This window comes from Pseudonaja textilis, chromosome 3 (assembly GCF_049901715.1).
Source record: "Pseudonaja textilis isolate UNSWEBS1 chromosome 3, rPseTex1.2, whole genome shotgun sequence".
Taxonomy (NCBI): Eukaryota; Metazoa; Chordata; class Lepidosauria; order Squamata; family Elapidae; genus Pseudonaja; species Pseudonaja textilis.
In genome coordinates, this window is record NC_141992.1 from 114,683,356 (window position 1) to 114,827,534 (window position 144,179).

The 144,179-nt window shown below is 38.7% G+C and overlaps 1 long non-coding RNA gene across 2 annotated transcripts; it reads left to right on the plus strand.

Moving 5' to 3' along the window:
- The first annotated feature begins 1,103 nt into the window (after nt 1–1,103).
- Nucleotides 1,104–119,994, plus strand: LOC148126295 (uncharacterized). 2 transcript variants are annotated; one of them, XR_015742593.1, is made up of 4 exons: nt 1,104–1,182; nt 19,942–20,033; nt 43,534–43,697; nt 119,735–119,994. It is a non-coding gene; the product is annotated as an uncharacterized LOC148126295 (long non-coding RNA). The 2 variants fall into 2 exon arrangements; XR_015742592.1 differs by lacking the exon at nt 119,735–119,994 and adding an exon at nt 50,309–50,430.
- Nucleotides 119,995–144,179: the final 24,185 nt, after the last annotated feature.

The following is a 144,179-nucleotide window of genomic DNA, read 5'->3' on the forward strand; positions in this document are numbered from 1 at the left end:
TACAATTATTCGTACCATGAAGCAGATCAAATTGAAATTGCTTGCTAGACAAACATAATGAAATATTAAGGGATTGAAGCTCAGACTTCTGAGAAGTCAATATCCACAACCATCTTCCCTAATGGAGAAATCTCAGCCTTTTTTTCACATTGCAATTTGCATTCCAGTTTTTGTGATGGATGGTAGCTGGATAACTTTTTCTGAAAATCAACACCCCCACAAGCTGAACAAAACTCTCACATATCTCAAAACAGAAATATTTCTTAATTTGACATAATACTTGGGCAGAAAGACTGCCTTCTCTACTTTCTCCATCACAGTTGCAGTACTTTACCACTAGGTGATCATAAATGAGCCATTTAAGTCTATGCTGGGAAAAACTTAAAAATACAAAACCAACCATTGGCATTTGAATCTGTTCCTCCCATCTACATTTTGCAACTGCATCAAAAATGTGGAAGAGAAGATATTAGTTTCCTAAACATTCACCAAAGACAATTATATGTTGTATATAGGATGCATCAAAAATTTCCCAGGACTAAATACCACCAGCAGTGTCTTATGTGGGTTCATGAGAAACATATGTCAAACAGATAAATATATAAAACTGTAGTAGATTTATAGCGGCCAGCAGCTGGCAGTGAGAGTTAATTTAATACTACTTGGAAGTACCACTCGCCAGTGAATAGTGGTGAAAACCTGTTAAGAAATGAATCCATATGGCTTTCCAGGAAATTTATAGGAGAGCAGGGCTACCCACCCCCTTATCTTTGCTTTAAAGTGGCCCTCTAATAAAAGTAATTGTGGATTACACTCATAAACTGGGGAGGGGGTGCCGCTGGGGGTGGGGAGGGAAGCAACTTTTAAGAGAGCTTATACTGTATTTTCCTTAGTCCCAGATCAAGCATGAAGCAATGAAGCTTCTCTTTTGGCAATTGACAGTGTGTGCATTTCTCTCTCTGAACATAATGAAACCTTAATGCTATCGTATATCCAGACTGACAGGTTCAGAGTGGTAAATATCTACTTCACTATTCTATTTATATACAAGGCCACCTTCAAATGTAGCTAAACTGATCTTTTTGCTTTTTTGCCATAGCATTCCTGCTTGTCAGGTATTCACAACCAATACAGTGTAATTCCTCCAGATCTATTTATTCTTCAATAACAGCACCAAAACAGGTGAGGTTCCAGTACATTTACTAGTAGCATTGTGAATAATTGTGGGTTAGGAAAAGGAGAGGCATGGATCCTGATGCCTCGAGCCTTGCCTACAAAATGGAGGCGGCGTTGCTTTGAAAAGGCTAGATAATTTCATTCTGCTTAAGTCAGCAGAGAGCTAATATGTATAATGATCTTTTCTTCAGCCGGAGGGCTTGTGCAACAATGGCTCCTCATATGGATCAAGGTTGCTGCTGCTTTCCATATAGCTTCCTAAGGACAGCTTGGAAATTGGTGTGCAAGAATTGTACAGGAGCCTGAGCTCCAGAAATGACTGGCCTTTGACATGCTTCATTGCTATTCTAAGACTTCAGCTACAGTCAGTCACTGGGTTTTGTACTTTCACTGAAAACTCTGAAGAGATGTTAATACCCTAAAAGCAATGAACTGAGCTGTTTATTTAAAATGCATCTTGAGAATATAGCACCCTGTGGTTTGTAGTTGTCTTTGACTGACAGTGCCTATAGCCTCTTCCTCCCCTCCTTTAAAAATTAAATGAGCATTTATTTCTCCCAATCGCTTCTAGTTAAGAAACTGTTCTCACCACTCCAGGATGACCCTAGCAATGGATCAAAGGTTTAAGGACTAATGATTTTCTCCCTACTTATTTTAGAAGATTATTATTGCATTGTCATCCGGGAGATCCCAGAAGTATAAGAGGGGAAAAAAGAGACAGACGGACATCAAGGAGTTTCTAGGAAAAAAATGGGCCTGTTCTATATAATAATAAAATAAACAAATAATACCCAAATTAATGAAATAACTCTCCCCAGGAAAAGCAATTGCAATTTTAAAATATAGCCTGAACAATATAATGACATGTAATTATGAAAAAATGGAGATAATTGGAGATGATATAAGTACAATTATTACATAAATATTCTAACTATTAATGATGGAGCAAGCTATTATTCTTAAAGAGAGGATGAAAATTATTTACATAAATAAAAAGAATACAGGTTAATATAGATAGCTTTAATATACGTTTATATGATGGAAATTCCTTGATTTTTTAAGTAAGAAAATAAGATTGAGTAGAGATTGGCATAATACTGTACCTTCTGATATGACAAAGACAGTAGCTACTCTAGAAGAGCAAAGATATTATCTGTACAATTTGTAAGGAATCATTATTTCTTAGACAAAATTATGGTTGGTGCCAAAGTTTATTCAGGAAATAACTACATTAGATGTAATCTCAAGTGTTATGCAAAAGTTCAAATGTTAAGGAATTCATAATTAATGGAGGAAGAGGAGGAGGGGGAGGAGGAAGAGGAGGAAGAAGGGGAGGAAGAACACTACTGTAAATACTAGGATCAGTTCTGGCGGTCCAACTCATTCTACGGTTGTGCACCTTATTCACCACTAAAAAGTTGTCTGGCTGTGAGTCATCCTAGAAGGAACGAAAGTTGATTGGACCCAAGAAAAATATTGCCCTTAAAAATTAATTTGGCTGATGCTAACTATGCCTGCATACCTGTTATCTTATTAGACTTGACTTCATTTGCTAAATATATGGAAGGTTGGGAATGTAGTTGCAAACATGAAGATAATCACAGTGGGTGCTTTGTGTTTAGATATGGACATGAAAGACAATAAATGGGTGATCAAATGAGTAACAGATGAATCAGGGTTACCAGACCTGGACTGTTAAAATCCTGAATACAATTTGTTGGCAGCACTGAGTTACAATTTGATGGATGTGGCTGAAAAGTGGTCATCTAGATTTTTGCAGCCCAGATCTAGTCGCCCTAAAATGAATGGATACAAAAAGAGAAGAGGAAAAAGGAAAGAAAAGTATAAGCATGTCCATTTCTGCCTTGACTCCACTATAGTACTTTTTCTCTAAGACAGGGATGTCTAACTTCTGGCCTGCGGGCTGAGAGTTATATGGTGGCCACACCAGTGGTGGAATTCAATTTTTTTTACTACCGGTTGTGTGGGTGTGGCTTGTTGGGTAAGGCAGGGGAAGGTTACTGTAAAATCTCCAGTCAGAGGTGGTATTTGCCAGTTCTCCGAACTACTCAAAATTTCTGCTACTGGTTCTCCAGAACTGGTCAGAATCTGCTGAGTACCACCTCTGGGCCACACCCACACCTGGTTTAGCAAAGGGGGAAAAGTCCCAATGCCGCCATGGCAATGTGAGATTGACACCTCTACTCTAAGAGAAAAATGTGGTCCTTAAAGTTGAGAACACTGTCAATCCCTGATGTAACCAAATCTAATTAATGTCACAATGCTACATAGCTATGCATTCTGCGATCCCTAAGTAGCCTGGATTATTTTCTTGGTAAGAGGAAAATAAAATAAAATAGCTTATTTAGAACAGTAGCAGCAGATTGGGTAGCAAAATGAAGATGGGAAATATTTTGGTCCCTAAAGCTCTCAGTGGGCATTATGGGCAAACATTCAACCTACCTGTCAACTCATAAAATATTTCTATGGTCTTTTTAGAGTTGCCAACAGAAAGGGAGGGGGAAAGGGGGTTTGAAATTGGGTAATTGCTGGAATCCTGACACTACCTCTTTTTTCCATTTCAGCAGAATTTTCATAACGTAACCATCCTACTGTACAGTATTTTGATTTCCCCTCTTCCTGTTCCAGCTCCACTTAGCTGAGTTTGAGCAGAATGGGGACTTTATAGGGCTTTGATTCACAAAACCGTTTATCTACTGGGTAATCACACTGACATCTAGCAAAATGAATCTTAACACTGAGTAAGGCAAACTGATACATATTCTGTGCAAAATGTGTTTTTAAAAAGAAAGCATGTAATAAGTAAGAGCTGACTATATCTAAAGGCCTTTGAAAAAAAATGTTGGTAATTGGGAACCCCTTATAAATACACAAGACAATGTGGTGAAGCCATTTCCAATTTATGAAATTGCTCAGATCTACACAAAGACTCCCAGGCAATAAATCTGAGAAAATTGTGTGATCATGGAGTTCTCTGCTTCTGTTTCACTTGGAATATGTAGTCGTTTATGCTCCATTTATAAAATATTCTGCATTAATGCAAATGGCTGATAGAAAATGTCAGTATAGCAGACTTATACGTTGCTTATAATGCCTTTAATAAAACACTACAATTATAGAACAGCATAAAAGATTCAACATTCTAGGAAGGAAATTTAATCCTGTAGAAATAGCTGAAGTTGGATAGAGTTAAATGACAAAGATTAAAGTACTAAGATACAATGAACCCTAGAAGATATATAAAATGCAGATACTAGGTATTTGAAGCATATAGAAAATATAGCAACAATTCTGGTGATCTACGTGGACTTTAAAATGTATAATGTCCACATTGCTGCAGTATTTTCAGTTCAGCACATTTAATGACATAGTTTAATAGAAAGACAAGAAGTTTATACTGGAATCTGTAAACATATTTAAAAGTTATGAGACTTTTATAAAATGCATGCCTTTAAAACTTTTAAAAAAATAAAAACAAAACTACATAGACTGATTGAGTCATTATGCCCCATCAAATCAATATAAACTCTTAGCATCCAATTTGATAGAACTTCTCCAGGATGTTATGTCCCCAACCTGGTCTTTCAGATCGTCTAACTGTGCATTCATCACCAAGTCCATTCATCTTGCTGCTGGTTGTTTTCTTTTATTTCGTTCAACTTTTCCCAGCGTTATAAACATCTCAAGACAGTTAGGTCTTTGAATAATATGTCTAAAATATGATAATTCAAGATTGGTCAATAATTGATCTTCTATTGCCAGAGTGTTAGTGTTTGGGGATAAACCCCCAAGCAGAGTATGCAGCAGCAGTCAAGCCAGGCTGGCAAATGAGAGAGAGAGTGGGCCCAAGAGTATACACACACTGGAGACAAAAACACTGTTTGTAGTTATAAAATAGTTATTTATTGCACACAGAGATTAAGAAGTGTCATTCAGTCCATATATCATTATCCAGTATATCCATCCAGTTATCAAGTCCATTAACAGTAAATACAATGTCCTTATCTGCTTGTAAATCTTCTCCTCCCGATACCTTTCTCTCAAAGACAACGCTGAATCCTCAGCTCACCAAGCAAACAGTCTTTGTGTTCAGTTGAAATGGTATCTGGCACAGTAGCCTCCAAAAGCAAGCAGATAGACGTTCAGGCAGGCAGCAGACCAGGAACAGAACCAGATGCATCCAGAAGCCGGGTCTATTACGTTTCCCTTCCTACCTTTATTACTGCCTGCAACCGCACCCACAATGACATTGCAGTTTCTTGTTTAAAGCTACATAGACACTTAATCCTAGGTTTACATATTTATTCAACCCAAACCTGGTTGGTGTATCCATATACCCAACATTCTCCCCTTTTGGGTGATATAAATATGTAATCTTTACATTCTAAACCCATATTTTTCACAACTCTCTAGATGCTTAATAGCACCTTGGGTTTTAGTAAAATGATCAGCTACATTGTCCTCCAACATGCAGTACTCCAGCTGTATCAATTTACTCTGTACAGACTGTCTTACATTAAGATACCTCAAATCTGTATGTTTACTTCTCGTTTTAACTGCAATATTAGTGGCCATTTGAATTGCTGCCTGATTATCTTCATGTACAACTATAGGATAATTTACAGTTATACCCATATCCTTCAACATTTGTTTGTACATAATTAACTCAGTACACAATAAAGATAAACAGGAGAATTCTGCCTCCATAGTAGACAAACTTATATGCTGTTGCCTTATAGACTTCAGCCAATTAATGTCTTACCCAGCATTATGGCTGTTCCTGAAATCGACTTTCTAGTATCTCTTTCTGCTGCAAAACTAGCATCTGCATAAGCACTCAATATGAGATCACCTTTTGGTTCTAAATACAGTGCATGGTGTAATGTTCCTTTAAGATATCTTAGGATTCTTTTCAATGCTATCCAGTGACATTGAAGCGGATCATTATTGTGTCGTGCCAGCTGATTAATACTAAAAGCAATATCTGGCCTTGACCAATTGCTAATATATGATAAGCTACCAATCAAAGATTGATATAATTCCTTATCACATTTAGGACTTTGTGTATCCATTTTGCAAATATCCTGACTCATTGGAGTCTTTGCAGGCTTACAAAGTTCCATCTTATAATCTATTAGCAATTTAGATATCTTATCTTCTTGAGATATCTTAAAACCTTTCTGTGTTTTCAGTATATTCAAACCTAGATATCTCTTTATCTCACCTAATTGCTTGATTTTTATCTTCTTGGCTAATGATGTGATTATTTCATTTGCTTCATCATTAGTCTTAGTAATCAAGGCAATATCATCAGTAAACAACAATAATAATGATATTTTCCCATTCTTTTCTCTCTTAAATAGACATGGGTCGGCTAAAACAGCTTTAAACCCTATATTGGTCAGTTCCTTCACAATATACTGGTTCCATTCATAGCCCGATTGTTTAAGACCATAAAGGCTCTTCTTTAATAACCAACAATCATTATCATTATTATTGTCTCCTTTAAATCCATTAGGCCTTTTCATATAAACAGTATGTCTTAGTGGAGCATGCAAGTAAGCAGTTTCCACATCAAGATGGTTAACTATATATTGCTTGCTTGCTGCCCATACTAATGCTGCCCTTAAAGTTACTGCTTTGTCAGACTAGGTGCAAATACTTCATCATAGTCTTTGCACTTTGTCTAAAGCCTTGGGCTACTAACCTTGCCTTATGGATTGTGTTTTCCATCCTTATCTGTTTTTATTTTAAAAATCCATTTGCATCCAATGGGTTTTTCATTACTAGGTAATCTCACGTTTTACATATACTTGCATATCCTTCAAGGATTTTAATTCTTTATTAATTGCTGCATACCATTTTTCTTTCTCTTTAGAAGGATATCTTTTAATCTCATCCACAGTATTTGGGATTCTATTTTCCTGGCACACTGTATTAGCCTGGTATCTATCAGGCGGTCTAGACAATGATAGTCCTTCTGGGTATTACTGGGCTTGGTTGAGTTACAACCTGTTCCTCATCCTCAGCTATTTCTTCCTCTAGGGGCAGTACTTCTTCCTGTACTTCTCTTCCTTTACATTATTTTTAAAGTTACAGGGATACTTAATGGGATTTCTGTATGATTCAATAACCACCTCGTTATTGTTATCCTGCTCTAACTTATCCCATCCTACGTGCTCTAGAAATTGGGCATTAGCACTACATAACACCTTAGATGTGCCTTTCTCCCAAAATCTATATGCCCTATGGTTAGCTTGGTAACCAACGAAGAAAAAATTGTTTAGCTCTGTGTTGCCCCTTACGCCTGAGTTGTGTAGGGATATGCACCATGCTGGTGCACCAAATGTGTGCAGGTAACTCAGATCAGGCTTCCTGCCATGTGCCACATGGTGAATGGTATTTCACCAGTGGTTGAGTTAACATAACATTGTTTAATAAATGATTAGCACAACATTGTGGCCTCTCCCCACAAAGAATCAGGTAACCCAGAATCAGTTAACATAGTACGGGTCATCGCCTGCAATGTTTTGGCCTACGCCTTTCAACAAATGCATTGTGTTGTGGTCTGTATGGTGCAGATGTCTTATGAGCTATTCCAGCTGCCTTTAACCTATTCTGGAATTTGCTATTAACAAATTCCGTGCCATTATCTGTCACCAGGGTTATAATTTGCCGTTTGGTTTTTCTTTTTCAAGCAAACCTTAACCAATTGAAGAAATGTTGATATGTTTCAGTTTTGCTTTTCATTAGGTAGCAAAACCCATATCTAGAGAATAGTCCATAATGCTCAGTATATATCGAGCACCCCCATACTGGAACTTTTTGGACCAATAATGTCTGCAAATACTTCTTCTAAAGGTTCTTTAGTTTTGAAACCATTTAGCCTATTTGCAGGCATTATTTCTCCTTATCTTCACAACAACAGAACATTAGCAACGTTAAATACTTATCACAGGGCTTTAACCTTATTCCTTCAGATAACTCCACTGTACGTTTTTAGCATTTGAAAATTTACATGCCCCCAAACGTCTTATGCAATAAATGGATACAATCATCATGAGGCTTGATATTATTAAATACAGTCTGTGCCTCCCCTTTCTTACTATCATGTAAGACATATAATGCTCCATTTAAAGCTGCAGTTACCTTTTTGCCGTCTCTTTCCAGTATGCACTTATTATTCTTAAATGTAACTACATATCCTAGTTTATCTAATACTCTTACAGAAAATAAGTTCATCTTTAACTGTGGTACATATAACATTTTTATATTCTGGTTTAAACATGGACAATAAGCAATACCTTCACCCTTGGCCTTGAGGTGCCAGCCATTGGCGAGTGATATATGTTGAGAGAGCTTGTAGACATTTTTATAAACTTTGTCTTATCTCTCGTGATGCAGTGGGATGCACCACTGTCCACCACCATAAATCATTCTTCACATCACAGTTGCTGTATGTGGCTAGTTCAAAGGATTTCTTTGGCTACTTTACATTCTGGCTTTTCCTTTTCTGCAGAATCTTGCCAAATGTCCTCTGCCTCCACAATTAAAACACTTTTTATTGTGTATGCCGTTGAAGATAACTTCTCTTCTTCCGGGTGCTTTCCTTTACACAGCTGGTTTCTTTCCAGCTTTGAAGATAATTTCTCTTCTTTATTAGGTTTATCTTCTCTCAGCTGGTCAGCATGTCAACCTTCTTCTGGCTTCTTCTAATAGCCTGCCGGTAATCTCAGTTACTGATAAACTGTCTTTTGGCAACACCTCTAATGCAGTCACAAAATCATCATAGCTTCGATCCAGGAGAAGACAGTATGATGTATACTTGTTGTAACTCATTAAATATAAGCTCTTTTTCTTGTAATTCTTGAAAAATGCTTTTTATACAGTTTAAATGAGTCAACATGTCTCCATTTTTCTCAAGATGTGTTCTAAACAGCTTCCGTGTAAGATTGATATGAGCTCCTACACTGTCTCGAACATAAATCTTCTTGAGATTATCCCAGCAATTGGCAGCATTTTCCACTCCACGAATATGAATGAGTTGCTGGTCAGACAGAGTGAGACCTATGATGCACAAAGCCTGTTCATTCTTTCTGTTCATAATCCTGTATCAGTTTATAATCCTCTTCATCATTGGGATTTAAATTTGATACATCTGAGTGGGTTTGTTATTATGTTCCACAAACCTTCTCTTCGTAGAGAAGTAAACTACATTTCATTGACCATGAAACATAGTTTGTTCCATCTAGTCTGGATATCATGGACAGACTTGGCAAATTCTACTTGTGCCATTGCTCTTGTAAAAAATAACTATTTAACAAACAGTTTGTTTTTACAGTAATGTGCAACTCTTAACCAAAGACTCTCAGATATAACCTGGTTAGCTAGACTGTGCACACTGCTGGGCCCATAACCAATGTTAGTGTTTGGGGATAAACCCCAAGCGCAGAGTATGCAGCAGCAGTCAAGCCAGGCTGGCAAATGAGAGAGAGAGTGGGCCCAAGAGTATACACACACTGGAGACAAAAACACTGTTTGTAGTTATAAAATAGTTATTTATTGCACACAGAGATTAAGAAGTGTCATTCAGTCCATATATCATTATCCAGTATATCCATCCAGTTATCAAGTCCATTAACAGTAAATACAATGTCCTTATCTGCTTGTAAATCTTCTCCTCCCGATACCTTTCTCTCAAAGAGACAACGCTGAATCCTCAGCTCACCAAGCAAACAGTCTTTGTGTTCAGTTGAAATGGTATCTGGCACAGTAACCTCAAAAGCAAGCAGATAAGACGTTCCAGCAGGCAACAGACCAGGAACAGAACCAGGTGCATCCAGAAGCCCGGGTCTCCTGGCTCTCCTCTTTAAACTGACATAGCTTAATAAACTCAGCAGGGGAATAACAACTTGGTGGTGTGTCATTGTGGAGGCTTCTCAGCATTTCTAATTGCATATGCTTGGCTCTTTAAATGCCAAACAAAATGGGCTATATGGATATGATACAAGGCACTAGTTACATGCCATTTTTGTACCCTTCTGTTGGTCAGGGAGAAGGTACACTAACTGTTGTATGAAGCATTCTCTGTGGTTTGTTTCTGGTGGTTTGGGAAGTGAAAATGGTGGTGTGGAAGTGACCTGGATCTTCCTGTATATCGTAAGCAGGAAGTCTGGTCAGTTTGAAAGCATAATTAAAAATGGCTCATTGTACAGCAATAATGTGCACACAACAAACTGGAACGCTTACCCGAACCTTACCAATCTCATAAAAGCTAAGAAGGATCTGACTTTGTTAATATGTACCACAAATCCCAGGCTTCTTTACAAATCCCAGGCTTGTGAACTAAACTATGAAATCTCGGAGAAATCTCAGAAAAAGGCAGTGATCATCAATATCTATACTAATGCCAAAATACTTAAGTGAATTTCTCCATCTAGTCACCAAGATTTGACTGATTTGATGCAGTCCGTATGGTACCTTAAATACAATATAAAATATTTGGGTGAGAAGTTAGAAAGCCAGAGGCTGGGTATTCTAAATGGGAAGCAAACAGATATTTTTTTCTCATTCGCTTAGGCTATTGGGTAGCTGCAAATGCTCCAGGTGGTCCGGACTAGAAGGATCGAAAGCCTGCAACCCTGATTGGCCCGCTGATAGCCGATTGTGATTGGTCACCATAGACTGATGCAATTGGCCAGTAAACGGGCTGCCGCGATTGGCCCTGCCAAGAGCGGCAAACTCAAATCGCCTTCATTGGCTGCCTAGCCGCAGCCAGCCCTATATAAGGGGCTGCTGTGGCTGGGATTAGTTGCTCAGATCTGAAGTCACTAATAAAGAGCTGTTGTTGCTATCTGAGTCTTGCCTCCGTTCTTGTACCATCCTCCCAGATCTAACACCAGGGTTCTTTGTTTCCCAGGACATTTTTTACATTGGTTCTTGTTATGTCCTTGGGGCTGACACCAGTTCCCCATCAGGTCCGCAATTCCTGCGGGGGCGTTCTTAGTCCCCATTGGCTGGCTCCCTTCGACAGTCGGCTATAAAAGCTGGCTGCTAGGTTGAGCCAGCTGCTGTTCGCTTGGTAGGTCTGCTGTTAGCTGCAGACGCGACAGCCCCCTTTAGTCCCACGAATAAAGTGTGTTATGACTGAAGCTCTGGTGTGGCCTCCCTCCTTTCCGAACTTAACCTTGGCGATGAAGGTGGGATGTGGCCAACCAGCAGCTATACAAGAGCTGAATATCATGAATCTGAAGCGCTGAACCGTAGCCGCGACGTTGAGAGCTCGGTCAGCCATTTGAGTAGGAAGCGAAGCGGAGCGTGTAGCCGCTCAAGAACACAAACTAGCTACAAGAGAGTGGGCGCTGAGAGCCTCAGCCGCCCAACAGCAAACTTGCCGGAATTTCGTGTAGCGAAGCTCCAGCGCGACGCTCACGGCCGCTAAATCTAGGTGCGAAATTCAAATCGCTGTCAGCGCGCAGCTGCAGCATCGCCGCCTCGCCCTTGTAAGGGCGCGAACTTCAAACAGACGTCAGTTATAGCGTCTGTTCCCAGCCGCCAAGGGCTGCAGAGAGCGAGAAAAACCCAGAGAGATTCCACGAGCTGAATCACCAGACCGAAATTGCACTGCGAGCGCAGCTGCTACCTGTACAACCCAGAGAGAACTCAGAAGCTGAACACTCGTTTAACAGCACTACAAACTGTAGCTGCTACCTTTTCCAGGGCCTGTATCCCCAGTGAGACTTGTTCTACCTGCCACAAGCTGAACCAGTCATGAATGCGAATCCGGCGTTCCAGCCATTTAAGCCAGACGAAGATAAATGGGACTCTTATAAAAACCGGTTTAACCATTATATTGATGCTGTGGGTCTGGCCGACGCTACAGACAACAAAAAGAAGTCTTTCTTCCTGAGCTACTGTGGGGCCACCGTATTTGACACAGCAACAGCACTGTTCGCCCCAAGAGAACTCAAGAATGTCCCATGGTCTGAGCTACTGGAGACCCTCTCCAATCATTATTCGCGAAACCGTCACAGATCGCGAGACGCTTCGCCTTCGCATGAGGAAGCAAGCGGAGGGAGAGACCATAAACCAATATATGGCAGCCCTCAGAACCGCAGCCCTGCACTGTGAATTTAAAGGCTACCTTGATGACATGCTCCTGGACCAACTTGTCTGCGGAGTCAGGGATACAAGACTACAGAGGCGGTTGTTGGCAAAGAAGGACCTCAACCTCGCACAAGCCATCGAGGAAGCCCTGGCTGCAGAATTGGCAATACAGTCAGCGGCTGAAATACAGGGAAGCACCCCAAAGATAATCCAGTCACTGTGCATTCTGAGGAGGCAGTGAACGAAGAAGAGCCCATCGAGCAATCTGAGGTGCACCGTCTCAAACCATTCAAGCAGCCACAGGTAGGAACTAGACCGAGAGAAGGCAACGTGCCTAGGCACACCCGCTGTGCCTCTCCTGTGGGGTCCCCATGCCAGAGCAACGTGCAGGTTCAAAGTGCCACCTGCAACAACTGCAGCAGAAGAGGACACATCGCTAGGGTGTGCCAGGCAGCGCACGTGGCTCCACAAAAGCCACCATCTTCGCCCCCCGGGGCCATCCAGGCAAGTAGAAAATTGTTTTACATGCTATCAAGCTAACCATACCTTCTTAACACCCAATAAAATTAAACTCTCCATTCATTTAGAAGGTAGATCCTGCCTAATGGAGGTCGATACCGGGTCAGCGCTCTCGATTATTTCATGGAGCACGCTCAAGAAAATACGTCCCAGCCTGTCCAGGAAACAGCTGCAGAAGAGTCGCCTATCCTTACGAGACTACCAAGGGAAGATCATTCCAGTAATCGGAACAGGCAAGTTCCTAGTCAAATTCAGAACCTTTAAAGGCCACCTGCCATTAGTGGTAGTTGATGGTGCCCTTCCTAGTCTTTTGGGGTTGGATTGGTTCCCCTCTCTTGGCCTTAGCTTAACGGGGTTCATGCTGTCTCGTCCTCTGACACCGACTCACTGTTCTCTGATTACGCTGATGTTTTCAGCGATGAATTAGGGTGCTACAAGGGCACACCTATTTCCTTCTCAGTGTATCCCAGGCAGTTCCCATCTGCTTGAAACCTGGAGAGTGCCATTCGCTCTGCGTTCTAAGCTGGATGCGGAACTAGACAAATTGTTAAAACAAGGGTAATTGAACCCACGGATTTTGCTAAGTGGGAGACACCTATTGTCACACCCTCAAAAAGATGGTAGTATAAGGATGTGCTCAGACTACAAGACCACAATAAATCGCTATTTACAGACTAGCGCATACCCAGTGCCAGTAATCCAGCATTTACTGCACATTCGAACCGGAACGATATTCGCCAAATTGGATATGTCACAGGCTTACCAACAGTTTCCTGTGGACAACCAAACGGCGAATTGCAAACCATTGTTACCCACAGAGGGCCTTCCGATGCAAGCACCTCCAATTTGGTGTGAGTGTCGCCCCGGGCATATTCAGTCGTTAATGGAACGGATCCTACAGGGCCTCCCTGGCGTGGTTCCGTGCTTTGATGACATCTTGGTTTCCGCCGGGACAGAACACAGCTTTTCCTCAGAGTTAGAGGGTGTTGGACAGATTCAGACAGCATGGCCTCAAACTAAAAAAGAAAAATGCACCATAGCCACTAAGCAGGTGGACTTTCTCGGTACCGAATAGACGCCTCTGGCATCCACCCGGTAGAATCAAAGGTTAAAGCCATTCACGAGGCACCCACGCCCGTCGTCCAAACCAGAACTACAAGCCTTCCTAGGCCTGCTGAATTTCTATGCGTCATTTCTGCCGCACAAGGCATCAGTGGCAGAACCACTGCATAGACTCTTAGATAAAAATGTTCCATGGCACTGGGGACCCAAAGAGAATACGCCTTCAGGGCAGTCAAGTCACTCCTCACTTCAGCGCTGTACTGATTCAATTCAACCAGAACCTCACCACTAGTTTTGGCAGCAGATGCCTCACCTTTCGGGATTGGGGCCGTATTAAGTCATAGACTACCCAACAGGTCCGAAGCCCCCATTGCGTTCTTCTCCAGAACATTTTCAACGACAGAACGCAACTATAGCCAAATCGACAAAGAGGCCCTAGCTGCCGTAGCCGCTGTTAAAAAATTTCATGAATTTCTGTTTGGGCACAACTTCGAACTGGTTACAGATCACAAACCATTGTTGGGACTTTTCTCCGGAGAGAAGCAAACACCACAAGTCTTGTCTCCCCAAATGACAAGATGGACCTTATTCCTGGCAGCGTATTCATACAAGTTAGTTCACTGTCCAGGAAAAAATCTCAGCCATGCAGACGCCCTCAGCCGATGCCCGCTACCAACGCCCGTGGAGGATCCGGCCCCAGTTCACACCATTTTTGACACCAGTGAGTTCAGAATTCCAGTCACTGCGAGAGACATTGCCTTCCAATCCAGGAAGGACAGACTGATCACCCAGGTCCTGGACTGGGTACGGAGGGGGTGGCCGGGTAGTAACCCTTCTAATGAATTTTCACCCTTTAAAGTCCGCCAACAGGAACTTTCCAGTTTACAGGGTTGTCTGCTATGGGGGACCAGAGTTGTCATTCCGGAATCACTACGCAGACCCGTCCTGAAGGCATTACATGAGGGCACCCGGCATTGTATGAATGAAGGCGTTGGCACGGAGCTATGTATGGTGGCCGGGCATGGACGCGAAATTGCGAAATGGGTAAGCTCCTGCCGTCCCTGTCAAGAATCCCGGCCAGCGCCCCCAGTCACCCCTCCCACCAAATGGGAAAGCACCAACGCACCATGGTCTCATCTACATGTTGACCTGGCGGCCCATTCCATGGCAAGACATTCCTAATAGTAGTAGATTCATTTTCTAAATGGATCGATGTGGCACTCCTACTCTCAACCACCATACGAGCAATCGCCCAAGCACTGACTCGTTTGTTCGTCACACACGGTCTCCTGGACACTATTGTGTCGGATAACGGTCCTCAATTTACGTCCACAGACTTCAGCCAGTATGTCGCCAACCTAGGCATCCGGCACATCCTAACGGCTCCCTTTCACCCCTCGAGCAATGGGTTGGCTGAAAGAGCAGTCAGAACAACCAAAGAGGCCCTCGCCAGGTTCACCCAAGATGACTGGCATTCTAGACTCTCTAGATTCCTTATAAGCCAACACTCGACCCCGTGCACGGTCACAAACAAGTCACCGGCAGAGCTTCTGATGGGCAGACGCTTAAGGACAATACTAGACAGGCTGCACCCTCACTATTGCCCAGACACACCCATTGGGTCTAACAGTAGGGTCAGGAGTTTTGTCTTACAGGATCAAGTCTTCACCAGAAATTACGCGGGAGACCCGTTGTGGGTACCTGGCAGGATCGTGGCCATCACGGGGCCCAGGTCGTACCTCATCCAGTTAGAAGACGGGCGCATTTGGCGGAGACACCTGGATCAGTTGAGGAGCCGGCAGAACGAGCACGCCACCACCGACCCAGAGACCACAGCAACATTCCAGGCACCGCATCCGGCACCTAGCTGGGACACTCAGAGTAACCTGCCTCCACCAACCGAACCGAGGGAGCAGACGGCTGACCGTGACCATCCTACAGAACCAGCAACCATCCCCAGCAGTTCCTCTACCGCACCGGGAGACCGGGCGACTCGACAACCCGGCCAGCGACCGGCGAGCAAGGTCGGGTGGCTGGACAGCTATCAAGGGACCAAATCCCGCTGTCCCGAACTCTGTGCCACCCGCTCCTACACCCGAACTAAGACGATCAGAGCGGCAACACAAACCGCCTTCATACCTTAAAGACTACTCATGTTCGTATCTGGGGGGAAGGGGTGTTATGTCCTTGGGGCTGACACCAGTTCCCCATCAGGTCCGCAATTCCTGCGGGGGCGTTCTTAGTCCCCATTGGCTGGCTCCCTTCGACAGTCGGCTATAAAAGCTGGCTGCTAGGTTGAGCCAGCTGCTGTTCGCTTGGTAGGTCTGCTGTTAGCTGCAGACGCGACAGCCCCCTTTATTCCCACGAATAAAGTGTGTTATGACTGAAGCTCTGGTGTGGCCTCCCTCCTTTCCGAACTTAACAGTTCTAAATGAATTATTGTTCCTATGATTGCTTTGCTAGCATGTCCCTTTGCATGCAGTCAACCACCAAGTTATATTTTGAACTGAATTAAGACTTTGGTGTGGTGATACCTATTCTCCATGGCCCTATCAATTCAGCAAGCACCTATGTTTATTAAGTTCCATTTGGAAATTATTTCTCTCCATTTTAATTTTATTGCTTGGATAGGAATAAATACCATAGTAGACCACTGACGCAGGGGTGGGATTCGATTGGTGTAACAACCAGTTCGGTAACTGTGTGTTTCGCCCCGCGTGCACAGCATTTGCAACTCCCCTTCTGCTGCAAGCTCTGTGTGTAAAACAGCTGACGTGCAGCAATCCACTGAGTTGGAAAACGCAGAAAGAAAGCACAGACTAGAGCTGGGGTGGGTGGGTGAGCCCAACAGCTGATCGTCAGAGCAAACTGGTTCACTCACAACTGAACTTTGGAGCTACTGGTTTGCCCAAACTGGGCTGAACCGGTAGAATCCCTCCCCTGCACTAGTGTCCTACTTTTCCTTTTATCAGTTTTGCCTTCTTTGAAACCAATTTTATTGAAATATTAAAGACCTGCCAGAGAGTAAGAAGTCTCTAGATCTTCCACATGTAGGCACACCCCAGTACAAGAGTTCGTCCTGGTAAGCAGCCAATTCCACCTGGTCCTGACCATATTTCCCATCCTTCATCTTGTCAAGAAATTAATTGGTGCACTATGTATCCATGGACTTGTGTATCATACAAGTAATAGTATCCTTATAAAGCTATGCCAAAAAATAATGATCTGTGAGCTAAAATGTCATCATGCAAATGACATGTAATCTTGTCATGATAGCTAACCTAAGTATATCAGTTGTGTCATTTGCATGATGAAATCATAATATATCTATTGTCATTTGTCTCTCACCTCATCTGTGGACACTAATGTGTACAATAGTTTATATTGGACTAGGAATCTTAGCAAAAGGTACTCTATAATGTACCACAGTTTGTTCCAGAACAGCATAATGTGGCATCCTGTGGAGAATTCTTTCTCCCTTATTGGCATAAATTCAGTTCCCAATAGTTTCCAAAATCATATTAGAAAGACAGATGCAGAGTCTGCCCTATTTTTGCCTCTTTTGTGGTGAGTTTTTAATGGATTTGTGAAATGTATTATTTGTTCTTTGAGCATGTGAAAAATCACTTTTGCAGTAGAAGGCTAAAATAACATTAAAAAAAAAACTTTAACTCACCCTACTCAGGCATTTTCTCATAAGAACAGCTGCTCTTTTATCACTTACCACTTCGATTAGCAAAAGTTGCAAATGTTTAGGCTGAGTCTCAGAGGTCTGAGAAATATATGCATTGATTTAGTTTGCTATCCCTTGAGGGGGAAAATTGTCTGTAGGCATACCAAAGAAATAAAGCATGAAGAAATGTTGAGTTTCCAACATTCAAGTGCTCTTGTTCAGAAGGGATGCCACCTTCTGAATTTAAAATATGCACCCATGACCAAAGAAATTGAGAATGATATAATTTTTTCCTATAAAACATTTGTTAGTTGGTAGCTTGTTATCATCAAATCGAATTATCTAACAGCAAGAGGTGTTTCTGACTTAATTTACTGAATCTTGAATGCTATTGCTTATCTGTTTGCTTTAATTAACCTAACTGAAAATATTTAAGTAATCTCAGAATTATATGAAATGGTATAATACAAAATTAGCTTTGAAAACTAGCAATAGTAGCAATAACAAAGCAAGAAACAGAAGCAGAAAGAATTAAGAAAGAATTATTGTGGAAACACAATAGTCTTTCAAATTAATCTGGCTTTCCAGATGAATTGATTTCTGTTGCATTATTTACTCCAGTTTTGATTTTTCATATTGATTGACCTGAGTGATAATCAAGCAGAATAAAGAGTTTAAAAATGTAGGTCTATAAGTACTGTCTTCATAAGAAAGGAATATTTTTTTATTCAACATTATTTCAAAAGTCAATAATGGCACCTTAAATCCCTGTGGATCTGTTCTTGTTTTGTTTTGTTTTCTTCTACTGTTTGCTCATCCATTTATAATTAAAATGAAATCCGCACTATAAACACAAGGTACAGTTTGTTTTATCTTAATTTCCCCCCCTTCCTGCTGACTGAAAATGTTGAAACTCATAGGATTTACAACCAGAACCCATGTTCCCATCAGGAAAAGTCACCCAAAATATCATTTTCTACTGAGCTTTTCTTATTTTTAATGATAACCTTTTATTCTTTGATATATAGTTCCATCTCCAGAAGGACTGAGTATACATTGGAAGAAGGAGGGGGGAAGGGGCATTTCCAATTATTTTGATTGTTTTTTTCAGCATTTCCAATTTTTACTGGGTATGCTCAAAGAGCCCAGTCGATTTGCAAAGAAAATACTATTTATGCCCCTTGCTTCCCATTAAAATTGTTTCAAAATTACCCTTTATTTCATTTAGCTGTCTTCGCTAATCTTATGTTCTCACTAGATGGTGGCCTAATTTGACAGATACTGTTTTAAAGCTGAGAAATCTTTAGCGCTTTTACAAAAGACAATTTTAGGGCCAAATTGTCAGACTCATATAAAGAGAGTAAAACAACTCAATTATAACATTTCTTTTTCAATGTGAGGAAACTGCATAGAATAATGGGTAAAGTCTAGCATTAACTGAAATATTCAGCCTACAACTGGTTATATTCATTCATTTATCAGCGGAGGCAAAAAGAAATGTCCACTCTACCGCGGAGAGTTATAATCCTGAAGACTTCTTTCTGACATCTCTTAATGTAATAATATACAGTCGGTGCTACAGCCTGAAGCATGTGGTTTGTCAATGAAAATTAGATTGACACCTAATAAGTCCTCTCTGGACTTCAAAGTGCCTCTGGTGAGCATCTCTTCTACAGTGGGTTCTGACTAACTTACCTGATGAAGACACAGTGAGCACCCTTAAATAGAGGTAGTGACCAGACTGGGATACTGAACATCTGCTTTAAACTTTGATTTAAATTCAATGAACTCAATGTTAGAAGCAAGCTACTATGGCTCTCAAACCTTCAGTAATGAGATGAAATTTAAAGAGACTTTTAATGAATTTCTAAGGAAATATATTAAGTGTTTTGAAAAATTTACAACATAACTTAAAACTAAGTGATGTACTATGTTCGTGTATCTATGTTTGTGTTTAGAGGGAAGGGTACAAGAATAGGAAGCCTCTTGTCAAGTTCAGCTGGGTTCAACATCCAAGCATAATAGTCCCACGTCCAGGGTGGGAAGGGTGGAAAGGCTAGTGGTGAATGTGTGCATGATAGTTACCTTACCATCACACAGCAGCAGCAGCTTAACTCAGCTAGGCAACTAAGCTGATGTTTTGCCAAGCTCCCTCCAGCCAGTTTGCCTTATTAAAATCCCAGCTGCTTTTGGGTACTGACTTTCCAGGGTGGGGCGATGGGGACTTGGGGGGGGGGGGACAGCAGCAGAGAGGGAGGATGGGGAGGGGGCAAAAAAGGTTAAACTGCATAACAAGTATTGAAGGGAACTGAAAGGATGTGGAGCCCAATTAAGCCTTCCGTGCAGCTCTGGCTCATAAACGTTTGCTACTTTTATTCCCGCAGGATCACATCTCTGAGCCAAGCTGAGAGGGAACCCAGCAAGAACCTTTTCATGAAAGCTGCTACTGAGCCTCGGTCCAGCCCAGTCCTTCTGGGTGAGTGCCTTCATACTCCCTCTCTATTAATCATCATCTGGCCTTCCAGCACCTGGGACTGGCTTCCACCCCCACTGTTGCTATATTGACAATATTCCCTGTTGATTTCCTCATTTTCTCAGCCCTGGCTAGAATGACCTCTTTAAAATTCTTTATAAACGTCCATAATTGCTGCATCAAACTTCAATTCATTACTTTCCTGGGCCTCATGTATTTTGATGATATGAAAGTTGACCACATTTACATGCAAATTGAAGTTTTTATATTAATAAGGGCCAATAAAAGGAGAAGACTGCATGGGTAATGCTCCATTATGACTTTTAAATACATTTGCCCGTGTTTCGCCACTCGGCATTAGTGTGGTCTGACCATGAGGAAATCATGTTGGCCTGATTGCAATTTTGTTTTCCAATTGAAAGTACAATTTCATCAGGTTCCCCTGTCATTTCTAATAATGGCTTAAGTTTGTTTGCTAAATTGAGGAATTTCTCTCAGTCTCTGGCTGGGCAAGAACACAGGTGAGCACCGGCAGCTGTTTTTCTATGAAGGACATCATTATGAACTACACCAGAGTCAATCCCACAAGATTTGCAAGTTAAAAGGAGCAAAATGACTGATAGCCCAGTGCTACAGAAGTTCAATATTTTTAAGCTTGTTTACTTTTAATGGAAAATGTTCAAAAATACAAGTTTATTATATTTTTTATGTAGAATATGTACACACACACACACACACACACATCTTCCTTCCTTCCTTCCTTCCTTCCTTCCTTCCTTCCTTCCTTCCTTCCTTCCTTCCTTCCATCCATCCATCCATCCATCCATCCATCCATCCATAGAAGGGAACAGAAAAGAAAATTGGGGACACAGAGGCATAGAAACTTGGAAAGAATCTCAGGAGTAATATATTTGGAGATAATATTGTGATGTCCCCATCATATGCACCATTTTTGTTATAGATATCTGTTGCAGGAGGAAGAGTCTTCAAAATTAACCTCCATCCCCTGTTGCCAAGGCCATATTACAGAACTCCTGATTGTCTCTCAGTCTCCTGACAAAGGGTAGCATAGAGAAAAGAAACAATAATTCTCATATATAGTTTTTGGCTCCAGTCATGTATTATTTAAACTAATTTGGGGTCTCCCTCTCTCTCTCTCTGTGTGTGTGTGTGTGTGAGAGAGAGAGAGAGAGAGAGAGAGAGAGAGAGAGAGCATGTGCGTAATCAAATAGCATAAAACACTTTTGAAAAAGCTATATTTTATTTACTGATTAAAAATTGTATCAAAATAGTTCTGCAAGTGAATAGATCGGCTTCCTAGCAAGACCAATACAATAAGGTTATCCAAGCCATCCCATGCATAAATGAAATAGCCTATCCAATATGTGGATAGTCAAGATATGTTTTTCAAGCTGTGTTCTCATGATTTTTAAAAACTTTTTACTGTCTCTTCCCTGCAACTTGTTTGTACGGGTTTCAGCTTGGCAGGGAGTGAAGATGAGATCTGAAAGAAATGAGCAAAACAGGTTGTCAGAAAGACAAAATGGGGGAGTGGGGAAATGGGAGACTGAGTAATATCTTTTGCACTGTTGCCCCCATTTATTGCAAAGTTTATCTAACAGTCCTAGCTGTAAAAACCAAAAACAGTGACTATTTCATTACAGCTTCAAGAAAATGGAGGGAAAGAAATCACAATCGTGCTAGTTGGGGAATTCTGGGAGTTATAATCCAGGAATCTAAAAGTTACCAAAGTTGAGAAACATCGGCTTGAAATGTAACAGGACAAAGAGCAACTACAGGAACTATTTTCTATAAGAGATAAATATGGCAGGAACAAAGAAAACCTCTGCCTAATATCCTATAATCAGTGTAGAGCTTTGCCTGATGACATTCAAATGGGGGAATGAAGCAAGCACAGATTGTTGCTGTTGTTGTTTTATAAATTTTTATTGGTTTTTAAGACAAATATAGACAGACAAAACATAAAAACATAAAGCCATCTTCCATATATATATATACCTACAATGTGTCGGTTGGTTTACAAATTGTTGTGTGCTTCCATTTCGTAGTCTTCAATTACAATTACATTGTATATATTCTCATATTTTCAATCAAATAATAAGTACATTAATATCATTGTTAATCAATCATTTGACTATACTTTTATTCATTCATGTTTTACGAAATAATCCATATTTTACTTAATTTGTTTTATGACAGTTCATATTATCATCTCAAATCTATCCTACAATCATTTTGTAGATATAATAAGAAAAGAATACATCTTTATATATTTATTATTTTCTAAGAATCTACATATTACATTACCATGTTTTATTGTCTAACCATTGATAGAATAGATCCCAAATTTTATAAAATTGTTTATCATCTTGTTCTCTGATTTCAAATGTCAATCTACTCATTTCAGCACATTCCAATATTTTCTTAATGATTTCCTCCTGTAATGGTATTTTCTCATTTTTCCAGTTTTTGGCAAATACAATCCTAGCCTCTGTTAATACATTTACAATCAGGTATTTCAATTCTTTACTATATATTTCAGGCAAAACTCCCAATAAAAATATCTCTGGTTTGAAGTCTATATGTTTTTTTTGTCATTTTTCCAACCACGTGTGGATTTTAGTCCAATATTTTTTGGCATCCGCACAAGTCGACCACATATGGTAATATGAGCCTGGTATCTGATGACATTTTCAACATTTTTTGGATTTGTTCTTGAACATTCTTGCTATTCCTGTCAGAGGAAAATGCCACCTGTAAAACATCTTATACAAATTTTCTTTATATGCTGTTGACATTGTCATCTTATAATTTTGAGACCACAATTTTTGCCATTTCTCTAGATCAATCCTATATCCAAAATTCTTCCCCCAAGCAATCATAGTTTCTTTAACTTGTTCTTCTTCTAGTTTAATTTCTAATAAATATCCATATAATTTTTTAATTATAAAATTAATTATAAAATTATCACCTTTCCATCAGTACCTGTTGAAACCTTATCTAAATCAGTCAGTTTCTTTCAGTCAAAATCTTTGTCATACCTTGAATGTATTTGCGTATATGAAAACCAATTCATCTTTATACCTTATTTCTCTAATTTCTGCATAGATTTAAGTTCACCCTTTCCATTCAATATTTCACCATATCTAACTGTTTGTTCCTTTTTATATATTATAGGATAAGAAAATGCTTCAATAGTCGATAGCCAGACTGGAATTTTCAAATAACATTGCCTTTTAGTCTTCTCCCAGTTTAACCACAGAGACTCCCGTATATAATGTCTTCTAAAGTACCCCTGTGTTTTAGTTCCTTTATACCATAGAAAAGCATGCCACCCCAACAACAGATCATGTCCTTCTAATGTCAACAATCTAGTATTTCTTAATGTTATCCATTCCTTAACCCACATCAAATTTGTTGTTGTTGTTTTGATTAGGAGCTCCAATCCAGATTGGAAGTTTATATTAAGAAACAAGATGATGCAAATCACTCATTTCTCGGCCATCCCACTGACTTCCATTTGAAGGCATTGTTATCTCTTTTGCTGTAAGATCTACTAAATTTGATTTGTTACTTGAAATGCATAGTGTATGCTCCTTCTAAAAAGCCAGGCATTTTGTTTTCAGAAAAATGTCACTTCATTCTTCTCCCATCTACCCCATCTTCTCACACAAGCCTTTTTTCTTTCCTCAGTGGAGGGTTTTGGATAAGGGCTTCTCCCAGGCAATAATGTACTGTGAGCCTATGTTTTTCTCCAAATATAGTTATATTTTCCTTTTGTTTCTCTTGGTGGCCTGTTTTGAATACAACTTCCCTTAAAAATAAGGGAAGAAGTATAGAATCTCTTTTTCCTCTTAAAGAAAAACCAACATAATCTTTTGCTTTTTCCAAACTACTACATAAATAAATTGTCTTATAAATATGTGTATGTGTGTGTGTGTGTGTGTGTATCACACATACTGATTACCTGGAAGATTTTCAAACCTGAAGTTTCCTTGCCTTTTTTCAGTCGCTCATTCACTCCTATTTTTCCCCTCACTTGAAGATCATCTTTATTTCCAACTAGTAAACAATGTAAGTCGTTCCTATAACTCTCTGAACCACTGTATTGTAACATCAATGGCCTGGAGCGTGCAGCTTTTCCTTACGACATTTCAATTTAAACATTACTGCACTGCAGTATTGTCACATCTCATTTACACTGTGGGACTCAATGGGAGACAGGAATCATTACGTGGAGAACATTGAGGAAAAAATGCATTACACTCTGATCATAACCATAAAAGTAACTAAAGAGAAGTAGACAGATCCAGATGCAGTAGCACTCGATATAATAAAGCAGAATAAGCACTATGCTGAAAAAAAATGCAGAAAGGGGGAAGTTTAAAGAGAAAACTAGCCACTTCTCTAAAATTGCCCAGCTTAAGTCAAATGAGATTACTGCTGACACCTCTGGCTATGTTACATTGCTTTGAGAATCGGTTGCTTCACTTCTCTAGGTTATCACCGCCAAAGCAATTGTCTCCTACTTCAGATGTTGAGATTATCATTTCTTATCATTGTTCTTGTTGTTTCTTCTCCTCCCCCCACCCCACTTCTTATTTTTTCCCCGTTTACTGAAAAGTAGTTGATGTGAGGATATAGGTTATATAGATTCATACTGCATGAATTATTCTGTATTCTTGCTTGGTCTGAATGCAGAGATTGGTCCAAGCGAGTCTGTATGCAGTCAATGTAATTTATGGAGTGCCTCTGCTTTGTCACACTTGCAATGCTATTTCTTTATCCCATAATTCAGGGGTGTTTCCATTTACTCCACAAATCATATTTTGTTCGATGTTATTAATAGCATTCACTACTAATTCACATTCACATATTAATGCAGAATATCAATATGTCTGTGGTGAGAACTGTTAAAGAAAATCATGTATTTAACTTGAGTAAAATGGGTAAGGATACTTTATCCATGTTGGCACAGTGGTTAAGAATGCAGTATCGCAAGCAAATTCTGCCAGGAGTTCGATCCTGACCGGCTCAAGGTTGACTCAGACTTCCATCCTTCTGAGGTCAGTAAAACAAAGACCCACATTGTTGGGGAACAATAGGCTGACCCTGTAAACTTCTTAGAGAGGGCTGTAAAGCACTATGAAGTGGTATATAAGTGCTACTGCTATTGTGACTTCATGTTATATAGCAAAAACTATAAGAATTTTGTTTGGCAAGTCCTAAAGTCTACTTCTCCATTATGGTCCCACAATGACCAAGCATAAGCCACTGGAAAGCCCTTCATCTTATGGAATTAGGGGTGTGAAGCTTATTTATTCTGATCCTGCAAATAGTCATGCTGAATGTAGTGCTATGAATGTGTCTTGTCTCTTTTAAAGCATCAGAGTTAGTAAGCAACACTGCATCTAATGGTTTTTATAGCCGAGTTTGATATAAATTTTTCCTTTAATTTGCCCAACACACACACACACACAGAAACACACTCACACACTTCATCATAATTCGATGTCCCAAGTTCTAATATAAACAAAGAAATTGTTTCTTTTTTCACATTGGACATAATATGCCCTGATCATGTTCTCCCATATTTGTTTATTTCATAAACTAAAGTTTCCTGTACATGGTAATTGTTTTAGGAGAATATGAAACCTCTAAATGTGTTTTCTCACCTCTATCCTTTTGAACAATAGTGACTAGAAATGCACAGATATATTTACCTTTATTTTCAGTGGTTATTCTAATGCTTCTGGATATGAATTGGTTCTGCTCATTTGGCGAGTATTTCCATCTCTCTAGCCACCTCCCCAAACTTGTTTTTCCTATTTACTATAGGAATATTTAAATACTATGCCTTCAATATTTCAATATTTTGAAATTCTCTGCTAAATCTGTGGTTAGAGCAGAGGTCTCCAAACAGAATTCTGGGAGTTGAAGTCTACAAGTCTTAAAGTTGACAAGTTTGGGAACCCCTAGGTTAGAGGAGTGGGTGGGATGTTTGCTTCAATAGTTACTTGCAGGACGTCCTCTTAGCTGTAATCTTATTCAATTAGCAATTCAGTCCCTTCTGACATTTTTCCTTTGGGATTATTGGAAGCAGGGGAAGCTAGAGGGGCTGAAGACCACAGGAGGGATTATCCTACAATGAGAGATAGGATATTTGCATGTAAACATTTATTCAACTCATTACTAAGTGCAGGAAAAGCCACGCTCTGTTCAGGAGAATTTCTCCAAAATTCACTTCTCATTTGGAAAAATTGCTGAAGGAAATTCTCTTTCATCAAATTGCATGATAACTAGCAGGAAAAGAAAAAGAAAAAAAAGCTTTGTTTGCTAATTGCTCCCTGCCCCTTTGGCCTAAATGTGCATCACTTTACACTTCCTGACTCTAAATTATATTTGCCATTTTAAAAATCATTTCTCCAGGCTGAAGAGGTCTTCAAGGAGTTCTTAACTGGCCCACTTTGTCATAACCACTCAAGTTAATTTGATGTCTTCAGTACCTCAGTGCTCACTCTTAATATCAGATCATATTTCAGTTCATTTATGAACAAATTAAAAAGCACAAGGTTGAGTAGTCATTCTTTGGAAGTCCCACCTTTTCTCCTTGACAGAACTGTTCATTTTATCTCTATATTCTGGTTCCTATTTTTGAATAGTAATTGATTTATCAGAGGGCCTCTTGCTAGGTCGACCCAAAGACCCTTTGTGAAGTTTGAAAATTCAACTGAACCAAGTAGTAAAATAATGCTTTACCTTAAAAATTGATATTTTTTTTCCAGCCATTCTCTTCAGTGATGGAAAAACAAAACCCCACTGCTTTCGATGTCCTTCCACAATGAATGGAAAACCTAGGTGAAATTCTGATGTGGATGTGTGAACCTTTTATTATGAAATTGTATGGGATTTCTGACCTTCCTCACATTTCCCATAACCAGATAAATCTAAAAAAGAAGATAATCATGATATCACATAGTCCTTTGTTGAAACACTATTTAAATATCTAAATTAATTAAAGCCTAAAATAAGATGACATAAGCCACAAATTAACAGTGCATAAAATATTCTAGGCATTCAATCAGCCATACCTTGAGTAAATTTCAGATCCTATAGTAATTATTACTTTCTCTAAGCTCCTTAGAGAAAGTAATGTTGAGTAACATTAAAAGAATGTTGAGTAGGTGTGATAACGATTTAGTAGCCTTATCCTCCCCCACTATTGATGTTTTAAAATCTTTAACATGCTTTTAACTAAAATGACATTTGAAAGTTGAGTCAAAGCACACTTCAGGAAAACTTTTTTCCAGCCCCCACATTGCCATGCTTTTCCAGTTCTGCCCTGAAGGGCACACCTGGATTTATAGAGTAGCTATGTCTGTTTCCCCTTTCTTTGGTGATGAGTTTCAGTTAGGATAGTAATGACAGATCATTATAGTGGAAGAGATTTTCTTTCTTTCTTTCTTTCTTTCTTTCTTTCTTTCTTTCTTTCTTTCTTTCTTTCTTTCTTTCTTTCTTTCTTTCCTTCCTTCCTTCCTTCCTTCCTTCCTTCCTTCCTTCCTTCCTTCCTTCCTTTCTTTCTTTCTTTCTTTCTTTCTTTCTTTCTTTCTTTCTTTCTTTCTTTTTCTTTTTCTTTCTTCATCATTATCAGTATTTATAATACTTTCCCATACTTTGTGCCCCTACAGCTGTTGCCTAAGCACACTCTTCAGCAGTAAGAAGTTTCTTCCAGAAAGATATATTTAGGTTTAGTACCTTAATGCTTTTTCCACGCCTACTCTTGGGTAGTCACTATGAACAAGATGAAATTGAAAACTTAGACTTCTTAGGAACAGCCATGCCAGGCACAATTCAGAAATCCTGCTGCAGGTCACATTAAGGCTCAGGAAACTTTCTTTTTTCTGCCTGCGTTAATTTGTTTAGTGCTAACTGAGTCAAATTTGCCTCCTTGTCATTGCATAACAAAGTCCAGCTTTTCTAAGAACAATCCAGTACTCCAGGAAGTCCCTTTGATCTAATCCATCCTCATTATCCATTGTCTTCTTTTTCTTCTATTTCCCTCAATCTTGTCAGGTATTGCCCATATGTGCCCTTATGTGTGAGTTTCTGCTTGCTCATCATTGCTGCAAGTCCAATTTCATTTGGTCCAAGATTGATTGAGTGTTTCTTTTGCCCTCCACTATAGTCTTAATAACCATCTCTAAATCCATAGTCTGAAGACATCTTTATTTCTTTTTTTCAGTTTTTCTTAATTAATATCCAACTCCTATAGTTGTGCGTTACCACTAAAAAGACCATTAGTTTCACTGTTCTAATCCTTGTTGTAATTGAAATTTCCTTATCCTTTATGATCTTGTCTGTCCTAGAGAAGTTAAAAAAGCAATTAATTGTAGGATAGAAGACAGTGACAAACTTTCCTTCCAAGGAATATTCTTTTTTTCACTTCTCAAACACACTGCCCATCTTTATATTTATCAATTATCTGATGTTAATCAAAAGTTCATTAAACATGCTGGTTGACATTGCTATTTTAATATTGATCAGTCAGACGTTGTTTTGCTTTCCTTTTTTCACTTTTCTTCTAAGATTTCTTTACCTTCGGTCCACAAGATGGTGTTTTCTGTATTTTTCAGATAGTTTGTGTGTCACCCTCCAATTTTAATTCTAGGCTTCCTCTAGTAGTACTACTCTTATGCTATATTTCCAGAGTAAGTTAAAAAGATATTGGAACAATATGCAACCTGTCTCACTTTTTTCCTCATTCTGAACCACTCTTAACTAAATACAGTTTTTACAGTGGCTTCCTATTTCATCTAAAGATTCCTCAGAAGAATAATCAAGTATTCTGGCACATGTATTAGTTTCAACATTTCATATTCTGACATGAGGCTTTGCTGTAAGATAAACCTCCTTGTATTTTATTGCTTTCTCATATATCCATGATATGTTACCTATCCTCTACCTTTTGTGAAATCTGACTGTTTATTTCTATAGAACCAGGCTAGGTTGTACAAGTGAGCGAACTTCATCTGTGCATGCATGAGATCTAGGTAGCACATGAAAACATTCTACCTCCTGCCACTGCTGCTGTGTCTGTGGAAATATTGTCTGTGGAAATATTGTTTTCCCTCAAACTGGTCCCTGGTACAAAAAAGGTTGAGGGCCACCGATCTATAAGACCTTAATCAATACTTTGACATATAAAGAATTCATACAGTGGTTTGGCAATTTGGATGTTCTTTTTCAGTATATACACCTATCCACTCTCTAAGCAAGTTTCACAATCTTGCTTCATTTGCAAACATGGAATTGCTAGCACTTTAGCTGCTGCTTCTACAGTTCTTAAACTATTTATCAACCTTCAGTTCCAGAGTTTTCACTAAGGTTCAAATGACAAGGATCAAAATTTTCATATTATAGACAAGTCATGCAAAAGACCTAGCTTTGCTGAGAAGCCTATAATGCTATGAAAGGTAGAAGGAAAGAAAAGAATGGTAAGATAGGTAGACTCTGTTATACTGGTGATGGGTACATGATGAGACCCAAAATCAGGGAGAAAGTCTATCTATGTTGGTTTTTATTTATTTATTTTGATTTATTTTGATTTGTCAATCACAAGATAATAGATACCTATTATTAAGTATATACATAGTTATGAATACATGAAATGGGTACATATAAGAAAAATAAAAGAAACAATAGGACAGGGACAGTAGGCATGTTGGTGCGCTTATGCACGCCCCCTACAGACCTCTTAGGAAAGGGGTGAGGTCAATAGTAGACAGTCTAAGGCTAAAGTTTTTGGGGTTTGGGGAAGAAACCACAAAGTCAGGTAGAGTATTCCAGACATTGACCACTGTTGCTGAAATCGTATTTTCTGCAATCAAGTTTGATGTGGTTCACCTTGAGTTTGTATCTATTGTGTGCTCTTGTGTTGTTATGGTTGAAGCTGAAGTATTCATTGACAGGTAAGTCATTGCAATGTATTAATTTATATACCATACTTAGATCAGACCAAAGACGACATAATTCAAGGTTTTCTAGGTCTAGAATTTCAAGTCTGGTGGCATAAGGTATTCTACAACGAGTAGAAGAGTGGAGAACTCTTCTTGTAAAATATTTCTGGACTTTCTCAACTGTGCTAATATTAGATATGTAATGTGGGTTCCAGACTGATGAGCTGTATTCGAGTATTGGTCTAGCAAATGTTTTGTATGTAATGTGATATTTCCAGAGAAAAAGCTACATAGGATTAGGTTAACAACTCTTAATGCCTTTTTGGCTATGTAGTTACAGTGGACTCTAGCACTTAGATCATTAGAGATGTGTACTCCAAGATCCTTGACAGAGCTTGGATCATCAATAAGGTCTTGACTATTCAGCTTGTATTTTATTTTCTGATTTATTTATTTTTGGCCAATATGTAAGACAGAACATTTATTTGTTAAGATTTGAAGTTGCCATTTGTTTGATCATTCTGATACATAGTCAAGATCTTTTTGAAGGGCAGCAGTATTGTCTGTGGTATTGAACAGAGTCAACATCTATTTGATAACACATAATCAATCAATCATCCATTCATCTTGTGCTTTCCTATTTAATAGCTGGTCTATTTTTGCTAGTACTTTATATTCCCATGCAGTTGGTTCCTGAATATTTTTTTCTATATAAAATATGTTATTATCCTACAATCCTGTTTGTAAAGGGTTTCAGTATAATCTTTCCATTTTTCCTTTAATTTCATTTGCTTATATCAAACCTATTCTGTGATTTCACTTGGGCACTCCTACTTTACTGCCAAGTTTTCTTGTAATGTCTCTAATTTCCTTCTTCTATATTTTATTTGTTGACATTCTGGGCTGAGACATCATTCCTTGTTCTTCCTTTCTTAGTACTGAAAGTCTGTGTTCAGTTGTCAACCATCCTTCATGTTACCCAAGGCTTGCATAGGATTTTAAAAAATACAGGAAAAAGGTAAGCATTTTTAAATGCCTGCAATATCTCAGTAATTCACAGTTGTTACTTAACTGATACAAAATCTTCATGCATCCCCAAAAAACATATAATGATAGAGGTGAGGAAACATAATGCTGCTTGGCACAACTCAGGATTTTTGTACAGCAGATTCAATTTCTGCTTCTCCAATCTCAGCTGAGAGAAGGGGACTAGGAAAGATCTCTCAAGATAAAATAAATGCTTTTCATATAGAAAACTGCAGATTCAGGGATTTGCTTCTCTTATCTCTGGAAAAGAATCTGCTCTAAGTCCTTAGAGAGCCATTGCTAATCAGAACAGTAAATAATAATGAGTTGAATGAGCAAATGCTTCTTTGCAATTCTGAAGCCTTTTCACACTTGGCCTAAAACATTGCATTAAGTGAGGGAAGAGAGTCCCCTGCTTTGGTCTCCATATAAGATGTCCCTGTCTTTATTCTCCTCCTGATGGATTTATTTTCATAGTTTGATGCAATTAGCAAACTAGTCACAAAAGATAAGTGGGCATAATCAGAACTCATTAACTGAAAAATATAGACAATGTAAATAATCATGAGACTACTTGTTTTCAGTCTAAAGGTTGAGGTTAGACATGCTTACTTAATATTGTTAAATGGTTTGATTCTGAATGGAGACTTATTACAGTGAAGTATTTTTCCCCAACAATCTGAAAGATAAATGTTTATGCAGCACTTATTTCTCCATTGGCAGCAGCTTTCCTTCCTCGTTCTCACCAATCCAATTGGTTTCCTTTGCATTCTTTTCATGTTTTTCTGTTTTAGCCTTGTTAATCAATATGCTAATGATATGATACTGGTTCTCCACTGAGCTGTATCCCTTGTGCTTTCCAAACAGCAACAATTATTAGCTGACTGCTTGCCACCTAAGTCGAGGCTCAGAGTTATCTGAAAACAAGCTTCAAAAGTACTGGATTTCCAAAACAATGGGGCTTACCTAAGCTGAGATAAGTTAAGTAGAAGAGTGATTCCTTGGTGTAATCAGGCAAAGTAATGCAGTATCATACTGAAGATTAAAGCTTGATCTTTGAAACTGATCTCTCAAGCCTGGAGGATAAAGCTTGAATAGCATTTTGAAAACAATAGATGAAATGTGTATTATCTTTTATTCAGTGGTCAAATGATCACTGATTTCTCTTGAAGTCAGCCCTGAACTCCACAGTGTTCCTACATGCTTTTATTGAAATGCATTACTTGAAAGATGCAATCTTGTGTACTCTTGCCAAACAATAAATCTCACAAAATACAGTAGGACTTATTGAGAAGTCTGCATAAATTCCTGATCGTTGATAAAGTTTTAATCTTGGACAAAAGATATCTGGATATAAACTTTTATCTGTTGTGAAGCTCAGGCTGGATTTAAGCAAGGCGCTTGTCTCAAGGCCCAACTAAATGCCATGCATCTGCCCTATTTAAGTACAAATTGATGAATCATTCTCTTTAAGGCAAAAAGTCCCATTTTCCAGCATCATCAACACTTGTTCTCGACAGGGAATATCCTAAGAACTGGACTCTTGTAGCAAAGTCTTTCAACATTCGTGCACCAAAAGGGTCATTGTATTGTACAGTTAATGGTAGAGATTCTGTCTTCCATAATATGACATTCATAAATATCTGTTCTGAAAACAGGCAGGTTGCAAACCTGAAACCACTTCAGAGCAACTCTAAAACTTCTTATACACTATTTCAAAACAAATGGTATTATATTTTTTAAAAATTCTAGAAATGTTTTTAAATAATGGCAAATCTTACCCAGTAGCTTCCTGTACTCCTTATATGATGATAGAAATGTATGTATGCTATTAATTTGAGTGTATTTGACCAAGCAATGGCATTATATTCAACAATCAAGGCCTTTCTTAGCATTGAATAGGGTGTCTTACAATGTTCCTGAAGCTTCATAACTTGTAACAGAATCTTATGTATACTAGAAGTCCTTGTAGCATTGTTCTCGAAGAATTACATTTCCACATAAAACTAGACTCTATTAGTCTTGCTTGGTTTCAGAGATAAATCCAAGACAACTAAATTTTTGATGCAAGTACAATTAAGTACACTGTATATCCAGGAAATGAGGAAACAAACTCTCAAAAATTATTTCCAAGAAAAGAACATTGACATGAGTATGAAGTGACTATGGGTCAAGTCAACCTGAGGAAAAGTTTTTCTTCAGCAGTTATTTCATTCCAAAACTATCAGCTGCCCATGAGGTTGCTTCTGTGATTTTGTTATTAAAGATATACCCAATCTTGATTGCAAATAATTTTTAAATTTTAAAAATGCAAATTGCTTTTTAGATATAGCTATGGGTATAAATGTTCTGTTTAAATATGTGAAAAGAAAGATTATATATTTGTACCAAACTAATAGCTGATGGGGGAGGAGAGAGAGGAAGGGAGGGATTGGGGAGAGGGAGAGACTTTCAAGTCAGTGCTGATTCCTGGCAACTGGGAGACTGAATTCTAATCCTGCCTTAGACACAAAATCAGCTAGGTGACCTTGGGTCAGTTACTCTCTCATGGTCCTAGTAAGCAGGTCATGGCATACCATTCCAAAATTTTGCCCAGAACACTTTGCAGGGATTTGTTCAGGCTAGTTGCCCAAATATACATACATACATACACAAACAAACAAACAAACAACAATACTACTGATCAAATTTTAATATGTGAAATTATCCTTGATGGTCTCAGAGCTTGTTTGTTTGCTTGCAGAGCTTTGTTACTAATCTAGGTAATTTCTTCAATGCCAGTGTTTCAATGTCAGAAATTCTGATATTATATTTTATAATGTTAATGTAATCACAATTTAGATCTAACAGATCCAGACTGCAAAAATCTGGATGACCATTAGAAAAGAGATGCATTCACATTTGCTAAACCTAGCCTAGTTATAGCACATAAGATCTCATATTTGATGTTGTTAAAATAATCAAAGAAATCTCATTGGATTTAATTACCTGGCTCTTATAAATGTTAAAAGAAAATTAAATTATGCAGCATATGAAGATAAAATCCAACATACCAAAATTTCATCTATTTCAACATGCTGTGTTAGTTGCCTCAGAACCACTTTTGGTATTTAGTGATAGAAATTTTGCAACAGATATGCACTGTTCAGGTCTCTAAAAAGCCATCCTTACCTTTTGGCTTCAATAAATAGCTATGGAGTCATCAAACCAAACTATTTTCCTCTTGTCCTCCAGTTTCCTTTTTAAATTTTTTTCCCCAAGGCTACAGATTTATTCATACTGTTTGGCCAATTGTTAATGGACGGTTTTGGTTGTAAAGCACTTTCCCCCCCTACAAAACCTTGCTCTGGTTATGTTGATATCTCCATTCTGATTTTCTCTGCCCACCTCCAAAAGGGCACAAGAAGAAGCAGGTTGCAGAAGAAGCAATAATAGTCTACTGTTCTGTGTAAAAATGGAATAGGATGACTAGAATAAAATAGAATACAGTATAAAGATAAAGAGGTTCAGCATGCTTAAGCAGCAGAAGATCCAAATCTAGAACCTTCCAATAGCAACGAGAATCAAGCAAAACTTATATTCTTAGAAATTTCAGAGGAGAACAGCAGGTAAAAAGTGAAAACTTTGGTTTCAGATCAGCCTATCCAGAGTCAGAAGAGGGGTTTGGAGCTCTGCACACCAAGCAAAATAGAGGGGACAGCAAAATAATCACAGCCTCCTGGTTTGATTGTCGTGTCAGAAAAGATGCATACATGTTTTGCATAAGAGATGTTATTATATCTCCCCTTCACCAATATCAGGGCTGAGGCAATGAGACTTGCTAATGTGAGTACTCTTTTGTGTGTAACAAAAGTAATTCCACAGATATAATTGGAGATAGTAAAAAGACTATGAAAGAGGACCTTGAGCAAGTAAGATGGAATTTTAGATCTGCCATTCTCTATATCTGGATCAAGGACTTTCTATTTATCTACTTGCACAGATTAGTCTATTCTAAGTGATATTTGTAATGGAACAGAAAAACCATAGGAGGGTCAATTGGCAGTGGTCTTCTTCTAAATCAGTAAACATATCTGTTAAAGTAACTTGGGCCAATGATTTGCTCTGGAGAGTGTGTTTTAGCAATATTTCAGGTGACAGCTTCTCATTTAAGCTGCTATAAATGGGATAGCCAGATTCTAGCCAGAGAAATGGACTTGGAGTGGAGCAAGCAACTAATAAGAAGCAACTTATGAATTTGGACTGGAAGATTTCAAAATGTAAGGGATCAGAGTAAGCACAGAACTGGACCCCTAACTGCTCAACACATTAGCACTGGAAGCGTTAATAATGGTAATATATATGACTGCAGTGATAACTTTATATTGGCTTGGTAAGCTTGACACAAACAGCATGATTGGAAATAGGCTCTTAGATTTTTTTAAAAGTTACTTGTTTAGTGGGATGGCCATTGGGTTTCCACATATGTTGGCAATGTTCCTTAGTTTTTTAAAAAAATAAAACCCTTTATTTTGGAACAATTTATTTCCAGTCAATGCCCAAAGGCTGCGATATAGTGCTAACTCAGATGAGGGAAAGCATCTGTATAGAGGAGTGTGAAAATTGGTCTCTGATTTAGTTATGGGAGGCAAAGTGAAATCAACATTTGCAGAGGACCTGAACATCCCAGTAACATGAAAGTTGAATAAAAGAGGGAAGGGTTCAGAATGCACTTTCTCCTGACTCACATTTATATGGGATTTAACAGCACCATTGACAAGGCATTTAACTTGCATCTTAGAATCTTCATGTAGCATTTTAATTAGCTGCAGAAACTGGCAATCAATAGAATAGGCAGCCATAGTCACTCCCAGGAGATTGAATCAAAGCCACCTTCAAGTCAATGAAGGCAGTATAGAGGTTCCCTCAGGGAAATCTAGAGTATTTATTTATTTTTGGCTAAATGTTGCGAAGTGATGCGTTAATCAAAGATCGAGAAGCCGGGCTGAAAATTGGCTGGTCCTACAGATAAAATCTTTTCTTGGCTCAACCATCCTTCAGTTTCATGTAGAGATGCCTAGCATATATTTTGATGATTATTCTGAGCAGACTAATTGAGTGTTAATTGTCTGGATTAGACCTGTCCCACTTTTGAAACATTGAAATGGTTATTGAGTGATTCTAAACAGTGGGCAACTGCACCGATTTGCCCCATACTAGCAAATAAACATGCTGAAACAGGAGACCACCATTCTGCATTAGATTCAGATAGTTCAGATCAGAATAGATCGACATCATCAGCTTTGCATATTTTTAGCTGAGAAATTAGTTTAAGTGTCTCAGATTCTGTGACAGCAAGGCTTGGAAAAAGTCATTTAGTGGCAGATAAACAGTAGCATTGTTAGACAGCTTGCTGAATACACCCTAAAACTATCTAACACAGGTCTCAGAGGCAACTCAGTTTCAGGTGCCAAAGGCTTGCCTAGGGACTGAACTGGTAACTAAATGCTAAAAGGTTGGTGATTGCTTTTTTTGGGCTGTCCACACCATGATTTCCCAAACAGACTTTTACCCCTACAGTTTCTTCTCCCCTTAAAGAACTCTGCATCCTGAACAAACTAAGGCATACATTCAGTCATCATTTTTGTTTGATGTTTCTAAAGGCAGTTATTAAGCTGCTTTGTCTAAGATGCATTCTTTGTCTCTGGAGTTCAAAGGTTTCCCTGTAAGCCTCCTTCCCACTGGAGTAGATCTAAATATTAGGTGTTCTTGTGTGAGCTTTAGTATGGATAGAAAGGGTTTAAGACTTCATGGTCATTCTTTGCTAGCTCAATCAACTTTTGAAGAAATGACACTTCATGGGAAGTTCATAGCTGGGACATTGCCTCAGTACTGACTTTGGACCACCTAGAGTGGGGATTGTGTATCTCATAGGGATGTTAAGGGAAGTGGCCATGCTCAGGGTGTAAAACAATTTCAGAATCAATTCTGTCAATGAATAATGATACTAGCACGTCACTGAAAATACTTCTTTCTCTAGGCCCCCAGAAACTGAATTCTCCCTCTAGATCACTAAGAGCTGAGCCTTTAACCAATTAGATATCTAAAATGGGTTGACATCCAACCTTGTGTTGGAAGCGGGGCTGGGGGGCTTGTCAAAGGAACTGGTCAAAGTAAAAAAAAAATGAAGTATGAAAATGCAGGAATATGATTCATCATCAAGTCTCCACTTGGGTTTAAAATCAGAACTGAATTAAAAAATGGCCAAATTTGACATAAAATCCACAAACAAATTAAAGGACACATTGGTCTGAGAAATCACCAACTACATATATTCTAAGGAAACAGCTATAGAAGTATAACCAGAAATGGCAAGACATTCATTTGCTAAGGGCTCTCAGAGTAGTCCAACATAGGGATTAAAAGAGGAGATGGAGGAGGAGAAGAATAGAAGCAGAAATAATTGGCAACAGATCAAGAAGGACTATGTCTAAGTAATCATAAGGGTCACAAGGTCAAATTTTAAATGTATTTTCAACAGAATCTAAATATGGAACAACCCTATCAATCTTTCATATGCAAAATCTGAAAGATGAAGTCAAAGATTCAGGAAATGCCATTAATGCAGAATAGTATTAATGTACTACCAAAAATGCTCATATCAGTGATCTTTTCTCTAAATCTTATAATCTCTGTTAATTAAAGGAATCAATATTCACATTGATCAAGACCTGTTAATAGGAAAAGCTTTACCTTAATGGCATTCTGATACCCATTATTAGCCTGTTTCTGAGGATTTTTTAAAAAAATGTCTTCTAAACAACTCAATTGAATAAATTGAACTAAATCATATATTAAATTTGGACAGAATAGTTCATAAAAATGTCAGTGTGATGATAGCAGGACAAATAATTGCAGCTGCTGTCAAAATGCGAACAAGATTATTCCTTGAAATTATTCTTTGAAAATTACCTTATCTCTCCTTTAAACAAGTTTCAGTTGTTCCACTGAGTAATGTGTGTCCTATTTTTCACATAAAAACCCCTAGAAGATAACTCTAATATCTCTTGTAGAACCAGGATTTTATTGAAAATATTAATCTTTAATGTGGCAGCTGCTAAATTCTAATATCCATTTAAGCAATTTACAAATAATAATGGTGTTAAGAAAGATTTACTGTGCATTTGTACAACTCTCAAATGTTGCCATTTCCTTCTGGTGTAACTAATATTGATCCATTAATATAATGTCAGCTCTGCTAACTCTATTTTGTTAATCCATGTGCAAATTTAAGCCAAGGCAATTGGTAGTATATAAAATGCAGAGTTGCATGCATATGTTCATATATGTGCACCAACTGTGTACACCCATTCATCTCTTCACACATCATAGACAATCCCATTGATATAGAAGAGGGAAAATGCTTCCCAGTTGTGAGTGTATTTGAGGACTACTTACACGTTCTTTCCCTTGCCCTACTCTTTTTGCCTCTGAAAAGTCCTGTTATATATATCTAACAGGAAAGAAAGTTGATACATTTAATAATTGTCTTCCAAACATAAGCCAAAGAAAATACTTTTCATTCTTATCCCCAAAACTCTATGTTTAAGGAGAAAGAGAATTCAAATGGCCAGATTTTAAAAGAGCAGTTTCTTCTATACTTTTTAAAAGAGTCATTGCTTGGACCATACCAGAGTAGAAGGAACTTCTTAACAAATTACCTGGAATGCAACATTTCTCTATCAGAAATGAATTAATGACCAGGTTCATCAATGCATAGGTAGCACATCAATATATTTCTTCACCGGAAGAAAATGTGGTCTTCTTTGTGGATAACTTATATTTTTTAAATAAAAAAAAAATCTACATCTATGTATGCTTTTCCAAAATAGATTGTCAGAATAGTAGCTTGGACAGAGTTCTCAGTGTCTTGAAAACAGTTCAATCAGAATACAACTGGAAGGGACCCAGAAGCTCTTCTAGTCCAATCTTTGCTCAAGCAGGAGACTCTATACCATTTCAGACAAGTAACTGTCCAGTCTCTTCATAAAAACTTCCAGTTGATGAAGCACCCACAATTTCTGACAGCAAGCTGTTCCACTGGTTAATTGTTCTCACTGTTAGAAAATTTCTTCTTAATTCCAGCTTGCTTCTCCCCTTGATTAGTTTGCATCCATTGTTTCTTGTCCTGCTCCCTGGTGCTTTGGAAAATAAGTTGACTCCCTCTTCTTTGTGGTAGCCTCTCAAATACTGGAATACTGTTATCATGTTCCCCCTAGTCCTTCTTTTCTGTAGACTAGCCAAACCCAATCCTGCAATCATTCTTCTTATGTTTTGTCTCCAGGCCTTTAATCATTTTAGTTGCTCTTCTTTGCACTTTTTCCAAAATCTTAACATCTTTTTTGTAATGTGGTGAGCAAACCTGGATGCAGTATTCCAGGTGTGAATACTGGAATTCATGAAGACCAATATGGAATTGGGTTTTCTCTCTGAACTAGCACCTTGCACTCTCTGCCCTTAGATATAATTTTATTTACCTCTGATAAGTAGAGTTCAGGTTTTAATATTAAACAAAAACAAAAACAAAACTCAATTCCTGCAAATCTAAATTACTTATAAGTAATCTAGGGGATATTAGAATACATCAGCCTCTATCTATTCACCCATCCTTTCTTAGATACATTTTGTTTCTGTCTATAGAAACTGATAGGGAAAGAGAGCAGATAAAGACTAAAGTAGAGTAACCTTGTTAAGCACTGTGTTTTCCTAAAGTTGCTGTCTTCATCTAACTCAGAAATTGCCTGTTAGAAATTGTTTCCAATTTGAATTACTTTAAGCAGCCTGGAGAAATACAGCAGTGCCATTTTCCCCCTTTTTTCATTTAGTCAGAAATTGCAACTTCTATACTGTGAGTTGCAGACTCACCAACTTTGTTATGCATTGGAAAGGATGATGGTCTCCGCATTCCCTTTAACCATAAACAGGTTCTGCAACTATCTTATCATATGGGCTGAGGATGATTGGCAGTAGTTCCACTTAGGAAGCTAAGAAATATTGGGTCTGACATTGTTTAGGGCATTTCTGCAAAGGTCTTTGCATCCTTCTGGTATCAGTTTGAAGCTATGTGTTTCCATACTTTTATCATGCTTGGCAGCTGAGCTCATTCATTTCTAGCTTAGTTTCAGCATATTTTTAATTATAGAGAAAGTTATCTTTTCAGTGGCTGTGCTGAAGTCCGACAGAGTTTGTGAGTAGTTTGTTTTCTCATTGACAGACACCCACTCTTTCCTTTCTTTCCTGGACTCCGATCTTCAGCTGATGGTTTATTTGGTTCACAGATCCTTACCATAAAACAAATACCTTGGTGTATGTGCTTTCTTTATTTTTGTATTCATTCTTAATGTTATATTAATTAGAAGAATCATAATCATAACACTTGTAACATTGATATCCAAAACTGTATTTAATATAGCATAATAGCATACTAAAATCACACAACATACACATTGTAATTAATATAGTATAGTATAAAATATTAACTATCTATAATTATTCTAAGACATCTAAATAATAGAATATTAAGAATTTAAGTACTCAAATAATACAAGGTATTAAAACTTGAAAGGTGGAGTAATAGATGGACTATGTGACTAGATTTAATGATATGTTAATAGTTGAATTAGTTCTATATAAATATTTTATGGCTTTAGTTCCTTCAAATGTTACCCAGTTAATTACTGTTTTGTATATTCTTGATTATATTAGTGATGTTATATTTTTGGTTGTACCTTCTAGTTGATTCCTGCCTTCACCAATAAAAATTTACTTCACACGAAAAAATAAAAGTGGAAGGAAATGAGGAAAATATGGCTTGACCTAATAATCTCTCTGGTATTTGTTATTTTTGTTCTTTTATTTGTTTTTTTAAATATAATCAGACATATGCATTTCAGCTTTCTATATCCTTTCATGATTAAGTTCAAGCACTCTGCAACAGAAATGGAAAGTCTTGAACAAGGCAGAAAAATAGTATGATATGTAGTTTTGTAATTCCTTACTGATAAAAGGAAAAGAAATAATTGAGAGCCACTATGGGATTATGGTTGAAGACAATGGAACAGAAACTGTCCCATGAGTTCCAGTCCTCTCTAAGTCCCAAGCCAGTTCGGTGACTGTGGGTGAGTCACCCTCTCGCAGGCATCGGAAGAAGGCTGTGGCAACCCATTTCTGAAAAATGCTGCTAAGAAGATTGCACAGCTCTATGTAGTCATCAAGACTCAAGACTGACTCAAAGGTGCTAAAGGAAAAAGAAAAGAAAAACAGATCAGTGGACATACTGATTGATTGGCTTAGTTAAATGTATGTTATATACTTTTTTAAAACAACAAACAGCTGATTATGGAGGCAATGGCAAATCTCTTCTGAAAAGCCCTGCCAAGAAAACCGTAGAACTTGTCCAGGCAGTTTCTGAGAATTGGAACATGATTGAAAGGAACAAAAGAAAAGAAAAAAGACCATGTAGTGAATGGAAGTGTCAAGAAACAGCAAATGTGGGCCAGGCATCATTTCTTGGCCTAACCCACCTGCACAATCAGGAAAAGGGCTTACTTGGTGGGACTGATATGATTCTGATACTGCAGAGCAGATATGGGTTTTCACCACTTCTTGATCATGGGGTTTCTATGGTCACTTATTTTCATCCAAAACTAATTCACAGGGCAGTTGTTGTGAAGACAGATAGAAAGGGGAGTGGGGGAGAACAACCTGTATGCTTCAGATGATATTCTCAGATTGAAACCTTTCTCCGAAGATGTGGACAAATGCCATCTTTGTAGTCTAAATTGCATAGTGAGGTTGCTGTGTTGTTGCAAATCACATATTTTTTTTCCCACCAGCAAAACTAGCGAATTTGCCTTGCATTTGGAAAGCTTCAGAGACACTTTGCTACTTGCGATTATTCATGCCACAACATGGGGCCATAGAGTCCAAGCGGACTGTTTGTTCTAAGGCTGAAGCTGAGGCGTTTGAAAACTGCAAGAGACAACCAGAGGCCCAGAGATCACGGCTAATGTGACACCCCCAGGCCTAATCTTCTTAGAGCACTGGGATAAAATAAGGATCCATTACAAAATCAGCCTTCATCCTGCCCCCTTCTGTGCTCTGCCTCTCTGGTAGCCAAAGCTTGAGACAATTGCTTGATTCGGGGGACTTAATCAGGTATTAGCAGCTAATGCAGTACGAGAAGAGGCTAATCTCCATATTTACTCCATCTGTAATGGTGGACCTTGCTTGCTTGCCTCTGGGAGATCAAAAGGATCTGGCAAAAATCAGATTAGGGCTGAAGAAAAGAAAGGGAGGTCCAAGGAGTAGGAGAGGCAGGATTCTCCCTCTCTGCCTTTCTTGGTTGTGTATACAGTGTCTTAAGATCCTGCGCTGTAATCCCCTCCCATTGTCTTTAACTTTTATCTTGCTCTTTTCATTTTGAAAATGGCTAATTCTGTATTTATTATCAATTCATAAAACGACAACATTAATTAACAGTAGAGCAACACTCTCCACTTTAGCTTCTTGCCCCAAAACTAATTATAGCAAGAAAGAATTTTTTCCACTCTGTCTCTCTTTTAAAAAAGGTAAATATTCAACTTTAGTACACTAAGGATTATTATCCTTGCTGGTGGCTGCTGTGTTCTGGTTATGAGGAATCGTATGAAAAATTACCAATTCAGACATCATATGATAAACAAAATAACCATAATCCCCTGCACAACAAAACTACCTGCAAAACTACCTCTACAAAACAGATAACTGTTCTGTGCAGTGACTTTACAAAAAACAAATGAATTAATAAGGTTGCAGTAATCTATACTTTACCTGGAAATAGGGCAAGTTGACCACCTTTGAGCTTATATCTGAGTAAACAAGCAGAGAACTGCACTATTATATAAAGGAGCAGTATGTTTTGTACAGCCAAAAACCTTTGCCTGTCTTCTTTCTCCCATTTGTGCTTTCTTTTCATTCTTACTGGCACATGCTATAGATACAAGAAAATATTTCTATACAGAGCAAAAGTTGCTAAAAAGAACATCCCAGCTCTTTTTAAATAGCTTAATATTTCAAGAGTGAGGTAACATATTATCAATTAACTAGATTATATGATGTATAAAATCAACTGCACAATATGGAGCTGCGATGGGAGGCAAGAAACCCCTATTCAGTCATTATGTAATTGTTATGAAGATATTCAGATTGTACCCCTAAATCTCTTAATTGAATGTCATGATTTGAATCTGCGGCCTCCTGCATAAAATTGTGTGCCTTTGCACTGAGCCATGTTCCCAGTCATTCTGTGTGGTTGCTCATTTGAAAAGTCAACTAAAGAATGATTTAGTCACTGCAAGTTGGATGGCTGATCCTAACAATTTTGGCATCGGAAATGAAAGAAGGGGCAAGAAATATTTATTTGATTGACTGATATCTTACTTTTTCCCTGGTAACTCTTTCCTTTCATTTTATTGTTACAGGTAGGTTGGGCTGAAAGAGAGTGATGTGCCTAAAATAACCAAATGGTGTCTTTGGGATATGAAAATGAGAGAATGAAACTGAAAATAAAATACACAGGAAAGTAAAAAGAGAAAAATACAAATCGGCATATATAATGGAAATCTGTGACAACTGACTTGGAAAAGTAGGTATAATTATACCACTTAAATCTCATCATAAAAACACAGTGAAATGGGTTCAGGAGTTATTTACATCCATTTAACACATTATGTTTCACCTTCCACGAGAATATACCAAATGAATAAGGTCTACTGGTTCCTAGAGGGAAGACAGATTTGTTCCCAGGAACATTTATATTTTCTGTTATGATTTAATATTGAACTGGCCTGTCAGAAATGTTCTTTCCTGTGCAGTTTTCTTTATGTGGATGTGTGTGAAATAATATTGCCACTTTCCCAACATCACAAAGGGTTACTGTGACTCCAGTAATACAGATGGATGAGATAGAGGAGAAAAAGATATTGGAAATTCACATACTCACCAGCGCCTGTTGTCACCCTACTGTTTGTAAAGAGCGGCACGTGTTGGCTGCAATGGGCTTCAAGCTAAGTGAAGCCTGTACAACAATGCAATAACTACTTGGTCCCGTTGGCTTGATGTTACCTTAATGATGGCCACATCTTATCAAGCTTGAAAGTCTTCCTGTGTGGGGATGGAAGGGGGAAAGAGGCTGAGGGCAGTAACTTTTCAAAAGGCTACATTGTCCTCCTTGTTGGAAGACGTATAAAGTCGCTTCTTTTCTTTTGACTTCCTTGCAAGCCCCGTGGTGCCAGGAGAGAGCTGTGGTGGCTGCCGTCTTTTTGGCAACAAAGCTCACCTCATTAGAGTGGATTAAGTCACAATGCTGTGAAGGATAAAAGGTGAAGAGCGAGAACAGGGGACGGTGAGGGAGAGGAGCTTGAGTGTCATTTGTATGCTGACGCCATTATTGACTGGAGCCCATGTGGGTCGCACTTTTCAATTACCATCTGCTAGAAAGGTGGTCCATAATTGCTAAGGCTGATGCCAGGGCTTTAAATGTCAGGGGAGCCTCCCTAACCTTCATCACCTTTTCTTGATGCTTGACTTGAAGATGTTCAAAGGCCAAAGCCACTGCCTCTGGATCCCCTGAGGAGGAAAAGGATGCCATTTATTTTGTTGTTTTTCAAAAAGCTCTATTTAGCAACCACCCATTAAATTCACAGTCTGATGGCCTGATCCTGGCACATGGAATGATTCCCCAAAGGCTCTCCAACAACAGCATATGGTTGAGGTGTGCAGGGCTGATGCTTGTTCAGGAAGTGACTATCAGAGATTTGCAAACCTCCTCACTGGACCTTTTGCTTTTGAAATAGCAGCTTCACGGAAACAATGAAGCATTATTTAAGCTGGTTTAAAATAACATTAAATATAACAAAGGGAAGAGAAGCTTTGCAGTATTATATGCAGGGGTTTGAAAAATAAAGGGACATGATTCACCCAGCCTGGGCAGAAAGGATACCAAGTGGGAGATGAAAAAGAGGAGACTCATAAGACCATGTAGAGCAGACACGAACAGACCAAATTGTACTTTATTGTATGACTACTTTAACAGAATCTTGCATATCTAAAAGTGCAAATCTCCCACCATCCCTTTTTACAACCTGATAAGTTAAGGAAGATCCTTTCTGATTTTTTTCTCTCTGCCAGTTAGGCAGTTGCAACCTCCTTCCCTCTCCTTATTTAGATAGCATTTCTCCCCCTATCCCTGCACCCCCAACTTTCAAGGACATTCCCACACACTATTACACGCACTTCCAGGAGGTGAAGGGAGCCAAGGTTAGATGCTGCTGCTGCTTCTTTATGGTGACTCCATTGGTTCTTTTTGGACATTAGACTTGTCCCTTCCTAGTAGCCTTCAAAAATTATTTTTTAAAAAATAATTTATTCTGAAAAGCATTTTCATGATTTAATTATTGCACCCCATCATTTGGATCATTTTAAATATTTCCTTTTTGTAATTTATTTTGATATTTTGCCTAGATGTTTGTCATTGTTGCATACCTTATAAGCTGCTGAGAGTCAATCCATTATGGTGGAGGGTAAATCAAATAAATGAATGAAGACTTGTGGCCACTGGGGCCAAGATCTTGTTGCTCTGCTTGTTATTATTGCCCTCCCTCTCTAGTGCATAGTACAAATACTAAAGAGGAGCAGAGGTAGCAGCAACAAGTATAAGGGACATGAAAACTCTGTGATAGAATCGATAGCGACCTCACTGCAAAACAAACGTCAAAACCAAGAACCATTGATAAATCAAGCCAGCGGTTATCAATTTTCTATCATTATTAGGATTCTGTTCAAGCTCTATATTGCTTATATCTTGATACATGGTCTTAATTATAGCCTCATAGGGATGCCTAACATTATTCCTTGCTTATTCAAGAATATAATCCTGCATTTCTCTATTGTTTTTTTTTTTTTTACAATTGCACGATACTGGTTGATGTGGTAGCGGTAATGAATTGCCAAAGAGTTAGGGTAGAAATGTGGATATCTTGTATGGAATATGCTGAATCCCAATTCATTGCTTCTCTGTTTATCATGGGCAGCTCACACAGGAGAATTCCAGATTCCTTGCTTGTTCATGGATGACATAATGTGCTTTGCCTGCTTGGTTAAGCTAGTACTTTTTTTTACAGTTAGCCATCTGCCTCTTTTTCTGTCTGCCTGATGTTGGGTAAAGTAGCAGCGCTTGATGGGTGTCCCAAAGCATGCTTGCATCTGAGATTGCTGCCTCTCACTTTTTTGCTTTGCAGTTGTTACTTGCCTTCCTTGCTCATCTGGCTGATCTCTCAGTGTAGTACCTAATTTGAAGCTCAGCATTAGTCACCACCAGAGAGTAGGTGCTGCTCCTCAGTTCATTAGTCACCTTAGTAAAAGTTTATCTTTAAAAAATGCAAAATAAAAATTCAATAGCATAAGGAATCTCCTTCTACAAAACCTCCTAGACTTTATCTTTTTGAAATTTGGCAAGTTTTAGCCTAACAAAAGATCAAAGGCTATTTACAACATTTTTTTTTCATTACAAACAAGATCAACCTATAAAGGAGCCTAGCACTAAAATTCTACATGCATCCTGAAATTTAGGAGATAGTATCTGCTCAGAAAATACTAAAGTGTTGCCAAATATCATCCAATTTCATTTCTACCCAAACCCACTGATTCATTTCCAGTAATAGACAAAGAAAAGGACAAAGCTTTCTGATTCAGCCCTGAGTCAAATTGGCCAGCTTCCAAAGAGTCTCCAAGTTGAATCAGGCTGTTTTACAAATTTCTGGATTTAGCGTGTAAACCTAATCTTGTAGTCGGGGCGGATCTAGTATCATTGCTCTTTTTAGCATTTCTGAATATGAAAATCTCTTTTTCTGCTTACTCGAATGATCAGCAAATTAACTAAGAGGGGTAGTCTTCAAATGGAGCTTATAGGCTTTCTGGCAGATTGCTAAAACTGGCTATGCCTGGATTTCTTTTCCCGAACATTGTTTCTTTTGGTTGACACCAGCAGCTCTGTAGTAGATGTCGTTCCTCTTTAAATAGCTTATTGGTGCTAGCTCAAGAGTATTTTCCCCTTTTCTTTTATTACTGGTGACTCTCCAATAGACTCAGGGGAAAAGCTTTATCTCCCTTGGCCCTGAAAATTGATATTGAACATGGGAAAGGGGGAGGAAAAAATCTCACAAGCTGATAGCAATTAGCTAAAAAGGATTTGCAACTCCACGATTCATGACACTGGGGGAATCAAAATCATTTGCACTGACACTGTTTCCAGGCCCTGCATTCTCCTCCAAAGACATACCCCTGTTTATCTTCACACCGTGATGTGACATTTCCTTTTTCAAGAGCCCTTTCCTTGGAAGTAGAGTAGCAGGCTGGTGCTACACCAGCAGTCTTTGATTATCCACTGTCTGCTTCTATGACCTGATGCCTCTAATAGCAGCCCATGAACAGTGTGCTCAAAGGGGGGATTTGACTTGTTATTTGTATAGCTGTATGGACAGATCAAGACCAGGCCTGGCTGGCAGAAGGCAAAGAAGGTCCCTTCTCTTGCCACAGTTCAAATAAAGGGAGTTGATAGCTCCAAGCAGATTTCCTGCAGTCATATGCAGTTTTACTTAGAGCTCAAAAGAAAACTCTTGGCTTGGTTTGTTTTTTTATAAAAACAAATGTCTTCAGTATTTGCTGTAAATGTTACTCTGTACACTCTTGAGCTCTGGAAACTCAAATACCGTATCTGGAGCAAGTGTAACAAAGGAATGCCTAACCCGTTGTTCACTTCTGTTTCAGTTTTTTTTTTTAAGCATTAAGACATTATTTAGGCATCAGTAGACAAGTATCTGGTTGTTCAGTAACTTACTCAGAATTTATGTTGGCAAATGAAGATTATTTCTTTTTTCCTTCCTCTTCCCACTACTGCATTCTATCCCAGCTGAAGGTTTTGAGTTCAAGGGCAGCACTGTCTAGACTCCATAGCAGCAGTTAATACTCTGAGGTGCCCAGGGCCTGTCTTAAGAGATCTCAGTTTTGGAAAGGACACTACTGCATTTTCATTGTTTTATATTGCATTTATAGATACATGAGAAAGGGAAAAATATCTATTACTGTTACTTTTGTAATAAAACTAGATAACCCATGCTCATAACCCAGGGTCATTGTTTCAGAGTTATTTTGTTACCTAAATAGAGAAAAAGAATGATCATCAGTAGGCAAAAAAAAGCAGTGGGAGTGAGAACAACTTTTGACTTCCTGATGGCTTTCCCATTGAGTTTTCATGTGGGAAGCTGGCAGTGGACATCAAAAATGTCCCTCGCTTTCCCTTTTCTTTCCTGCAGGCAAATAAGAGCCTGATGTTGGGTGGGGAACAGAAGGAGGGAGGGAGGGAGGAACTGCAAGACTGTCTGGGAAACTGTCAAAACTTTGAAAATGAAGATCACACGAGTGCAGCAGTAATCCAGCATGGCAGCAGCAGCCCGCAGCACTGAAGTAGCCACAGGTTCTCCAAATTTCATTCCCTTGGGAGTCATTGGTCTCAAAAATTGACAAGTACTTAAATTAGCCCATTTGAGGTACCTTGGTTCAAAAATTTAGAGTTTTAGTGGTATACAAATATGTCAGCAATGGTACCATCAACTAACTAACTTCCTTCCTTCCTTCCTTCCTTCCTTCCTTCCTTCCTTCCTTCCTTCCTTCCTTCCTTCCTTCCTTCATTCATTCCCAGAAACTAAAGGGTAGCAAGGTAACCCATGGAAAAAAAAACAGCTATGAGATAATTATAGCTCATATGCAAGCTTAGAATGTGAACTATGAAATCTAGAAGAGAACAAATGGATAGCAGATTACTGAACAGAAATATATAGGGAGCAGATAATCAGAAAGATGGTCATCATTTTTTGACACTCCCATGTGCAATAAACAGTCCTAATAATTATGAATATACATATACATATAGAGTACATATACAGTGTACACACACACACACACACACACACACACAAACACACACCCCTTTGGTTCAAAGTTCAAGTAGAAACATAGCAGTTAGGGGACTGGAAGGTACACCGCTGATCAGCAACCAGAAGTCTCGGTATGCAGGGGCAGGCATGGGAGAAAGCACAAGTGTTTGTCTATGTACTTCTTAGAACAACAGAATAGTGTCTGGATAAAAAGATGAAGGCTCCCCAAAGGATTAATTTATAATTTTTTTCAGACAGAAAAGCTGGAAAAAGTACTTCATGAGGATTACAACACAAAAACTGATTTGTATCTGAATGAGTTGTATTGTATTAATAAGATGTCCCACTCCCTTCCCATCTTTCCCTAGTTATACCACAGTCATATTCATTAAAGGCATGGAAAAATTGAAGTGTTTTATGAATTATATTCCAAATCAGAGGCAGTGACTATAGCATAGTTAAATGACTGTCAATTGTGGTTTGTTCAGGTTTTACAGGCAGCCATTGTACTGTGCTTAGCAACTGAAATTTATGTATCTGGACTAATATTAAAACTCCAATCCAACAAAAACAAAAAGGTTTTCAGTATTGCCAACCTAGCTGAATTTCTTCTGTGTTTTGGTTATTGAGAAACTAGCGTTACTATTTTGTAAGACAAATACGAGTACTAATTTAAGTTCTTTGTTGTGAATGAAAACAAGACTGCTTCTGCTCTGAAATGCATTCATCATCCCAATGTTTTTTGGGGGGAAATCTATTGCATATAAGTTTCTCTGTGACTGTAGATAAATATAATGTTCATCCAAAAGATTTTTAAAAACAAGGAAAGGATACAGTCCAATGCAGAGTTGCTCCTCAGGTAAGACATGAAGAATCCAATTTTTAATCTTTTTAAGATCTTCAAGTCATAAAGATAAAGTTCCAAGTAAATAGTGTGAAACCAGGAGGAAAACTCTTTTCTATCACTTGCCTTTCAGATTTTTAACTTTAACACGATGGACTTTACAGTGCTACTGGGCCCTAGACATTAACCTTTATTTGGAATTAAAATGTCCCTTATTTAGGAATAACTTTTAATGTTCTTTGTCACGTGATTTGTATGATATATAATTATAATTTGTATAATTTTATACAATATAATTTTGGCGGGTTCGTGGGACTAGGCTATTTCACTTTCCAGGTGTCTAGAAAACTATCTATAATAAGTATTATAACTTCCCAAAATCTTGGTTTCAAAGCCAAAACTCCTCATTTTCCATTGCAGGAAGTCACAGTGGGTATCGGCTAAGTCTTTCTGAGAGAGATCGCCTCTCTCCCTCTATTTCTTACACAGTCTCTGTGCAGACGGATGCTGTTAAGCCATCTTCTGCTGCTCGGTCCCCAGAAGATAAGGCAAGTAAAAGTAATGAATATGGGGGAAAATCCCTCATACAAAACACATCTCTTCTCACTATTGTAAAGTTTCCAGAAAGAGTCATGGAAGATAAGAGGTGCAGTATAAATAAAATATTTATTTATAAAATATTATATATTATAAAATATTAATATTATAAATATTTTGTTATAAATATTAATATTATAAAATATTTCACAGGAAGAGTTCTCCACTCCTCTACTCATTGTAGAATACCTTACGCCAGCAGACTTGAAATTCTGGAACTAGAAAACCTTGAATTACGCCATCTTCGGTCTGATCTAAGTATGGTATATAAAATCATACATTGCAATGTCCTACCTGTCAATGAATACTTCAGCTTCAACCATAACAACACAAGAGCACACAATAGATACAAACTCAAGGTTAGCCACATCAAACTTGATTGCAGGAAACATGACTTCAGCAACAGAGTGGTCAATGTTTGGAATACTGTACCTGACTCTGTGGTTTTTCCCCAAACCCCCAAAACTTTAACCTTAGACTGTCTACTATTGACCTCACCGCTTTCCTAAGAGGTCTCTAGGGGGCGTGCATAAGCGCACCAACGTGCCTACCGTCCCTGTCCTAGTGTTTCTTTTATTTTTCTTTTATTTTTCTTATATGTACCCATTTCATGTATTCATAACTATGTATACACTTATACTTATTATCTTGTAAACAATTGACAAATCAAACAAACAAATAAATAAATGCAAGACAGTAATTTTGATTGAACATATTAAAACTGCTTGAGATTGCTTGTTGCTGAATTCAAAATTGATATTTATCATTAAAAAAACTTCAGAGAATACATATGAACCAGGTTTCCTCCAATAAGAGGACTGCAACTGATTGGGAATCCTTATGCCATTGTTGTTGTTGTTGTTGTTATTATTTAAAAAAAGCTTAAATGTTAGGATTTTTTTCCCTCCAAGATAATCCATGTTGGCTGAAATCCATGGATATGAACCGAATTACTGTTACAGTTTTTTTTTTCTTTTTTTCCAGAATTTGGGAAAGAGGTTGCATCATTTATCTATACAATGAATGCACAGTAAGTCCTTGACTTGCAACCACAATTGAGACCAGAATTGTTGTTGTTAAGCAAGGCAGTTGTTAAGTGAGCCATGTCCAATTTTATGATCTTTTTGTCACAGTTATAAAGTAAATCACAGTGGCTGTGAATCAAGGGGTTGTTAAACAAATCTTGCTTCTCCATAAACTGTGCTTGCCGGAAGACAGCTGGGAAAGTCACAAAAGTTGATCATGTGACCCCAGGATGCTACAACCTTTATAAATTCATGCTGATTGCCAAGAGTCTGATTTTTAAAAAAAAAAGTTTTTATTTTTTAAGACAAACATATACAAACAAAACATAAAACCATCTTCCATTTTATACAGTGTGTCAATTGGTTACAAATCTTTTGTGCTATCCTTTCGTAGTCATTACTCACAGTTTATATAATTTTTCACCTTGTCAAAGTAACATATGCTTATATATTTATCAGTTATTAATCATCCATGACTGAACTATTTATTCCATCATTTTATATGAGATATTCCAAATTTTATTTTAAAATTTATATTATACTTTCATCCAATTATATATGTCTATATTGTATTTTATATCAATCTATTGAACTTCTATTACCAAAATATCTAATCTATTACACTACCATGTCTTTTATAAAATTGCTTATCTTCTTGCTTTCTAATTTCAAATGTCAATTTACTCATTTCAGCACAGTCCATAATTTTTTTAATAACTTCCTCCTGCATAGGTATTTTTTCATTTTTCCAATTCTTAGCAAATACAATTCTAGCCACTGTTAAGACATTTGCAATCAAATATTTCAGCTCTTTATTGTATATTTCCAGTATAATTCCCAATAAAAAGATCTCTGGTTTAAAGTCTATGGGTTGTTTTATCATTTTTTCCAACCATGTGTGGATTATAGTCCAATATCTTTTTGCATCCGAGCATGTCCACCACATATGGTAATATGAACCAGGTATCTGATGACACTTCCAACATTTATCTGATTTGTTCTTAAACATTCTCACAATTGTCATCAGGGGTAGGTGCCACCTGTAAAACATCTTATACAAATTTTATACAAATTTTCTTTATATGCAATTGACACTGTCATTTTATAATTTTGAGACCACAATGTTTGCCATTTCTCTAAATCAATCCCATATCCAAAATTTTTCCCCCAAGCAATCATCGTTTCTTTGACTTGTTCTTCCTCCAACTTAAATTCTAATAAATAAGTTGACTGATTTAGACAAAATTCTGATGGGTACTGATGAAAAGGTAATTTAAAAACTTTATGGACACTTAAGAGTCCAAATTTTGATCATGTGACCATGGAGAGGCTGTGACAATTGTAAGGCAGGGACCAGTTGTAACTCGTTTTCTTCCAGTGTCTTTGTAAATTTAAATAGTCACTAAACAAATGGTTGAATGTCAAGGACCACATCTATAGAAGCTAATATTAATACATGGCATGAACTTTAGAGGTTCTTTATTATGCTTGGTATAACTGATTGGAATGTTGTTTTATCAATAGCTTTGTTCTATGCCATCACCATACCAAGCTACAAACAGATAATAAATGAACCATTATTGACTAAATATATTAAGAAGATCTCCTTTAACATGTCTTGCTACTGGCAATGGACATATCTGACATCTTCACTTTTGCCCACTGTCATTGTTTCAGAATCTCAGACTCTCCCCATCCAATTCATTGAGCAAAGTATGTATTTTGGTTTATTCCTATAAAAAGGAATGACTTTGTCATCCATCTTACATTAAACCAGTTCAGTAAGAAATCTGGTAATAAGAGTGCCATATTGTATCATTCTGCCCTTGTTGTTATTAAAGATAGATTTGGCGGAGAAAGGAAATTGTCATCCTAATTTATTGCAACAACCTTAATTTAAGTGCAAAAAAAATCAAATTGAGATTTTAAGCAAACTGTTATTCTGTTTTTTATTTATTTTTTAATATTTTAAAATATCAAATTTCTTCCATTTCATTGCTGAAGAAATGTAGAAAGAGTAGTAAGTTCTTGAAAAATGGTCCCAATGAAATTTTCATTTTTTGTTATTTGGAATACTAAAATCTGGTTGGCACTATATTCCCAAAGGAGCAAGCTGCCAAGTTGGCCTAAGTTGCTTTTCCATATTCTTTAGACAACTTGTAAGACAATAACACAGATTGTTTTCTGACACAGTTAATGCTGCCCTGCTGTTCACATTAAGATTTATTATTGCCTAGCAATATCTCCCTGATGTACGCTAGCAGCAGGCCAAAACTAACACACGTGTTAGTCGGCTTAGCAAATGTGTGGGAAAAGACTTTTGGAACAGTCACTGGACCTTTGCCATGTCAGGAGGCACTGTGGGCTTCTTTACTGTAGGGCACAGGAAGAACATACAAACACATTAATTGACTTATTTCCGATCAGATTAATCTGAGGAACATAACATTGGCTTATACCCTTCTTCATCTGAATTGATATGCTTAATCTATGTATCTGTGTGTATGGTTTTGAAGATTTCATACGTTAAGTAGGTTATTTTCCTTTGAATATGAATGTTTCAGTTAAGCCAACTATTGCTCATCAGATCATTGGTATGGAGCTGAGGCCACTTATTCAATTCTGCTATTACGAGATGAGATTTTCTCCTTGACCTAACTAAATTTAAATACACTTGAAAATCCACTGCCCATGAAAGCTGTAGGTTTGGCCTCTCTGACCTGAGAAAAGTTGACACAAAATTATAATGTTTAATGTGATGGGTGAAAATAATAGGGATTAAATGTGTCTTAGCTGTATTTAATTTAACTGTAAGTAAAAAGAAATGTCTCCTGCTTTCCCACATTTTGGAAAGTAGCTCTGCCAAAGTCGAATGTAGCTCTCTCTTCTATTAATGTTCTGCATCTCAGTTCTAGATATTTTGTCTGTGAAGAAGTATTTGTAATCTGATTTTGTTGTTTAGCACCTAATCAAGGAAAAGGGTCAAAAGACATTGCTGCTGCTCAAACAAACAAACAAACAAACCCCACAATTTTGTTTTTATTTCAAAGACTTGGTATTAATTTGTCTTTATTGCAGACATAGTGCTTTTGAACAAAGAAACTCTGAAAAATCATTACCATGTCGGTTGTTCACTGATTTACTAAACTAAATCTATAAGGGTCACAACTAAATTATGTACATAATTCTTTTACCTAAAATTACCAGTGAAATTGAGAGGAAAAAATACTGAACTAGAAATGTCACTATGAATTTTGATTCTTACTGTTGACAAGTCCTGTTAAGGGTTATGGACAATATGCCACAAGAGCTAACAATTTTGTGATCGCAACCGGAGGTTTGCTTCACAAAATCTAATTCCTTTCATTGGCTTATTTTGAGTTTTTGCTGTCGACTTTTATTATGTAGTAACACAAAATAATAATTTTGTGCATAATAGAGGGGTTTTAACTATTCTACAGTGTTATTCATTGCAGTTTTATTTAAAGAACACTAAATGGTAATTTATATACATTGCACAAAATGTCACTTTAAAAATATATTTAATGTATTTTTCAATGTTTGAAAATTCATGATGTGTCTAAAAATGTCCATGGATTTTATATGTTCAAGCACTTATTTCTAATGGAAAACAATGAATTACATTAAGATGGGACAAAAACATTCATGGATACTCAGTATTTGTCCTGTTGGAATAACTGGCCATAATTTTCTTGTGAATTTTGGAAATTTTTAATACAAATATATCTGGGGGACACTAAGTTAGGGAAGGTCCCTTGAGAATGTAGTCTCCTCTGGAACTCAACATATTTAATATAATTACAATAACTAAGTAACTGGTATATCTTTACATTCCTTGGATAATTTGAATATACCTTGGGTTTTGTGAATAACTGCAAATTTTTTATTATCTGTCCATAATTCTAATAGCATTCAATAATATAAGCATATGTTTTACTTTTAAAAATGTTTCAAAATCTTAAATAAATTTGACAAATGCTGCATTTAATTGAGTAGCAATGACCATCTCCTTATTCCATGCAGCTGATGGCAAGTACAATTTCCTGGAAGCAGTTAAGAAAGAACAGTAGATTAGTTTTCCATATAAACTCCATCTAAATAAACAACAACAAGGTAATAATAAAAACCTAAATAAAATAAAACACCATATACATAGGAGGCAGTCCTTGGATCAAATGGGAAAGATAAAGCACAATATGTATAACCATATAATAGTGGTGGTGTTCCTTCCCCCCCAAGACTTAACCATGTGAGTTAGACAGAGCATTAGATCAATATTATTTAGATAAACAACTTGAGCCCTCTAGTCCCAGACTGCAGACCTTCCATTCATATTTCTTGAATGACTTGACAGTTCCATGGACTAAATGTGAAAATTTCTGTATTATTGCTAGGTTACAGAATCTCCTACTCGTACATTTTTACATTATTCAATATAATTTCCTTTAAGTAAAACCTGTTATTTCTACTTAAAGGAAAAATGCTCTGTAGATGGTGAAGAACAGTTAGATTAGTTGGTTTATGACCAGAACTAGCAAGTCTAAAGTGATCTCTTCCCTTCCCACTCTGTAAGAGGAGGAGAAGGAGGAGGAGGGAGAGGGAGATGAGCATCAATCCAATTATTTTAAAGAAGATGAAATATATTCATGATAAAACAAAATATAAAATAACATAAAATAACAACATAAAATGAAATGCATTATGATTATGACCTTTTCACCTGGTATTTTTTTTTTCCTTCTCACATAGTTCATCTTTGATGTTAAAAATGAAACTTTCACTATCCACACATTTATAGTGACTTTCCTGTATGAAACAGTCGGTATATGATGAGAAATGCATTTCAATTTTAAAGGATTTTTTTTAAAAAATGAACAGATGTTTCATTTAATCATTTAGAAGTTTTAATTTTTGATGACAGTGCTGTAAATAATGCCTGAGTGCCCTGCCTTATGCATGTTTACAGATGTATTTACTTGGTAAATATTGCAAAACTAAGAACTGCTTATCTCAGGAGGCTTTAGTTCTTCCAAGTGCAACTACGAAATATAGTCAAGTGCAGTTCCTGATTGAGATATGCAAAGTAGCTATGACAAACTTCTGCATATGCTTAGAAAAATAGCTCATTTGAAGAGTTGTTCAGAATTAGGTCCCAATCAGTGGTGGGATTCAATATTTTTTTACTACCGGTTCTGTGGGCATGGATTGGTAGGCATGGCAGCGGAAGGATACTGTAAAATCTCCAGTCAGAGGTGGTATTTGCTGGTTCTCCGAACTACTCAAAATTTCTGCTATCAGTTCTCCAGAACTGGCCAGAACATGGATGGGTGATTCTGTGGGTTTGTTACATAACAATCACAACATTAACTTAAGAAATGCATATAAATGTTACAATTTCAAAGTTTTCATTTTATTTTGTTTTTCTACATTATGCCAGTGTTGTAGCCCAAATAATCACTAATAATAGTACTTTTGGTTCAAGACCATTGGCATTCATAAAATGTTTTTCTTCCATTAAATCTGAAGACATGTTAACACATGGCCATTTTTATTATAGAATCTGGACTTGGATTTTCAAACTATTGCCTAGATAACACCATGATTCACAAAATATCAAAATCTGGCCATGAGAAATTGTAAGTAGCTGGGCTTCTGTTCGTTCTACCAGTTAAACACAAAGCCAGCTTCTGATGATGAACTTAAGGTATTTATTGCAGTCATAAATCTTTCACTAAAGTAACACAAAGCACACTGCAAACTCAAACTTTCTGCATAGAAAATACTAGGTATGAGAACTTGCTTTAGCAAGAATCTAAAGAGATAAATGTCAAGTCCAGAAAGGTCTAAGAACAAGCTCTAGTCCAAGATTCCAGATAATATAGCAACAATATACGAACAGTATCAGAGGCAGGAAATTTGAATATGTTTTGCCAGTCACAAAATCCATCTTTTTTTACCACATCTAGATTATCAACTTGCATTAACCAAAATGAGACATATTTGTTTCTTTCAAATAGAAGTCAAAGCTTAACTTCCTTTGTTCTTCTTAATTTGCAGTGTGTTGCTGGGAGGAGAACCTTGCCTGGATCAGCTGAATTATTCTGCACTTATATCTCTTCAGGCATGTTTTGTTCAGTTAATTTTTGTGCTGAACTTTGATGTTCAGAAAAGTCAGCTTCTTCAGCTTCTGACTCTGAAGTCTCAAATAGATCCCTAATATCTTCCATACATTTATTTTGTGAACATTTTATGGGCAGCTGTGGCTGTAGGTATCACAACTCGCTGCCTTCCTAGCTCACATGGACATGGCTACAATGATGAAGTAACAGACAGTGGTGGCAGTTTTCACATGTGTATTCAACGGCATTGAAATGGAGAGAATGTGGGACCAGCTGCTTATAGCTGATAAGAGCTTTTGTAGTACTTGGGTGATTGTGTGGGTCTGTTATATAACCATCACAATGACATTAACTTAAGAAATGCATACAAATAGCTATATTGAAGCAAACCACACTTGTCCAGCATTCATTAAGTACAGTTGTCATTTATTTCAGCAGCAGTGAAATTAAATGAGAACTCATTGCATGCATTATTTTAAATGGTGTAACAAATAGGAAGTCAGTATTTACCTAATTTAATAGATATGTTAGATCTATAAATATAAAATACCACCCTAGTGCCTGAGTTACTATAGCAACAGTTTGGAAATAAATGAATTGACAATAAGATTTTTTTTTTGAACTTTAAAAAAGGCATCTTTATTCCTTTCTTTCTTTTTTCTTAATTTCAGAGTTAATCTTGATTTTAAACTTAATTTATACCAGGAATTAACATTTATGAAATCTAAAGACAGAACTAATAGTTCATCCTAAGCTGACCAAATTAGTCTTCTATTTCTACTGAACAGCAGTTTGTATTCCTTGTATTAAACAGGAAGTAAGTGATCCTCTAAATCAGGTCCTTAATTAATAGAAGTGGGTTAGCCGTAATTTTTACGATTTATGGAATAGCAAGTGCTAATGGACTTTGGGCCTCTTAATGGCATCCTAATCAATGACCATAATAAAACTATTACATTTGTATGCACTTGCAACAATTCCCGTGATCTCTGCTATACTGGCCAAAGTAAGGCTCAAGGCAGAATCTCACAGATCCCTTTTGAGAACAGTATCGTAGCTAAGTACCAGATCACAGGCAATCTCACACAAAACTGTGACTGGATGACACAACTGTAAAGCTGCTTCAGCTTCAGGGATAAATTAATATCAAGAGTGAAGGCAAGACTTATTCTCTCTATGTGTGTGTGTCTCTGTCTCTGTCTCTGTCTCTCTTTGTCTCTCTCTGTCTCTGACTTTCTCTGTCTCTGTCTCTCTCTGTCTGTATATCTCTGTCTCTGTCTATCTCTTTCTCTGTCTCTGTTTCTGTTTCTGCCTCTCTCTGTCTCTGTCTCTCTCTGTCTCCGTCTCTGACTCTCTCTGTCTCTGTCTCTGACTGTCTCTGTCTCGCTCTATCTCTTTCTCTGTCTCTCTCTGTTTCTGTCTCTCTCTCTGTCTCTCTGTCTCTCTCTCTCTCTCCTCACTCTTGTGTAATTTGATATCTGTCCCTCCTGTTTTCCCATGCATACTATTCAGGTAAATATTTTGATTCACATTGAGTAGGGCTCTTCTCCAAAATTGCTGTTGCTTTATAGATAGTTCTTTTCCACAGACTTCCATAGCTCGTGTTGTATATATTACTACAATAACCTACTGTTCTTGAATTACCATGTGGCCTAGCAAAAGGCCTTGAGTTCCCCTCGATTTCATTCTGTTGAGCTACTTAAGGCTACCAAAACATGCCCTAGCAAAACCTTTGTAGTTTTCCCCTATAAACTAAACACCAATTCAGTGGGAGATGACAGATTGCTTCATATAGCATGCACACAAGCCCAGACAATAGCCGTAGCCATGACTGATTGCCTCGCTGTAACCCACTTTATGTTAAATGCATTCTTGCTGTTCAATTCCACAACTGTAATTTTGTTCTTCTGCATTGCTCAGCCCTCTGTGGACTAACCAGGTTCCTTCAGTAATGATTTCTTTTCTATTGTATTGTTTTCTGCATAATCAAGTTGGTAGGTAGGGGTTTAGGTGACACAGCCATCTGTCAAGTTCATTTGCTCTGAAAATGCATGGTATAATGGCCTCTACAACTTCAGGCTATCTGTTATAAAGAGAGAATATCAGCTTTAACCCTGCCTCGCCTCACCTTATCATTCTCTTTAAATTTTTGCTTTTTTTTCTGGACCAAAAGTGTAAAAGCCCCTCAATGTGACTGATTAAGGCTTTCTTTTGTTTAATATAAGGCATATGATTGCCTTATATTGCAATTTATATAAATAATCCAATTAAGGAAAAAGAAAGTAATGTTTAAGCTAACATGCTTGTCTTGAAATTAAAGAGGCTGTTGCAAACTGCAGCATTTTTGAGTTATCATCCCTGCTTCATTGACATGCTCACTGCTGTTTTCTTGAAGTTTGCATAATATGCAAGAGGAAAGTAGCTTGGATGCCAAAGAGAAAAAGAGAAGATAGCGACACATCTTCCTTTGCACAAATGAAAAAGCTCATAATAATTCTTATAAAACCTTTATCAAATAGAGGCTGTTTTAATAGAGCTGACAGATTTTCATGAGGAGTAAAAGAACCAGTCATGATGCTCAACTTTTCTTTTCAGTTGCATTAAATTTAGGAGGGTTTGGGAATGAAGATAATTAGAAACTTAGAAAACCAATGGCAAAAAAAAAAAGACCTAATGGTCCATTGAGTCTACTCTTTAAGGTTTTTTATTTTTGTTTTCTTTTTAATTTATGCATTATTATTTTTTTATTTTTGTCAGTACATGTGTTTATTCCAAGCATGTTTAAACTCAGTTACTGAGGATTATCCCATTACCACTGCGGGAAGTTGCTTCCAAGCTTTTGCCCTTTCACCATCCCCTTGTCTCCTCCTCCTGACCTGTCCTGGTGGTCTCCCATCCTATCGCTGAGGTTGCTTTGACTACAAAGCTAGGTCTCCTTGCATGGAGAGGGAGTGGACCTCCCTCTGACCCACACACTTTGCCCCCCCCCCACACACACACACCATGAGCAACCTGGCCAATGCGGGAGTGGGTCTCCCTTTGACCCACACACTTTGCCCTCCCACAAGCACCATGAGCAACCTGGCCAATGAGGGAGTGTGTCTCCCTTTGACCCACACACTTTGCCATCCCACAAGCACCATGAGAAACCTGGCCAATGACAGCAAGCACGGCAGCAGCAGTCTTGAGGAGGTAAGTGCAGCTGGGCACCTCCTTGAGGTAATGGGGCTGAACTGGGCTGGGCTGTGGGGTTCTGGTGCCCTAGGAGTGTGAAGGCTGGGCTGGGCACTTGCCCTCTGCTTCCTAGGGCTCTGGACAGCCTGTGTTGCCATTTAGGAGTGGCCTGAGAGGGATGGCAAGGCTCCTCTGGGGGACAAGGGTTTGGCCCTCTCCCCAATCTCACCTTCATCCACTAGAGACAATAGATCCTCCCAGCCCCGCCCAGGCCACCACAGGCACCCCTGATGATGTTGAGCTGGCCATCTCCACCCTGGCTATGCCCATCCTGCCCCTCAAGGTAAAAACCTTGATGGGGCACTCAATGAAATCAAGTTTGACACCCCTGATGTAAACTATCCCAAGTAAACCTGCCTTTGGAATTAACTGGTAGTGATTTTTGTCAATGCTGATGGTGTTCAAGTGGTGTTCCAGTTGCTTTGGGATTTCAACCAAGACATCTATTATCATTGATGCTAACTTTGTTTTCTTTTGCCACAGTCATTCCACTTCTATTTCCAGGTGTCTGTATTTTTTCTTCTATTCTTCTGTCTCCACATGTTGCAATGTCTACTATCTAGACTTTTTTGTCTTTCTTATCAACAATTGCTAAGTCTGGAACGATGTGTGGCAGATGTCTATTTGAATTCTAAACTCCCAGAGCACTTTAACTTCTTCCTTTTCTATTACTTTGTCTATTTTGTGGTTTCACTGGTTCTTGCTTGCAGGCAAGTGGTATTTCTTGCAGATATTCCAGTACACCATTGTCGCTACTTTATACTGCCATTGTTTATAGTCAGTCTGTGTGAATGTCTTGCAGTAGCTGACAAGGTGGTCCCCTATTTGTTCAGTTTCTTTGCAGAACCTGCACTTGCTGTCTATTGCTGTCTTCTCAATTCTGACTTTATATGCATTTTTTTTCCCTAAGGCTTGGTCTTGTGCAGCCAGAATTAACCTCTGTATCTCTTTCTTTCAACTTTCTTCATCTTGCCAGGTCTTGTTGTTATCTGTTTTACCTGCTATTTTTTTTTAATGTCCTGGTCATATAAACCCTTGCCTTAGAACATATTTTTTTATTCTTCATTTGGTCTTTCCTACAGGATATTTTGGTCTCTATTCAATAAGCCTGATATGGTAGACATGGTATATTAGCTTTAATGCATCTTCTTCACTGTCCTTCAGATACTCTTCAATGTCCTTTTTACTTCTTCAATTACCCGGTTGCTACATTCCACACCCATCTTTGCTCCTTGGTAAAATAAGCCTGTCAATGTCATTGGATGGATGAAGGACATGATACATTGTCATTGTTTTTCTGATCTTCCTATTCATCTGACTCTTGTTATTTCTAGGTACTTGAATTTCTAGTCATGTGGCAGGGAGTTAAGTCCAAGTTACATTTTAATTAGTCTTCCTTCTTCACAGTTTTACAAAATTACAGGTAGTCCTTGACAGTTCACCTAGTGACCGCGTGAAGTTATAATGTCTTTGAAAATGAGTTATGACCATTTTTCACACTTACAACGGTTGCACCATCCTCATGGTCACCTGATCAAAATTCAGATGCTTGGCAATTGACTCATATTCATGACCATTGAAATGTCCCAAGGTTATGCAATCACCTTTTTGTGACCTTCTGATGAGCAAAGTCAACAGGGAAACCTGATTCACTTAATATCTGTGTTACTAATTTAAAAACTACGGTGATTCCCTTAACAACTGTGGCAAGAAAGGTCATAAAATCAGGCAAAATTCACTTAACAAAATGTCTTTTACTTAGCAACAGAAATGTTGGGCTCAATTATAATCGTAACTTGAGAACTGCCTGTATCTTGTCAATTAGGAGCTCTCTGCTCTTTGAGCAGTTTTCTTTCTGCTCAAACAGAAAGAGCTTGCTTTCAACTAGATGCTGTTGGATTGCATCTGCTTCCACACCAGTTAATAATTTGACATTATTGATAAGCAGGTAATTGTTATGTAGCTGCCAGATGTTGTTCCTTTTGTTTGATCTTTCATTGTCAGGTAGGTTTTGCCAAATGTTAAAACCAATTTTCAATTACACCTCTTTACAGTTTGTTGTTGAACCATTTGGCAATGAGAGAGTGCAGACTAATCAGATATTTCAACCAAAAGCCATGCAGTTCGTCTTCACCCAAGTGCCAAATAGTTCTTGATCTTCTTTGTCCTATTCTCCACAATTTCTGTTTTATTACAAGTTCTTTTCATTTTAACTTCTTCTTTTCTCCTCCACTACCTCCTTTATCCAGGTTGCATTCTTACTGTGTTTCTTAAGTTGGCCCAAAGTTGGCCCACAGCTGTCATTAGAATTGCAGTTTCTCCTTCATCAAGTGTTGGCTGGTTCTTTGTAGTCCATTGATGGATTGGTAGAAATGCTTCTGATTTGACCGAAATTAGAGAGCCTGCTGATTTTCTTGGCAATGGCTATTATTTGCTGCTTTATTATTTCCAGCGCTTTCTTGAATTTTCTTTTTTTTGTAGATAAAGTTTTTTATTTTTAAACACAAACATACACATGTAAAAACATAAAATCCTCTTCCATTTTATATAAATACAGTGTGTCAGTTGGTTACGTATCTTTTGTGCTATACTTTTGTAGTCATTTACTTACAATTTATATCAATGTTCACATTGTCAAACTAACATATGTTTATCTATTTATCAGTTATTAATCATCCATGACTAAACTATTTATTCCATTGTTTTATACGAGATGTTTCACATTTTATCTTAAAATTTATGTTATACTTTTAACCAGTGGTTATATATATCTGTATCATGTTTTATATCAATCTATTAGATTTCTATCACAAAGTTATCTAGTCTATTATATTACCATGCCTTTTTATCCAACCATTGATAAAACAAATCCTATATCATATAAAATTGCTTATCTTCTTGTTCTCTAATTTCAAATGTCAATTTACTCACTTCAGTACCATCCATAATTTTTTTGATAACTTCCTCCTGCATAGGTATCTTGTCATTTTTCCAGTTCTTTGAAAATACAATTCTAGCTGCTGTTAAGAAATTTACAATCAAATATTTCAGTTCTTTACTGTATATGTCTGGTATGACTCCCAATAAAAAGATCTCTGGTTTAAAGTCTATATGCTGTTTTATCATTTTTTCCAACCATGTGTGGATTTTAGTCCAATATTTCTTTGCATCTGAACATGTCCACCACATATGGTAATATGAACCAGGTATCTGATGACATTTCCAGCATTTATCCAATTTATTCTTAAACATTCTCACAAGTCTCGTCGGGGTAGATGCCACCTATAAAACATCTTATACAAATTTTCTTTATATGCATATATTTTCTTTATATTTACAGCTGTCATTAGAATTGCAGTTTCTTCTTCATCAGGTGTTGGCTGGTTTTTTGCAGTCCATTGATGGATTGGCAGAAATGCTTCTGATTTGACCGAAATTAGAGAGCCTGCTGATTTTCTTGGCAATGGCTATTATTTGCTGCTTTATTATTTCCAGCGCTTTCTTGATTTTTCTTGTCTCTAGATAATATTTCTTGATCAGACATTCTTTGGTTGTCTTGCTCTTCAGCTTCTTTTCTTTCATCTGTTCAAGTTCACTTGCATCTGATCTTAGTGTGTGGAACTTATTCTGCAGCTTGATCTTCCATTTTGGTGATGCACAGTTTGCCTTTTTTTTCTTTGTTGCATCCGAATTCATCAGTTATAAGTGAAGCTGTGCTGTACATCACTTGAGTTGTTTCTTGCAGTGAGCTGGTGCTTATATTTGATATTACAATATTGGTGTCTTTTAATACTTAGACTAACAGAGGTTTTTTTGTTAACAAGCTTCATTGCAAGCAATCTTATTCTGTCATTTTGTATTGTTCTAGATGCTGTTATTTGTTTAAATTCCTTTTGTTTTTCCAGTTGGAGAACTTTGTTCTTTCTGAAGAGAAGGTAGAAGAGAAGGTGTCTGGTTGGGAATAAAAACAGTTCAGTAACAACGCTGGCTTCCTTTAATACTGACTTGTCTGATTTCCCTCTACTGTGTGATTTATTTTTGGCAAATCTTTGATTTCTTTGCCCTGGGTAGACCTTTGCAATTCTTCCAATTCTATTTCTGTAAATAATTTATTTTGTATTATAAACCGACTTTAACTTGATAGCCTCTGTTCTGTTACTTCTTGTTCTATCGCCAGAACAAAGCAGACTCGAAGACCGGAGCTGAATTCAGCTCTTTATTAACAGTCAGTAACTTCAACTGAAGTCGAGCCGCAGCAGCCCTTTTTATAGCAGCTGCTTGCGGCTCTCAACCAATGGCATTTATTTAAACTTCCCGCTGCTTAGGCGGCCAATCCAAAACTGTCGTTATTAACCAATCATTAAGCTATGTTAACTAACCAATAGAAATGTAGTATTAGAAGTATGTACATAAGTACACTACACTTCTGATTCTAGATGTTGTTCTTTCTAGAACATTTACTACTGCTACAATTACTCCCACTACTGTTATTATATATAAAAAATGTGAAATCACAGCTAACCCTTGCTTCTTTCCCCTGTCCCTCCCTCCTTCCCTCTCTCTCCTTCCCTCCTTTTGTTATTTTATTGAGGAAGTCCTTTAAGTATCATTCCAAGGGCCCCAGTCATGACTGCTATAACAATGGATTTTTTTTCCCATAAGCATTCAGCTTTGAACTGCAAGTCCTGGTGTTTCATAATGATTACCAATTATTTTTCCACAGTCCTAGCATCCCTGTTAGGCCTCAATCAGGAGTAATGCATAGTGATTCTTCCAAGCTGAATTTTTTATTTCACACCTATTGACAAAAATCCTGCTAGACTGAGCCCTCTTGCAATACACTCCTGAGGAGGGCCTGTCTTTTCCTTCTTTCTCTCACATATAATATCTGGACTGAGTTGACTCTTACTCTTTTTGGGCCAATTCATACCCACAGTTTGTCTTAATCAAAATTGTTGCCAGTGGACCCATTGATAGTAAAAAAATAATAAAGTTATATGGAGTGTATCACTATAAAAAGGATCAGCTGCCCAACTAGCCTCACTGTTTCTGGAAATCTGTACTAAAAGGCTACATTTTTTATTGGAAAAGTTGGCTCCAAAGTTCTCATGCAGTTCCAGCTATGAGTCCTGAGATTTACATTCATTATTGCCATTAGTAAATTAGTATTTACAAAGGATGGCTTTGTTTTGCCTTTTAAGTATCATTTTGCTTTTTCAGTTTTGTTGTTTTAGTTCAAGGAGTTGATTATAAGAAATTTAACTAAGCCTGTTGTGGTTGGTGATTCATAGCTGGAGTGCTGTGACCCTGGATGGGTCTCAAACCAACCTGTTTCAATTATAAAGGGGAAAACATTATATCTCCTTTATAGAGGATGGAGTTCTTCCAGTCTCTCTGCTGATAGGCTTCACTATAACAGTAAGATAGCTGTGTGGTCTCGACAGCTGGCTTTTTGCATGGAAGACTTCAAAAGTGGCCTGCAGTGGGATAAAAAATAATTGCTTTTGCCCACAATATTTTCCATACTGTTATATGCTATAATAATCAGGAATGTACATGGAAAGTGCCACCTGAAGGGAGCTTTCCCCAGCAGCTGTGTTGGTAGTAATGAGACCTGTAGCTTTGAAATAAGCAGCTCATGGCCAGTAGCATCTTTCAACTTGGGCTGCAAATAGGTCCTCAGGAGTTACTGCCTTATTCTTCCACATTTGGGAATGTTAGTCATTATCAAATGTGTCCTGGTCTCTTGGGACCAGAAGTCCCAAGTTTTGCAGTTAAGGTTAGACAACTGCTGCTTTTGACCAACTTTTAACTACAGCTTTTAACTATTTTTCTTCTTGACTTTTGGTTCAGTTAATCAGTTGACTATGCTCTCTTTTTTGCACCTGCTCCCAAGGAGATAGTGGAGACAAAATGGAGGCGCTGGTCTTTGGAGTTCAGCCTGTTGCAAGTGGAATTGCAGTTCCTCTGAACAATCTCACATATAGGTTAGTGAGGATCCTGGAGGTCTGGATGAAAGAGACATGTTGGCAGCTCAGGTGAATGTGACAATTAAGGCCTTACCTGAGAAGAAAATCAGGCTTGACCAAAGCCATTCATCTTCTTGATACAAGTTGAATTATTGCAATGCACTCTATGTGGGGTTACTCTGTGTTTGGAAATTTCAGAGATATTTGGACATATCACCTGCTTAAGCTGAACTGGCAACCTGTTTACTCTGAGACTCGATTTAAAATGGAAGCCTGACCTTCTAATGCTAAAAATAATCTGACCCTCTCTTCAAAACCCAGAGGCCCTACTGCTATCTGAAATCCATCTGTAGGGAACTGCCAAGAGGCTTTTCCTAGAGTAGGACTTGAGAAGTTGAATTATTATGACTACTCTTGCTTACCTTTCTTTCTGCCTATTTATCTCTTACTTATAAAGCATCTAAAATTTAAAAGGTAAAACAGTCCCTGCCCACAGACTAATGTAATAGACATGACGCAAAAGGAGAGGAAAGAAAGAGGGAGGGGAGATGAAAGCCAGCTCAGGACTGATATGCGGGCTCTCTAGCAGAGAAGAGAGAAGAAAGCTTTTTACAATTATTCCCCTTCTGGTCAATAAAAGCAGTGAAAATGGTCCTCTGCTTGTCATGTCCACTTTCTGAGAGGTCTGTTAGTTCATAGTCCCCTGACAAATAGCAATGAGAGCTCCTAACTGCTAAGGATGTAACAAAGTGTGTCCCCCCTCCGCCCCACTTACAGCTATCATGCTGTAGCCACTCCAAAGGTGCAGGATAGAACGAACAGCTTTCAGTGCTGTAATAAAAATGAGCATAGCAAAAAGCTGTAATTGAATAGGGCAATCTTAATCCACCCTTAATGATGCTGCTTGAGAAGAATCCTCTGTGCCTCATATTGTGATATTATCACTAATGAAGAGGTACTGTGAAGATCTGATTTAGAACACTTGTCGGGAGCTGTGAATAATGTTGAATGAGGCTTGTGGGCCATATTTTATGTATGCCCAAAGAGCAGCATCCAAAAATGCACTATATTAGATACTTCCTAGAGGAAAGGGGAAACGAGACCAGTCTCAGAAAAACTTGGCGCCAAACACTTAAGGAGGATCTTAAGATGATTAATGTCCCCCAATGCTGATGATGCCGTGAATGATGAAAACCGCTGAAAGCACTTGCTACCTACTGTATCTGCATAGGATAATGAGGAGGAGAAAGATGAATCCATCCTAGTATTACTTGGAAAAAAATGGATATGGCAAAGACCCTTGTTTGCCAGTGAAAAAAAGCTTAAAATCCTAAATGAGACATGCAGAGTTGACACTTTATTCCATAGAGAAGCTGAGAGGTGGTATTGGATCTCTACCTTAGTAAAAAGCCTCCACAAACCTCCTTATGCTTTTTGTCTGATGCTATGTGCAACCATATCACATTAACAAGTGAATGTTTGTGTTATGTCCCTGGAACTTGCCAAAGTCCCCACCCAGGTCCGTTCATGCTGCGGGGGCGTTTGCTGCCCCTCATTGGCTGGCCTCCCTCGACGGCCGGCTATAAAAGCCAGCTGCAGGGTCCGGCCAGCCGCTGATCGCTGTGAGCCTGCTCCAGGCAGGGCTAACACGTTCAGTCCTTTATTGCTTCAATAAAGTCTTGTTGCATCCATGCCCTGGTCTAGCCTCTCATTGCTCAACTACAACACTGGCGACGAGGGTGGGATGGCTACCAGAGGCAATCCGCAACAGCTGAAATCACTAAAACCGCTGAGCCGCAGCCGCGCCGCCGGAGAGCTCGGTCAGCAAGAGCGAAAGTAATAAGCGTCTGTAGCCGCTTGGTTAGCAAGCTACAGGGGAAAGTGAAGCGCTGCGAGCCGCAGCCGCTCAACACAAAAGAGCGCGAAATTCAAACGGCTGTCGTTTGGATTTCTTGCCGAATTCAGCGTGCTGTTATTCCGAGTCACTGACGCCACGCAGGCGCCGAAATTTGAAGCGCTATCAGAGGCGGCTAACCGCCCACGCTCTCCAGGAGCGCGAAATTCAAACGCTGCCAACAGCCGTTGCAGCTTAGCCACAACTGTTAGCCCAGAGAGAGAGCAGAGAGGTTCTGTGGAGCCTCTCCAGAGCTGTAGTCACTAGCCTGACAAGAGCACAAAGTGCCATTTTGTTGTCCCAGAGAGATTTCACAACAGCATAATGTGCAGAAGTCCTCATCATAAACTCCAACCCAGCCTTCCCACCGTTCAAGCCGGATGAAGAAAAGTGGGAGTCATACAAGAATCGTTTTAACCACTACATCGACACTATTGGTCTGGCTGATGCTGGGGAGCACAGAAAAAGTCATTCTTCCTCAGTTATTGCGGAGCCGTGCTTTTGATACCGCCACAGCACTCGTTGCTCCACGTGAGTTAAAGAATGTCCCCTGGGCAGAATTGCTAGAGATTCTCACCAATCATTACTCCCCAGACCATCACAAATCGCGGCGTTTCACCTTCCGGATGAGGAAGCAAGCGGAAAAGGAAACCGTCAACCAATATATGGCCGCCTTGAGGACTGCAGCTCTCCACTGCGGGTTCGGGAACTATCTAGATGACATGCTCCTCGACCAGCTCGTCTGCGGGGTCAAAGACCTTCACCTCCAAAGGCGACTACTCGCCAGGAAGGACCTCAACCTCTCCCAGGCCGTCGAGGAAGCCTTGGCAGCATAACTGGCAACCCAGTCAGCCACCGAAATTCAAGGTCCCGTTCCCAAACAAAGCTGCGCCACCGTTCATTCAGAAGAGGTAGTCAACAAAGATGATCCCAACGATCAAACAGACATCCACCACCTCACCCATGCCAAACAACCACAGGCAGGAGCCAGGCAAGAAACCAACAGCGCACCCAAACACATCATCCTGTGCCTATCCTGTGGCGGACCTCACTCGAGAGCTTCGTGCAAATTCAAGGGTGCCATCTGTAACAATTGCCACAAAAAAGGCCACATCGCCAGAGTCTGCCAGGCCGCACACAACTCAGCACAAAAGGTTCCTTCCTTTTCCCATTCTGGGCCCCAAAGGCAAGTACTAAATTGTCACACTTGCTACCATGCTAACCACACCTGTCACTCTATTAGTAAAATAACACTCTCCATTTTATTAGAAGGTAAACCCTTGTCGTATGGAGGTTGACATGGGGTCAGCGCTCTCAATCATCTCTTGGAGCACCCTCAAGAAAATCCAGCCCAGACTATCCAGAAACCAGCTCCAGAAGTGCCAGATCACCTTGAGGGATTATCAGGAAAGGACATTCCAGTACTCGGCAAAGGCAAGTTCCGTGTTAATTTTAAAGCTTTCAAAGGCCACCTGCCTCTAGTGGTAGTTAACGGCAACCTCCCTAGTCTTCTGGGGCTTGATTGGTTCCCCTACCTCGGCCTAGGGTTAACAGGAGTCCATGCTGTCTCAGCTTCTGACACTGACTCCTTATTCACTGACTACTCAGACGTATTCAGCGATGAGTTAGGGTGTTATAATGGTACCCCATCTCATTTGCAGTTGACCCCAAGCGGTTCCAGTCCGGCTGAAACCGCGTAGAGTCCCATTCGCCATTCGGCCTAAACTGGACGCAGAGCTCGATAAATTATTAAAGCAAGGGGTCATTGAGCCGACAGACTTCGCCAAATGGGAGCGCCAATTGTCACACCCTTAAAAAGGATGGCAGCCTGAGAATTTGTTCAGATTACAAAACAACAATTAACTGCTTTCTACAAGTTAGCGCGTACCCAGTCCCGGTCATTCAACATTTATTGCATACCTTTGAGCCTGGCAACATTTTTGCCAAATTGGACATGTCACAAGCGTATCAACAGTTCCCTGTTGACAACCAAACAGCCGAACTGCAGACCATTGTGACCCACAGGGGTGCCTTCCGGTGCAAGCGTCTCCAGTTTGGCGTAAGTGTTGCCCCGGGCATCTTCCAATCCCTCATGGAGCGCATACTACAGGGCCTCCCTGGCGTCGTGCCCTACTTCGACGACATATTGGTCTCAGCCAGGGACAGGCCCCAACTCTTCCAGAGAGTCAGAGCAGTGTTAGACAGGTTCAGACAGCATGGCCTCAAATTAAAAAGGGAGAAATGTGCCATTGCCACTAGACAGGTGGACTTTCTGGGCTATAGAATTGACGCCTCAGGCATTCACCCCCTAGAATCCAAGGTCAAGGCAATTCATGAGGCACCCACGCCAACCACTAAAGCCGAGCTACAAGCCTTTTTGGGATTATTGAACTTTTATGCATCATTTCTACCTCACAAAGCATCAGTAGCAGAGCCTTTACACAGGCTCTTAGATAAAAAATCACCTTGGCACTGGGGACACAAGGAAGACACCGCTTTTCGCGCAGTCAAATCACTGCTCACATCAGACGCGGTCCTTATTCAATTTGACCCACATCTTCCATTGGTACTAGCCGCGGATGCATCCCCTTTTGGGATTGGCGCCGTATTAAGCCATAGACTACCCAACGGCTCCAAGGCACCAATCGCTTTCTTTTCCAGAACGCTCTCAGCGACAGAGCATAACTATAGTCAAATTGACAAGGAGGCTTTAGCCGCAGTGGCCGCGGTTAAGAAATTTCATGAATTCCTGTTTGGCCACAACTTCGAGCTAATCACGGACCACAAGCCTCTCCTGGGTCTTCTTTCTGGAGACAAGCAGACTCCCCAAGTGTTGTCTCCCAGAATGACGAGGTGGACCTTGTTCCTGGCGGCTTATTCGTATAAGCTCATCCACCGCCCAGGAAAAACATTAAGCCACGCAGACGCCCTCAGCCGCTGCCCCTGCCAGCTCCAGCTGAAGACCCGGCCCGGTCCATGCCATCTTCGATGTCACCGAGCTCGACCTTCCTGTCACCGCCTCGACATCGCCACCAAATCCAAGACGGACAAAACCATCGCCCAGGTACTGGACTGGGTGAGGAGGGGTGGCCGGGCTCTAACCTCGCAGCGAATTCACACCTTTTAAGACCCGTCAACAGGAACTGTCTAGCATACAGGGCTGCCTGTTGTGGGGCACCCGGTTGTCATTCTGGCCTCACTTCGCACACCAGTCTTAGAGGCACTACACGAGGGCCACCCGGGCATCGTCCGGATGAAGCGTTGGCTCGGAGCTACGTCTGGTGGCCTGGCTTGGGCACGACATCATCAAGTGGGTAAGCTCATGCCAACCCTGTCAGGAATCCAGACCATCCCCTCCAGTCACCACCCCCACAAAGTGGGAGAGCGCCAACGCGCCTTGGTCAAGGCTACACATTGACTTAGCGGGTCCAATACGGCAAAACCTTCTTGGTGGTCGTAGATTCATACTCTAAATGGATCGATGTGGCCCAACTATCCACGACCACCACGCAAGCAGTTACCAAGGCTCTGACCCGCCTATTCGTAACACACGGGCTACCAGATACCATAGTTTCGGATAATGGCCCCCAGTTTGCCTCAACAGAATTTAGCCGTTTTGCCACAAATCTTGGCATCCGACACATCTTCACGGCCCCCTTCCATCCTGCCAGCAACGGACTGGCGGAGAGAGCCGTTAGATCCACAAAAGAAGCGTTAGCCAGATTCAGCAAAGAAGATTGGCATCACAGACTCTCCCGCTTCTTGCTAAGCCAACACTCAACCCCTTGCATGGTCACCAACAAATCCCCTGCTGAACTTCTGATGGGTAGACGCCTAAGAACTGTGTTGGATAGGCTCCACCCTCACTATTGCCCTGACACCCCTCTCGCTTCAATGACGGGGTCAGAGATTTTGTCTTGCAGGAACATGTCTTTGCAAGGAACTATGCCGGAGACCCACTGTGGATTCCAGGAGTGGTAGTAGCCATCACCGGTCCCAGGTCGTACCGAGTCCAGCTGGAAGACGGCCGCATCTGGAGAAGACACCTGGACCAGCTAAGGAAGCGACAGGGTACCTTCGCCGGTGCAGGATCGTGGGCTCAGGTCGACCCCCAGGTGCCACACCAAACTCTCATCGAAGACCATGCCAGAATCTCTTCGCCACCACCACCCGGACCAAGGGAGCAGGCAGTAGACCGGGACTGCCCGATGGGTCCGCCACCTGAACCAGCAGACGGGGCCACGACATCACCGACCAGAAGCACTACACCGGTACCTGCGCAAACCTCAGAGCGAGGCTGCACCCCATCACCAACCCCACCGGGTTCCTTGAACTCTGAGACACTTGGTAACTCACTGGAGTTACGACGCTCGGGGCGCCAGCACAGACCGCCCGCTTATTTAAATGACTATGTGTGTTCGCATCTGGGGGGAAGGGGTGTTATGTCCCTGGAACTTGCCAAAGTCCCCACCCAGGTCCGTTCATGCTGCGGGGGCGTTTGCTGCCCCTCATTGGCTGGCCTCCCTCGACGGCCGGCTATAAAAGCCAGCTGCAGGGTCCGGCCAGCCGCTGATCGCTGTGAGCCTGCTCCAGGCAGGGCTAACACGTTCAGTCCTTTATTGCTTCAATAAAATCTTGTTGCATCCATGCCCTGGTCTAGCCTCTCATTGCTCAACTACAACAGTTTATTTCCAACAATGGCTGAATAACTCGCTTAAACCAAATCATTCCTTATAAAACACTAATGCACATACCTGATAGTTAATTGAAGAAGTTTAAATTGAGATCATTCAGCCAAAAACCTGTTTGGATTCTCCTGTGGGGTTGAGAATTGAGAAGAACTATCAGAACATCATCTCAGCAAAGATTTTGATAGAGCAGATGAATTTTTATTTATTTTATTTATTAAATTTATAAGCTTTCCCAAATGACCAAGAGGCACACTTAGTTCATGATAGTGTCATTACAAGAAAGGCTGGTAGAAGGAAATGGCTTTTTTATAAACCCTTTAGCATATGGCTGACCTTATATAAGCTCAGAATCTAAGCAGGTTCAGGCTGGTTAGTACTGAGATTGGTAACCTACAAGGAATGTAGTCAAGACTAGGAAGTTAGGGGGAAAGACCCCAATAATGCAAATTCTATATCACTGCTAAGAAAATTAGATGATGATGGATATCGAATCACCCCAAATCATTCTTTTAAAGGAAGGGAGGAACTCAATAGAAAAAAATGACATGGTTATGACTTGAAAGCAAAAATGTGAACATCCTCTAGAAACTTATCTCATTCTGATCTTACATTATTCTAGCCCTTGGTTGTCTCTGACATTCTTAAAAGGAAAAAGAAAAACATTTAAACTCTTTTCTTGACCAAAAAAAAAAAAAAAGATGAATCTCTTTGGGAAAGTTAAGATACTTCAACCCCACCCCACCCCAAAATCTGAATATGTCTGACCTCTCCTGCATTTTTGAAACATACGTTACCAGGTCCTGAATGAATATGGAGGTCTCTATCAAGAAAATATTAATTTCCTTCCTTAGGAGGAAGATAGCAAAACTCCTATGCAATCTGTGTTGTCCAACAGATTTATTTCTCTCAGAAACACTTCCTGCAAATTTGCTGAAAGCTGTTTCCCACCTCTGAAGAACTGGTAATCTCCCACCTGTCGAGCATTAATATGGTGTACAGAATGGCAGATTTATGAATTGTACCAAAGACAAGCATGAAACAATATATTTTCCCTTTGCTTGATAGGGGCTCTGCATGAGACAAACTAATACATTATTGCAGCCGAACGCTCCTGTTAGCTGTTTTCCTTTCTAGAATTAAAACAAAGGGAAAAGGAGATAAAACAAAATGGCAAGCAACACAATCTACCCTGAATTGTATACATTCAGCCTAGTTACTGAAGCTTTAAAGTTTATTAAAGTTTATTGACCATGTGTATACATTTCTGGATTTAGGCTCAATTGCTTCTCTCCAAGCTGGAACATTGAATTAAGATGCAGAGCCTCGCTGTGGCTCTCATGGACTCCAACTGAGCTACAGGTAGCAGAAGTCTCCTTCAATTAGACATAATCATCACTCACAGTCAATAATTGTGCTAAAGGCTGCTTTCAAATCTGTGAGGGATTCGCATTTAATGTACTGATTCAGCTTGTCTGAGCCAAATTCACTGTGTACTGAAACCAAAGCAATTTAGATCTTGCCTACGGCCCTTCTGGCAGTTCATCTAGTACTCAACGCTGTTAGGACTGTGAGATACAATTTAATCGGAGACATCTGTGTGCAGAGAGGACCTTTTTCCTGTGGCAGAGAAAAGACTAAGTTATGGATAAACTGTAGGGTTTTTATATGAAGAATCAGGCTTCTGAACATATAATATTTAAGATATAGAAGAAAGATGATGGGTGGAGAGAGAAAGAGGGGGAGAGGGGGAGAGAGAGAAGCCCACATGATAATGTGTGTCATGTTATACCAGAAATACACATCAGGGCAAGTCTTTCAAACTTTAAAGTATAAAATACTTGATAATTTGGATTCCTTGAATATCTATTTAATAGTATCATAATATTAATTGTCAGCCATATCAAAGTTGATGCAGAAATGCTTCATGCTGCAAATTTCTAAAACAGATCACATTTGTCTGCAGATATATATATATATATATATATATATGTGTGTGTGTGTGTGTGTGTGTGTGTTATAGAAGGGGCTTTTGAAAGCTTCCTCTGATGTGCCAACTTTAAATTAGCTAAATTAACTTACACAACACTCTATGGGCTAGTTTGCAATTCTCATAGCAAGAAAGAAAACAAGTCCATCTGCTTCTCTCTTAGTGATTTAAGGAGCTCTTGATTAAATATCAAATTATATTATGATGTATAACATATATGAGAATATTTGCGTGTTAAAATATCAGAAGGTAAGAAAAGGATATGAACGCCTGATGGGTTATGTTAAAGTATAAATCAAATATACTGCAAATAAATATATATAAAATTCTTGCAGAAGCAAGCATAGATTTTCCAAGGTCCTTTAAAATAGGGTGAGCCAGAAACTTGGCCGCACAAATGCATGAAGCCTTATCTGCACATGTGCAGGATGCACCCAAGCGTGTGAACCCATGCCCCCTCTGGGCTGCGGAGAAAACTCTCTCCATGGAACTGGTCCCTGACACTTAAAAGGTTGGGGGCTATTGATTTAAAAAAATAAACAGTTATTGCAAAATAAGGTGGAATGGAATTGTACCTGAACACATGAGAGTACTGACTTCCAATGGGCTGCACATAGCCACCAGCCTGTTATACACTATTTTGTACAAGCTCTCTGAAATCAGTCAGTTGTGACTCTGAAAACAAAGCCCTATACTCAGAAAATTCTAAAGATCTAATGCTTTGGAAGTGTCATATTGAGAGTTTATTAAAAGCCAGTGTAGATTAGACAGGGTGGGATTCTGTCGGTATGCACCAGTTCAGTAGAACCAGTTGTTACGGTTCCCAGTAGTTCAGAGAACCGGTAAACCGGGCCTCTGGCTGGCCCCACCCATCTCTGCCCGCTTCTCCACTCCCTATCAGTCAGTCCCTATCGTGCATGTGCAACATCATGTGCATGCGTGACATGCCTGCAGCCTGCTTTTGCCCTCTCACCAGACCAGCCATTGCTACCTGAATTTCGCTGTGGCAGAGCAAAAAGTTTGTTCCCCTCCCTTCAGGAAATGGCTCCTATCTGCTTGCAGGTAAGCCTGCGAGTTGCACTAGCCCCTCTCCCACTGTCTCTGGGCCTCGCCCACCCTCCGTGGGTCTTCCCATAGCTCCCCAGGCCTTGACCTGCCCTCCATGGGCCTCCTCATAGCTCCCAAGGCCTCACTCTTCCCTCCATGGGCCTCCCTGTTGCTCCCCAGGCCTCACCGTGACCTCCGTGGGCCTCCCCCACTTTGAATCTGTGCTGGGCTTCCTCCTGCCTGGCTGCCTGCTTTTTTACATGAGGGCTGAGCTGGGCACTGGGGCTGAGCCTGAGCCTGAGAGGGGTGATGGAGGTGGCCTAAAAGGGAGGCTGGGAACTCCTGGGGCTGCTTCCTACTGCTATCCCCATGGCCCCCACCAAAAGGGAGGGCAGATGGATGTTCCAGGAGCCAGGGCTGCTCCTTTTCATTCTCCCACCACCCACCCATCTGGAGCTCACCAGATCAGCTCATTCCAGACCAGGTGTGTGTGTGTTATGAGAAAGAGTTTGGTGTGTTTGTGTGTGTGAGAGAGAGAGAGTGAGAAGGAAGGAAGGAAGGAAGGAAGGAAGGAAGGAAGGAAGGAAGGAAGGAAGGAAGGAAGGAAGGAAGGGCAAGAGAGAGAGAAAGGGAGAAAGAAAGAGGAAGGAAAAAAAAGAAAGAGAAAGAGAAAGAAGAGAAAGAAAGAGAAAGAAAGAAAGAAAGAAAGAAAGAAAGAAAGAAAGAAAGAAAGAAAGAAAGAAAGAAAAAGAAAGAAAGAAATCAGAAGGAAGGAAGGAAGGAAGGAAGGAAGGAAGGAAGGAAGGAAGGAAGGAAGGAAGGAAGGGAGGGAGGGAGGGAGGGAGGGAGGGAGGGAGAGAGAGAAAGAAAGAAAGAGAAAAAGAAAGAAATTTCCAGCACCCACGAGAAATCCAGGCTTGGAGCAGTTTAAAGGAGTGGCTTAAAAATGCATGGCTGTTAATCTCCAAAAACTGCTTCTAACCTGGATTCATGGCTTGCAGCAGCAGCAACAGTTTGGAGCTTGTTAAAAAGGACTGCACTCACAAAATTTTGGTGATCTGCAGAGAGAGATCAGATGTCACCCCCAGAGCACCCCCAAGGCAATTTTATAGGTTTGCTTGCAAGCAAATTTTATGTGACAGACTCAGGTAGCTGATGGCAGAAACACAGATCTCTAAGTGAATCTGTGATTCTGTGAGCAACTCAATCTGCCTGCCTGTTTTGCCTGATTTTGAGTAAAAGTTGCTCTTTTTTATAAAAATTCAATATTTATATAAATATTTATAATATTTACATACAAGCCATACCCAACCAGTCACATGACCAATAAGCCACACTCACAAATTAGGCCACACCCACAGAACCAGTTTGAATCCCACCCCTGAGATTAGTTAATCATTATGTTAGATTGCCCACCTGTGCTTTGGGCCAGAGCTGGTAGCAAATAATACTGATATTTATTTGCTGTATTTATTGTCCCCTTTTAATTCATGATCTAAAGGAAGTTTCCATAATGCTCCATCTGCTTATATTTTTCCCCAAATAGTTACTACCCTGTTTCTCCAACAATATGGCCTCCCCCAATAGGAAGTCCCAGCATATTTTATAGGCAGGAAATAAAATTAAGCCCCTCCCCCCAAATTAAGGCCTATATTAAAACATGAGAAATGGGGGGAATGGTGGGGGGGCTTGCCATTAGGAAGTACTTTTGTTGCACACCTGGATATGGTGCTGCCTGCGTTGATCCCAATACGAAGTACCCCACCGATGCCAAGGTCAACATCCAAGCCATTGCCGCCCAACCGCCCGACGATGCAAGGGGGGGGGGGGAATTAAGTCACCCTCGAAAAGACAGCCTAGCCATTTTTTCGGGGCTCAAAAAAAATTAATAAGACCCGGCCTTATTATATGAGAAATACGGTATGTTTCATTTATTCAACTTATAGTCACAGTCTAAAATATAGAAAGGAGGGGCGGGGGGAGAAAAGGGTTTGTTGTTGTTACTTTTGTTTAAAAGTCAATTAAAAAAATACAAAGACAAAAAGCAGTTAGTATTGTATCAAAGGGAGAGTATTTCTCTTGCTGGATCAGAATGTGGTTTCTCATCTTAAAGGCAGTAAAACAGAATTCAGCCACTGCCAGAAGTGTAAGATTGTATTAATCATCCAACAGTAGTTGAATGTAACAAAGGTCTATAGATCCTGAGGTGCAGTTCACCTAATAGCTCTGTAGAAGAGCCAGTATAATAAAGTATAGCTTAGGGAATACACTGCATTTGAATGCATAAGGATATAGTTAGTCATTATAAGGGACTTTTTTGAATTTCCTTTCCAAGATAGTAGTAGGCAGAGCAACATGGCAAGTCAGGATGAACAGAAATAACTCTGAGAAATAGGCTGGGCTGAGAAGGACTGACTGGATCAAAGAGATCAATGACTTTCCATGACTGGGAATCGATTAGAACCTGGACCTTCTCATCCTTAAGCTGATATCTTAACAGTATGCTGCACCAGCTTTAATCTTTGACTTTCCAACCTTGATAAGCAAGCTTGTATTATGACTGAACAAAACATTTGAAACAGATGCTTCACAAAGCATGCTAGCATGAGCAAAGCACCCCTCTTTTCTTCTCTCACAATGCCGGGAGAAATCTGTATAGGTACACACTCACATAGAAAACCAGGAATAGCTGTTGATGCAAATACCTTATAGTATTTGGCTGCTTTATCACTTTGAACAAAGATGCTTTGTTGGTAGTAACATGCTTTGCAAAGGATCTCTTTCCATTGCTTTGCACTGCCCTAGTCTGCATAGGCCGTCATCCATTTACAACCAGTTCAGAGCATGGCTAGAGTCTCAAACAGCTCACAATTGTGATAATCACATATCTACCTCTGTATTTCTGATGAAAGGTGGGTCCACAGATTACTTCAGGCCAGCTTCATTAAATGTTTCATTTATCTACAACTGAACACTAGATAAATGCTCGGTTTTCTCTGTCCCTGTTCAGCCAGGATAAAAGGTATGGAAAGCAGTGCCTCTGCTGGACTTCAATAGCCCCAAACCACACATAGATAATGGGATATTGAGAGTTAAGACAAAGAGAAAACCTACACTGGGGCTGAGAATCATAGTAAGATTAGAGTCCTGTTTTTAGACAGAGTCAAACTAAAATTGGGAAAGGGACAATTATCATTAGACCTTAAATATGACAAATCTATAGGGTTTTATAGATTTTATACATTAATTAATATATTTATAGATGAAATAAAGATGTGACATAATATATATATATATTTATGATTATTACATATGCTCAAGGTTGGGCTTATCGCTCCCGTGAGTGCCCTAAAAGGCATTTCTGATTTAAGCTGATTCACATTTCTGCTGTGATTTAAGCTTAACTCTTCCACTCAGTTTTACCAGTATCAGAAATATTGTAGTATGTAAAAGAAAAAATGTGAATTAAAATGTCAAATTCTCTCTCCTCAGAATTGGAGGAGAGGGGGCTTTAAACCAGCAACAATTATAGATGGATGCATCCATTCACATTTTTTTTTTGGGGGGGGGGGCGGCATTTTAGATATTTCATTACAAACTTTTTAATTAACTTTGTTCATTTTAAATAGCACATGTTGACTTCTCTTAGGCCAACCCAGCAACTACCAAGGGAGGTACAAAGTTGGAGCTGCCATAATATGAGCCATGGGTCAACAAGAGAAGGTGTTGTCAGACAAACAGGTCACAAATATTGTCTTGAAATCATTATGCTTTCTACACAGGAAGTGGCAAGTTCAGCGAAAATTACCCATCTCTTTATGGTGCATTTAATTTTCATGATGCCACGATAGCTGTAACAGCATGTTCACAAAGGCAATGGAGTTGAAAGCTGGTAACCTTATAGGTGAACTTTAATTGGAGTATCCTTAAATTAGGACTCTAATAGATAATAAGATCATTATTGTTTAGGTCAGCTTCTGCTAATTTGTGTTTGTGTATTGCATGCATTTGCCATATTATGCCTGCTTGCTATAGTATCTGAACTCACATGTACAACTGAAATGTGTGTTAATTTGCAATGGATTTTTGACATATTTAATTTAAAAAAACAAAGAGAATTCCATGCATGTTGCCAATTTCTCATTTACATGATTCATTTAAACCAGTTTTTAAACCAATGTCTCCAGAATGTATCAATAGCAAATCTAGGAATGCATATTATAGTTATAACTTTGTTGGAATGTGAAGCTGAGTCATCAGTCTTAATACAGCCATTCTGAAATGCTGTAGCCAGGTGACAGGAAAGATAATCATTTCCATGCCTAAAAGCTTCTGGTTGGCTGTGATTGGATGGAAATAGAATGCTTCCTCTGGAAGCTAGACTCAGTTTTCGTTTGATCCAGCAAAGCATTATGCATTCATGTAAATGGCACTTTACTTCTTTCATAAGCATAAAAGCATAACTAAGTGCCTTCAAAGAGCTCACCTTCACTTTCCTTAGGGCAAAACATCATATTTCTAAGACCAGACAATGTACTTCTCATTGGGTTGACATTACCAAACTAGAAGAACTGCACTTTTCATCTTTAGCAGTGTCCTTCTTTAATCTTCCCCACACAATTAACTACATTATATAAATTATACCCGTCACAACAATTACTTTTGATTGTTTCTCCCATTTTGAAAAAGGCAGAGGCAATTCTTCTGAATCAGGGAGAAGGTCTACAATTGTCTACTTGGAAAGTTAATAGCCATGCATAAGATGTGGCATGTCAGCTGATTTTGTGATGGTTTTGTTCTAAACTAATTCCACTGAATTTCCATTGTCAGTTGGCATAAATTGTGTAACTAATGCTTTACCAACTCACTTTTCTTGGTAACTTGTAAGTAAACGTCGAAACAGCCAAAAACTGCGTTTCTTCTTCTGTCTTATCTTTACAGGGGCTTTGCACAAGTCAGGGTGAATAACAGAATCAACCACTCATTGAAATAATATTCCCCCCCCCCCAAAAAAAAACCCCAATATAATAAAAACAGAAATGGTGGAACAAACAAAAGAGCAGCTTTGAATACATGTTTTAGCCAAAGAACAGATCCCTTCTAAACCATAAAATGGTGCAACGGTATAAGAGAAAGACTTCATATAGTCCTAAGAGATTGTGCTGATCTCCTTGAAATTCTATTGCTCTATTGAAGTTCATTTGAGAGAAAATCCTTGAAAATCGCTCTAGGCAAAATCTGATGGTAGCTGAAGAATATATGCAGAGGTTCCACAGAACTTGGACTGTAGTTCCTTCTAATAACAGTTGTAGATAGATCTATTCAGAGTGTTGGGGTGTCATGGGAAAACAACATGACCAAACATATGATTCTGGTTTCTTATGTACATTCAGTCCTGCCAGAGATAATCCATTATCTCATTTCAAAGGGTTGCCTGGATTTTTAGTTCTGCTAAAACACACACAGAGACACACACCACAATAAATGTAGATATTTATTTCATGTGACTCTGAAATGTGTGTTTATCCCAGCCTGGTTTTGCATTTTGTTTTTCATAGGAAATGATTGTGTGGGTAGACAGTGTCCTGTTCCTCTGCCAAAAGCATATGCCAGATAGTTGCAAAAGGGCACCTAAGGTTAAATACAGATAAGCACAGTAATACAGTTCAGCATGCTGAAGTTTGAAATTGTCAGCAAGTATAACTAATCTTCAGTAAAGTCATCTCCCAGGCACAGTGAAATGCAACATTACTTTCCACTATAAACTACATTGAAAAGTAGCTATTAGGTATAAATACTTTCACTTACTGAATTGTTGATGCTTGCCCTTCGTAAATCACAACATTGCTAAATCTTTCCTAAGGTGAACAGTATAAAAAAGAGGTTTATGTTTCAGCAATTTGCTGATGACACATTTCTTCACCAATCCTTGGTTACAGACTTTAAACATTCAGGTCATGTATTCAGTTCTACCCTTCCAGTTCATGCTGCCATATGAATTTGGTAGATCAAATTGTCTATCTGCCTATTACAAATCTGTCCCATTACCTTTGCATTTATATATAGTAGGGAAAAAATGAAGATATAAATAATAAATGCAAATGAGCATGTGTGTGTGTGTGTGTGTGTGTGTGTGTGTGTATTCATATTCTTAAGTTTTCGCAGGTACTTACATGTATGGTATTCAGCTTTGTTTGGGTATTTTCCCACGTCATTGTAGTTGTGCTTTTAAAGTTGTAGCAACGTTTAGGCAGAATCTCATCTGCCATCATCAGGCTTCTACAGATGAACACTATACAGAAGCCTGATGATGGCAGATGAGATTCTGCCAAACGTTGCTACAAATTTAAAAGCACAACTACAATAACGTGGGAAAATACCGAACAAAGCTGAATGCCATATATATATATGTGTGTGTGTGTGTGTGTGTGTGTGTGTGTGTTGTGACTCGGACGTTTGAGCCTCCTCTGTTAGAAGACACAGACTCGAGTAATGAGGAAGAGGAGGATTTGGCCTTGAGATTTGAGCCTGCTTTGCTGGAAGATTCGGAATCATCTTCCTCCCTTTTCTCCCTGGTTGTGCCTCAGGTGTCGGCAGATAATCAGGAGAGAGTGCCGGAGTCCTTGGCTGAGGATCAAGCCGAGGAATGCGGGTTTGATGCAAGGCAAAGACGCAGGCAGAAGCGTGAAATGCAATGTAAAAGGAAATGTCAAATCAGGGACTGACTTGAGAGACTGACACGCCCCTCAGGAAATAAAAGAGGGCGTGTTAGCTCTGAATCCTCGTTTGGGACAATTTGTTTATTCGGAATAGCAGCTTGGACAAATTCTTTGTGTGGCGTTTGCCTTTTGATTTACGGTCTTGTTTGTTATCGGACTTGACAGGCAGCTTCTGGAAGACTGCCAAGGACTTTTCCAGTCAAAGGAAGTTAAGTCTATCATTCCTGGTCCTAGTCCTATCTGTTTATTTATATTCCTTTGGAGGCTTGGACTCTCGCCTCGTGGTCACAGGTGAGATAGAACATTTTTGTCCCGAACCAGCAAATACCATCTTCTGACCAAGATGGAACAACAACAGCAGCAGCAGCAGCAGTAGCAGATTAATCAACTTCTACAAGATAACCAGGTTTTGCAGCAACAAGTCGCTCAGCTGGTTAACCATCTTACGCAGCTGCAAGCTCCTGCTGCTCCTGCTGCCCCTCCCCGTAGGAAATGCTCGGTAGCTGTGCCAGATAAGTTCTCTGGGCAGCCTGAAATGTTCCCGGCTTTTATGGGACAGGGCCAACTGTTTATGGCTTTGAGGCCCGAGGATTTTCCTGATGACCGGGCTTGGGTGGGGTTTGTTATCAGCCTTTTGTCGGGTTCAGCTGCCAGGTGGGCCACTCCTTTGTTGGTGCAGAATAATCCCTTGCTAACGGACTATCAGGGGTTTTGGCGTCACCTGAGACTTATGTATGAGGACCCCATACAGGCTCAGACAGCAGCCAGACACCTGAGGGAACTTCGCCAGGGGAAACGCCCCTTGCAGGAGTTCATTTCAGAGTTTCATCTGCTTTGCTTGGACTCTCCATGGAATGAGGCTGCTCAAATGGACGCTTTCCAAGATGGTCTGTCGGAGGACATACAAGACGAGTTAGTGCACGTGGAGCCGGCCCTGACCCTCGATGCTGTGGTGGTGCAATGTTTGTGCATTGACGCCCAGCTTCAATGGCACAAGACTAGACACCCACGTTCCGGAGCAGCCATCCACCTCAAGGCCACAGCATCTTGTACAACCAGCGCCCCAGGTCTCCCACAGTGCTGTGGCCAGGACCGAGGAGCTGATGGAGTTGGGGGCAGTCCGACCTCATTTGACGGCCCAAGAATGTACCCAGAGACTTCAAGGAGGCTTATGCCTATATTGTGGGGGCCTGGACATTTTGCAAATTCCTGTCCTGGTAAACGACGGGGGGCACGCAAGCCAATGCCCGAATCTAAATTTGTACAGTTGGGAAATGGGCCTGGCCTCAGGGAAACCCTAGGTTGGGCACTTATTAGTCAACTGCCCGAAGTGGTGGAGGTGAACTCTGGTCCCCCTCGACATTTACTTTTAGACACGAGGGTTTTCTTGCAGTCCCGGTCGGACGGGATTCCTGCAGTTGCGTTGGTGGACTCAGGGGCTACTATCAGTTTCATGGACCAGGCCTTCGCAACTCATTTTGACGTCCCTTTGGTTGCGGTGGAGCCTCCAATTAAGGTGGAAATGATTGATGGGTGGGAGCTTCGGGCTGGGCCCATTCGTTTTGCCACCCAGCCGTTGCGCCTGGATATTGGGGACCATGAGGAGGTGATTAGTTTTTACATCACTGTGGACCTCCATCTCCACTTGGTCCTTGGTATGGCCTGGCTATGGTTACACTATCATCTGGTGGCTTGGGAGCAGAACACCATTTCGTTCCCAAGCCTCCAGTGCATGGACCATTTACGACACACCTGTGCTGGCCAGGACATCGCTGCCCCCGCCTTCTCCGTACCTCCTGAATTCTCCGATTTTGTTGATGTATTTAGCGAGAAGGAGGGGGATCAGTTACCCCTGCACTGACCCTATGGCTGTCCTGTGGACCTTCTACCTGATGCCCCACTACCCAAGGGACACCTGTATTCTATGTCTGAGCCCAAATTGGCCGCCCTTTGTGATTTCTTAGACAAGAATTTGGCCAGAGGGTTTATTCGGCCATTGTCATCCCCTCTTTATGCTCCCGTTCTTTTCGTGAAAAAGAAGATGTGAGATTTGCACTTGTGCTGCAACTACCGCTGGTTGAACACCATTATGGTGAGGAATAGTTATCCCTTGCTGCTCATTCCATAATTGATGGAGCAGTTGCAGGAGGCCACTATTTTCACCAAGCTTGATCCTCGAGGGGCCTACAACCTGGTGCGGATGCGGGAGGGGGACGAATGGAAGACGGCATTTGGCACCGGTACGGCCATTTTGAGTACACCGTAATGCTGTTCGGGTTGACCAATGCTCCCGCGGTCTTCCAGCACCTGATGAACGACATGTTCAGGACATGCTCGATCGGTTCGTGGTGGTGTACCTGGACGACATTTTAATCTATTCCAGGTCTAGGGACAGCCACCTTCAACATGTTTGCTTGGTTTTACAGCGTCTTCGGGAGCATCAACTCTATGCGAAGCTGGAGAAATGCCTCTTTTTCCAGACTTCCATAGAGTTCTTGGGGCACATCATCTTCCCCGAAGGCATTGCCATGGACCCACGTAAGGTGGTGGCTTTGTGTAGTCAGGAACCCCCTCCTCGAGTGAAAGACGTTCAACATCTCTTGGGGTTCACTAATTATTATCAGACCTTCATCCCGGGTTTTGCCAAGCTGATGGATCCCATCACTCAGCTCCTTAGAAAGGAGGTCCCGTTCCAGTGGGGCCCCCCGCAGCAACAGGCCTTTGAGGCTCTCAAGAAGGCCTTCGTCACAGAACCTATCCTGAGGCATCCTGATCCACATCGTCCATTTGTGGTGGAGACAGATGCGTCCAATGTGGCTATTGGGGTGGTGTTGTTGCAAGCCCCAGCGGATGGCACCCCTCTTTTTCCCTGCGCTTACTATTCTCGGAAACTCATTCCTTCCGAGCGCAGCTATACTATCTGGGAGAAATAGTTGCTGGCTCTCAAGGCTGCATTTGAGACCTGGCGACATCACCTTGAGGGGGCTCGGCACAAGATGGAGGTTCGGACAGATCATCGTAACTTGGAGCACTTGTCCACTGCGAGGAAGTTGAACCAGCGACAGATTCGGTGGTCGTTGTTCTTTGCTCGGTTCAATGTTTTTGTGACTTATATCCCCAGTGGTCAGAACTGGAGACCAGATGCCCTGTCCCGTAAACCAGAGTATGTTTGTCCCGAGGACCCTCTTCCTCCATGTACGGTGCTGCCACCGGAATCTTTGGCTGTTATCCAAGAACCAGTGGATTTGAGAACTCGGATATGAGAGGCGCAGCATTTAGATGCTTGGTCACAGTAGAGAATGGGGGAAATTGACTCCCCATGGGCTCTGGAGGAGGGCTTATTAAGATATCAGGGCCGATCGTATGTGCCAACAAGGACACTTAGAGCCCTCATCATGACTCAATGTCATGACAACCCTGCTGCTGGCCATTGTGGATTCTTTAAGACCCTTCATCTAGTCACATGGACTTTTTGGTGGCCTCGAATCTGGCATGATATCTATGCCTATGTTGCGTCCTGTGTACCGTGCCGGCAAGCAAAAGCTGAGACGGGTGCACCTCCTGGTCTCCTTCAACCACTGCCGACTCCGGACAGATTGTGGGGGGCAATTTCCATGGACTTTTTAACGCACTTGTCCTCTTTGTCGGGGTATATGATGGTGTTCGTGGTGGTTGATATGTTAACTAAGATGGCTCACTTTATCCCCTGTCGGAGGTTACCATCAGCTTGTACTACTGCCCAGTTATTCTTGCAACATGTGTTCCATCTGCATGGTTTACCAGGCAAGGTGGTTTCAGATCGCGGTGTCCAGTTTACCACACAATTTTGGAAGAGCTTGATGACCACGTTGCAGGTGTGCTTGTCATTGGCGCACCATCCAGAGACTGATGGTGGGACGGAGAAGGTAATTGGCATCCTCACCCAATATTTATGATGTTTTGTTAACCACCGACAGAACGATTGGGTGACTTACCTCCCTTTGGTGGAGTTTGCCTTCAATAACCCTCAGCACACCTCCACTCACGTGACACCATTTTACGCAAATGTGGGTTTCCATCTGAGGTTTTTCCCATTATCGATCTTTGATTCCCCGGTTCCTGAGATGCGGGACTTTTTGTCAGAACTGCATTCAGTTCAGCAATTGGTTTCAAAGCAATTGTAACGGGCTAAGGCAGACTACAAAAGGTTCACAGATCATTTGTGTCGGGCAACGCCTCCATTGGCTGTGGGAGACAGGGTGTGGTTATCCATGAAACATCTCCGGGTTAATCGTCCGGTCAAGAAGTTGGACCATCGCTTCATCAGTCCCTTCCCTATCGAGGTGGTCATCAATCCTGTTGCATATCGGCTCACCCTACCATGCTCTATGTGCATTCATCCTGTCTTCCATCATTCCCTTCTGGTTCTAGACGCCCCATCATGTGCTCTCCGTTCTCCTGCTGGTACGGTTTCTCCATCTGTACCAAGTGATGATCCCGCTGCTGACGACACGGTGGTCAGCATTCGGGATTCTCGCTGGCTGAAAGGACGATTTCAATACTTCGTTGAGAGGCTAGAGGATGGACCGGAGGCTCTTTCCTGGGAGGATGCTTCCACGGTTAATGCCCCAGACCTTATCCAGAGATTCCATGAACAGTTTCCATTGAAACCGCATCCGGATGGTCAGACTCGGAGGAAGGGCCCTGTGGTGAGGGATAGTGTTGTGACTTGGACATTTGAGCCTCATCTGTTAGAAGACACAGACTCGAGTAATGAGGAAGAGGCGGATTTGGCCTTGAGATTTGAGCCTGCTTTGCTGGAAGATTCGGAATCATCTTCCTCCCTTTCCTCCCTGGTTGTGCCTCAGGTGTCGGCAGATAATCAGGAGAGAGTGCCGGAGTCCTTGGCTGAGGATCAAGCCGAGGAATGCGGGTTTGATGCAAGGCAAAGATGCAGGCAGAAGCGTGAAATGCAATGTAAAAGGAAATGTCAAATCAGGGACTGACTTGAGAGACTGACACGCCCCTCAGGAAATAGAAGAGGGTGTGTTAGCTCTGAATCCTCGTTTGGGACAATTTGTTTATTCAGAATAGCAGCTTGGACAAATTCTCTGTGTGGCGTTTGCCTTTTGATTTACGGTCTTGTTTGTTATTGAACTTGGCAGGCAGCTTCTGGAAGACTGCCAAGGACTTTTCCAGTCAAAGGAAGTTAAGTCTATTGTTCCTGGTCCTATCTGTTTATTTATATTCCTTTGGAGGCTTGGACTCTCGACTCATGGTCACAGGTGAGACAGAATATATATATTAAGTTTTCACGGGTACTTACATGTATGGCATTCAGCTTTGTTCGGGTATTTTCCTCGTCATTGTAGTTGTGCTTTTAAAGTTGTAGCGACCTTTCAGCAGAATCTCATCTGCCATCATCAGGCTTCTGTATACTGTTCATCTGTGAGTCAGGCTTTAAAGCTTTAAAGCCTGACTCACAGATGAACACTATACAGAAGCCTGATGATGGCAGATGAGATTCTGCTGAAACGTCGCTACAACTTTAAAAGCACAACTACAATGACATGGGAAAATACCCGAACAAAGCTGAATGCCATATATGTGTGTGTGTGTGTGTGTGTGTGTGTGTGTGTATGTGTGTGTGTGTATCTTTGGTTATTCGGGTTTTCTCCTGCGTAAAATTGGAAGTATTTTGGCGACGTTTCGACGAAATCTCATTCGTTATCTTCAGGCTTGTGTCTCTGGCGTTGTGCTTCTTGGAGTAATGTGAGCTTGCAGCTGCTTCTTGATGATGATGATGCCTGATGATGGCAGATGAGATTCTGCTGAAACCTTGCTACAACTTTAAAAGCACAACTATAATGACGTGGGAAAATACCCAAACAAAGTGAATACCATGTCTTGGCACATATATATATATATATATATATATATATATATATATATATATATATATATATATATATATATATATATATGTGTGTGTGTGTGTGTGTGTGTGTGTGTGTGTACCTCAGAAATCATATGTATGTATGTATGTATGTAGGTATGTGGTGCCTTTGATGTAGGGGAGGAGGGCGATACCGTTGTCCTGTTCTGTGACTCAGTTTTTTTGGGGTGTCTCCCTTAGGATTAGGTTGGTAATTGTGTTTCTTTGGAATCCATTAGAAATTAATACGTTATTGAGGGTGTGTAATTCTGTTCTCAAGTGGTCTTTGTCAGCTAGGCGTTTGGTTCTGGAAATGAGGGTCTTGGCTACGGAGTTGATCTGTGCAGGGTGGTGATGGGATTGTGCATTTAAATAGTGGTTGGTGTGTGTTTTCTTCTGGTGGATGGTGTGTTCTAGGAAGTCATTGGTTTTTTTGTAAATTAGGATGTCCAGGAAGGGAAGTTGGTTGTTGGCTTCTGTTTTCATGGTGAGTTGTATTTTGGGGTGTAGGCTGTTGAGGTGTGTGAGGAAGTTGTCCAGTTTTTCTTTCCCATGTGGCCAAATTATGAAAGTGTCACCTACATATCTAAGCCAGAGTTTGTGTTTGTGTTCGGATTTGTTTGTGTTCAGATTTATCACATCATGGAACTCAGGAGATTACAGCACAAAACCTCAGGATGTTATAACACAGCCAACAACCCAGGAGATTATAGCACAAGACCCAGGATGTCACAACAATAGAACTCAGAAGGTCATCACACAGCCCATTACCCAGGTTGTTACAACACAGGAGGTTGATAGACACCCCCCCAGCACCTCAGCCACACAGGTTCTTACAAAAAAGCCAACCAATCTGCAAACATCAACTCCATCAAGCAATCAAGAAATAACAACACAGCCAACCAGCCTGCTTACAACAGAGCCAGCACACCACACCTCCCCACCAGTATTTATAGAGAGATGACAGCTCCAATCACACTTTACTCACACAAGCATGAAGCTGAAAGCACCAGCCTGAAGATGGTGAGTGGAATCTCATCAAAACGTCACCAAGATACTCTCAATCTTACATGGGAAAAGACCTGAATATGCCAAGACCTGGATACCTGTACCCGTGAAAATCTACGAAAAGATAGATAGATAGATAGATAGATAGATAGATAGATAGATAGATAGATAGATATAGATAGATATAGATATAGATATAGATATAGATATAGATATAGATATAGATATAGATATAGATATAGATATAGATATCGGTTGCAATTCTTCTTTAAATATGAAAAAGGCTGATTTTTTTGTGCATGTGCACAAAAACACACTCAAACGCATACTTAGCACCTTATAGCCAAATAATTGTAGCTTTCTTGGAAGTTTCAATGCAATTTTTCTTCAGAATGAATTTTTGTATGGTTGCCATCTTGATACCATGGGTGAACATTATGATGTACCTAGTGAACTACTTTTGTAAAAAAAAATTGGATGGAATAAGCAAATTAATTACAATATATGATTATATAATTTAATTAGAATTAAAATAAAGTAATATTTGAAAAAATCAGTATGCAAATAAACAGTACATAATATTTTAAAATTCATGAAGATGAGTAGACTCATTCTGCATTAACTTAAATTTTATAATTATAATTCATTCAGAAATTATTGCACATGGTATGGGATGTATAGTACATAGAATGGAATATAACAAGAAAAACTGGACATAAACAAAATTGGCATAAAAATATGGATGATTTTAAAGGAAATTCTGAGATAAGATTTAGTTCTTTCCACACTGTATTTCTTCCAAATACAAAGAATTTCCTATAATACTTGCATTTCTCATAGGAATCAATAAAAGGCAAGCAAAAGTATTAAATTAAACACTGTTATCAAAACATTTCATTGGAGGACAAATTCCAGATGGCTAGCCTGTTGCCACTTTACGCTTTTCAGTAACACAACAATAGCAACATGAAGAAGACTTGAACATTAAAAGATGAACATCAGAACACATAGTGGAGAGCCATGCATTGTAGCCTTATTCATCACTGTAGCCTCATCATATAATTCAAACCCATGTCAAGCACATGTTAATGGGTTTACAATGAATTTAAGTGTGGTGAGAAAATAGAAACAGCCTTCTAATAAGTTTTCAGCTTTTCTTATCTGAAAGACTTTGATAGCTGGTGTGCCTCAGTGTGTTGTTTTTGAAAGGATACAAGACCTCATGTTCAGTAGCTGCCAAAAACAAGGATTTTTGAAGGAAATGTAAATTCAGTTTTTGCCAATGCCCAGTGCTTTATAGTTGCAAATATTAGTTTCAGATCTAGAGTGGCTGAATTAATTATGTCATTGATTTTGATACAAAAATGTATAATTACATCAAATCAACTAAATTTTAAAAAATGGAGAATTATGTCAAGTGCTTTACAATGCTATAGCCAGTTTGTCAAAGTGAAGATTAAATTGATAATTTTTGGTCAAAATAATGTAAAATAGAAATAGAATATGTTGCATATGAAGTCTGGCTCATTGTAGAGTTGGATAATTTTGGCATGCAAAATTGTCCTGTACAGTTTCCACATTGACACCAAGAAAGGTATATCAGTTTAATTAGCAGCAGAAGAGATTTCCCTTGTTATTGCAACCACTTCTTTGAAAAAAATGGTTTTAGATGTTCCCTCAGTATATCTCATTAAATATACTGTAGATCATAGGAGGGAGGAGAAGGAGAAAACTTTCCTTGTGACATAGAATATATGACTTCTGCCAATAGGAACTTGCATCATGGCCAATATTGTACCTTGACTAGAAAGATCAGATAGGAGATTCACTACAGTATTTTAAAAGTGGAAAGTAAAAAAAAGGAAGATACCAGAAAAATCTACTATGATTTTACTACCACATTCAATTTTAGCCAACTTTTAGTCAGAAATTATAATCAAAATGTAAAATTCTCATACAAATATAGTATTTTTTATCATTATTGGAGTATCACTCAGACTCCTTGGAATAAAGAAATACATGTTGAAATCATTGGAGGATGAAAAATTTATCTTGAGAACTGACAAAGAGAAATTAAGAAACAACAAACAAACAAACACACGTACACACACACATATATATTCAGCTGCTTTTTCAAAATAGGCATTTGCATATAGTCTATTGATGGAAATAAAAGAACGTTTCATCTTATTCAGCTAGTGCATTTTTCTCTCACTTCCTAGCTGATGAGCTTGGTTGTCTAGTTAATATTTCCTAAGCAAGAAAAGAAGCGTGCCGGTCTTCTCAGTTATATATTTCTATCCATTTAGAGACTAACACATCAACAAGGAGATGCTTTTTCCTTACTCTGGAGTTCTTCAGTTTGTCATGTTGCTGCTTTCTGGTTTATTTTTTCTGCATTCCATTGTCAGCAAGGTTGAAGAAAAAAAAAAAACCTTTCTCTAACCCTGCTAGGACATTAAAGATAGTGGAAGTCAGAGTGCTTTCCTTTTAGAAGGCAAAGGTCAGACCCAGTGTTAAAAGGGCAGTCGAGGGTCAGCATAATACAGTAAGAATTGGTGGGAGGGAGGGGGGAATGGGAGTCATTAGGTTAACATATTGTCCTGAAGTTAAGAGCTCTGCTAAAGGCCTGATCCATCTTCATCCTTGTAATGAGGCTATTCTTACTTTCAAAGAAAGTGTTGCTATGAAACACATTGGCAAATTTGAGGCCTGCTTCTTTAAGGTCTGGGCCTATTGTTCTGGGTGGTGTAATTGGTGATCAAAAAACGCCATAAAATAGCCCAGCTATTAAAGTATCCTGAATTGAAGCTGAAAGGAGGGTATTTTTCCAGCAGTAGATTCTCTGTAGAGCCAACTTTTCACCCTCACGTGAACCAGAGTTTATGGAAAGATTTGATGACATAGCTCTTGTTTAACCTCTAGGAGAACTGGAATAGGAGGGGGGCTCTTTGGAGGGGTGGGGAGAAGGGGATGGGAAATCAAAATGAAATAGAATTAATGAGCCTTCACATATTGTCCTGTTTCTTTTGTTGTGAAAAAGCCAGGAGAAAATGAACTAGAAAGGCAAAGGATAGAACAGAGCCCCCATTAATATCAGGTTATAAATTCTACAAAACATTAACTTCATTACATAGCAATTACTATCAGTAATTGGCAGAACGGAAGATTCTACTTTCTCATCAATTGCTCATTGGACGGGACTCAGCATTTTCTCCTTTGCTGGCAAAGGTCATGCCACCATGGAAGAGAATGCCTTCAATGTGAAAAGAGAATACAAACGTTGACTTTTTCTCATTGTAACCCAATTGTAACTTTAACTTTAAAGAATTGCTAATCTTATTTAACTATTATCAGTATTTTCCATCATCATATGGAAGAAAATACAGACAACACTGAAACATGGAAGCCAATGGAAATGTTTGCAGTATCAATCATAGCTTATTTGATACTGGCTTGGCACTTCAGATAGTATGATGTGCTTGGGGGAAAGAGATTTAGATTTAGTTCCATGCTGAAACCCAAATGTCATTGGATTTCTTAGCATAAAGTAATTCACAGGGCAAAGGTCTTCATAAATACTGCCAAAATGTCCTTCTCTGACATGAGATCAGCCATCAGGCCTACTTTTGGATGATGCAAGAATCAACTGCCTGTGGCCTGGCTTTGGTTATCTTCTTTCTATCTATCTATCTATCTATCTATCTATCTATCTATCTATCTATCTATCTATCTATCTATTTATCTATCCCTCCCTCCCTCCCTCCCTCCCTCCCTATCTATCTACCTACCTATCTTCCAACTAGAACCCCTAGTTGTCTCAGATAGTTGGATTTAATCCTGCTTTTATTTCCCATAATTGTCCCTCTTCAGATGACAAAAGAAAAACCCTGTTAAAAGACACCTTAAAAGACAGAAGTAGAAAGGCTGATTCACACTTAGATGTACGTTATTTAATTATAACTCTGCTGGATGGGATTAAAAGTCTGCCTACATCCAATCCAGCATCCTGTTCCTCACTTCTGCCAGCCAAAAACATTCTAGAAACCATCCCACAATGCCATGATGATAATGGGCTTTTCTTGCTTTTCCTCAATATTGGCATAAATACTTCTAAAAATGTGCATTTGATTATGCAGTATGTTGGTTGAGTAATGAAGAGGTGGACTAATTTTAATGAAGTATGAAGACTGAGGAAATACTAGATAACATGAAGTGTATTATCTGTGACAGTTCCTTTGAAAAGCAGAATTGGTCATTGGAAGTTTCACAACACATCTGATTGTTCAAGTTCTAATGTAATATATCCTCACTATAGGACTTCCCGTCTAGTTAAAATGTAACATACCATAAAAAGGCTTTTTACAAACTTGAAATTTATTATTTGGTCTTTTCTTATTCTGCTGGTGGAAATCACATAATGATTTCCTTCCTTCATGATACGTTTTAATTTGGTGTGTAAAGAAAATGACTAATGTGTGAGAATGAATGATAAAATATTCAAAGTAATAAGGTTATATGTCTGGAACTGAACAACATTAGAAAAATCAGTTTTATATTGACTCTAGTAACAAAAATAAACAAGTGTAGTCATGGAATGCATATTTATTCTACTGCAATGTTTTTGGGTTTTAGGCTCAAGACCCTTGCAGACCTTTGCAAAGATTCTGAGTTACTCCCTTGGAGCAGCAGTCTGGGCATTTAAGTTATCCAAGACAAACAGGAAGGACACAAGATCCAGAAGGTTGAACTATAATGGGGAATGAATGTCAATTAGGTAGTCAAAGGGGCTAACTTTGTTTGGGCAAGAATGTAATGAAATTTGCAGTGTTAGTAAATCTTATAGTGGGGAACAGATGTCAAGTAGACAGGTTAAAAGGACAGGGTGTTAAATGGGAAGGAATGTTTGCAAAGAATAATAATGCTCCCAAATATTATGCAGATTAGCACAATTCCTGATTGTGTCAAAAAAAAAAAAGACAACTACAAGCTGAAAATAAGAATATGAAAGCGAATGAGATGGAATAACTGGGAAAAGTAAGGATTTTTCTTAACCACCAAGACCTACATACAATGTGATTGGAGCAAATAATGGTAACCTTACCAAAAGGATCATCCTGATTTAAAAGCAACCTATTGGTCATTGAATTATATTCTTCCACATTAATATCGCTATCGTTGCATTTTAATATTAAAAAGTAAAAGTGGAACCAAGTTTTGTGATCTCCCAGAATAAGCAAAAAACACTTTGATATTTGTTCATTCCATCTTGGATCAGTGAACATCTGTTGTAAATCATTCATGTTAACATCTCAGCTTTAGCTGAGCTTAGTGCAGACCTGTAATGAAGGATCTCAGTTAAGCACCAGAGTTCATTGTGAGAAGTTTTTGCTTGGAGCTGTCCAAGGTTCTGCTTGCTCCTTATGAATTGACTCATGTAGTTAGACCAGGGCAAAAATAAAGTGAAAGTGAAAAATAAGACTTAAATACTCACTTTATTTTTTATAAGTGATTTGTGCACACCACATGCCCTTCACATATGCAGTTGGCTTTGACACCCTGAAAAGTTAGAACAATTAACCAGTGGAACAACTTGCCTTCAGAAGTTGTGAATTCTCCAACACCGGAAGTTTTTAAGACGAGATTAGACAATCATTTGTCTGAAATGGTATAGGGTTTCCTGCCTGAGCAGGGGGTTGGACCAGAAGACCTCCAAAGTCCCTTCCAATTCTGTTATTCTATGCTATGCTATGCTATGCTATGCTATGCTATGCTAAAAGCTACTTTCTATTGCTAGGTTTAAGATGGACAAAGGACATTATTCAATTTAATTTGACTTTATATCATGTCCTCCTATTTTCTTATAGAGACTGGAATTCCATTTTTGTGACACTTTATTATTTGACTGGCTTCAAAAGCTGCATTTCATTCAGCATAGAAATTAAACTATTGCCCCTTTATCTGTTTTCTTCATGAGTTAGATTGCATCATTTATTTGTTTAAGAAAATGAACTGTTTCAAACTCTTCACATCTATAAAGGATAATTATGGTACTGTGAATAATTTTATCATTTAAACAATACAACAATCATTATAAGAAACTAATGTCTTCATTTCTAGCATTTTAAGAAAGACTAGCAAGACAAAATAGTTGGGCAAGTCAGATGAGTGTCTTTACACAAATGTGCTGGTGATGAGACTGAGCATTGATAATAATTTCCATGTACATGAGTTTATAAAATGATGAATGAGTACTTTATTACTTCTGCATCAGTAGAGCTCTGAGTTGATTGTCTTAAGCCATTTATGGCTTAATGACATGGAGCAATTTGCAACATTATATTGAATTGATGTTTTACATTTCTGTTCTGTTTTTGCTGTTATGACTCATAATAAACCCATTTCATACTGTTTTGTACTCTGAATATAGTATAAGTGACAACAAATGATGATACTCAAGAATCTCTGAGCAGTCAACCCAGGATTAGATCAAATCTAGAAATCAACACATGAACCAATTAAAACTACTTTTATTAAGTTTGGCTATAGTAGCAGAATCTTTCTAGTCTGATTATGCTTTCCATCCTCCCTTTCACTCATGTGAATTAAGGGGTAATATTTATGCATTTCTTCTTCATATTTGGGCTTAAGCAACACTTCCCTCCTGTTACTTTGGTAATAGCTTTCTCCTCTTTCCACCAAGGCCATTCTCTTTACTCACTGCATCTGTACCTGGATCAGCCACAGAAAAAGAGGAAGGGGCATTAATCATTTGGCTGCATGTATCATCTTGTCTTTCCTCTTCTCCTTCCAGACATGTTTAGAAATTTAAATTGTTAGGATTTTTTTTTAAAAAAATGCATTAAATAAAATATTGTAGAAACATAACAACAGAGGAACAATAAACTGTGTTTTATAATTACAACAGGAAACCAGAGTAAAATAATTATTTCAATTTTGTTATTATATTCATAATCTGTTAAAACTGTCCTCACCAATTTACAGGCTTTTTTAATGATAAAGCACATCCTTGTAAGAAAAAGTGGAGAGATCACACTTGTGTCACATCAGTCTATGTTTCTTTGCTCTTCCCATAATTATATATTTTATTTTGCTTTGTTTTGTGTTTGCATTTTATTTATAAAATAAAATGTTGTGGTATATATGGCTTAAAGTAATATACTACATTATTACATATTATAATACAAATTTTGAAAACATAGGCATTATATAAAGAACACAATTCACTATAGAAAACCACAGCAGATGGCAGCACTTGGTTAATGTTGTTTCAACCTCCACAGCTAAATAAGGTTGACATTTGGATGGGAGACTAGCAGGAAATCCCACAGGTGCAGATTAAATTAAAAAAAGAAATTATCAGAGAGACAGTGGCCAAACGTTTTTCTCTTGTTGTAAGGAAATGATATGGACAGATTCATGTTGTCACCAGGACTTGAGCTTAGTTCAATAATGTATTTACTTTTAATGACATATCAATCAATATAATCAATATAAATATAATCAATATATATCAGGGGCATAATGCCTCAGTGGTTAAAGACTGTGAACTTGTCAGATGGAAAGCAGACAGCCTGGGTTCAAGACCCAAGTGCCACATGAGAGGGTGAGCTCCTGTTACTTGCCCCAGCTCCTACTCACCTAGCAATTCAAAAGCATGCAAATGCAAATAGATAAATAGATAGTACTTCAGGGGGAAAATAACAGACAGTGTTCCATGTGCCTTGGCATGTAGTCATGCTGGCCACATGACCACGGAAATGTCTTTGGACAATGCTGGCTTCCTCGGCTAAGAAATGGAGATGAGAACCACCCCATAGATTTGGATATGACTAGACAAGGCAAATCTTTACCTTTATCTAAATCAATCAATTTTCATTTCATTAAGGTAACAAAAATTATAATTCATAATTTTATGCTACTATCTCAAATTTTCTGATATTATTTCCAGTTGATCTAAGATTAGTTGAGTCATTGAAATTATTTTGGAATATAGGATTATTGGAATCCTTTTATTTGCTTCTCTAATTATAATTAAGTATATCATGTATGATATTACATAATACTATTATGTATTAATCTGAACCAGGATTAGGCATTTTTATGTAAATAGACCCTATGAAATCAATGGGACATAGAATTAGGTATGGCTATTCTAAGACACATTGATTTCAGTGAGTGTACTGTAGAAACAACTAAGGCTGGATCCCATCATCTCTCTACAGTAATTATTGAATGGCATAATGACAGAGCAGCTATAAAAAAAGAAGCTTTCAGAGCATATGCAGATTGCCAATCCCTTGCCACAAAGGAGAAAAGGCCTCTGAGTCAGAGGAAACTGCAGCAGCTTTGGGTTTCAGATCAAAGGCTGATTAATCAGTGGAACTTTTATTTTTAGGAATTCTGTCTGACTTCGCATAATCACACTTCATAAATGAAAGTAATTAAAGTTAGGTCATGCTTTATTGGCCTATTCTTATTTTAGCATTCACTATTAGAGGAGAAAAAGACAGGAGATTTTAGAAAGAAGTTCTGTGTAACATCAAAAAGATTATTTTAGCAAATGCCACTTAAGTACCAATTCCATAGAAAATAAGGAAATAAGACTAACAAGAGAAGACTTACATGACAACTATTTTCTGATGTTCCCTCCACACCACCATCACCACAGTGACACTTATTAATTACCTTCTGAACTCTTGCCTGCTGTTTCATGTAGTTCTGGGATTACGCAAAGTACAAAAGTAAAATAATGCCACACCTATTCTGCCTTTGAGTGGCCAAGTAAGGCTACTTTTTATGCCTTACAATTGAGAATAAGGCAATGTTATGAATTTATATGCATAATTGCTATGGAGGCCACAGGATTATCAATCACACACAACTAGTTTTTGGTTTGTTTTGGTGGTTTAGTTCCCCAGGGACATGCTCCTCAAAGCAAATATAACATATGAATTTGGGCAATCACAAATATAATAAATATCAATATCCAGGGGTGGGCTTCAAAAATTTTAGCAAAAGATTTTCTGCCTGGTTGCTGGGTGGGCATGGCCATGGTGGGCGTGGTCTAGTTGAAATTATTTCTTCCACTTCAGAAGAATGAAAAGGGAAAACCAAACCAAATCAAAATTTGAAAACACTTGAAATTTAATAGATCCAATACATGATATGGCTGTATCTCCTGAACATAACCTTCATGTTAACTGTCTCAACGGAGCTCACCCTGTCAACAAACTGCCATTTCTTCCCCTACCTAAAATGATGGCAGGTGAATCTGCAAATCCAACATGATAGTCCTTCCCACTTATATATTTGTTGACAATAGTAAATATAACTAACTTTTTGTCCATCACAGAGTGCCCCTACAGATGATACAGGTTAAGAGTGATTAAATTTGTCTATTTATCAGGAATGATAAGCCATGCTTTGCATTAATACCGATAAGTAATATCTGCTTATTCATCACTCATTTTCCCAGGAGAAACAGAATGCTTTGACACAGCTGAAACAAAAGATTAAAAGTAAGATCCGCTGAATGGGTTAAATTATAGTATAAGATCAAGAAAAACACCAAGAGCACAGACAGTTGAAGCTCTTGTACATAGCCTGTATTTCTTTTTTATATCTTCTTTTGATAGCATATTATACCGCCAACCTGTCCTTAAGCATTGTGCAATACATATTGAGTACAATGTTATAAAAACAATGGATAAAATAAATGCCATTTATCTGTTGTGAAACAGGAGAAAGTGACATGAAGGTATATTATCTACATAATGTTTTGTTTCAGGATAAACCTCAGGCATGAGTTATGAGAGTCCTCATGAAAAGTAGGGGGATTGCACAAAGCACAGCATTGATTTTGGGCAGTTCCCATTGATTTAACCTGTTTACTTAACAGGACGTCCTGGTGGATTTTTCCCATCATCTTTCTCATGTTAGAAACCTGCACCTATGCTAGAGATATAAAAAGCCATTACATAACAAAATTATGGTTAAGTGCTTGCATGTCAAAATTATACAACAGGATGATGATGATGATGATGATGATGAAGAAGAAGAATCTTGTAGTAAAAATATAATACAATAAATAAAATATAAATTTAAATAAAATATAAATCTGTACATTTGCCACAAAAGTCAATAACTCAGAATCCATAAATCATGAGCTAATACAAACTTTTGTAAAAAGCGCACGCACACACACATATATGTCCCTATATATGAATATAATTAATCCGTATGTTTATGTAACCAGACAGACAGAACTTTATTTCAGTCATTGACCAATCAAACTATAATCAATAAAAGAAATAACACATATCTGTGCCTTAACAGCAATAACTATCAGCAACCATCTGCAATCATTGGCAACTGCTTCTAGAGAAATAAATCTATCTTGATTATTTAACTGATACTGCAAATAAAAGCTATCACAGTACCCTGGAAATTTAAATAAAAGAGGAGTAATCAGCTGGTGGCCCATATCCCTGTCACATATCCCTGGCCCATATCACTGGCAATACAGAAGAAGATGTTCAACTGCTATTACTATCCGGGTTCTACAGGCAGTTGAAGAGCTCACTTTTTAAATAAGCACTTGTCCTTTATATTGCTGGCGAGTGTGCTCATTTTATCTCTTTGTGTGATTGACATAGCTGCTATGGTCAGATTTTTCTGTTTCCAATGTGCTTTAATGATCAGTTTAATTTTTTAAATACCTCCAGGTGATCCATTTATTGAAAAAGAAAACCAAAAATTCCTTTAAATAATAAATACTGTTCTGCCACATGATTTTTTTTTAAAAAAAGAACTAGAAACAGAATATCAGCCCATTTTCTCATGGGCAGCAATACCCTGACAGCAGCAGAATGTAGCCTTAGCATTCCAGCTCAGGAGAAAATTTGTGCGTGTAACTTAACCATCCATTATCTTCTCCAATGATCTCTTTTCAATTACCAGATTCAGCTGAAGAAACCAGGGCGTTTTGAATGACACAATCAGAATCTTTTGCAGTGAGCCTTTATTTTCTTTTTAACCCCAATTTTGGCGTGACATAATATTTTTGTTGGCCGGGGTCCCTGGGCTCAACATACATCATCACTAACTTATTAGGACTTGAAGCAATTAGCCGAAACAAACAGAAGAGACAAGATCTGCATTGAGCCATAGAAATTAGGGGAATGTATAGCCCATGGCAGTCCATTATTTGAGAGTTTCATCAAAGCTCAGGTCTTGGAATGGGTTTAAAGAAAGGTGCACATTGTTTTCACACAACATCTATACATTGCTTCATTATTTTCCAAATGATTCAGGTTACAGGGGGAAAAAATTGTGTCGGCATAATGAGGCAGTCGAAAGAACTTTTCAGTTTTCATCTCAGGGCTCTATGAAGTGCATTGCATGAGTGGCTAAGGATTAAAAATCCAATTAGATCTTCCCTTGACAAGGGAAGTCAGATCGAGAAGACACACTGAAAGCCCTGTGCAATTAATAAAAATGAACATGCCATCAAGCACTGTAGATAAAAAAAGAAACAAAGGTTGTGGGTCCTCACAATATACTGATTTGGTTTATGCTCTGGGACAAAACTTTTTTGAGATTTAATAATAAGGTCTCTTTTCACCTGGGGCTGACAATCAGTTGTGAAAAAGATTCACACACACACACACACACACACACTTTATTTGAGGTTTAGAAAATATTTGGCCATTAATCCAGGATAGTTTGAGGGGCTAGAAGAGGTAGGCTGGGACATTGTAACTATTTCAAATCCAGTGTAAAATTGCTTGGCCTCAAAGTGTGATGAGCTTTAAATAACTCTCTGCCCAAACATTTATTACATATCTGTGGTAAGAACTTTTGGGCATCTGGTTACAGCCCGTTTTCTTCAGACATACTGTAGTATTATAACTCAATTAACAGTTTTTCCTGGCTCACTCCCAAAATAATCTACTCCCTTTTTGCCTTCCTTGTATCTGACCTAAGTTGTCTGGGCTGCAAAAGCTTCCATAAGCTTGGGAAGAGAAAACTGGGGAACTTAGAGGAGACATACAGGCCATCAATTCAGTGTGGGTCTTAAGTTAAAGCATCTCAGATGATGGATGTCCAGTCCCCATTTGAACACCCCCAAGGAAAGAGAAGTCATTCTCTTGCTGGCCAGTTCCATTGTTGGACTGCTTTTACTGTTAGGTAGATTGCTTTTAGAATAGAGTTTAAATGCATACTTGTAAATCCTATACTCAAGATGATAGAAAACGGGTCTTGATATTCTATTGCATGACAATTTTGGGGAACTTGAAAACTTATTTCCAGCCTCTTTAGATAATAAAATACAATAATGAAATATGTAGAATCATAGAAAATAATAAATATATAAAGATGTATTTTTCCTTTTTTTTTTACTATACCTATAAAAAAATTTTAGGATAGATTTGGGAAGATTATATGAATTGTTACAAAATGATACTAAGTAAATTATAGTTATCTCGCAAAATATGAATGAATAAAATTATAGTCAAATGATTGAATAATAATGATACTAGGGTATTTAATTTCTGATTGAGAATATAAGTTATTATGCAATGTAACTGTAATTGATGACTATGAAATGGATGCACAAAAAATTTGTAAACCAACTGGCACACTGTTTGTATACTCATGGAAGAAAGGTTGATGTTTTTATGTTTTGTCTGTTTATGTTTGTTTTTAAAAATCAATAAAAAATTTACAAAAAAACCAAAAAAAACCCACCTTATTTCCAGCCTCTCAGTTGTATTTTCTCAAGACAGAATCAATCTCCTCAAATTCTCTTCGTAGGCTTAGTTTCCAGTCTTTGATTATCATTATTGCTGATATCTCTTGCCAGTTGAGAAACTTTTTTTAATCTGGTGTCCAAAACAGAATACATCACTTCATTGGATCTGCCCAACTAATCATTGTTGGCATAATGGAGCTTGATTTGGAAACTCTCCTTATGTTGCTGCAGCATAAAACTGCATTTGCTTTTTTAGCAATTAAATTACACTGGAGAGTCATGTTCACAAAACACTCATATTTGCATAACCTTGTCATGCATACTATTATTAAGCCAGCTAGTCCCATTTTATAACAATGTATTTTACTTTTCCCCCCTATATGGAAAACTTTGCATTTCTCCCTATAAAATTACATTGGTCCCCACCCCCTACCCCCATATTTTCTAACCATTGTGTTGCAAAGATTGTAAACTATTTCTAGTTTCCAGGTTGTTAGCAATTCTTTTTTCCTGGCAAATCTAATCAGCATTTTGTTTGCCATTTCATATGAATCATGAAGATGTTGAACAGTAGCACACTCAGGACCAAACCTGTATGACATCTCCCTTGATACTTCACACCACTGGCATCACACCTTGAATACAGTTTAAAATAAGGTCTCTCTTTATTCTCCCAAATCTCAGGGGTCTGCAGCTTTATGCATGTAATTAATTCTCAACCAGCTCACTCACAGAGTGTACGGTAATCAGACAGTTTAATTTTAACTAAATTCTGTCCACATGTTCAGCAGTATTAGAAGACAAAATAGTCACTGTGCATATACAAACCTTTGAAAATATATAATGGGAGTAAAGTTAATCAGGACTTAACGTGTGTCCCATGGATTCCAGTGCATCTTGTCCAACTTTGTATGTTATATGGTACATTTCATGCAAATGAAAGGTGACAAGTGGATGAGGATTAGTTGCAATCATAATTTTGACATGGTGAGCATGATCTGTAATAATCAAAAAGAAGCAACTAAGGCCACATATGGTAGATATTACAATATTTCAGCTGCAAATGTTCCTGTAATTCCTGCCATTAAGAGAAGAGGAAGGAAACACAAGCTCACTCACATATGTTTGGTCTCTTGTGTCTTAGGTCTAGCTCAGAAAAAACACCAACAAATGGCCTGTGCCCTGAAGTGTACCATTTCAAACTGCAAGTGGGGAAATGCATGGTCAAATGCTTGCCATGAAAAATTTCCTACACAAATAAAATGATGACACAAGGGAAAAAAAATAGGCTGCAACTCTTCTTTGTGACATCCAGTTTTCTTTGTTTGGAGATTGTTGTTTTTTTTTTTCAAAATGTGGAGAAGCTATCAAATATGGAGCTCCTCCTTCCTCCCCATGTGGTACATATATGGCTCAGAAATTCTAGGTGAACCTCATTCATTTGGTGTGGATGTAACCACACATGACTAAATAAAAACAATTTTAATTCAGAACCCATGAAGTCCTCAAAGTTACTGCAGAGAAAGAATAATAAGAAAATAATCATCAGAAACAGAGCACAGAAATGTAAATATGCATGTATACATACACCAAACTTAAACTGTTACAAAGAGAGGTTAAAAAACCCCAAACAAATGTAAACTGTAGCATAAGATAGAAAAAAAACTGGAAAGATAATATTTTGCTTTGTACAACAGGACACCTTCCATTAACAATTTTTCTCCTATAATTCTCTCAGTATGAAGAGCGGCCTTTAAAAAAAATCCCTCATTTTATTATTTTACCTATTCTTTGTTTAACTTCAAAATTACTTCAAATGGACCTGGTATGTGTCAATAGTCTTTCTTTTTAACTTTATTAAATATATAACAGATCTATCCTAAGCATGCCTTCCTAAAGATCAGTACAAAGGTGTTCAGTGTGTCTTGCTGCCAAGTATAGCATGTAACACAAACATGCAAGCCTTAATTAGTATGTTAAGAAATAGCTGAATTAACCCTATATCATGATCTGAGTCTTTGTGAGCTAAGTAGCTTTTAGTTCAATTACTTGCAAAGAAATAAATTGAAGGACATGCTTGATACTTGTGTCAGAATTAGTGAGACTTAAAAGTGCTTAATGTTGGATTCTTTTCACGACTGGGTAAATATATATCTATAGTCTGAAGTATGTTTGACTTTTTAAGTCTAAGTGCGAACTGTGCTCAGTCTGTTTGAATTTCCCGGGATGGTCCTGAGAGAGAGGAAAAAAGATTTTGTCTCATCCCATATGTATTATTATCAATAGATCATGCCATGTCCTCATTTGGCCTTCAGCCAATATAATTATTTTCCTTCCTACTGAAAGATCCTTGGTTAATGTTAGAGGCATGTTGAGTTGGTAGCTTTACAAATCTTCACATTCAGTTTAGTCAACACACTTCTAAAAAGAAGAGTGTGTGTGAGTGTAGAAGATGGTCATGCAAGACAAATCTGATCCCTTACCCTAAGGGCACAGCTGTTCAATGTTAATACCAGGCTGCATTAACTTTGACAATTTTTACTATGCTTGTCTTTATCAGTGGCAGAATCTACTTTTTCAAGATGAGATGATGAAATTGCTAACCTCCATTTTACTTGCCTGTCTCTGGTTTCTTAAAACAGTTTGACATGCATACATAAAGCTTTGACACACACACACACACACACACACACACACACACACACACACACACATCAGGAAACTACAACAATGCCAGAAACCAACTCTTCCCCCCCCACAGCCACACATGAAACAAACAGTGCACAACATCTCAGACAAGATCCTCACTGAAGCTGAAACCAAGATCCTCTCAAAAGGATTCAACTTTGCTGTCGCTCCCAAACACATCCCCACAGAAACCATCATATGTGGAGTTGAAACCAGCCTGACCAAAACCAACCCTGATGATGCTAACAAAATCAGACTCGAAATCACCAACATCCTCTGCACTAGCAAACCACCCAAAAGCAACTTATCCAAAGAAGAACAAACTGCACTACTTAACCTGAAAGAAGACACCAGCATAATAATCCTACCAGCAGACAAGGGCAATGCGACAGTGGTAATGAACACATCTGACTACCAAACCAAGCTAACCAACCTACTCCAAGACCCCACATACAAACCCCTAAAGACAGACCCCACCACCTACCTAGAAAAACTACCAAATCCAAAATAAAAGCCTCCCCATCAGTGAAGAAATCCAGCAAGGAATCATACCCAGAGAAAAATCATCCAGATGCCCCAAGCTTTATGGTCTCCCCAAAATACACAAAGAAGGAACCCCACTCAGACCAATAGTCAGCTCCATAGGCTCACCTCTACAAAACCTGGCCAAATTTCTTGCCAAACAACTACAACCCTATGCAGAATCCATCAACTCACACGTAAGAAACTCATTCCAGTTCATCGAGATCATAAAGAAACAAAACTTACAACCTAGCGACCTACTAGTAAGCTTCGATGTCACATCCCTCTTCACCCAAGTGCCAATAAAAGAAGCCTTGACAGCCATCCAAAACAAATACAACCCCCAAGCACATCCTAGATCTAACCAACCACTGCCTATCCAATACTTACTTCACCTACAATGGACAAAAATACAAACAAATAGAAGGAGCACCTATGGGATCACCCCTCTCACCTGTCATCGCAAACCTCTACATGGAACACTTTGAAACACAAGCTCTAGAAAAATACGACCACAAACCCAAACTCTGGCTCAGATATGTAGATGACACCTTCATAATCTGGCCACACGGGAAAGAAAAACTGAACAACTTCCTCACATACCTCAACAGTCTACACCCCAAAATACAATTCACCATGGAAACAGAAGCCAACAATCAACTTCCCTTCCTAGATGTCTTGGTATACAAAAGATCCGATGGCTCCCTAGGACACACCATCTACCAGAAGAAAACACATACTAACCGCTATCTACATGCACTCTCACACCACCACCCAGCACAGATCAATTCCGTAGCCAAGACACTCATCTCCAGAACAAAATGCTTAGCCGATGAACAACACCAAAAAAACCGAACTACACACTCTCACCAACGTACTCACAGCCAATGGATTCCAAAGAAAGAAGATTACCCACCTAATCCAAAAAGAAGCCCCAACCAAAATCCAAGACAGAGAACAAGAAAACGGAAAAGCCCTCCTCCCATATATAAAAGGCACTACAGACAAAATTAGCAAGATCCTCCAAAAACACAACATCAAAACAGCATTCTGCACAAACAAAAAAAAAATATCCACCATCCTAAGAAACCCCAAAGACAAAATCGAATTAGAAAACCAAGGAGTATACGAAATCCCCTGCACAGCCTGCCCTAACACATACATTGGACAAACTAACAGAAGAATAAGCGCACGCATTGAAGAACATAAGAACTCAATCAAAAAAGAAGAAACGACCTCTTCCCTGGTCCAACACCTCAAAGCCACAGGACATGAAATTGATTTTAAAAATACCAGAACTATCGCCAAAAACCGAACACTTCAACAGCAGAATAATCAGAGAAGCCATAGAGATAGAAAAACGCCCACACAGCATGAACAAACGAGATGACACCTCCCGCCTTCCAGCCATTTGGAAACCCGCCCTCATGAACAGACGAGTACCTAACATGAAGAAGGACACTGGACCCACACCCATGAGAGCCACACAAGATGCCACCACCACACTTCCATGTAGAAAACGGACTCCCACCCATTCAGAAAATGAGAAACGACCATGGACCAGAAGCTGCACTGCAGCTGCATCACTACCCACTTCAAACCCCTCTGAGCCATACATGAAGCAAACCAACACCCACTATGAAGATGCAGCAGGACCACGAACTAGAAGCCAAACAGCAAGATCACAACTCACCAGCTCAAATCCCCAGCAACTAAGACTAACCTGAGCACAACCAAGCCCCCACCTGAACAGAACACGCCTCCAACCAATCAGAACACGGCTAACCCCCAACCAATCAGAACACAGCCAAACCCCCTACCAATGAGAACACCCCCCCACCCAATCAGAACACAGCCAAGCCCCCACCCAATCAAGTTCCACCCCCACTGGCAGTTAAAAGGAGGAAGCAGCTGCAATCTCCATTACTCTGAGAAGCACAGAGCTGGAGACAGAAGCCTGAAGATGATGAATGAGACTTCATCGAAACGTTGCCTAGATACTTCAAATCTTACGCGGGAGAAAACCCGAACAACCAAAGATCTACATATATATATATATATATATATATATATATATATATATATATATATATATATATATATATATATATATATATATATATATATATATTAAACTGATGTGATGTAGTAACAAGGGTTATTTTTGCAAGAAATAGTTATTTTTATTTACTATTATTTACAAAAATATGGTTATTGTTACAAGGAATTTTAACAAGGAATAGTTTTTACAGCTTTTTGAAACTGAGAAAAATTCCTAGTGACTTGAAATACATAGTGAGTACTTAATCAGTATATATTTTTATTGTTAAAGGGTTGACAAATATCACAGGTTTGAATATTATACTATTCTTTTGCTAACCTAATGCATATTTGTGTAGACTTTATTTGATATATACACTGTATCCATATTTCAGGTAATGAACTATAACACACAGTTTTTAAAAATGCACTTTGGGATATATAACTGCATCTGCAGAGAAAAGTTTGGGAAGTGTAAAATGGTAATAGATAAAGTGGTTATTTTGCTTTGGCTAGAATAATAATTGATAAAAGATATCCATTAAAGATAACTAGTGTTAGATCAGCATTCCCTATCCTGCTGTTTTCTGGACATATTGGATAACAGATTTGAAGCTGATTGTAAACTACTGAGATTATAGTCTCACACATTTGGAGGGCACCAGGTTAGAGAACGCTATATTTGATTGTTCAATCTATATTATTTGTATTACTATTCCTTATCAATCTTATGCAGAGATTAAGAAAGACAACCATTGTAACTGTAAGGCATCCAAGGTTGAACATTGGCAAATACATAAAAACACCTCAAAATTCTACACAAATTATCCACCCAATTGTTACCTTATCCTTTTCCTTTGATAATTAGGGGTGCAAAATCATTTCATTTTACCTTTAGAACAATTCTCTGAAAAATCATAGAATGGATTCTAAAAATCCATTGGATCCCAATACATCTCTGACTGGCATGGTGGAAAAAAGACTTGAACCCAGGTCTCTAAACTCTAACACGCAACTGATTGCAATGTGGGGTGGTCTGAACTATTTGGAAGGAAAAGGTGTAATTTATATTTCAAACAAAGATCCTTCTATTAGATCTGGATTTTGGCATTCCAAACTAAAGTGTGTTGTTTCTTGTGTTTCTGCCTCTGTATATTTATTTACTATTTAATTTGGTTTTCCCCAACCTGGTGTCTTTCATATGCCATGTAGTAGAACTTCTTTTATCCTCAGCCATGAATCATTTTTTTTGCATAGTTTACACCAGCATTATTTCTATAGCCAACATTAAAATGATCCATGTTTTTATTTGGAATTCAATGTTCCTGCTTCTTCTTTGCCACACTATTTGTTTTTCATAGTATCCATCCTGTATTAATTTTTTTTCCAAAGCCACTAAAGTGATTTACAAGTGTCTTAGCTATTTCATGTGAACACAATAAGGAATGTGAGGATTTTCTCCTTTTTTCCCACAAGAAGTTTCAGTTTGCTCATTCTTTCCCCTTGGTATCTGGTTTCAAGACATGATATGCTAAATTACCTTTAATATCACTTCAGCAGATACAGTGCATTAACTGAGTGAATTAGATACAATTCTTTTATATATGATGTGAGCTTTCATTGCTCTGTTGTCTATAGCTTGTCTGAATCTCAAATTAAAGGCAATTGGAGAGGTTGGCCCATAGCTTGAGAGATAGCTTTTAAGGGAAAAACAAGACTTTACATCTCTTTCAGGGAATAAAAGATAGAGAGGCAGCTGTTGCATATGTGTTAGCCACTAAATTTAGTTACCTCATTATTCATGTTTCCAAGGGTTGGCTCACATACATGGCTATTAGTTGTTGGCTATCACATTAAGTGTTGGTTTGCATGTGTGAATGAGTTGGCAGCAGTCTAAACTCACTGAGCTTTTATTTAATGCAACATCCATTTCTAAAGCAAAACATTTGTTAATGGAGACAGATCGCCCACTTGGCTGACAGTCATTAAGGAATAGATTCATACATGCATGTTCTTCATTTTATGATTGCTTGCAGTTATGGTCTTTTTGTTGATTAAATGTCCTAGCAATATTTTATTTCACTGGTATTCCCAGAAGTCTGGAAATTTGGATGAAATTTCAAAAGTTTGACAAGATGTTAGATTCTAGTTCTTGGAACTTACCTTAATAATATCTTGAGCTAACTAAGCAATATTCTTTTAACATTCTATTCTCCTGCATTCTACAGGCACTACTATATTTATTATTATTTATTTATTTATTTTGTCAAACAATTATTAGATAACAGGTATAAGTATAAACATGGTTATAAATACATGAAATGGATAAGAATAAGAAAAAAAAAGAAACAGTAGGACAGGGACGGTAGGCATGTTTGGGTGCACTTATGCACGCCCCCTACAGACCTTTTAGGAAAGGGGTGAGGTCAATAGTAGACAGTCTAATGTTGAAGGTTTGGGGGTTTGGGGAAGAAACCACAGAGTCAGGTAGAGTATTCCAGACATTGACAACCTTGTTGCTGAAGTCGTATTTCCTGCAATCAAGTTTGGTGTGGCTTATCTTTAGTTTGTATCTATTTTGTGCTCTTGTATTGTTTTGGTTGAAGCTGAAGTATTCATTGACAGGTAGGACATTGCAATGTATAATTTTATATACTATACTTAGATCGAACCGAAGGCAGCATAGTTCTAGGTTTTCTAGGTCTAGAATTTCAAGTCTGGTGGCATAAGGTATTCTTCTACGAGTAGAGGAGTGGAGGATTCTTCTCTTAAAATATTTCTGGACTTTCTCAATTGTATTAATATCAGATATGTAATGCGGGTTCCAGACTGATGAGCTGTATTCAAGTATTGGTCTAGCAAATGTTTTATATGCTCTAGTTAGTAGAGTGATATTATCAGAGAGAAAGCTACGCAGGATTAGGTTAACAACTCAATGCCTTTTTGGCTATGTAGTTACAGTGGGCTCTAGCACTTAGATCATTAGAGATGAGTACTCCAAGGTCCTTGATTTCTTGGATCTCTTATAGTGGACCTCAAGCATAATAGTCTTCCAAGATTTCAGAGATGCCTAACAGAAGTATTAAAAGAAAGAAACTTCAACCACTAGCAACTGAATCTTACCCCTGTAATTGAACAGGAACTCTGTCTATACTGGTCAGCAACTGGTCCTCTTCTTTTAAAATTTTTAATTTCATTGTACACATGTTGTGCATTGGCAATAAACATTTGATTTGATTTGATTTAAAACATAACTTGGTATTTAGCAGTTACTGCAGCATTAATTATAAGACTCAAGTTACATGGCAAGCTGTTTGGCCTGCCCTACATAATATAAGATACATATATTTTACAAGCAAATTCTGAAAATTCATATTGGGTACAAAATATTGTTGGTGGAAGTCCCCCCCCCACATTCATACTGAAAATCACAATAAAAACATGTAATCATGAAAGTTAATAGTTGTACATCCATTGTTTTTGAGATGGGTGGTCATTACCTACTTTAATACTCTGCTTACTGGGTTCATCTATTTTGTTTTTTGTTTTGTTTCAAATTGTAAAATCTTTGAGGCTTAATTAATATATAGAAATTAATACTATTAGACAAGAAAATATCATTTAGTATTTACAAACTGGGAATTTTTCCAGAAAAGTCCAATAAGATAATTTAGTTCAAAGAACAGCATAGAATGGACCAACTGATCTTATTTTCCCTTTGGGTGTTAATATAATAAATCCTGTATTCAATCCATAACAGGCTAATCCATGCTTATTCACAATGGAATGACTCTTTTCTTGTAATTTCTTTCCATATTTCTGTCATAATATTTGCATAAAGGAGACAAGTGACTAACTTAAAGTAGAACACTGCTCTGCATAAGCCACACAGTTACAAATCAAGGATATTAAGACATATAATAGGTTATGGTATAAACTGAAATCTGTAAACTTTCATTCACTTCAAATATGTTTTGCTTCTTTCATCAATAGCCAGCACCTATTCCCAAGATCTCTTGCTAAGAAATAGCCATGATTCCCAGGAGTTTCCATTAGGAGCTGTCCTGAGTCCTGCTCAATGAGACACAAGATTGGCTGTTCCCCCAAAGAACCATGTTGTTATTTATTACTGGGCCTTCTTCAGTGTTCAGTCTCTTTCAGGTTTTATTTCACACTATTTCAGTCTAGGACTGTAAAAAAAAAATACCTCAGGGCCATTAAAAATAGACTTGGATTTTTGGATAAAATAGCTTTCAATTTAGTCCAATGAATAAAAAAAAATTAAACAATCCATACAACAAATGTTTGCACATTCCCATCTTTTGCTATGCTATGAAATTCTACGTTATCATCCATAAAATAATTAAGAAAGGGGCCAGACTCCTTTTATAATTTGGGGCCAGACTCTTTTTATATATGTAACATACATGGCCCTTAAAACCAACGGATCTTTCAGGCGTATTCCCAGGTCCATATTATTGTCATATATTTCAATGGCACATGGGTAATATTACTTTGATTGATACACAATTTAAAAAGTCTTATATTTTACAAGGGAAAATGATCTATTCAGGCAAAGAGCCATTGTCACAAGCAAGCCCATGTTTCCTGGTCAAAGATGAATTACAGATCCAAAGGTTTATTTCCTTTTCACAATACAAGAGAAAAGAATATTTGACAGGTTTCTAGGACTTCAGAAGTCTGCTGACAACTGAAAAAAATAAAATAAAATAATATGACAGCTCTTAGATCCCAATGTAATTCAACAGGCTGCTGTGCAAAAATCAAAGGCAGCATTCAAAAGGAAAACTCTTTCCCCCTCCATTTTGTATGGAGACTATGTGTAATATAATGGATTAGTTTGCAGGATGTATGTTTGATCAATAGTATTCATTTTATTACTTGTGGGTTTTTTTCTTTTTTTCTGCTTTGTCAAAAAAAAAGAATGCAGAACTTTATTTTTAAAACTATATTTTAAAAGGCTTAAAATCTAAGTAAGCTTACAATCCCTTAGGAATAATACCTTGGTCACCAACAGATGGTTCAGAGATAGTCTCCACGGGGTGAGTGAGGTACAAAATCGGAAGGTACAGTCCAACTTTGGAACTACCTTATGAAATTAAAACAAGACACCTTTTACAGTTCTTTTTTCTTCTATAGTAGAGTTCCAAAATTTGGAAAGGGAACAGGGAAAGAAGAACAACGTCCTTTTTAAAATGTCTGCTAGTGTTGATTTGGAGTTTTAAGATTTATATTTTCCGATTCTCAGATATGGAGATAATTTTTTTAGGTAAAGGATATTTCTGTCTTGGCAAGGAAGCTAATCCAAACTCAAACTCCCTTGCACCATCATGCAAGTTCAGAGCTGGCAGTGTTTTAGATGACTCAAAGGCTCTTGGATTAGAGTTCTGCAAAATTATAGGTAGGGTTGCCTCATAAATACTAGTCTATGACAAAAAATAGATTGATTGAATCAGGATTTTAATTTTAAACACACACACACCCAAAAACCACAAACACACTTTCTTTAATCATTTAGACATTTGCTGCAGCAATATTATTAGATTTTCAATAGAAAAAAAAATGAATATTTGCATAGCTGCATCATCATAGCTGCATCATCTATATCATCATTTACAGTTTCATATAGTGATTTAAGTCAAAAACAATTAGTTCTAGTCCTGCTTAGGTACAAAGGCAACCTAGTGAGTTTGGGCCAGTCACTCTCTCCTAGCCCTAGGAAGAAGACAATGGTCTTTTCCACAAATGCTGTTCAGAAAACTGAAGGGACTTGTCCAGGTAATCATCCATAGTTAGTAATGACATGAAGCTGCATACATGCACACACATAGACACAAATTCACACACACACACACACACACACACACACACACACACACACACACACACAGGTATATAAAAATCTGAACAATTTATGAATGCTTAAGAAATTTTATTTTTGTGAACTGTTAAAAACTAACTTGACATACCTCAGTTATTCGTTTTTTTTCCCCTTAAATTATTTGATGCAGTTTTTTGCTCAGAAAAATGAAAAAAATATAATTAATATAAGGTTTGAGTGGTATTTTTACAAGTCATTGCATGCAATACATTTGGAAATATCATTTTGGATTTTTAAAAAGAATCAAAATATGAAAATAGGATAGTATAAACTTTTGAGGAAACTCATATAAAAATTGCATGGAGTGGAAATAAACCGGCCTATTCTTTTCCAGACAAGACCTATGAAAAACCAATTAAATAAGTTAGATAAATGGGATATAGAATATTGATATAGTGTCATTAGTAACTGAAGCAATCTGCTAATGAAATGACAGAAATTTAGATCAAACCAGAATACATTAAAAATAGAATACATTAAAAATAAAAAGAAACCTCGCCTCTAACTAAAATTGATATAGTAAACGAATGATAACTGACACTTGTCTTCTCAGGAATCTGATACACTCACAAAAAGTAGAAATATATAACTTCCTTTGTCACTGCTACATAGTGGGTAGAATGCTATACTTGGACTGGGGTTCAAACTCCATCCAGCTATGATACTCAGTGCCTTTGGACTAATTCCTCTAGGTCTGTCTAGCTTCCTCTGGGTCTGTCTGACTTTCTAAAATATAGTGTGACTGTTCCATCTATACTGGTCTGAGGTCTTTGGAGGAGATTAAAAATACCTGTTAGAAATGACTCTGCTAAATCATTCCATCATAATTAAAGTAATTAATATGTTGGGGCAAAACAGGTGCAAACATCCTCCATTGGCAGCTTCACTTTAAGACAGAGTGTGCCAAGACAGACAATCACTTTCACATGGCAAAAAAGAGGTGGATGCATATTACTTCCAATCTGGGAAGGAAATGTGCATTTTGGGAGGATTTTATTACTTGTGGATTATCATTTAAACAAACAAACAAACCTGTCAGAGCTTTCAGAACTACCTGGAACTAAGGAGAAATTTCCTGACATTAACCAACGGGAAATTATTTTCTAAGAAAGAATGTGCCAACTATGTAAGATCTTTCCCATGCACATTGTGATTTTTTAATAAATTGGAGGCATGTAAATAAGTCTGAGAAAAATAACCAGACCTATCTAAAAACCCAGAAGCTGACTATTAGATGTAATAGTCAGAAACTTTATAGCTAAATATCTTCCTTATTAGTATTGGTAAACAGTATTTAAAATGGATGAAACTTGCATTAATATACTGTAGCTGATAAAATGTGCTTTTAAATAATTGTGACTTCATGTGAAGGTTTCTCAAAATATCTATTTTACATGAGGTACAAGCCTCAACTGACATTGCTCAAACATCCCTTTCTTATTAGCTAACAAGAACAATTAGGAAATGTTTCCAGTAACTTTAATCTCTCTGCCTGAATACACACTGTTCATTTTTCTATGTCAACAAATGCTGATACTTAAAAACAGATTTCCATAAACTAATTTACCTATTTTTCTATCCAAAAGACATGACTTCCCTGACTGTTTATTCCATTTGACAGTGAATGTTTTGCCCTGGCAAAACATGGCATTGTTGTGAAGTGATTTCTAATGAACTCTACTTAGGAAAGAACCATTATACTGATAAATTTTGACAACAACAACAAAAATACATTATTAATGAAATAAAAACATTGGCAGCCTCTGAGAAATAAGCTGATTCCAATTTTTTTTTAGAAACCTCAAGTCTCTCAATCTAGATATTTACATGAAAAAATCATGACAGAAAAATGCTTCATTGTCCTTTTTTCAAGAATAAGGTTGCTGAATATGTTTTTTAGGTATGGAGAGGCAGATTTGTATTGGTTTTTTTTTTTTAAATAAGAGCTCCACTGTTGGCCTTTGTTGAACAATAGACAAAGTTTTTATGTAAGTATTCATTTGCTAGAATATTTGTCTATGGTATTTGGGAAAAGTTTATAAGAAAAGGTTGTGAAGAATCTACTTCTTCACAACAGTAGCCTCATACTTTTTCTGAATTCTCTAAAAATTAAAAATGTGACCAATATCATAGTACTATGTAAGAAGTTTATAACTTCAATAATTTATAGATTTTATAATATATGGGTGACAATTTTTCCACATATATATTTACAATAGGTATATCCGGAAAATTTCAAGTAGCTAGTTACTGAGAATTAAATGCAAATCAACCAGACCTATAAGTAAAGCCAGAAAATGAACCCTTGAAAGGCTGCAAGCAGTTAACAATACAAACAATTTATTGTACAATAACTCCTTAAATAAATGAAAGTGATGGAAACATTTTCTAAAAAGCCTAAATTGAATCTAATGAGAGAGCTTCTGTGGCTGTTTCAGATAGAATAAGAAATCTTATTGGAAGGACTTACCTGATCCTCTTGATTTGTTGCATAAGAGCTTTATAGATTAATGCTGCTCAGTGAGACTTGTTAATCATGCCCGGCTTAAATTGTATTGATTTAATAGGTGTATTTTGGAAGCTGAAGTCCACACATATAAAAATTGTTGAGGCTGAGAAACATTCAATTAAATGACATGGAGAAAAAAATCAAATAGAATCATTGTTTCTTTCTAACAGTTATTCATTTTTCATTCTCTTTCCTAATCTGTTTTAAAAATGGTATCCCAAACCAGTAAAACTGAAGATAATAGAATATCTGACTCTTATAGATCATGAATGGTGGTTTAGAACATTTGTGTTAATGTGTTTTTATCAATTGCTATCATGAAAGAGTAAGCTTTTATTATATATATTGTTTTGTTTATTTCTATTTTTTCAATTTTTTGAAAAATAAAAATATGTGAATATAAGGAAAGAAAATCAAAATGAAGAATTCTTTTACATAAGTCCTAAAGGCTGACAGATTTCAGTGAACCATTTTATGCAAATGTTCTTTCAAAAGCATTTGGTAGTTTTTCTGTGAATGTTTAGACTTAAAGCCAAAGTTATTCATAAATGGAAAAATTAAATTTTTTGAAAAGTAGTATTTAATTTTTGAATTTATTTGCTGCCCATCACATAATGAAACAATAGTATAATGCCTGTAAACCTTACATTTCTACGAAGAACCTAGTTCACCATAGTAAGTTTCCTTTTCAGTGCCTTCTGATCAGATTCTTGGAAACTACTTGGACAGGTTACTGTAGTTTTCTTGATATGTTTTTTCAAAAGCCATTTGCCATTGCTTCCTTCCTGGGGCTAAGAGAGAACGACTGGCCCATGATCTCCCAGTTTATAGCCTGTTCTCTCAATCACTATACCAAAATAGTTCTCTTGTAAAAATGATATAATCAAAGTATGGGCCTCTTAAAAGACTTTTAATATATTTTCAAAATATTAGAGTAGGAAAATAATTAATCCAAAAAAAAAAAAAAAAGAATGAAGGGAAATACATTCAGATATGTCCCTTGTTTGGTTCAGATGCTTTGACAGCTTCTACATAGCTTTGTATATATTAGGGCATTTTTAGGTTAAAGCATCAATTCAATAGGACAGACAATTTTTTTAAAAAATAAACCAATACTTGAAATATGTATCAGAAATTTACAATTGAAAATTATTTTTTATGGAACAGAACCAATGGTTTCAGACATTAAAAATATTAAATAGATTTCTTATCTTAGAATAGATTAATTCAGTGGTGGACTATTCCCTCAAAAATATTTTTAAAACTTTAATGTTCTTCTTCTCCTATTGAACTTCAGCGAATATTTATTGTACATCTTATCTTAAATCTAAAATCTGTAACATGACTGAATTCTCATTCTGTGGTTTAGACATGCACAAGCACAGGCGCTTATATATATAACAATTTCCCCACATTTTATTCTAGTAAATATGCAAAATATCTCCAGATCCATTCATAATTAAAGGAATAAGCAGAATTAATGGAGAACACAAAAGTAAAACTATAAGTTGCAGTCACAGGATTTCTTGCTTAATGACTATGTGTTTGCTTAATTACAAAACAGGAAGTAAATGTTGACATGCTTTTTTTGTTTAGGAACTGTGGATTTTATAACAAAGTTACCAATCCCAGTAATGGTCACTAAGTGAGGACTACCTGTATAACATGCAATATTAATTGAAGGCTTTTATGCATTTTTTTTAAATAATTCATTTAAAATTTGAGAGGAATACTTAGGAAAACATATGTATTTGTTTATAAAATTTTAAGGCTGCCCATCTCAACTTAGTAACTCTGGGTAGTTAACAATAGCTAAAACCATAATATACAGCCAAATAGAATAAACATAATACAATATAATGTGACTGTGACCCCAAATAAGCTTCCCATAACATATTATAAATTGTATTTAGTGAGCTCCACTAACTAACAACCAGTCCTATTGCTTCTGAAGACAGGCCATGCATTCATACTAACATAGACTGGATTCAGACCAAACTACAGTATATTAGAAGATGGCATTTCAGCTAATGTAGCATGTATGACTAATTAGCTGAGATTCTTTCACACAAGAATTTAAATTGTAAAAGCCTTCCCCCTTGCTTATATCTATTCTCTCCACCTCTTCAAGATGCAAAGGCATTGAACCAGAGGTGGTATTCAGCAGGTTCTGACCAGTTCTGGAGAACCGGTAGTGGAAATTTTGAGTAGTTCAGAGAACCAGCAAATACCACCTCTGACTGGAGATTTTACAGTATCCTTCCCCTGCCACGCCCATCAAGCCACACCCACAGAACCAGTGGTAAAAAAATTTGAATCCCACCACTGGATTGAACCGAGCATACAGTATTATAAAATTCAACTGGTTAAGTTTACCTAGTTTCATATATGCCATCCTGCCCTTTCTTCCTCCCTAAAGCAAGTTTTGTTCTCTATTCCTGCATTGGGGGTTAGGAGAAGGAATAATTGGTGGTTTACAGCTTGTCTCTGATTTCTGTGAGGTGGTTTATGCCAGAGTAAGTTAATACATTTGGATCCTGGCCCTTGTTCATGCTTGTTTATTGGCAGAAAAGTTACAACTTAATTTTAGAAACCATTCAACTACATCCAAACCATATTTTAAAAAATGTCAAGCAGTACAACATTTTCTGTAGCTCCCAGGAATGGCCTGTGGTAGAACATGAAAAATCAAGTATTTTCATTTGCAGATAAGGTTACAGTGTGCCTATCTTCCAATGTACATGGTCGGAGAACAAATTAGCTCTTGCCAGTTGTGGCTGGCAGGCAAAAGTTCAAAGTTTAGTAAGTTCAAGACAGGCTGTTCATTTGGCATAGGGATAAAAGCTGGAAAGGGTTTAGTTGGAAATGCAAAGAGTGTAGCTTCCAATTCGTCTTCAGCCGTAATAAAAAAAGGAGATGGATTCCACTTGAACCCTGGTTGCAATCAAAGAAAGCAAAATGTTTAAAAATCCAACAAATCACAAACCCTAGAAAAGGAATAGAGGAAGATCAGGAAAAGATGAGACCATATCACCAACACATAGTTAACCAATGGGAACCAAAGGACATGTTTTAACAAAAATCATAGTAAATACTTTGCTGTTTTGGAATTGGTAGATGTAAATGCTGGAGAAACATATTATAATTCCAATTCTTTAACCTGTCTCTTCTTTCTTCTTCAGCTGCAGAACATTATGGAGGCTTAGTAAAACCTTGAAGAATTTTGTGAGAAGAGACAAAGAAAAAAAAAATGAAAAGAGAATATTATCTGAAGGGACTAAAGATCAAAATTGTTAAAAGTAAAAGGAGGTAATATAAATGCTATAATTATAATAATGCAATTCATCAAAGTTAAAATAGGTATGTTATTATCACTGGTAACAACTTTTACTGACATCAGGACTGAAATTATGAGGTTTTATGGATCTGTTGTATATAGATAAGAGATGGGATAAGGAAAGAAGACATTGTTTGATGTATTTTAAAAGATGGTGATAAGTTACTAAAATTGTTTATTTATTGTGATGAGAAGTCACTATTATATATGTTCTTTTTCTTTACTGTATTCTTATTTTTACTTTCTTTTCTATTTTCCTTTCCATTTGTTTTTTTTCTTTTCTGGCTGTCCTGTTTTGTCTTTATTTTTAGTTTGAAATTAGTTTTTATTGTTGTAAATTAGGATCTTTAATAAAATTACTATGAAAGAGGATGAATTATAGGTGGCAACTAAAGTAACCCAGATTCAAGTTCCAGATACCCAGGCTAGAATGTAACTCCAGCTCAAGATTGACTTAGCCTCCCATCCTTCCAGTAAAATGTGGATCCAGATTGTTGGGGCTCAATATGCTAACATTGTAAACCACCTAGAGAGTGCTGCTATAAAGCAACATGGGATGGAATGTAAATCTAAGTGCTGCTGCTATTGCTGGAAAACACCACAACCTGAAATAGACCCAACAAGGTCCTGTCATGATGTCATTCAGTCAATGACTCTTGAAAATATTATTAATTTACACAGCAAATATACCTATTCATGCAATCATAGATATTTCCATATTCAACAGATGTGCCCATTTAAAAAGGACTCTTTTTTAATATCTAAACTTCCATTGTTGTTTAAAGTTATTGCTTGCAACCCACATTAGTTTCAGTACGATTACACTTTAAGAAGACTGTTGAGGATTGAATTCTTTATTCCTGAAATGAAATTTTGGAACTGAGGACTATAAAATGAAACTTTCAGTCTGACTTTACTAAGAGACTTTTCGTAATTTACCAGATGTTTTGTTGTTCTTTAGGGGTTAGAGGGGAAAGAATTGTTTTAGTAGAAAAGCCAAATATTCTGCATTCTGGCCAGTTCTTAGGCCCCTCTTTTAAAGGAACCAAGATAAAATGCAGTTGGCTACTTTTTGAAGCAGAGAAATTATTGAACTCTGCAGTATTTTAAATACACAACTGTGTGGTGAATGCATTCAAAACATGAATGGAAACTGTGTATTGTTAAAACTAAAGTTTCATTTCGTAACTACAAAAATGCAACATTTAATCTTTTCTGGTCCTTGCATTGAGAATTGTATCAAGGTCTATCAAGATTTTACTGAAATTCAATCTACATATCCTAATGTTAATTTTTTGTTAACATCTGTGTATTTGTAAAATCAGATGTAAGAAGCCAAAATCTTTTTAATCATGTTTACAGGAAATTTATCAGTAGTGTTGAACATGTTAGATGCTGATACTATCAATAAAGTCTTTTATTTTTATGTGGAAAAAATACCTTTCTAAGATTTTTAGTATGCATTTCTTCTTGAAAATTTATGATCATTACAACGCTCCAAGCTTGATAGTTTTAATAGTAACTTAACAAAAACAAAAAAAGATTTGTAGTACTTCACTGACTAATAGATGAGCTACATTGTGTCAGATGCATAAAATAGTAATCTTATTCTCCAAATATATCCTGTTATTACTGTTACTGTTTAGTTGTTAACTGCTTCTGACACATAGTGATCAAATTTACTTATTGTTGTCATTAATTAGTTTTGAAGTGACCTTGAACCAGTCACTCTCTCTCAATCCAACTCACATCACATGGTTGTTATTATGGGGGGGAAGGAAGAGATGAGGGTGTTGGATATGTTATTATCCTGAGTTATTTGTAAAAATAATAAAGGCAAGATATTAATTAATTAATTAAATATGTCACAGTATCTAATATTTGTCGTAGTATGTAGCCATCCTGTCCTTTTTAACTTATAACTTCTTCATGTTGTACATGATTTTTTCCCTCTAAAGCTTAAAAAAAAAGGGGGGGGGGGGATCAGATATTTTGAAATATTATCCTAATAAAGAAGTCAATAATACTAGTTTTTGCTTTTGCTTATGTTATAAGATGCTTTATGATAGACTCCCTAGGGTTAGGATTGAGGTTATAAAACACACAAATTTCTGTCTTTCAAAGACAGCAAGATGATTTAACAAATTTCTTTGCAACTTGTTTTCTTTACTGGTATTGACGGCTTGTTCACAGCTTGGTTTGTGAACATGACCCACTAGAATGATGACTGTTTACTGACTCATCATTGTTAAGCCTTAAAGTGACCTTGTTTTATACAATGGCAATGTACATCCTTCATGGCTGTGCTGCACGCATGAAAGAAACATACACAAAAATGGAACTATTGTTGAATCACATTCAGTACACCCATTACAACTAGAATATCTGTAGAGATTTAAAAGTAGTGGCTCTGCTGCTTGGAATGCAGCTCTGCTATACCAAATATACCAAAGCAATAGACGCAATCTATATAGACTTCTGTAAGGCCTTTGATTCAGTGGTACACAACAACCTATTCCTAAAACTAAAATCTTATGGTATCTCTGGACACCTGCATAACTGGATAGAAGCATTCCTGTCAAACAGACAACAAATGCTCAAAATTGGGAGCGTCCTATCAAATTCTGTACCTGTCAACAGTGGTGTCCCCCAAGGCAGTGTTCTAGGACCAACTCTCTTCATACTCTACATAAATGATCTCTGTGATCATATTAAGAGCAACTGCGTTCTCTTTGTTGATGATGTAAAGCTGTTCAACACCACAGAGAATATTGCTACCCATCAAAAAGACATCGACTATGTATCAGAATGGTCAAACAAATGGCAACTTCAAATCTCAACAAATAAATGCTCTGTCTTACATATTGGCAAAAAAATCAGAAAATAAAATACAAGCTGAATAGTCAAGACCTTGTTAACAGTGGTATTCCCCCAGGGCAGTGTTCTAGGACCAAACTCTGTCAAGGACCTTGGAGTTCTCATCTCTAATGATCTAAGTGCTAGAGCCCACTGTAACTACATAGCCAAAAAGGCATTAAGAGTTATTAACCTAATCCTACATAGCTTTTTCTCTGGTAATATCACACTACTAACGAGAGCATACAAAACATTTGCTAGACCAATACTTGAATACAGCTCATCAGTCTGGAACCCACATTACGTATCTGATATTAACACAGTTGAGGAAGTCCAGAAATATTTCACAAGAAGAGTTCTCCACTCCTCTACTCATTGCAGAATACCTTATGCTACCAGACTTGAAATTTTAGACCTAGAAAACCTAGAACTACACTGCCTTTGGTACAATCTAAGTATAGCATATAAAATTATACATTGCAATGTCCTACCTGTCAATGAATACTTCAGCTTCAACCATAACAATACAAGAACACACAATAGATACAACTCAAGGTAAACTGCACCAAGCTTGATTGCAGGAAATACGACTTTAATAACAGAGTGGTCAATGTCTGGAATACTCTTCCTGACTCTGTGGTTTCATCCCCAAACCCCAAAAACTTTAACCTTAGACTGTCTAGTATTGACCTCACCCATTTCCTAAGAGATCTGTAGGGGGCGTGCATAAATGCACCAAAACGTGCCTACCATCCCTGTCCTATTGTTTCTTTTTTATTTTTATTTCTTTTATTTTTCTTATATGTATCCATTTCACGTATCCATAACTATGTTTATACTTATACCTGTTACCTTATAATTGCTTGAAAAAATAAATAAATAAAATAAAATAAATAAATTAAATAAATACTTGGTTATTGCATATGTGAATGGGACAACCACAAGAGAGAGTTGCATTATGTTAGAAAGGAATGGCCACCCTGAAAAATTCTTTCAGAACAAAAAATTGGACAGAAAATTGTGGCACCATTTGTTAACCTCACAAAGATACTTTTCTTCTGTTTCAGATACTACTCACACTGGTGAAAAATTTTGTAAAAGCATTGAATAAGAAAGGTGAAGGTTTTAATTATTTGAGACAGAAGTCTCTAAGAATAACTGAAGCCAAGATTAAGGAAGGCATTTTTGTTGTTCCACAGATCGAGTATATCACCAATGACAAATGGTTTGAAGATCTGTTAGTGGAGCCAGAGAGAATCATCTGGAAAGCATTCAAGGATGCTGTTTTCAGCATTTAGCTGATTGACAAATGTCTTTCAGCATACAAAACCATGAAGTACAATATTTCACTTGAAGATTCACTTTCTGCATTTACACTTGGATTACAAAACTCTAGGTGCAGTCAGTGATGAACATGGTGAAAGTTTTCACCAGAACATTGCCATAATGGAAAAATGGTTTCAGAGCAACTGGAATCCATCAATACTGGCTAGTTATTGTTGCAGGGAGATGCAGCAGACACTGGGCACAAATGAAAATCAACAGCAAAACATTTTAGACCTGTTGAACTTCTGTAGCATGTAAATTTAATTGCATATTTATGGAATTAAATATATTATAGACTTTGAAAGTTTATTTCATATTTCTCAAGATTCCTGCAGGATACAGTCATTCTGAAATTATATTTGTATTCGGTTTGGAAGGGGTTTATCATAATCATGAAATATTTTTCAGGATGCAAAGGTTTTGAAAAATATTGTTGTTCAGTGTTATCTATCCCTATCCTATTACCCATACTAGATATAGTATCTTAATGCCCATTGAATGAACCTGCTACATGAATTTGAATGGTGAGATGCCCCGATAGAATTGTTCTCATAGCCCCCTTCCTAATAGATCTGGATTTCTTTTTTTTCCCCCAGATGTAATTGTTATGAATCACTAATTGCTGGAACTGGCCATATGCATTTTTAAAAGCTGACATACAAATAATTGCCTCTTTTTAATCACAGATAATATGCTATCAGAAATAATATATTCCACTGTTCATAATCAGATCTTACTGTATTCCATGGCTGAAGTGTGATCCAAAGAGCTTAGTGAAAAGGTGGTCAAGAGTTAGCCTTGAGATCCTGCTACATATGGCATTCTATTCAGAGAGGGAAATCTCAGTTGCAAAGATCCCTGAAGGAAATCAAAAGCAGATATATATCTGGAAAGCAAGGCCCCTCTCTCTTCCTCTCATCCTGGAAAGGCCAATTTTTTCTAGGTGAGAAGTCCTGATCCTGCCAACTCTTGAAGTCAGACATGCAGATTTGTTTTGCTCCAGCAACCTCAACCATCACCAGTCTCTTGGACTTCAAATGGCATGGATTCTGGCACATCCTTAGCAAGAGATGTGTCTTCTATAAGAGAGCTGATTGCCTCAATCTCTTCACCAACTTTCATCTGGGATGCCACTTTCTCCTGCATATTCTGAAGAAATATTAACTTTTCTTCAACAGACAGCTTACCAGAGGCAGGCATGATATCAGATAATGTAAATGAAGATGAATTTCAGGAAGATGAGAGCCCCCTGGGACTTGTTTTGCTTTGAATTGACCATCCATATGTTGGAGTGAAAGAAATCTCATCTCAATGCTTCTGTCATGGTACATTTGTGGCTCCATGGTATATAATCATATCCATGGCCAACTGAATGAAGAGATTCCATTAAAGCCTTCATGGAAAAGCATACAAGGCACTTTACTTTAGCTTTACAGTTTGAATGACAAATATATGTGCTTATATTCTGATCATAGCTCAGCCATCTGTTTTGCTCCTCTTCTTTTTCATTTATCTACTCTGTATTTTTTAAATGATGCACATATAATTATTAATATACATTTTGCACTGATGCTGAACTTTGACTTCTAAAGAATACAATATAGAAACAATCACATTTCTGCATCAGGGTACTTCAGAAGAAAATGTAATTGCACAAATGTTTGCCAGAATTTTCTACTGCTGGCTTTAACTTGGTTTAAATAAGATTGTGGTGCAAAATGGTAGGGAAAGAAATATAAAACATCTTTACATATAGGGCCCCAAAAATACACTCAGAAAGTTCTTTGTGTGCTTCTGAAGGTGCTCCTATTGCTCAAAGTTGCTGCTGATTTATGGCAGGTACAGAAATTCTTGGGTACCACTAGTTCTGTCTATGGAAATATTATTTTTCATCCTGTGAACTTCTGCATCAAGAGGTAAACACTTGTCAGCACTGTCTCCATTCCTCTCATTGTGACTGGAGAAGCTGGCTCTCCACTGCTCCCCCACCCTTCCTCACATGCCAGGCTGTGGTTTGCAAACAGAGTCAATCGGAGTGACGTAAAGGACCAGCAGGTCAGGTCTGTTCTCCACTGGGGATCAGTTTGCATTCCCAATAGGATGCAGCGTGGCAAAGTTCATATACACAAACTGCTCAGAATACATCTTATGCCCAAATCTCCAAAAGCTTTTCCTCTAAGGAATCTAACCTTTTGAAAGGCTGCCCTTGGAATGTGCAACTGTTCAAATGAGTGGGAAGAATGAAATCATATCAGCATTCAGCATTGTTCACAGGTCCATGTACAAGAGTTGGGATTGTTTCAGTTCTGTATATCAAAAGAGGGGCTTCGGTTGACTCAGAGAGAAGGCAAATGCCATACTCCATTAATGGGTTAATAATTTTAGCATGCTAGGATTTTCTTCTTTTTCTTTTTTTTCTTTTTGGAAAAGGCTTATTTAAATGTTTATCAGTTGTGCAAAGTGGAGCAGCACTAGAGAGACGCCAGGGAAAACCGATCATTGCCTATGCATGGCAGCGTTGTATGAAGATTAAAATAACATTGAGTATATTCTGTAAATGAAGGAGAGAACTAAAAAAAAGCCTCCAGAGTCCATTATAAATTTTAATAATACATCAAGGTAATGTAACTGAATAACCGATCTCTGAGGGAAGAAACATAACATTTGGCTAATATTACAATTTAAATTATGAAAACAAAAAGTGCTTTTAGTTAATCTTGTCTTTCTGCTTTTATTCTTCAGGCTTTTTAATTTTTTTTTATTTTTCCCTGAATCCAAAACACCATGTAAACAAATAAAAGTATGGAGGAAAAATAAACAGTTTGGCATCTCAGTAGATTAATTAATGCGCTTCAGCCTTGGCACCAGTAGGCGAAAATTATGTGCATAAATAATATCACTAATTAAAAAGATGCAGATTAACATGCAAATAATGTTAATGAGGATCTGCAATTCCAGAGTGGATTCGCATAACATCAACAATTTAATGGGTTGGAAGGCTTGTGTTTGCATTACATTAATAAATTTCAAAGACCTTGCATAAAAAAGTTCTGTCAGAGCCTCTGTAGCCCACTTGTGAGTTGTAAATTCTGTGGGCAGTTGCAAACACTCACCGGCAGATGCCCAAGTCATTATCTCAAAGGCTGCTGAGAAGGTGCTGGGTGCCAGTGTCACCAGCTGTTAGGAACCAGGCAATGGGCAGTCAACCCTGCCAATTATTTGTATTATTTGGAGAGGCTTGATATTTATTTAAAATAATTAATATTTAGTGCTCTGCATCTTGATCTGAATGGGGAGTATTTTAAACAAGTAAAGTTGCTTTTTTTGTTGCTGTTCTTTTTCAACATCTCTTCTTAGCCTTTGATGTGTCATGGTTGGGTGAATGCATAATGGAATTGATTAAGCAGCCATAATTTCTAACCATAGGCAAAACAATATAAAATGTCTTTCATGATGTAATCTAATGTTGAAATAAAATATGGCTGCATTAAAAACCCAAATTAGTCATAATAACCTGCATTTTATTTTCTGTTTTTTTTTTATTGTCTGTATGAAAAAAGCCTGCTATTCTTACAATCAGGAGAAATTTCTCAGAGGAGAAAAGGCAAATGCTGGACAAAATTAAACCCATTTCCCACCCCCACCCCTACAATGCCAGGTGGTTCTATTAAAAATATAGAATAGGTTTTGACGTAGCCAGATCCATTATATTTTAAAATATTGCAATTCTAAACATATTGTCTCAGAAATGAACTCTGTTGAATGCAAATATTACTTCCAGGCAAAAGGATAGAAAATAGAAACTCAGGCAGTGTCTTTTATAAATCACACTACTGTTATTATTTTACTAGTCCCATGGCCACATAAGGGTGACCATATCTGATATTTTAAAAGCATGCCAAGAAAGAAAATGGCTGCCTTGTTGAGAGTTGAACATTGACAAAATGGCTGCCACAATAATTTACCAGAGGGCAAAATAATGAATTACTTTTAACTCATGAGAGAATCTCCATCCTCAGTTTATCTGTTGCGACCAGCAAGTCCTCACTCCGGTCCACTGTTTAAGTGGGAGTTGGAGAAGCCCCTGATTGGCTGGACCATTTGACAGCTCCGTATAAAAGGAGCTGTCAAACGGAATCAGCTGTCTCTCTCTCTCTGTTGCTGCCACGAGCCGCGGCTAGCCGCAGCTGAGTTACAATTTAGCAATAAAGCCTATTAAGCTTTATTTTGCCTCTGCCTCTTCTTCTAAGCATGCCAAACACAAAACTGGTGATGAGGATAGGATAATGATGAACTGAGGCAATTGCTGAGGCAAAGAGAGAGAGTACCACACTGCTGAAGTCACTACAAAAAAAGCTGTCACTAAGAGCTGTCACTAGAGCAGTCACTATCGAGCGAAGATAAGATGGCGCCACCAAATTTTCCACTTTTTCAGCCAACCTCCAAGACGTGGACATCATATATCAATAGGTTCAAATGCGTCATGGATGCCGCGAACCTATCTGACATCCCTCCTAACAGGAAGAAAGCCTATGTCCTGAGTTTCTGCGGGCCCGACGTTTTCAACATCGCCAGTGCTGCTGGCTCCTCAGATGGTCAAGGCTGTTCCCTGGGAAGAACTACAAGAAGGGCTTGGTAACCACTATGCCCTGAAGCCATCATGTATCACCCACTGCCATGCATTCAGAAGAAGAAGCCAAGCAGAAGGCAAGTCCATAAATGAATATGTTGTGTCTATAGAACTGGTTGGAGTCCCCAACCAGGTCCGCCGTTCAAGCGGGAGCGCCAACCGCTCCCATTGGCTGATGCCGTTTGACAGCTGGCTATAAAAGGAGCTGTCAAACGGCATCAGCTGTTGCCGCCAGCTGATCTGCCGAGTTAGCCTGGCAGATGCGGCAACCCTTTATTCACCCGAACGCTTTTAAACGAACGCTCTGGCTCAGCCTCGTATCTCTGCCACTCCTCAACAGAATACATGCTGGCTCTTCATTCAGCCACCCTGCAATGCGGTTTCCAAGATCATTTAGATGATATGCTGCTGGCCCAGCTTGTCTGCGGGGTGAGAGAGCTTCGACTACAATGACGGCTGCTGGCTAAAGGTGACCTCAACTTGAAGCAAGTCATTGAAGAAGCTCAAGCCGCTGAACTATCCAACTTATCCACAGCCGAAATACAAAAACCAAGCAGTCTTATCAGTGCTGTGGTCCACTATGAAGACACCTACTGTGAAGATAATGAATTCAAAGAGGAAGTAGCAATCAATCGCCTCTGAGCACCCCAGCCAATGCAGAGAAAAAGTTTTCCTGTTGACAGGAAACAATTTACACCACAGCTGATTTGCCTCAGCTGTGGAGGAAACCATCTGAGAGCCACTTGCCATTTTTGAAATGCTGTCTTCCTAAAGTGCCAGAAGAAAGGCCACATAGCTAGAATCTGCCAGGCACCTAGAAATACAATCCTGCCATCTCAACATCTCAATCAACCAAAAACCTCAAATCCAAAGAGGAATGCTATGCCATCAACAAAGCATTCCCAAGAGCTGAGTCACTGACTTATTCTTTCAATGTTAATAAAATTAATGTTGATCTTCTCTTAGAAGGCAGCCCCTTTCACATGGAGGTGGACACTGGATCATCTCTGTCACTCATCTCTTGGAAGACACTACAGAATCGGCTACCAGACTTCCACAAGAATCAGCTAAGCCCCTGCAATCTGACCCTGAGAGACTACCAAGGACAATCCATTCCAGTCCTTAGAACAGGCAAGTTCCATATACCATACAACAATTTTCAGGGTCACCTTCCACTAGTTATCGTAACTGGAAACTTACCTAGCTTACTGGAATTGGACTGGTTTCATTCCTTGGGCCTCCAAGTAACTAGAGTAAATGCAGTTACCCCCACAACTTGTAGCAACTTCTTGCTGACTATTCAGAAGTTTTCAATGACAAACTGGGCTGCTACAATGACACTCCTATTTCCTTTAATATGGACCCTAATGTTGCTCCTGTACACCTCAAACCATGCAGAATGCCATTGGCATTACGTGCTAAAGTGGATGCCCAGCTTGACAAGTTGATTTTGCAAGGGGTCTTAGAGCCAATTAACTTTGCTAAATGGGAAATACCATTGTAATACTTTGAAAAGACATGGCTCCATAAGAATTGGTTCTGACTACAAGTCCATGATAAACAAGAGTCTCCAACCAAATGCTTATCCTGTGCCTATCATACAGCACCTGCTCCATTCCCTGGGAAAAAGCTTGATTTTTACCAAGCTGGATATGACTCAAGCATACCAGCAATTCCCAGTGGACAATGAGACAGCAGAGGCCCAAACAATCATTACTCATAGGGGCGCTTTCAAATGTAAGCATTTACAATTCAGTGTCAGTGTTGCCCCTTGCAATTCCAATCCATTATGGAATGTTTGCTATACAATATCAAGGGTGTTATCCCATACTTCAATGACATCCTCATTGCTGCTGACAGCCCACAGGAACATTTGGAAAGACTACAAAAAGTTCTCCAGTGTTTTAAACAGGCTGGGCTAAAATTAAACAGGAAAAAATGCATCTTCGCAGTTTCACAGATAGATTTCCTTGGATATCATATTGACCACAAGGGAATTCACCCTTTAGAATCCAGAGTACAGGCCATCCAAGAGGCCCTGGTCCCTCAGAACAAGACTGAATTACAAGCCTTTTTAGGACTACTTAACTTCTACAGCTCTTTCCTGCCCCACAAGGCCACTGTGGCAGAACCATTGCACAGATTATTAGACTCTAAGATGCAGTGGTGTTGGGGATCCAAGGAACAGGCATCCTTCTCTGCAGTAAAATCCCTCCTCACTTCAATCAAGGTACTCATTCAGTTTAGCAATGATCTCCCCCTTATCCTAGTTTGCGATGCATCCCTTAGGGGATTGGGGCAGTCCTAGGTCATAAATTGCCAAATGGCCAGGAAGCCCCTATAGCTTATTTCTCTAGGACACTCTCCAAGTCTGAGCACAACTACAGCCAAATAGACAAAGAGGCATTGGCTGCGGTGGCCTCAGTCAAAAGGTTCCATGAATACCTCTATGGACACCAGTTTGAGCTCATCACGGACCACTAACCTTTGTTAGGCATCCTGGCAGGGGACAAGCCCAGCCCTCAAATCCTCTCCCCAAGAATGACCTGATGGACAATCTCCCTAGCTGTTACAGCTATAAGTTGACTTACAGGCCTGACAAAGATGTAGCTCATGCTGATGGTCACTGATCCTGCCCCTTCAGCCTCTGTGTTCCTGCTGGAAGATCTGCGTTTGCCTCTTACAGCCGATGACATCGCCTAGGCCTCCGCCAGAGATGTACAACTGTCTAAAGTCATGGACTGAGTTCAAAGGGGGTGGCCCAGGGAAACCACCACAGTGGATTTCCACCCCTTCAAAGCATGCCAGACTGAACTGAGTGTGCTAAAAGGGTGTTTACTGTGGGGTCCCCGAGTAATTATTCCCAAACTACTAAGACCATGTATTATTGAAGTTCTGCATGAGGGTCACCCAGGGATCAACAAAATGAAGGCTCTCTGGCCAGGAGCTATATGTGGTGGCCAAGCCTGGATGAGGCAGTTACCAATAAAGTTCAGAATTGCTCCATCTGCCAGCTGTCCAGGCCTGCACCATCAGCTGCCTCTTCTGGGAAGTGGGAAGATACCAAAATACCATGGTTGAGAGTACATGTGGACCTGGCAGGCCCCCTGCAAGGGAAAAACTTCTTGATTGTGGTAGATTTGTTTTCAAAGTGGGTAGAGCTGGTTCTCCTCCAATCCATTCTCCTCCTTCATCCTCCACTTCAGATGCTGTAAGCAGAGCTTTAGACAAAATTTTCGCTTCCCATGGGTACCCTGACACTCTGGTTTCAGATAACGGACCCCATCCCCTTTTGAATTGTTCCTGGCCCAAAAAGGAATCAGACATGCCCTAGTTTCCCTGCTTCATCCAGCCTTCAATAGCCTTGCAGAACGAGCTGTAAGATCTGCAAAAGACTCCCTGGGAAGGATGATGGAATGGGACTGGTCTACCAGGGTAGCCCAGTACCTACTTTCCCAACACACCACCCCGAGCGCAGCCACCAACTCTCCCCTGCCGAACTATTAATGGGAAGGAGACTCCGGACAACCCTAGACAGGCTGCACCCTAATTATGCTCCCAAGGTACCCCTCGACTCATCTAGCAAGACAAGGGAATTTAGGCCTGGGGACCAGGGCTACTCCCAAAATTAGGCAGGGAATCCCTCATGGTTGCCTGGGTGGGTTGAGCAGAAAACAGGCCCCAGATCATACAGGGTAAGGTTGACAGATGGATGAGTATGGCGCCGACATGTGGACCAGCTAAGAAGTCATTGGAATGCCCCAACAGGTCCAGCCATGGACTCTGAATGGAGCAATACCGAGACCCCTATCCGACCAGCTCCTGACCAGCAATCTCTCGTGGAGGACTTACCTGGGGAAGCCGTGACACCAACCAGAGACCGCTCACCAGTGTTTGGAGAGGTTCCAGTGACACCAGAAGACCTTCCACAGCCAGCCAAGAATGCCCGGAGAAGAGAGCCGACACCACCCCAAGGGGAGAATTCCAGTCCGGCAACAGGTCCTCCCACATCGCAGCCAATGGCAGAACTAAGGCGTTCAGAGCGAGTGAGGCGTTGCTCCGCCCATCTGAGCAATTATGCTTGCGCAGAGCCAGGGGGAAGGAGTGTTGTGACCAGCAAGTCCTCACTCTGGTCCACTGTTTAAGCAGGAGCGGGAGAAGCCCCTGATTGGCTGGACCGTTTGACAGCTCCATATAAAAGGAGCTGTCAAACGGTATCAGCTATCTCTCTCTCTCAGCGGCTTCTGCGAGCCGTGGCTAGCCACAGCCAAGTTACAAGTTAGCAATAAAGCCTGTTAAGCTTTATATTGCATCTGCCTCTTCTTCTAAGTGTGCCAAACACAAAATTATCATTATCTTTTTTTACTGGTATGTGAGAGCATTTATAAATAAAATTCTGGTATAGCAATGAAATTTAGGCCCCCAAGAAACAAATGCCCATTAGAGTCTGTATCTATATTTTGGATCTCTCTGCTGCCATTTAATGGTTCTCCAGAGTTTTGCAGCTCAAATTTGACAACTGTAACAACAAACTACTCATCGTTTTTATTTTCTAAGATTAATCTGGAAAATACAATAGATAAATATGGAGGCAGGTTCTTTACTTCAAGATATGCTGGGTTCTTTTTTAATTTTAATTTTGGTTATGGTTTTTCATACCCAGGTAAATTTATTCTTCTCTCTAATGGCTTTTCTGCCTGCAGTAGATAACTGTTAGCATTTTCAAAGGAAGAAGAACCATAAAAGCACAGGTACATTCTAAAGGAGCAAGTTAGTGAGAAGGATTAATACAGAATGAAAAGAAAGGTAAGGGGAGGATAAATATCTCCTTCCACTGGATAAAATACAGACAGCAGGCATATGCTAATAAGATCCATGTAGAACTAAAAGCTGAAGCCAAAGGGACAAATGGCAATTGGAAGGAAAGATGTGTCCCAAAGTTGGCACTTCAGATCAACAAGAATATGCTTTGGATGTGAGCCTTCACCACAGAAATATGTGGGTATTGATCACAAGGCCTGTGTATTTTAATTGTCTGCCATATGGGCTGATAATCAAGGGACAAAGGAAAACAAACTTTTCAGTCAAAAATACCTCAAAAAATAAACAACCCATAAGCAAATAAGAGAAGTAAAACTACAGAGGAAAAAATACCACATACTTTAATGAGAGAGTGAAAGGCAGAGGATTTTTTGAGGAAAATAAGTCCACATATATTTTAGTCAGATATATTATTTTTCTTCAGATTATAATGAGAGAAAAGAGGAATGGTAGCTCAAAGACTTATCGAAACAGAAATGGCAGGGCATTACTAAGATAGGAGTAGATGCAGAGTCACAGAGTTATATCAGTCAGATCTGGATCACAATTACCATGAGATAGAGTAAGGAGATTGTGGAAAAAACACAGTCAAGACAAGTAGATAAACAGGAGAACTAAATTGATATCTTATACAAAAAGGATTGAGTTAACCTAGTTCTGAAGAGATCAAGCCTAAACAGAGGCTATCTTATTTTATAATGTTATACTCCAAAATATATACACTGCTCAAAAAAATAAAGGGAACACAAAAATAAGACATGCTAGATCTGAATGAATGAAATATTCTTATTAAATACTTTGTTCATTACATAGTTGAATGTGCTGACAACAAAATCACACAAAAATTATCAATGGAAATCAAATTTATCAACCCATGGAGGTCTGGATTTGGAGTTACAAAATTAAAGTGGAAAAAAACACTACAGGCTGATCCAACTTTGATGCAATGTCCTTAAAACAAGTCAAAATGAGGCTGTGTAGTGTATGTGCCTCCACGTGCCTGTATGACCTCCCTACAATGCCTGGGCATGCTCCTGATGAGGTGGCAGATGGTCTCCTGAGGGAACTCCTCCAACACCTGGACTAAAGCATCCCCCAACTCCTGGACAGTCTGTGGTGCAACGTGGCGTTGGTGAATAGAGCAAGACATGATGTCCCAGATGTGCTCAATTGGATTCAAGTCTGGGGAACCAGCGGGCCAGTCCATAGCATCAATGCCTTCATCTTGCAGGAACTGCTGACACACTCCAGCCACATGAGGTCTAGCATTGTCTTGCATTAGGAGGAACCCAGGGCCAACTGCACCAGCATATGGTCTCACAAGGGGTCTGAGGATCTCATCTCAGTACCTAATGGCAGTCAGGCTACCTCTGGCAAGCACATGGAGGGCTGTGCGGCCCCCTAAAGAAATGCCACCCCACACCATTACTGACCCACTGCCAAACCAGTCATGCTGGAGGATGTTGCAGGCAGCAGAACATTCTCCACGGCATCTCCAGACCCTGTCACGTCTGTCACATGTGCTCAGTGTAAACCTGCTTTCATCTGTGAAGAGCACAGGGCGCCAGTGGCAAATTTGCCAATCTTGGTGTTCTCTGGCAAATGACAAACATCCTGCATGGAATTGGGCTGTAAGCACAACCCCCACCTGTGGATGTCGGGCCCTCATACCACCCTCATGGAGTCTGTTTCTGACCGTTTAAACAGCCACAGGCACATTTGTGGCCCGCTGGAGGTCATTTTGCAGGGCTCTGGCAATGCTCCTCCTGTCCCTCCTTGCACAAAGGCAGAGGTAGCGGTCCTGATGCTGGGTTGTTGCCCTCCTACAGCCTCCTCCACGTCTCCTGATATACTGGCCTGTCTCCTGGTAGTGCCTCCATGCTCTGGACACTACACTGACAGACACAGCAAACCTTCTTGCCACAGCTCACATTGATGTGCCATCCTGGATGAGCTGCACTACCTGAGCCACTTGTGTGGGTTGTAGACTCTGTCTCAGGCTACCACTAGAGTGAAAGCACCACCAGCATTCAAAAGTGACCAGACCATCAGCCAGAAAGCATAAGAACTGAGAAGTGGTCTGTGGTCACCACCTGCAGAACCATTCCTTTATTGGGGATGTCTTGCTAACTGCCTATGCTTTCCACCTGTTGTCTATTCCATTTGTACAACAGCATGTGAAATTGATTGTCCATCAGTGTTGCTACCTAAGTGGACTGTTTGATTTCACAGAAGTGTGATTGACTTGGAGTTACATTGTGTTGTTTAAGTGTTACCTTTATTTTTTTTGAGCAGTGTATTTTATGAGAAGGCTTTTTAAGCAGTGCCTACATCAAAAGGATAAGTCTACGTAGTTGGGAAAAATATTGCACTCTTGAGGTTAAAGATTGGATTTAAGAGATATATGTTGCTTATTAATTTTAAAATGTCTTTCTATTCTAAAAGTGATAAAATGGTGCAATATTTTTCTGCATGGTCTAGATTTAATAATAGATTAAAGAATTAAGCTAATTCTTTTTCTTTCTTTTACATTTGAGCTTTATTTGTAACCCAAGTGATGCTGTGGCTCGCCTCTCCAGGCTGCCCTGGAGGCTGTGGGGGCCTGGGTGGGGGACATCAGGCTTTGGCTGAACCCTGGCAGGATCAATTGGTTTTGAGTATGGGAAACTATGGGATCTGAGATTTTGTCATCTTTGATTCTGGATGGAGTAGTACTACCTCAGAAAGATCCAGTCTGCAACTTTGGGGTTCTCCTGGACTCGCTACTCCTGTTTGAGTTCAAACAGGTGACAATTATGGCTAGGAGAGCCTTTGCACAACTTCATATTGTGCGCCAATTGCGGCCTTTCCTGGATCAGGACTCCCTGCACTCAGTCGTTCAGTCCCTAGTCATCTCACGACTGAATTATTGTCACGTGCTCTAGATGGGGCTACCCTTGAAGAACATTCGAAAGCTACCACTGGTTCAGAATGCAGTAGCACAGGCAGATTTGGGAACTCCAGGAATGGCCCCTGTAGGACCACTGACCCGGAAGCAGACTGTGGCTACAGTCTGCTTCCTGGTACAATGCAAGGTCCAGATTACTTGAGGACTTGTCTCACCCTACTGGGATTGGCCCATATCACCTGTGCCAGAAGAGGAGGCATGCTGCGGTTCCTGTCAGCTCAATTATTCTGGCTGGCAGGGTCTAGGAGGAGCACCTTCTCTGCTGTTGCTCCTGCCCTCTGGAGCATCTTGCCCCTCCCCATTTGTGAGGTTGGCCCCAAACCTAACATAAGGGCCTAAAGCCATGGCCCTGCCACTTGGCTTGGGGACCCAGCAGGGGAATAGAGCAATGGAAGTAGTTGATTGAATAATAACAGATCCCATCTTCCCCCACTCTACCATAGCCCTCCCCATGTGTCCTTGGTTTTTAAGTCTGATTTTAATTTTTTATGTTTTAACTGTATATGTAATTATAAACTACCTAGAGTTACTCTATGGTAAGATGGGTGGCCAATAAATTTTATAAATAAAATAATAAATACATACATTTCATTACTTTGATCACAATTGCAAATTGTTGTCATTATTGTTAATGTATTATTACAATTTTATCATTTTTCTTTGTAATTATCCATTTCACTAATTATTTATTCCCACCATAGTATTTAAGATTATCACTTCTGTGATGCAATAATCTAGATGTTCACTGGATAGCAACAAATTGCTAATGTTTTCACTATACCTTTGGTGCCATTTTATGGATTTCTGGATTTTTGCAATGCAAATATGATGGCTGTAATTACATATAAAAGTTGTACACTGAATCACGAGAGTTCCAATTTAAAATTGTAAGTCATACAAATTTTACATAAGTGCTTATCATAGGAAGTATATTTTATTTGTATTTATTTAAATATTAGTACCAATAAAATATAATCATATGTATATATTTGAGCAGAAATAGGACAATGAGTACCACTATTGATATAGTCAAGTCACTCAATATTTATTACAGTCAAAGACCAGTATAATTAAAAATACTCAAGGATTTTGGTATATTGATTAGTAAATCAGTGAGACATGGAGGCACAAAAGTTTTATACATGCCCAGAACAGGATCTTCTCCCGTCTTTGTGAAGACTTAAACTGAAGCTTTCATATTCATACCCAGCTGTCTCTTCTGATAAGCCTTTTAAGAATACAAAGTGGAGACTGATTGATTGTTGATTGATTGACTAGTTGATTAAAGGAACTTATATGGATGCTCATCTTACTACATAACTCAGTCATAGCATAACAAAACATAAAATAATACTAACAGAAAAAACCTAATCTACCTCAATATGGAGCATTTGATCTTTCTGACCAATTATTAATTCATATACTTTGCCTCTTCCAAAATGTTTGGTCTGCTGACCTATCTTTAACTTTTTAATGACTCTTCCTGCCTCCTTTCTTTCATTTTCTTTCAGACAAGCTTTGGACTCTTGCATGTCACTGTCTTTGCCATCGCCACCCTTCCTTCCTGTGATCTGTTTACATAGACCAACTTTCAGATATTTACTTTTACTTTTCCCTGGGTAAGAGACACATTTGCCTGCTGAATGGCATGCAGGACTCATCTTCTAAACTGGCATGCATGCAGAGCTGCAGTCAAGAAGTGAGGAGGTCAACAGAACAGAGACAAAATTTGCTTTGATGTAAATTTATTTTAGAATGTATCATTACATACAATTTATTCTCATGTGTTTAATACTTTTCTCCATATGTCACCTTATCAAGTAAAGTTTGGCAGTAACCTATAGAAGAATCCTGGGTTCACAAGATGTTCTTCCTGATCCTAATGTGTGGCTTAATCCGACTGTGGAAATTGTCTTAGATATTCTTCCAATCTTGCCAAGACACTTTTTCTTCCACTCTGTAGCCTTTAAACTTGTTATACAGCATCCATATGTACTGGCAACAGACAAACAGTCTTTCATCTATACAGCTCCATTCTACTAGATTTATTATCTGTCAAATGCATAGCATTATAGTTTTGGTGAAAAACAAAACAAAAACATATCCTCATGAAAATGGCAAGCTTAACCCAACTCTACTGCATTATCCTTCAGACTAATCCTGCATTGTAGCCTTTTCTGTGATTCAAGGCACCCACCAATTTGTCTTTCCTTTCCTACTGGCTGATTTTAATAATTAGGTGCTTCATCACTCTCTTTCTCTATTGAGTGATCTTCTTACTATGGATAACCTAAGCAAGGATTTGCACTCAAATCTAATCTAAGAACACTGAGCTACATTGTTGATTTTTTTCAAAGTTGGGATTTTTTTAAAAAGATGAAGACTGGATCTTGCCATTCTTCAGTGGATAATATCTTAGCCATAATGCTATTAACTTGTCATGAACAGAATGGCAAAAAGTTTTCAGAAAGACAAACAAAATGCAGCTTTAGTTTGATTTATTCACTAGCAACCATTGCTGAATCCTGTACTATGTTGTACTTCAGGGGCATAACTTCTGCTCTTTGAATTGCTGTTGGCATAAGATGTGGTAGTTCTAGGTACCATTATTATCACTCACTATATAAGCTGGGATAGAAAAGAGAAATTGGCAGTAAATAGGCAGCGGGATGAACTATCAAGCTGACTCATGAACAGAATTGATTGCTTTACTACATTTTCCTCCCATTTTTTATTTGAGAAATTCAAGCAGTGATGGTTGAACCTGTCAAGTTTTATTTCATTCAGTTTCTCATTTCGTAATCTTAAACTTTTTCCTATTCCCACTTCAGTTCAAGATTTTAGTTAACATCAGCACAAAATTCCCAGTTATGTGCATTCCTTGTGATATTCACATCTTTGTATATTTCCAATAATACATGCATTTGATAAGCTGCAAGCTATATAGCAAACTTATATGCTAGATAAAAATCAATGCATAACTGTATTGTTTTTGTTGTTTTCCTAGTAGATAATCTGTGGTTCCTGGATCATAGGCAATTAGATGCATGTTCATGAAGGATTAAAAAAAGTCAAGATGTATCTTGATGTATCTCAAAATCTCTCAAAGTTATAATATCAAAGATAGTCCTCTTTTTATGTGCATAAGCAATGCACATTTTTAGAGGATGAGACTTTGATCACATGACTGCACTACCATTTTAATTTGAATGCCTTTATAAGCAACTTCCAACTCTTTTTTGTCATCTCATTTCAATAGCAAATGCTAGAAAGCAACACTAGGAAAAGTCGTTGTAAGCCTTAAAATAATTTTAGCACAAACTAAAAACTGATAACCCTTATTTGTTTGAAAATCCAAGAGAAAAAAAAATGCCTTCCCACATTCATAATGCTTTTTTCATTTTGTATCTTCTTCCTACTCATTGCTGCTTTTATGTTGCTACTGTAGTTACCAAAAGTTTCCCACTCCTGCTTTTAGTTTCCTAAGTGCAAATTAGTAAACATTGTATTAAAGCCCAAACTATGATATATAATTCTTACAGCAACAATGTGAAGTAAATTAGATTGGCAAAGAACAAATGGCCCAATTTAAGAAGCAAACTTCATGCTGAGTTCTCAGTCCTCTCTTAGGTAATTCATTGCATCGTGAAGCTACTTGTCTTCCATGCTGAACCTAGCTAGAAATGAAGTAATCTTAAAAGGACTCTTTTTAAATCTCAACCTCTTCATCTGCTGAGAACACAATGACTGTGAGATGTTTCACCTGGGACAAATTTGTCATGGCCTTCCATGGGCAGACTGCTGCTTTCTTCACCCAGTGAGCCTGAGAAAGCCAACTACTTTCTTCAGCAAGTCTTCCAGTCATAGTCTTTCTGTGTCTGTCTCTTCACCTTTTGTGTGTGTTAAATATCTCTATCTTACCCTCAAATTTACATTCCTCATTTTTTCCACCCATCTTTTTCATTGATGCGGCATTGACACCCACAAATTTATCCAATTACTCAGAGATCTACGCCACAAGAATGGGAATACTCTTCCTGTATAATTCCCAAACATACCAGCACCCATCAGCTTCTGCTGGTTGTCTCAGCAGCCATCCCCTCCAAATGCCATCCAGAGCATGAGACAGTGATGAAGTACTGGACATATGTATGGTTTTTGGTTTGTGAATTTATTTCTAGCTAAAGGTGCTCATTTCTAGGCTGCATAAGCAAGTGGGATGGGATTGTATGGAGTTTACTTTCAGATTTCCAAGGGTTTAAAGGCTTCAGCAGCCAGAATCCGGCATGAGGAAGCATACCAAAGTACTAGCAATACTAAACCAGAAAGCAAAGTCTTCTCTGTAGAGGCTAAAGCCAAAGTGTATCATGGAAAGATAGTCAACCAGTCTGGGATCAATAAGCCAAGACTCAGATAACACATGCAATTTAAAGACATGGAGGCATGAAACTGAGGTTCCCAAAGAAGGGAGTGCATTGATGGTTGCCTTGATATAGTCCAGCATGGGTCACACCCAATTAGGTTTGTTGGTGGCTTGTGTGTTCTTGGGTTTGGTATGCTATTGAGCTTGACAGCTTCTCAAAATTGGAGCTTCCATCAACTGAGCCATCTTGTACTTCTACTGGATAATTGATGACAAACTCAACATTGGGTACTTGATTTCTTTCCAATTCCCAAGGCTGATGTTTATCCAGCTCAGAGAACACAGGGGAGCCCTTTAGAAGGGGCATTCAGCCCAGCAACCAGGAATAGAATGGCCAGAGAATGGCGACCAACATGGGGACATACCAACCACGGCACACTTTGCAAATAAAACAGAGGCATTTGTAGGGACAGAATTAAGCAAGTGCATTTATTCTACTTGTGCTAGCAGTACTTTTGACATGGGGCAAAAATCATTGCTGGAGGTTGCCTTCCTGATAGGCTGAGGCAGGTTATGAATAATGTCACCTGCTTCTGCCATCTTGAAATGGTAGATGGCCAGTTCTCATTCTGCAGAAAACAGGAAGTATAGATGAGCTCTAAGTTAGACAATTACCAAATCACATGGGCTAATACCCTAAAATTGGCTCCTCATGCACAGGAACTATGACAGATCATGGTTCAATTTTATAGAACTAGATGAAATTCTGTTAGTTCCTTGTGTTTTCTCATTAATATTAAATCACCCATTTGCATCCAGAATGCCTCCTTTAGGAGGAAATAAGCAAATCACTTAGTCTTCTAATAAGTCATTGGTAGGCATATATTATACTGTATTTTGGATCTTTTCTCTAAATCTTAAATCATTTTGAATCAAATCTTTAATCTCTATGTCACTACCTTGAAATTCAAATCAAAAAATTAAGATTCTTACTACTTTGAACCTTCAAGAGTTGACCTATGTTCATTCGCATACTCATGATGTTTGTTATAATAGTAGAGCTTACACTTGTTAATCCAGAAGCAATGTGGCCATGTGAACACTAACTAGGAAGAACATGGGTGATAAGCAAAATGATGGTGGTAAAATGTCACCAGCAGCATTTGGGCCTCTCACATAATGATGGATCTGTTCCTTCAAGATATTGCTAAGAGTTCTTGACTGAAGAATCATAACATTTCCATTTGAGGGCTCTTTTGTTCCTCTTTAATAGTAAAAGCTTTGAATTACTCAGGACTAATTAAGAAATTAAGGTATTATGACAAATAGCTAATATGCTTCAAGATGATTTGGTAGAAGGATAAAGGAATTGGCTTCGGTCTAAAAAATGTCTGAAGTTATGGTCCTTTTAAACTTTTCTGTGTTCATTCCACCCTACAACCTTAATGTCAGTGCTCAACTCTAGTTTTTTCCCTGTACACTCATCACTTCACATACCTCTCAATTCCTACACATGACCTCAGTTATTATCTCCTTGTTATTCCCTAGCCTCCCAATTTCATCTTTAGCCTGGGACTACAGAATAATTGGTTAAGAACCAAGATGTCAAAATATATGGATGCTCCGTTGCATTGGGCTCAGTGAATCATATATTTCAAGGAATTTAAAGCCTTCCATTTATTGAAAACTTGAACTTGAGATTCAGGGGTTGCAATGGGAATGTTCTGATAAAAACTTACAACAGGCTGTTGTGAGGTAGATGTTGCAAAGCCGTATTCTTCATGTCTCAATTTGTCTTAAAATGTTCCATTCATCTGAAAACTGATCCCTCCCCCATACTTTGGAATGCACATGCTTATTCTTTGGTGGATGAAAGATCATACATCTTACAATTATTGACAGGTTTTCACTCATGCTAGTTCAGAAATATATTTTTTGCCGCCCTTCCTGGGAGAGGATATTTCAACTGGTCAGTAGAAATTCAGCACTTAGCTCTCCAAACATTGCTTCTATGCCAGCATTCCCATATGACACAAGTATGTTTGAATAATTCTCCTTTTGCACTGACAATCCTTGCCCCTCTTTTCTCCTTCTTAATTTGTTTTTATATTTGTTTATTTAAAAATAACTGGAAGGATGGCACCCTGCAAAATGAAATGCCAATCTCAAGCATCTATTTCCAAGAATATTTTCAGACCTCATGTGCTCCAGAAAATAAAAATGGCAAGTGGTCAAAAGCAATAACTTTGTTTTGAATTATGTGAAAGGAGATAACGATAAAAATTATAGAAGTTATTCTGGGGATTGTAGAGCTACCGGTAGTAATGGAAAGCATCTTAAAGGGAAGGATTTTTAGAAGGATCTTATTTTTCCTGTGCTTTGGACAGAGGTGGTATTCAGCAGGTTCTGACCAGTTCTGGAAAAACCGCTAGTGGAAATTTTGAGTAGTTCGGAGAACCGGTAGGAGAAATTTTGAATAGTTCAGAATACCACCTCTGACTGGCCATGCCCCCACCTATTCTCTGCTTCCTGAGTCCCAGCTGATTGGCTGGGTCTTCTTTTGTTGCCCTGCACAGGAGAACAGAGCTGGAAATCAGGTTAGTGGGGTGGGGAGGGAATGGGGATTTTACAGTATATGTATACCCTTCCCCCCTAGAATGGGGTAGAAATGGGGATTTTACAGTATTCTTCCTCTGCCACACCCACCAAGCCACGCACACAGAACCTATAGTAAAAAAAAATTGAATCCCACCATGTATATTTATATGTATATTTGTATTAGCTGTGTGCTTGTATATTGAATGTGTTTATTTTGCATTTATGTCCTTGCGAGATTGAGAAACTTATTTGGTATTCCTTATGCATAATTTTTTTGCAGGGAACTTGATATAAATGTTTTCCTGTGGTTCTTTCTGTATATATGTTTTTATATTTTGGAAAGCATCAATAATGCTGCCTTAAACTTAGTTTATTGGAAAAAAATAATTTTATATTAGCCTCACCAGAAAACCTATCTTTCTAATGAGGTACTGTCAGTGTGCAGCTATACTATGAGCTGTTTACATGCAACATATGGGTATCAGCCATAGCCCTGGTGCTAACTTCTTTTTAGTCACTGTACATAACCAATGTGCCAGATATTTTTGCAGAAGTTAGTCAATGCTCCCTGAGCAAAACAAATTCCCTGAGTTGGGTGCTTTAAACTTGAGGAGTAGCTACCATGGGACTGAAATGCCAAGGAAATCCATGAGATGGCTGTTTTTTATAACAGATTTTTAAAGATCTAGAACCAATTTTTAAATTGGTTAAACACAGACCCCTTTTCAGCTGTATTGTCTGAGAATCAA